Source organism: Coptis chinensis, chromosome 3 (assembly GCF_015680905.1).
Source record: "Coptis chinensis isolate HL-2020 chromosome 3, ASM1568090v1, whole genome shotgun sequence".
Taxonomy (NCBI): domain Eukaryota; kingdom Viridiplantae; phylum Streptophyta; class Magnoliopsida; order Ranunculales; family Ranunculaceae; genus Coptis; species Coptis chinensis.
In genome coordinates this window covers 123,120,438-123,242,652 of record NC_141458.1, presented here as the reverse complement: position 1 = coordinate 123,242,652, position 122,215 = coordinate 123,120,438, and the positions used below count along the sequence as shown (strand labels likewise).

Here is a 122,215-nt window from a genome sequence, read left to right as displayed (position 1 = left end):
TCGATAGAATTTGGATAGTGTAACGCCAGATAAACTAAAGTTGTTTACAACCTATATTTTGTGAGATAAATTGATGGAACACGATGACGGTTCACAACCAATCGAAGATTTCTTGTATAAACTAACAAACGAGAAACCAAAATCATTTTCACTTGATGAACTTAAGAGATTTTACGTCAAATCTCGGAGAAGAATGTAGGTTTGGTGGGTTTGGAGACGTCTACGTGCTAATTCCCTAATGGTGTCAAAATAGCAGTGAAGGTACTAAAAGACAACAATAACACAAAGGAATTTTTACCAACCTAAGAATTTACAAGAATTGGAAAAGATTGTACAAGATGCTAATGATAAAAGTTTAAAATTCAATCTGGGCTCTCGGGCTTTTCGCCCTAATGGGATTGGGTTACAGAGGAATGGGATGGTTAATTTGGCTTTAATGGATAAGATATTGAATGTACTTGGAAAAAGGTTAACAAATAAATGACCGCTTCAAAACGATTCGCTTTTGGGGAAGCCTCTACCGAAATGTACTAATAAAATGACGATTTAAGTCCTTCTAAGTTAGAAACGTGAGTCGGAAATTAAGCTATTTGAGTTTGTGGAATTTGAGTTTACCAAACATTTTCATTTTTCTTGCCTTGATTACGGGATAAGAGTGAAGCTAATGAGATGCATAGAAGTATGAGTCCGGCTACCACAAAGAACCGGTTATGGGATCAAATCCCAAAGAACCATTACAAGTTGTTGTTGGTAAAAATTCCCATCATCTCATCTAAGGCGTGTACATCTAAAATCGAATGAATATGATGTTTAAGCACAATAATGTAACTCATATAGCTTATCTAGAACAGCTGATCCACACTACGATACATAATCCTCAAAATCAAAGAATACAAGATCCGATCACGCTTTTGCATTTTTTTTATTGGTACAAAATCTGATCAAAGTTGAGAGTTGAGACATAAATATCAACAACAGGCCAATAAGGTCTAACTTATAGGAAGCTTAATGGTTCCATATATGGCCCTCTAGCATCATATACCAAGCACAAAAACTCTTTGCATGGTTATCCCAAAGTCCTTATTTATCACTAAAATGTGTTATGACACTGCAGTGCAAACAAATGTCGCAGAGTCTTTGAAAATTCCACTCAACTTCCTTTGAACAACTCGTGCAAGAAGAACTCCCAGATTGCACTCTCATTACTTTCGGCTAGGACACATTTACAAAACTTTAACCTTAGGAGCATCCTCGTCCCCATCCCTAAAGCACTCTTTCTATGGCACCTTATCGCCACGGTGTCGGGAACAAATATTCCTGCTGGAGATTGTCTAGTCAATGAGTTAAGATTCAGGGTAGAGAAAGTACAATGACATATTGACATGGACTATCGACTCGATTGTTGGATTTGACTTAAGGGTATCCTATACTCGATTCAACAATTCAATATTGCATGTTGATGTCATGAGCAGGAAATTGACAAAGAAGTTCACCCCAATGGTTAGGAAGCCCCGCCAAATATTGACCTTCGTAAACATCTTGCAGCTGAACGAAGAATTGAAAATGAAGAAATAGCTAACTCAATGTTCTTTTTTTTTCAAACGGTTGATTGATAAAAATTCTGCGTGACAAAAGTAACTCAAATGTGACATTTCAAGGATAAGTAGAATAACCAAAATACTCGAATAACGTTAGAACAAATTGAGCCTACAAGATACCAAGATACATTCACTTTTTCCTACACTATAAATATCTCTACCGGTTTGTATTTGGTGCTAATTTGGTAGTGTATCTCTACCAAGATACACTAATCAATGTTTTTGTTAGTACTAGTTGAATGTCTTGTTATGCTTATTTGACGCATTTATAGGTAGATGTTGGTTTTGAGAGAAATATGAATGTGAATATATGGGTTTCGAGTTTGGACCTAAAAGTTTGAACAATCAGATTGTGTAGGAATTGATAGGTTTAAAGGCTGTTAATGGATAAAGGGAAACTGCTTGCTAATTAAGATCATTATATGTAATTTGTAACATGTTATTATGGATTGAACATTTTGTATTTTATTGATCCAAAAAGAAAGAATGACTATGATAAAATACCATGTATTTAGGAGTAGTGCTCATCTTTCATACCTAGTATTTTCCTTTAGGGCCTGATGTTATAAGAGAAGATACTTTTACCATTTTATGATTAGTGTTTCTATACATTCTTTTACTCACCTTTCATACTGCTTATGTTCTTGAGTCTTGACTAATGAGTAATGACCTTGATCACATGCAGCTTTTACGAGTACTTGCTTAAGGTCTGGATACAGGGGAACAAAACTAAAGCGGTAAAGCATTATAGGTGAGAAGCTTTCTTTGGTTTTCAAACTCACTGAATGTATGTTATCAAGGTGGTTTTTTTGGGTGGTTTCCCCTATGCTTGACGAGGGACAGAGTCAAGTTCATTTTGTTGTAGAGAGAGTCCAGTTATTTTGTTGTAATACTTGATGTACATAAATGACGGTTCATACGTAAAAACGATCTTGTATATATATACATTTTGTAATTTGTCGTGTAAAAGTTAGGTTATATGTACATATGGTTGTTGGAAGGATGTCATTATTGATTTCCGTGTTATGACAGGTTTAAGTATCTAAATGTTGACCAAACAAAGGAAACTACGCCCAAAATTCGATAGAATTTGGATAGCGTAACACCTCATTCTATTTCTTCATATATACTTGGAGTTATCATAGCAAGTTTATAAGTCTATTAGTTTTATTTAATCGGGATGATCTCTTTTTCTAGTGGTTTTCTTTGTACATTGTTTATTTAAATATGGTTTACTAATACTTATTTTATTTTTCTTTGTAGCGATGGGTCCTCGATCAAAGAATGTGAAGAATGTAAGCTTAAAACTACATTAAAGGGTGTTAAGAAATTGTTTGGTGGCGGTTCCTCTAGCGGTGATGCAGTTGGAAGAAAAAGACATAGAGGTGACGGCTTTAACCAAGATGGTAGTAGAGGGGACCATTTGGAAAAAGAGGTTCTTGAGGTTCCCGAGGTTGATTCGTTTAGTGAAGATAGTGTAGATAGTGTAGATAGTGATACTAATGTAGGTTTAGATGTAGGTTTAGATGTAGGTTTTAGATGTAGGTTTAGACAAAGGGAAGAGTTTAGTACAAAGGAAGAGATAGTAGAAGGAGGAGAGTGAGGAGGAGGAGGAGAGGAGGAGGAGGATGAAGCAGGATGATGATGTTGAAGAATATGTGGTAGAAGACGCATTACCACCCGTGGAAGAAGCACCTCCGGTATTGATTTCGTGAAGAAAATCCAATGATGATTTGGAGTTTCAAAAAGAGGTGTGTATGGGGGAGGCCCGTATGAGTCAGAGTTGTTGTATGACTATGCGGTGCATGTCGCTCGCGATGTTTGGGAGAGAAGGGTAATATTTTGTTTTTCTTGTGTACTTTGATTTTCTTTTTTATAAAATCTTTTGTTTCTGTTCATATATATCTAATGCGTGCTCGGTTGTTTCGGGGAGGATCGCGGAGCGTTGAAGTGTGTTTCACACTTAGCGAAGTTATCCCAATGGAATTTCAAAAATGAATGTGAAAGGTCTCCGAGATTTGCCGTGCAGTTGAGAAGGACTGGGTTGTTTGATCTCGTGGAAGGTTATCACGAGCATATGGATCCACCATTGATCTCGGCGTTTGTGGAGAGATGGCATCCGGAGACCAACACCTTCCATATGCGGTTGGGGAGATGATCGCGGACTTTGGACGATGTTGTCCAAATCTGTGGAGTCACTGATTAGAGGAAGAGCGGTGCAAGGGGACGTTGAAATTTGAACTTACAACAATCGATAAATCTCTTACATCTTGGTCTGGGGCTCCCTATTGATTTGATTAGGGCGGAGATGGAAGCTAGCAAGTTCACTTCAAAAGTAAGGCTAGAATTCATCCGGAAGCATTTTGCGAACAAGATTCATGATAGCCCTATATGTGACGCTGCTGGGAATGTGGTAGAGAAGGCCTCGAAGTTTCGGGATGTTCAACTGACCGTTAGAGCTTTTATTCTTTTTTTTTTCTTTGGATGTGCCGTTTTTACTGACAAGTCTGGGACTGGAGTGCCTATATGTTATCTGAGGCCGTTGTTGAAATTCAGTGAGATAGAAGAGTATGCATGGGGTGCAGCAATTTTGGCGTTTTTATATAGAGGTCTCGGGGCTGCCACATGTGCGAAGGTGAAAGGAGTTCTGGTGCTATATGACTCTTCTACATGTAAAACTTGAGTATTTTAGAGTTTATTTTTTTTTAATGTTAATTTTATTACTCTATCAATATGTTAACTATTTGTGTATATCTAGGCATGGATCTATGAGTATTTTCCGGTATTCATGACAGTCCCAAACTTCAACTATATCTCGTCACCCGGCGTGCTCATAGACACATCCCCCGCTCCACACTATTATGACACAACGTATGCATTGCGGTTTTATCGAAAGTGATAATTGATGATTTGAATGAGTTCAATGTAAGTATTAAATTCAATGACAATTTGGTATTTAAGTTTCTTTATATTTATTTTTTAGTAATTGATCATTAGAGTTGTTAATGACACATTTGATTTTGTTTCAGTTGTTTGGCATCCCTACAAAAATATCGAGATACAAACCCGATCGATGACATTGCATTTTTTTGAGGGATTGCTATGTTTTTCAACATTGTCGAGCTTTACGTTGTCGCAAGGGTGGGCGTCGGTTGGGTCATGTGCAACTTGTACCTAAAGATCCTCCAATGCCAAATTGGAGAACAAGAACCGTGGCGGACGCTGACGGGTATGAGGTGATTTGGACCAATATTGGGCCACTTTTATCGAGTCGCGGGCGTAATCACATTGATTCAACTCGCAAACCGAGGACCTATTTCATCTTATCCATGGGAGTGTCATCAAAACTACATGACTTGGTATCGCGAGGAATTCTCATGTAGTTTTGGTGAACCCCGAAGCTTCTTCGATTCATCCCTCCCCCGAGACACCGCCTTTAACTGTTCACCGATTGTAAGTATTGTGATTTTTAATTGAGTTTTCTCTAACTGTGATTTTTTGCATTCGATTGGTAACTTATCTTGATTTTTCTTTTTTCGACAGAACGACGTCATCGATGAAACCAGTCGTTTGCTAGAGAGAGGTCTGCAATTGGCTGGGAATGATATGCCAGAGGAAGCAAGGTCTTCCTTGAACAGCGCATAACTTGACTAGGTGCAAGTACATTGGTGGGCGCTATAGTTTATTTGTTTCAGTTTAGGGTTTGTAGAATGTGTTTGTAACTTTGTAGTTTAGTTTGATGGATGTAATTCATACATTGATGGATATGATGTTTGCATGAATGTTTGAATGGAATTTAATGTTTAGGGTTTAGGGTTTAATGTTTGAATGTAATTTGTTTCAGTTTAGGGTTTAATGTATGAATGGAATTTTATGTATGGATGAATGTTTGATATCTGATGAATATGGAATTTGATGTATGGAATTTGATGTATTGATATATGGTTTAATGTTTGAATGTTTGATATATGATGAAAAGTGGAATTTGATGAATATGAAAGTGTTATAAAAACAAAACGAATTTTGAAATTTTTTTCTTCCAAACGACCCAGCCACATCGTTTGGCATAAAGGCCAAACGACCTCAGCAGATCGTTTTCCCTTTATACCAAACGACCACGGCAGATCGGTCGCTTTAAATCTCAAACGACCCATGCACATCGTTTGGTCTAAAGGCCAAACGACATGACCACATCGTTTGGTCTAAAGGCCAAACGACATGACCATATCGTTTTCCCTTTAGACCAAACGATCTGGCTGGGTCGTTTTGTATTAAAGCCAAACGACTTCACCGTGTAGTTTCGGTCATTATTGACAACATACGAACGTTATTTCAAATCACTCGATTGCGGTCCGAATCAACTAGTCGATCACTCGATTGCCATCCGAATTAACTTAGTCGATCATTCGATTTCAAAATCACTCGATTGACGTCCGAATCAACTTAGTCGATCGCTTTATTTCCAAATCACTCGATTGCCGTCCGAATCAACTTAATCGATCACTTGATTTCCAAATCAAATCAAATAAAAGCCCTAACATTATTTCCAAATAACAATAAAATAAAATAAAATTACATTTGTTCCAAATTACATCAAAATATCAAATTACATCAATATATCACTTAGTCGATCGCTCGATTTCAAAATTTGCCGTCCGAATCAACTTAGTCGATTACTCGATTTCCAAATCAAATCAAATAAAAGCCCTAACATTGATAACATAAAAATCAAATCAAATTACACTTGTTCCAAATTACATCAAAATACAAATTACATCAAAATATCATATCGACAACATACAAACAACTTAGTCGATAACATGTACTGTTGGGTCTTCAACGAGCTCATTTTCCCATATTAAATTGGGAATGTTCAATGCCATAAATTGCAATTGCCTTTTGTCAAGGCCAAATTCCAACTTTCAAACAATATCATATCGAGCTCTAAGCCATCAAGGCATTACATGGAGGAACGGGACAATCTTCAACAAGTTCAACATTGACAAAATGATTTCCACCAACATATGCTACCCAACACTTGGGTCACTCTCAGGATTTGCTTGGGTTCTCCGCATGAGAAGGAAGCAATCGACGAGCTCCCTAAATGCATAAGGACAACATTAAATCTTGAAGCAAATAAGTATCCAAAGACAAAAGGCATGCTCATCCACTTATTTAAGGGCGCGCGAACCTTCTTCATGTAGGATTTCCTTCATCGAAATAAAACCTCACTTTGATTGTACAAAGTACAATAAAGGGGAGGTTGTCGAAGCTCTTCGCACAACTCCCCTTCTCATCCGTGGCCATTCTTCTTGACTTCTTTCCTAATGCAATGCAGAAGCTCTATAACCGCTAGCAGTTGCCATCGCCAATGTGGTCATGGACTCTAACAATGTATTTATGCATTTCTTGGGGAATATCCAACCCGTAATCCTTAGGACCCTTCGTCTTTCCAAAGTCTAAGCCATCTCTCACATTTAGTGGTGACCGTTTTTTTGGAGAAGGCTTATTTCGCGGGTGTGGTTGTTTTTGGTGTTTTTGGGGAGAAGGTTTATTTCTTGGTGTGGTTGTTTTGGTGTTTTGGAGAAGGCTTATTTGTTGGTGTGGTGTGGATGTTTTGGGTTGGTAGTTTTGGAGAAGACTTCTTTCTTGGTGTAGTGTGGATGTTTTGGGTGGGTGTAATGTTTGGTTGTGACGAGACCCACTCTTCATGGTCACGCGTTGAGAATGTTCAAAATGAGATGGATCTCGCTTTGAAGAGTTATCATCTCGGTTTGAAGCTTTCGCTGCTACCTACCTTCGGCCGACCTTTGGTTTTGCTTCCTCACAAGGCGGTACTAGCCATGTACTTTACGGTACGGCAATCTCCATAAGCTTCCTAATCATAACCCTCGCTTCTTCTTCGTAAAACCATTGCAAACCTATTCATGAACAAGTCCGTGAAGGTGCAACATCGGGACCAACACCCAATCGATACATTGGGAGAAGCGGCATAATGTTTTCCAAAATGGGTCGATAGAAGTCAAAGGGATGGACGGCTCTTGCTCTTCAAACTCAATTAATTCATGAGCACATGGCAGTCCATGGTTTGCGCAAATAGCACCAACACCTTATCTCTCCATCTTTAACACGCTTTACGCTGGTATCTATTTCTTCAAATAACAAGTCTAAACACTTGCGTGGAGACAAGGCCTCCGAAGTTCACGTAAACAAAGGAATCCGGTGGTGGTCTTTGAAGTTACAATCATACTTCTCTCGAAGGTAGCTCTAATTTAGGACATCCGGATCTCTAGAATCGGGTGGATTAAGCTAAACATACTCAAAAAAATCATGACGGTTTGCATTTCCTAGTACACGCTTCACCGAGCATGAGACCCTTCAACTCTATTGGTCGTTGTACAGATTTAAAGTGAATGTGTTGGTGGGTCCAACAACATACGAATCGATCCCTCGTGAGGAAACCAAGTCTCACCGCAAATAACAAACAAAATTGGAGTACTCAACCCCGTAATATTTTTCCAAAGCATCCCATCTACTGGAAAATAACCTCGTCTTCGATTTGACTACGGTGTTCCACGAACCGGGCCTTCTACAAGTTTCAGAGTTGGAAAAATATCGTAACATTTTGAAGGGACGACGTAGCGATATGCCATCTACATAGATGCTTGTGTGCGTTAGGGAAAACTCGTCGGCCGGCACTCATCGGGGGCTAAGTCCCCGCCGGACACGATCACGGATGGACTTATGTCACCAAGCAAGCCACTAAAATGATGCGGGGCCCACTCATAGTCATTTGTTGTTTCAGATCGGCAAAGACCGACACACGGTGAAAGATTTCCATGTGAAGTCACCCCAACAAACTGTCATTTAAAGGCCACCGATACCGTTAGTTTTGTAGGTGGCGTCTAACATGAAAAACCGTTGGAAAAGTCCGAGCCAACTTAACACCTTACGGATGGGCCCATAACAATCCCGTTATCTCCTCGGTATTCTCATCCTGTCTCAACTCCTCAAAATAATGTTCTTTTGCTAACAACTCACACAATCTCTGTAATTGTGTGAGACCGTTCATATCCAATTTCCTCACCTTCTGCCTTGCAGTGTAGACTTGGGATATACTAGAGATGTTATCATGATACCTATTCTTGATGGAATCCAATATTTGTTTAGGTTTTATTCCACACTTACTCATCTCTGACAAATACTCGAACTCTAGAACAGTTAGTCGAGTAGCAAATGCATGTCCTTCAAGGGTCTTCGCCAATGGATGGTTGTGAACACCATTAAGAACGACAATTTTCCAACTATCGACAAGTGCCGCGTTGGAAAATACCTTTTAACTTAAATGGACATCCCGATTTCTTGGTTCCGACCTTCTCTTATTAGCCTTCTCTTAGCCTTCCTTCTTGTGTGACCGATACACACCCGAAAGCACTCACAAGCCAAATTCAATCTTGCTACTCGGTTTCCTTTGGCACACTCAGGCTTTTCAATGACCACAACAACATTAACTTGTCTTCCTCTAGCGGTTGCCCAATCGATTGCCTCGCTACGTGTATGAAAGACCTAAACACATAAAAAACAACAACTATTATTAATACACTAATAAAATTATATTTAGAAAATTTAAAAAAAAAAATGAAATCAATGCCTACTCAATCATACCTCTTCTGTAGTAAAAATTTCTGTTGTATCACTTAAAATCGGTTGACAATCCACATCATTCGAGTTTGCAGAAGATCGGTTCCCGGATAGCGGCAAAGAATTCTACATATAGAAGAATAAAACAAGAGTCTCAAACAATGCATTTAGTTTCAAACGACCCAGCCATGTAGTTTCATCAAGAGTCCAAACGACCCGGCCATGTAGTTCTATAGTGTAATGAAACGACCTGGCCATGTAGTTCTGTAGTGTAATGAAACGACCCAGCCATGTCGTTCCATAGTGTTCTCAAACTACACCGCCATGTCGTTCCGTAGTGTTCTCAAACTACAGGCCCATGTCGTTTGATAGTGTTACCAAACGACCCAGCCATGTCGTTTGGGCTCGGGTTTTGCATTCATTCATTTTGCATCCATTCATTCATTCATTCAATCAATCAAGTGTTTTGTATTCATTTTAATCAAGTGTTACCTCATTATTTAGGTTTGCATTTTGTCGTCGACGATTTCTCGGAATTTCATTTGCTCGACTTGTCGCATCTTCAAATTCTTCACCTTGACCTTCAACATTTTGTTCCACTTCTTCACTTTCAACATATCTTCTATTTTCTCCTTCTCTAATTTGTTGTTCTTCTCTAATTTGTTGTCAGACATCAAACATTACCTCAAATACTTCTTCTTCATCTTCATGTTCCATTTTAGAGAAACTTGAGTGTGTAGAAACTTGAGTATGTAGAGAAACTTGAGTATTCTATGTAAACCCTAAACTCTAAACCGAAGTGAATGAGTATTCTATATATATTTGAAATTTTGATATATTTGAATAATTGAGTGAAATATATTTGTAAACCCCCAAACTAGTTTATTATTTACAATTGAATAAAAAAATGGAAAATAACAAGTTTAGATATAAAAGCAGATTATTATTTTAGATTTGGATAATTTAGTGAAATATGTTTGAAATTAAATTTTTTTTTTTTATGTTTAAATTTTTAAATTTGTAAACCCTAAACCCTAAACCCAAACCCCAAACCCCCAAACTAGATTATGATTCAAAATTTGAAAAGAAAATAAAAAATAATAAGTTTATAAATAAAACAAATTATTATTTTGAATAATTAAGTAAAATTTGTTAGCACTAAATTTGTAAATAACTCTAAACCCTAAACCCTAAATCTCAACCTAGTTTTATGATTCACAATTTTAAAAATAAAATAAAAAATAACAAGTTTAGATATAAAACAAATTATTATTTCAAATAATTAAGTGAAATATGTTGATGCGAAATTTCTAAACCTTGAACTCTGAACTCTAAACCCCAAACTAGTTTATGATTCACAATTGAAAAAATAATAATAATAACAAGTTTAGATATAAAACAAATTATTATTTTAGATTTTATAGCATGTTTGATTACATGTTTTAACTTGGTTATAAAGATACTATGTCATAACGGATAAAGAGTGTAGAGTGCATGTAGTTTTATTGATGTAATTGTGTTGTTTCTAACCCAATTTTTAAATCGGATTTCAATTTTTCTAATTCAATTGAAATCGTTTGAGTGCATTTGGAATCGTTTGAGTCGCGTGTCCACGTCGTTTGAGTGTACACTCAAACACGTGACAAGTCGTTGAGTGTAAACTCAAATTACATGTCCAAGTCGTTTGAGTGTTACTTTGAGTTTGAGTTACACTAAAACTAGATGGCCAAGTCGTTTGAGTGTATACTCAAACGATATGGACAAGTCGTTTGAGTGTTACTCACACTACTTTGAACTACGCTTGACGGCCATGTAGTTTGAGTGTACACTCAAACTACTGCGGTCATGTAGTTTGAGTGTACACTCAAACGACATGACCGCGTAGTTTGAGTGTACACTCAAAGCGACATGGCCGCGTAGTTTGAGTGTTAGTGTGAGTAACAACTGAAACGCGGCCATGTAGTTTGAGTGTACACTCAAACCATGTAGTTTTCAGAGTGTACACTCAAACTACATGGCGGCGTAGTTTGAGTGTACACTCAAACGACATGGCCAGCGTAGTTTGAGTGTACACTCAAACTACATGGCAGCGTAGTTTCGATGTTAGTGTGAGTAACACTCAAACGATTAATGTCATGATGCGAGTGTACACTCAAACGACTTGGCGAAGTCGTTTTGTTTTCACTTAAACGACATGGTCATATCGTTTACGTTTTACACTCAAACGACGCGACCATGTCGTTTGAGTAAAACGTAAAACGACTTCGCCAAGTCGTTTGAGTGTTTATTTCGACATACATGGTAATGTCGCTTGAGTGTAAACGTAAAACCAACCGGAGGGTTCGTTTTGGCAATACCGGTTGAATTGGTTGTTGGGCTTGGGCTTTATGGCAAATTTGTAATATGGCAAATTTGTAAAATTTCTTTTTTTTTTTGAGGGGTTGCCCAATCCAATTTGATGAGTGCCCAATGGAATCACCTACAAAAGATACCCATGTTAATACGGGTACTCGTCAAACCTGTCGTTGTTTGAATTATATTTCTATACGATTTTTGTAATTACGTGTCGGTGCCCTTTTGATTTCAAAAGAAATATCGACATTCTGACGGTCAATAAGCATATATGAGTTGAATTGTACGTTCATTGAGGACAAATTTATTTTTATTTTTCCGCAAAATAGGAAGAAGAAGGAAAACGATCAAAAGGAAAAGTCAGTTGAACTGTTGAAGACTTGGAACTTCGAATGGGGAGTTGCATCTGCATGAGGTTTACCCTTTGCTTTTTCCTTACTGCCAAAAGTTGTCGAAGTGTCGTCTCAATCGACCGGAATAAATTGAGCAAGTACCATTGCGTATTGGGTACTGCAATGATCTAGCTAATGCGTAAATTATATCTGCGAGTCAAGTGAACATGTTAATTCTGTTTGTTTCAACTCAAAACGCTTGTAAAAAATAAATAAAATAATCAATAAAAACTAGGCCGATTTATGCTATCAACTAGTTTGTAGGTCCGTGTATATGCACCGGTTTTTTTGAAAATATTTATATTTTTTTTAGAAAATTAGGACTACCATTTTAGTCGCTAACCCGTTTTAATTTTCTAACAAATTGTTTTAAATTAAGTTTTAAAAACCCGTTTTTTCAATTGGGAGAGAGATTCTGTTTTAATAGGAAAATGATTCCCGTTTTAATTAGATCTGTTAGGTTTTAATTTTAATTTTCAATAGGAGAGGAATTCTCATTTTAATAGGAGAAGGATTCTCGCTTTAATTAAAAGTGTTAGAATTTGTTTTAATATGAAAAGAATTCTCGTTATAATAGAAGAGAAATTCCAATTTTTCAAATAGAAGAGAAATTCTCATTTTAATAGGAAATGATGTGGAATTTTAATAGAGCTCGAAAAATACCTCTTATGGGAGCTTTAATATTAAGACTAGTTTGTAGGCGGAGCATGCATCCGGTCTTTTGAAAATATTTAGGTTTTTTTTAGAAAATTGGGACTACCGTTTTAGTCGCTAATCCGTTTTAATTTTCTAACAAATTGTTTTAATTAAGTTTTAAAAACCCGTTTTTTTCAATTGGAAGAGAGATCATGTTTTAATAGGAGAATAATTCCCATTTTAATAGGAGAATGATTTTCGTTTTAATTAGAAGTGTTAGAATTTATTTTAATACGAGAGAAATTCCCGTTGTAAAAAAGGATTCTCATTTTTCAAATAGAAGAGAAATTCCTATCATTTTAATAGGAGATGACGTAGAATTTTAATAGAGTTCGAAAAATATTCTTTGTGGGAGCTTTAATATTAAGATATAGATATAGATATCGGCCGAGAGCCCGAGATGATAACATAAAACCACAAAAATTATCAGTTTTTCACCCAAAAAAATACATAAAATTAGACTCTTAAACTGGATTAATAATAAAATAACTTGATCAATACACAAAACTAAGAGCTTACTTATTTTCTTCTCTTTAAAGAAAGTTAGGTGTACAAATTCTTATATTATCTCTCTAGTGTATATTCTCTATTTTTTTTTCTTCCTTTTATTTCTTTAAATATTTAATATAATTATTATATTTGACATTTTCATAGTATCCGGAACTTGAGATGGTTGGATGTGATTATAAGAATTTGATATTTTTTTGTTGCATCTAGGATAACTATTTCGTAATTTTTTGTATGACTATACTCATATATTTTAAAAGGGTCAGATTAAGCACCAATTCATTGATTAATCTCATATCGCTCCTCAACCGATTTTAACTGCTTAGTATGCTCAGTCTTTTAACTTCGCTGATTCATGAACTTGTCGCGTCAATTTTTATTTGATATGCAAAGTCGAACCAAGTGATTCGCAAACATAACAAATTTTGAAACTGTCATTAGGAAGACCAAGAGTTTAACTAAAGATTTATTAAGCCATAATAGTGTCACATATCTAAATCCTGGATGAGACGGGAAGATTGCAGCTTGCGATGATCCCGACCCCGAATACATCCAAACGTAGGAGCAACACGTATTTCCCAGCTCAATCCATGGCCAATTGCTACTAGCACAACGATTCTATTTATATTATTTACTTCTTCTACCAAATTCAATGAAATCACACTCCTTGCATCCCTATAAATACTCACCATTCACCAATACATTCCATCATCCACACACCTCTAATCACTAGTACCACCAAAAGAATACTAGAAACAGTTATTAAGAAATGGGTTCCAAGAGCTATGCATCGATCAGTAGCTCTTTTCCTTGCACTCCACCTCTTCTTCTTTTCCCTTGTCACTGCAACAAGCTGCTCTTGTCATCCTAAGTCAAAGCCTAACCCTAACCCTAATTAAGCCAAAGCCAACTCCAAGTCCTCCTAAGTCAAAGCCTACTCCAACTCCTAGGACTCCACCAGGACGTAAGCCAACACCAACGCCTCCAACTCCATGTCCAACAACTCCAATGCCCCCAGCCCCCAGCCCCTACTCCCACACCTACCATGGGTTGCCCAAGAGATACTCTAAAGCTAGGTACTCCTGCTAACATCCCTTGCTGCTCTCTCATCCAAGGGCTTGATCACCTTGATGCGGCTCTGTGCTTGTACACTAATATGAAAACCAACATATTGGGTATCAATCTCAATGTCCCAATATCCCTCAGCTTGATTCTCACCGCCTGTGGAAAGGATGTCCCATCTGGTTTCAAATGTGCCTAAGCAATCGCACTTTTTGTACTTTTAGTTGTATTAAGCCTCTACAATTTCTTACTTTTATTCAATCCTTTCTCTATGTTACAAAGGAAGACTTATTGATAAGAAAAGCAGGATAATCAGTGCCAAAACTTGAAATCAGAAATTCTACTGATACAAGTATCAGTAGAATATCTGATTTCAAATTTTGGCAGTGATTATCCTTCTTTTCTTATCAATAAATCCTCCTTTGTAACATAGAGAAAGGATTGAATAAACAAAAAATAATGTGGACAAGTACCTAAGTATATTCTCACACAGTGAATGATGCAAGTGAAAGATATTAAAGCATGTTCCAATCATTTCATACACAAAGACCAGGCTGCTTTTTTAATTTTCTTTTTCTTTTCCGATAATATATAAACACCAGGCTGATATCTTTAAAAGTTGTACACTTCATCAATACAGTCACACAGTCCCAACTAGTGTACACTTTCTATATATTTTTGTATTGAAGTAGGAAGGTTGTTGTGATACTCTGGGCGTGGCCCGAAGAGGGTAATGATGGAAAAGTGCTTAGCCTAGATTTGGGTGACGCGCCATGGTCTGATCCCATTTCTTTTAAGTGGTTGTCCAAAGATCTGGCCATGATCGAGTAATTGATTCTCAAAATCCTATAATCCAGGTTTTTTCTGGATAATTTGGCTGTGGGGTTGGTGAGAACTCCACAGTTAAGCATGCTGGCACTAAAATGTACAGCAACAATTAGGGGTGATTTCGGATCGGATCGGATCGGATAAAGGACTTTCGAAAAAAATTCCAATTATTTTAGGATGACAATTTTTTCAGAACCAAAAGTTCGAAAATCGAAAATTTTTCAGAAATTCAGAATCCCATAAAATATGGAAGTAAATCAGAAATTTGAATTATATAATTGAATTCTCTTTTTAGAATAACCATATTTTTTTTATTAGTTAATACATTCATTTAGCAATTATTTTGAAATATATTAATTAAGCAAACAACTTAGACCTTTTAACATATTCATTCAGCAAATTTTTTTCTTCATGTTAATGCATTAATTCAGTAAATAGGAATATGGGATAAATTGATACATATACTAGAATGACAATAATGATTTCTTAAAGTTGTGAAGAGACAATGTTCTACTTCTCTAGGGTTTTTATTTGGTTTGTAAACTATATGTAGTTTTAATTTAGTAACTATATGAAATAGACCGCTATATGTTAAAAAATCGGAAATTAATCGAAAATCGGATCGGATCGGATTTTGAAAACACATCCAATTCCGAGCCAATTATTTTTCAGAAAAATCGGATATCGGAATTTCGGATATCGTAACACAAATATCATTGCCAAATTCGGAAAAATATCAGATCGGAATTCGGAAAAAAGAAACACCCCTAGCAACAATGGGCTCGAGTTAGCAGTTCAAAAAGGCTTAAGGAGAATTAACGCACAAACAGACTCAAACACTGTGGTCGCATACTTAAGGAGGAGAGAACAACAACCATGGCGGGCAAAGCATCTGATGGACGAAATCCAGGAGTTGATAGGGAGATTAGATGTTTTTTCAGTTTGCCATGTATATAGAGAGACAAATAGACTAGCCGATGCATTAGTCGCTACTATTCAGTTAGTTAGTTATAGAGATAGTACCCAGTTCTTTTTCTGAGGATGTAAAAAAGATTATTTATGAAGATGCCACGGGCAAACAGTATGTTAGAATGTAACCAAGACATATGATTATTTCTAATAAAATAGGGATAAGGGACCTCTCAAAAACCCTGCTTGCCTTTCAAAAAAAAAAATGAAGAAATACTCCTTTTAAGCAAAAAAAATAGTTTTTTAGATTTCCACCACCAGCAACTTTGCCAATTAGAGTTCCACCCCCAATTTCACAGCATGACCAAGTCAGCCCCCTTTGACTGGATGCCATCCGGTTAGTGCATGTGCAATGTCAATTTTACCCCTCACCATGTAAAATTAGCAAAATACCCTTTGACCCTCACAAGACCAAAACCAATCCAATTGCCACGTGGCGTCATCACAACTATTTAATCCAACGAACATAAATATTTTGCCTAAATGACGTTGACTACCTCTGCCCATCTAAAATTAACCTCACTCATGTTTGCATCAACCACCACGTGGCAACTGTTGTGGTGGACCTGAACTCGTGGCAATTGATGATGATGACACGTGGAAACTGCTGTGGTGGACCTGAACTGGAATGATGACACGTGGCAGTTGATGATGATGACAAGTGGCGACTGATGATGATGACACGTGGCAGTTGATGCAAACATGAGTGAGGTTAGTTTTGTACTTTTAGGTGGGCAGGGGTAGTCGATGTCATTTAAGCAAAATATTTATGTTAAGTTGGATTAAATAGTTGTAATGACGCCACGTGGCAATTGGATTGGTTTTGGTCTTGTAAGGGTCAAATGTTATTTTGGTAATTTTACATGGTGAGGGGTAGAATTGACATCGCGACATGCACTAACCGGATGGCATCCATCAAAAAGGGCTGACTTGGTCAAGTTATGAAATTGGGGATGGAAATCTAATAATGGAAGAACTTGGGGTGGAAGTTTAATTGGCAAAATTCTTTGGGGTGGAAATCTAAAAAGTATTTTACATGGTGAGGGGTAGAAATGACATTGCACATGCACTAAGGAATAAGGATGACATCCAGTCAAAAGGAGCTGACTTGTGTGAAATTGAGGGTGGAAGTCTAATAATGGAAGAATTGGGGGTAGAAGTCTAATTGGCAAAATTACTGGGGGGGGGGTGGTGGAAATCTTAAAAACAGAAAAAAACAAAAATGTAGAAATACTTCATCTGATGCATTCCTCTGTTCCCCATGCTCGATTCTGTCAGACCACTCCCTGAACCCGGTGGTGCCAGATACACAAATTATGCAAACTGCTGGTGATAGAAACTTCTGCTCCCAACATCCCCAATTTTGCCCTTTATACTGAGGCCTAATAACAAAACAGAAGTCATCATCAGTTGGAGGACTTCAATCAGCAAAGTTAAAGTTCACACGGTGACAAAACGGTTGAACGTCATTTAAATTGAGCATGCTCTGAACCATGAGTTTAGAAAAAGACAATAGCCAGTAGAGCTTACCATTCAAGGCTGAAGTGGGACTGATGCAGCTCAAACGAAGACACGCCATCACGGCCAATGTGAGGACTTCGTCCCTCTTCACTGTATTTGTCGACAACAAGCTTGGTTGTATCTTAAACACTAGCTCCTAATTTAACCAAAGTCTTCACAGGACCTGGGCTACACTCCACAGTTACATTCACCATTTCACCACTACCTTCGCGTCTTTATTATACCTCTGCATTACCATTTTCGTTCTTTAGCTTCACAAACGTTAAGAAAAGAGTAGGGCAAAAAAGAACGAATCAACTATGAAGTTCCATGGAACAGGAATGAATAATATGTTCCTGGCTACTGTAAAGTTTACATATTCTTAGATTAGGATGGTTCTGTATTTGAGCGTTAGAAACACTATTGATTTGTAATCACAATCGAACTACTACTCCAATGTATAATTTTCAATCTAACAACTTCCACCTTCTTATTCACATACAAAAACTGAGGGAAGGCCCCGCATATCTTTATGATTTTTCAAGTAACCTCTCAAAATAAATGTGAGGGGTGCGGGAGTGATCTCTGAAGTTCCACAGATAACAAGGTAAGCATTAGAATTTGGAAAACCCCAATGTATCCATGTGCGTTCCTTCTAAGCATTCTCTTTCTAGAAAACATTCACCCGAGGGGAAAATTTAATATGACACAAATGGTAAAAGATTTACAAATCAAAGACGGCAAGAAGCAAGTACTTAAAAGAGTACACGAAAATAGTTTTAATTAATGACAAACAAATTTTCAATTAGACTAAGGTTAACAATGTAACAATGTCTATTGGTAGGAGTCTCTACTTTATTCGTTTAATCAACAGGGTAAGACCCAATTTGCAATATCATAGATCAATGTACATGTCTAGGGTTGCAATATCATTACGTATATTAATTTATGTCTATATTCGTTTCATATCAAAGAGATAATCATCAATTAAGAGTCATGTTCAATTACGATTACTTGAGCTACAATAAATCTCTACTCTATACATATAAATACCAAACTATTTTTCATACAGAACTACATTCTTGAGACTTGATCCCATAGATAATTTGGGTACGTAGGCAACCGAAAGGTACAATCTCATCATTCACTCAATCACCATCACTTTTCTCACTACTTTTCTACGTTATTCATCTCTTTCATCACTACTTAGTGTTTTGATCATATTTGGTCAAAATATAATTGGCGCCGTCTGCGGTTCTTATTCAACACCCTTAATCACGTTCTGCAAAAATTATGACGAATACTAGAAAAGCTCAAGTTCCCGATACAATTACTGTCGATCATCGCGTACATGATGTTCAAGGTCAAGTTGGCGATTACAGACTAATCCTTCCTACTCCTTTTCAACAATAGGTTGCACGTGACCCTACTGCCGTTCCACCGATGCACCAAATTATTCAGCGTGAAGTTATTGCCTCTGACGATTCTCCATCGTTTGATGCGAATAATGTAAGTCCAATGTCTCGCGAAATACTTCTTCGATAGTTCAAGTGTGTACGGAAACAAAATAGTTACTACAAACGTCGTCTGAAACGAACCATTCCTCTCGAAGATGTTGTGAAATCTATCACACCACAACATAGCACATGCCAATGACATCGTAGCATGTGGGATCGTTTACGTGGTGAGAATGAGATTCCTGTTGTTCACAACGTACGGTCATCTATGAGTTCTCAAAAATGGTGTTGTATTTGTCACACCACAACGTAACACTCGCCAACAACATAGTTGCATGTGGGATCGTTTACATGGCGGTGATTAGATTTTTGCTATTCACAATAGTTTACCCACGAGTTCAAGATGATAAATACAGACTTCGAAATAGTTACTTTTCACGAATCTTAGCGAAACATATCCAATTCATATTTGTCCATTTCCGTTTCAAGTTCTGATAGTCGTCTCATATTCTTTGTTAGCAAAACTCTTATATCAGCTGAATCGAGGCATTCTTGCATTGAGAAAATTGCAATGGCCTTATTTCATGCTGCCATACGTCTTAAGCTTATTTCTAGAAAGGAATAGTCGAAGTTTATACTCAATATTCGTTGCGCAAGTTTTTTTGTAATGTCTACAAATCGAGTCGCATAATGGAAAAGTTATCTTAGCGCTTACAACATTATTTCTGACACTCATAAAATTAAAAAAAGACAAACTTTGGTTTCGCTAATGGGTGATTTTCTTATTGAAGATATTTCTATGTCGAACGTATTACTCGATGAGGAAAACATCGATACCTAATTGTCATTACCTCCCGGGGGCGATGATGGGCAATACTTTTTGGCTATATCAACTGATTGTTGGATTTACACCGAAGGTTCGCATAATAAGTCTGGCTCTGATCTTGGTTTTGTCATCTTGAAGCTTAATGAAGATATAATCGAGAGGTCTCTACGTTTGGGTTTTGATGCTTCAAATAATGTGGCCGAGTACGAAAATATCATTTGTGGTATACGCACAACTCTTCAACTGGGGGCGACTAAGTTACGATTGATTATTCTAACTTAGTCGCTACCCACTTTGAATGATCTTATGCGGCTCGCGATGATAGAATGAACTTTTATTTGGACTTAGTTCAACGAATTGTATGAAATTTTACATCTATCAGTATTGTACAGTATCCGCGTTATGATGTAAGGCATCCTGATTCTACACATACTTATCCGTGGAAAATCAAGTCGTCGCTGTCACGACAACACTGGATTAACCACTTATATTGTTAAATGATTCCAACGAGTTTGGCACTGATAATGTATCGGTATCTACCGATGACGATCATGCAGCTGACGATACTCTGGAATTCCTGATGACCAAAAACTCTATCACAATGGCACAAGTCTCAATCCTATCCTTCGTTGTTTGGGCAGAACGAACGATTTACTACGCCTCGAAAAAATTCATTCAGGACTATGTGAACACCACTCCCGGGGGCGAAGTCTCGCTCACATAGCTATGACCCAATGGTATTGGTGGCCATACATGCCAAAGGATGTTAAGCGTTTGTCTGAGAAGTGATATGGGTCAAACTTCCCGCGATGAAGCGTCATCCAATCCATAAACCTTGGTCATTTGCAAAATGGGGGCTTGACATTGTTGGTTTATTTTCGACAGCCCCGGCAGTGTTCGTTTCTTGCTCGTCGTAACAAATTATTTTACTAACTGAGCGGACAAAATAGACAAGTTGAACAAAAACAACTAATTTCTATTAGTTTTGAGGTTTTCATAAAGGCTCCACCTATTTTGCCCAGTGCTGCCAACACAAAAACAAAACCAAACATACCCAAAATTCCAAACATGCATTACTTGAAAATTAAATTGGCACCACTTAAGATTTTTAACTTTACAAAAAAAAATTGTTCTTAGGTTTTGATTTTTATGTAATATTGAATTGAATATATGAGCCTTTTCAAACGTTAATAAATTTATAAATTTAACCATAGGATTTGGACTAAATCGGACAAGTTTTATTGATTTTCTGACTTGGGTTATTTATTATTCTATTTTAATCCACCGACTTGTTTTTCTTGATACATTATTATTTTGGTCAAGCCAAGCCATTTGTACTTTATGCTCTTTTGGTTCTTAAAAAAAAAATTCCGTATAATTCTTGATAATTCTTGGTCCTTAAAAAAACACAAAAGATGGTTGTTGATAATCGGGTACCCATTGGCAACCCTAGTCCTGATACTGTATTATTTTGGTCAAGTGAAACCATTTATACTTTATGCATTCTTGGTCCTTACAAAAATACAAAAGAGGGTTGTTGATATTTCACGTTCTATAAAAACAATTAGCATTGCTTTCAAAAACAACAACTAGACTAGTTGGTTTAGGGACTTAGCTTTCACAGGCTGTATAGGGGTTCGAGCTGTGATGAAGCTGAAATAGGTAGAACTGGGTTTATCTACCAAAGTCTTATTTCTTGAAGACAATACATATCTGAGCTCGTTTTGCTTAACAAAACATTTTTTCCTAATACCTCAAAAAACAACTAATTTCTATTAGTTTTGGGGTTTTCATAAAGGCACCACCTATTTTACCAAATGGTGCCAACACTAAAACAAAACCAAACATACCCAAAATTCCAAACATGCACTACTTGAAAATTAAATAGGCTTATAACTTTACATAAAAAAATTGTTGATACGTTTTGATTTTTTTGTTACGTTGAATTGAATTTATGAGTCTTTTTAAACGTTAATATGTTTATAATTATAACCATTGGATTTGGACTAGACCGGACAAGTTTTACTGATTTGCTGACTTGGGCTATCTATTATTCTATTTTAATTAATCCACCGACTTATTTGTACATATATTGTATTATTTTGGTCAAGCGAAGCCATTTGTACTTTATGCTCTCTTGGTCCTTCATTTTTTTATTCGATAATTCTTGGTCCTTAAAAAAACACAAAAGATGGTTGTTGATAATCGGTACCCATTGACAACCCTAGTCTTAATACTGTATTATTTTGGTCAAGCGAAACCATTTGTACTTAATGCTTTCTTGGTCTTTACAAAAACACAAAAGAGGGATGTTGATATTTCATGTTATATAAAAACAATTAGCATTGCTTACACAAACAAAAGCTAGCCTAGTAGGTTTACGGTCTTAGCTTTCATAGGAGGTACCTGGGTTCGAGCTGTGATGTTGCTGAAATAGGTAGAAATGGGTTTGTCTACCAAAGTCTGATTTCTTGAAGATAATTCACATCTGAGCTCCTTTTGCCTAACAAAACATTTTTTCCTAATAGATAAAAAGAAAAAACTAATTTCTATTAGTTTTGAGGTTTTCATAAAGGCTCCACCTATTTTGCCTAGTGCTGCCAACACAAAAACAAAACCAAACATACCCAAAATTCCAAACATGCACTACTTTAAAATTAAATAAGCACCACTTAAGATTTATAACTTTACATAAAAAAATTGTTGTTAGGTTTTGATTTTTATGTAATGTTGAATTGAATATATGAGCCTTTTCAACCGTTAATAAATTTATAATTTTAACCGTAGGATTTGAACTAAACCGGACAAGTTTTACTGATTTTCTGACTTGGATTATTTATTATTCTATTTTAATCCCCTGACTTATTTGTCTTGACACTTTATTATTTTGGTCAAGCCAATCCATTTGTACTTTATCCTCTCTTGGTCCTTAAAAAAAAAATTTCCGGATAATTCTTGATAATTCTTGGTCCTTAAAAAAATACAAAAGATAGTTGTTGATAATCGGGTACCCATTGGCAACCCTAGTCTTGATACTGTATTATTTTGGTCAAGCGAAACCATTTGTACTTTATGCTTTCTTGGTCAAAAGAGGGCTGATGATATTTCATATTATGTAAAAACAATTAGCCTAGTTGGTTTAGGGACTTAGCTTTCATAAGAGGTACCTGGTTTGAGTTGTGATGAAGCTGAAATAGGCAGAACTGGGTTTGTCTACCAAAGTCTTTTTTCTTGAAAAAAATACACATATGAGCTCCTTTTGCCTAACAAAACATTTTTTCTTAATCGCTCAAAAATCAACTAATTTCTACTAGGTTTGTGGTTTTCATAAAGGCACCACCAATTTTTCAAATTGCTGCCAACACTAAAACAAAACCAAACATACCCAAAATTCCAATCAGGCACTACTTGAAAATTAAATAGGCTTATAACTTTACATAAAAAAATTGTTGATAGGTTTTGATTTTTATGTTACATTGAATTGAATATATGAGCCTTTTCAAACGTTAATAAATTTTTATTTTACCCATAGGATTTGGACTGGACCGGACAAGTTTTACTGATTTGCTGACTTGGGTTATCTATTATTCTATTTTAATCCACCGACTTGTTTGTCATGATACTGTATTATTTTGGTCCAGCGAAACCATTTGTACATTCTGCTCTCTTGGTCCTTAAAAAAAAAATCGATAATTCTTGGTCCTTAAAAAAACAAAAAAGATGGTTGTTGATAATTGGGTACCATTAGCAACCCTAGTCTTGATACTATATTATTTTGGTTAAGCGAAACCATTTGTACTTTTTGCTTTCTTGGTCCTTACAAAAACACAAAAGAGGGATTTTCATATTTCATGTTATGTAAAAACAATTAGCATTGCTAACAAAAACAAAACCAAATATACCCAAAATTCCAAACATGCACTACTTGAAAATTAAATAGGCTTATAACTTTAAATAAAAAAATTGTTCATAGGTTTTGATTTTTATGTTATGTTGAATTGAATATATAAGCCTTTTCAAACTTTAATAAATTTATAATTGTATCCATAGTATTTGGACTAGACCGGACAAGTTTTACTGATTTGCTCACTTGGGTTATCTATTATTCTATTTTAATCCACCGACTTATTTGTCTTGATACTGTATTACTTTGGTCAAGTGAAACCATCTGTAATTTATGCTCTCTTGGTCCTTAAAAAAACGATAATTCTTGGTCCTTAAAAAAACAAAAAAGATGGTTGTTGATAATTGGGTACCCATTGGCAACCCTAGTCTTGATACTATATTATTTTGGTCAAGTGAAACCATTTGTACTTTATGCATTCTTGGTCCTTACAAAAACACAAAAGAGGGATGTTGATATTTCATGTTATGTAAAAACAATTAGCATTACTTACACAAACATGCTAGCCTAGTTGGTTTAGGGACTTAGCTTTCACAGGAGGTACCTGGATTCGAGCTATGATATGAGCTATGATATTAGGTTGAAATAGGTAGAACTGGGTTTGTCTACCAAAGTTTGATTTCTTGAAGACAATACACATCTGAGCTCCTTTCGCCAAACAAAACATTTTTTTTCCTAATAGCACAAAAAAACAACTAATTTCTATTAGGTTTGGGGTTTTCATGAAGGCACCACCAATTTCACCAAGTGCTGCCAACATTAAAAAAAAAAAAAAAAAAAAAAAAAAACCAAACCTACCCAAAATTCCAAACATGCACTACTTGAAAATTAAATAGGCTTATAACTTTACATAAAAAAAATGTTGATAGGTTTTGATTTTTATGTTACGTTGAATTGAATATATGACCCTTTTCAAACGTTAATAAATTTATAATTTTAACCATAGGATTTGGACTAATCCGGACAAGTTTTACTGTTTTGCTTACATTGGTTATCTATTATTCCATTTTAATCCACCAACTTATTTGTATAGATACTGTATTATTTTCGTCAAGCGAAGCCATTTGTACTGTTTGCTTTCTTGGTACTTAAATTTTTTTTTCGATAATTCTTGAAAATTCTTGGTCCTTAATAAAACACAAAAGATGGTTGTGGATAATCGGGTACACATTGACAACCCTAGTCTTGATATTGTATTATTTTGGCCAAGTTAAACCATTTGTACTTTATGCTTTCTTGGTCTTTAAAAAAACACAAAAGAGGGATGTTGATATTTCTTGTTATGTAAAAACAATTAGCATTGCTTACTCAAACAAAAGCTAGCCTAGTTGGTTTAGGGACTTAGCTTTCACAGGAGGAACCTGGGTTCGAGCTGTGATGAAGTTGAAATAGGTAGAACTAGGTTTGTCTACCAAAGTCTGATTTCATGAAGACAATTCACATCTGAGCTCCTTTTGCATAACAAAACATTTTTTTCTAATAGCTCAAAAAAAAACTAATTTCTATTAGTTTAGGGGTTTTCATAAAGGCTCCACCTATTTTACCCAGTGCTGCCACCACTATAACAAAATCAAACATACCCAATATTCCAAACATGCACAACTTGAAAATTAAATAGGCACCACTTAAGATTTTTAACTTTACATAAAAAAAAATTGTTGATAGGTTTTGATTTTTATGTTACGTTGAATTGAATATATGAGCCTTTTCAAACGTTAATAAATGTATAATTTAAACCATAGGATTTGGACTAAACAGGACAAGTTTTACTGCTTTGCTGACTTGGGTTATTTACTATTCTATTTTAATCCACCGACTTATTTGTCTTGATACTGTATTATTTTGGTCAAGCGAAGCCATTTGTACATTATGCTCTCTTGGTCCTTAAATTTTTTTTTTCTGATAATTCTTGGTCCTTAAAAAAAACAAAAGATGGTTGCTGATAATCGAGTACCCATTAACAACCCTAGTCTTTATACAGTATTATTTTGGTCATGCGAAACCATTTGTACTTTATGCTTTCTTGGTCCTTACAAAAACAAAAAAGAGGGTTGTTGATATTTAATGTTATATAAAAATAATTAGCATTGCTTACACAAACAACAACTAGACTAGTTGGTTTAGGGACTTAGCTTTCGCAGGAGGTACTTTGGATCGAGCTGTGAACAAGTTGAAATAGGTAGAACTGGGTTTGTCTACCAAAGTCTTATTTCATGAAGACAATACACATCTGAGCTCCTTTTGCCTAACAAAACATTTTTTCCTAATAGCTCAGAAAACAACTAATTTATGTTAGTTTTGGGGTTTTCATAAAGGCACCACCTAATTTACCAAGTGGTGCCAAAACTAAAACAAAACCAAACATACCCAAAATTCCAAACATGCACTACTTGAAAATTAAATAGGCTTACAACATTAAATAAAAAAATTGTTAATAGGTTTTGATTTTTATGTTACGTATGTAGAATTGAATATATAAGCCTTTCCAAACGTTAATAAATTTATAATTTTAACCATAGGATTTGGGCTAGACCGGACAAGTTTTACTGATTTGCTGACTTGGGTTATCTATTTTTCTTTTTTAATCCACCGACTTATTTATATAGATGTTGTATTATTTTGGTCAAGCAAAGCCATTTGTACTTTATGCTCTCTTGGTCCTTAATTTTTTTTTTCGATAATTCTTGATCCTTAAAAAAACACAAAAGAAGGTTGTCGATAATCGGGTACCCATTGACAACCCTAGTCTTATCAGATTATTTTGGTCAAGTTTTAAATCATTTGTACTCTATGCTTTCTTGGTCTTTACAAAAACACAAAAGAGGAATATTGATAATTCTTGTCATGTAAAAACAATTAGCATTGCTTACTTAAACAAAAGCTAGCCTAGTTGGTTTAGGGAGTTAGCTTTAATAGGAGGTACCTGGGTTCGAGCTGCGTTGAAGCTGAAATAGGTAGAACTGGGTTTGCTTACTAAATTCTGACTCCTTGAAGACAAATTCACATCTGAGCTCCTTTTGACTGACAAAACATTTTTTCCTAATAGAAAAAAAAAAAAAAAAACACAACTAATTTATATTAGGTTTGGGGTTTTCATAAAGGCTCCACCTATTTTGCCCAGTGCTGCCAACACAAAAACAAAACCAAACATACCGAAAATTCCAAACATTCACTACTTGAAAATGAAATAGGCACCACTTAAGATTTATAACTTTACATAAAAAAATTGCTGTTAGGTTTTGATTTTTATGTAATGTTGAATTGAATATATGAGCCTTTTCAAACGTTAATAAATTTATAATTTTAACCGTAGTATTTGGACTAAACCGGACAAGTTTTATTGATTTTCTGACTTGGGTTATTTATTATTCTATTTTAATCCACCGACTTATTTGTCTTGATACAGTATTATTTTGGTCAAGCCAAGCCATTTCTACTTTATGCTCTCTTGGTCCTTAAAATTTTCTTTTTCCGATAATTCTTGATAATTCGTGGTCCTTAAAAAAAAAAAAGATGGTTGTTGATAATCGGGTACCCATTGGCAACCCTGGTCTTGATACTGTATTATTTTGGTCAAGCAAAACCATTTGTACTTTATGCTTTCTTGGTCCTTACAAAAACACAAAAGAGGGTTGTTGATATTTCATGTTATGTAAAAACAATTAGCATTGCTTACACTAACAACAACCAGACTAGTTGGTTTATTAGGGACTTAGCTATCACAGGAGGTACTTGGGTTTGAGATGTGGTGAAGCTAAAATAGGTAGAACTGGGTTTGCCTACCAAAGTCTTATTTCTTGAAGACAGTACACATCTAAGCTCCTTTTGCCTAACAAAGCATTTTTTCCAAATAGCTCAAAAAAAAACTAATATCTATTAGTTTTGGGGTTTTCATAAAGGCACCACCTATTTTACCAAATGGTGCCAACACTAAAACAAAACCAAACATACCCAAAATTCCAAACATGCACTACTTGAAAATTAAATAGGCTTATAACTTTACATAAAAAAATTGTTGATACGTTTTGATTTTTTTGTTACATTGAATTGAATTTATGAGCCTTTTTAAACGTTAATATATTTATAATTTTAACCACTGGATTTGGACTAGACCAGACAAGTTTTACTGATTTGCTGACTTGGGCTATCTATTATTCTATTTTAATTAATCCACCGACTTATTTGTATATATATTGTATTATTTTGACCAAGCGAAGCCATTTGTACTTTATGCTCTCTTGGTCCTTCATTTTTTTTTTCGATAATTCTTGGTCCTTAAAAAAACACAAAAGATGGTTGTTGATAATCGGAACCCATTGACAACCCTAGTCTTAATCTTCAGATTATTTTGGTCAAAGTTTAAACCATTTGTACTTAATGCTTTCTTGATCTTTACAAAAACACAAAAGAGGGATGTTGATATTTCAAGTTATATAAAAACAATTAGCATATTGCTTACACAAACAAAAGCTAGCCTAATAGGTTTACGGTCTTAGCTTTCACAGGAGGTACCTGGGTTCGAGCTGTGATGATGCTGAAATAGGTAGAAATGGGTTTGTCTACCAAAGTCTGATTTCTTGAAGACAATTCACATCTGAGCTCCTTTTGCCTAACAAAACATTTTTTCCTAATAGATAAAAAAAAAAACTAATTTCTATTAGTTTTGAACATACCCAAAATTCCAAACATGCACTACTTGAAAATTAAATAGGCACCATTTAAGATTTATAACATTACATAAAAAAATTGTTGTTTGGTTTTGATTTTTATGTAATGTTGAATTGAATATATGAGCCTTTTCAAACGTTAATAAATTTATAATTTTAACCGTAGAATTTGAACTAAACCGGAAAAGTTTTACTGATTTTCTGACTTGGGTTATTTATTATTCTATTTTAATCTCCAGACTTATTTATCTTGATACTTTATTATTTTGGTCAAGCCAATCCATTTGTACTTTATGTTCTCTTGGTCCTTAAATTTTTTTTTTTCCGAATAATTCTTGATAATTCTTGGTCCTTAAAAGAACACAAAAGATAGTTGTTGATAATCGGGTACCCATTGGCAACCCTAGTCTTGATACTGTATTATTTTGGTCAAGCGAAACCATTTGTACTTTATGCTTTCTTGGTCCTTACACAAACGTAAAAGAGGGCTGATGATATTTCATATTATGTAAAAACAATTAGCATTGCTTACACAAACAACATCTGAGCTCCTTTTGCCTAACAAAACATTTTTTCTTAATAGCTCAAAAATCAACTAATTTCTATTAGGTTTGTGGTTTTCATAAAGGCAACACCAATTTTTCCAAGTGCTGCCAACACTAAAACAAAACCAAACATACCCAAAATTCCAATCAGGCACTACTTGAAAATTAAATAGGCTTATAACTTTACATAAAAAAATTGTTGATAGGTTTTGATTTTTATGTTACGTTGAATTGAATATATAAGCCTTTTCAAACTTTAATAAATTTTTATTTTACCCATAGGATTTGGACTGGACTGGACAAGTTTTACTAATTTGCTGACTTAGGTTATCTATTATTCTATTTTAATCCACCGACTTGTTTGTCTTGATACTGTATTATTTTGGTCCAGCGAAACCATTTGTACTTTCTGGTCTCTTGGTCCTTAAAAAAAAATCGATAATTCTTGGTCCTTGAAAAAACAAAAAAGATGGTTGTTGATAATTGGGTACCATTAGCAACCCTAGCCTTGATACTATATTATTTTGGTCAAGCGAAACCATTTGTACTTTATGCTTTCTTGGTCCTTACAAAAACACAAAAGAGGGATCTTCATATTTCATGTTATGTAAAAACAATTAGCATTGCTAACAAAAACAACCACTAGCCTAGTTGGTTTAGGGACTTAGCTTTCATAGGAGGTATTTGGGTTCGAGCTGTGATGACGCTTAAATAGTAGGTAGAACTGGGTTTGTCTACCAAAACAAAACCAAATATACCCAAAATTCCAAACAAGCACTACTTGAAAATTAAATAGGCTTATAACTTTAAATAAAAAAAAGTGTTCATAGGTTTTGATTTTTATGTTATGTTGAATTGAATATATAAGCCTTTTCAAACTATAATAAATTTATAATTTTATCCATAGGATTTGGACTAGACCGGACAAGTTTTATATAAGCTAAAATACACATCTGAGCTCCTTCTGCCTAACAAAACATTTTTTCCTAATAGTTCAAAAAACAACTAATTTCTATTAGTTTTGGGGTTTTCATAAAGGCACCACCTATTTTATCAAGTGGTGCCAACACTAAAACAAAACCAAAAATACCCAAAATTCCGAACATGCACTACTTGAAAATTAAAAAGGCTTATAACTTTACATAAAAAAATTGTTGAAAGGTTTTCATTTTTATGTTACGTTGAATTGAATATATGAGCCTTTTCAAACGTTAATAAATTTATAATTTCAACCTTAGGATTTGGACTAAACCGGACAAGTTTTACTGATTTGCTGACTTGGGTTATCTATTATTCCATTTTAATCCACCGACTTATTTGTATAGATACTGTATTATACTGGCCAAGCGAAGCCATTTGTACTTTATGCTGTCTTGGTCCTTAATTATTTTTTTTCGATAATTCTTGGTCCTTAAAAAATCACCAAAGATGGTTGTTGATAATTGGGTACTCACTGACAACCCTAGTCTTAATATTATATTATTTTGGTCAAGCGAAACGATTTGTACTTTATGCTTTCTTCGTCTTTACAAAAACACAAAAGAGGGATGTTGATATTTCATGTTATCTAAAAATAATTAGCATTGCTTACACAAATTAAACAACAACATGCCTAGTTGGTTTAGGGACTTAGCTTTGACAGGAGGTACCTGGGTTCGAGCTGTGATGAAGCTGAAATAGGTAAAAACAGGGTTTGCCTACCAAAGTCTGATTTCTTGAAGACAATTCACATCTGAGCTCCTTTTGCCTAACAAAACATTTTTTCCTAATAGATCAAAAAACAACTAATTTCTATTAGTTTTGAGGTTTTCATAAAGGCTCCACCTTTTTTGCCCAGTACTGCCAACACAAAAACAAAACCAAACATACCCAAAATTCCAAACATCCACTACTTGAAAATTAAATAGGCACCACTTAAAATTTATAACTTTACATAAAAAAATTGTTCTTAGGTTTTGATTTTTATGTAATGTTGAATTGAATATATGCGCATTTTAAAACGTTAATAAATTTATAATTTTAACCATATGATTTGGACTAAATCGGACAAGTTTTATTGATTTTCTAACTTGGGTTATTTATTATTCTATTTTAATCCACCGACTTGGTTTTCTTGATACAGTATTATTTTGGTCAAGCCAAGCCATTTGTACTTTATGCTCTCTTGGTTCTTAAAAAAAAAAATTCCGATAATTCTTGATAATTCTTGGTCCTTAAAAAAAACACAAAAGATGGTTTTTGATAATCGGGTACCCATTGGCAACCCTAGTCCTGATACTGTATTATTTTGGTCAAGTGAAACCTTTTATACTTTATGCATTCTTGCTCCTTACAAAAATACAAAGGAGGGTTGTTGATATTTCATGTTCTATAAAAACAATTAGCATTGCTTGCACAAACAACAACTAGACTAGTTAATTTAGGGACTTAGCTTTCACAGGATGTATTGGGGTTCGAGCTGTGATGAAGCTGAAATAGGTAGAACTGGGTTTGTCTACCAAAGTCTTATTTCTTGAAGACAATACATATCTGAGCTCCTTTTGCCTAACAAAACATTTTTTCCTAATAGCTCAAAAAACAACTAATTTCTTTAGTTTTGGAGTTTTCATAGAGGCACCACCTATTTTACCAAATGGTGCCAACACTAAAACAAAACCAAACATACCCAAAATTCCGAACATGCACTACTTGAAAATTAAATAGGCTTATAACTTTACATAAAAAAATTGTTGTTAAGCTAGTTTTGATTTTTTTTGTTACGTTGAATTGAATTTATGAGCCTTTTTGAACGTTAATATATTTATAATTTTAACAATAGGATTTGAACTGGACCGGACAAGTTTTATTGATTTGCTGACTTGGGCTATCTATTATTCTATTTTAATCCACTGACTTATTTGAATATATATTGTATTATTTTGGTCAAGCGAAGCCATTTGTACTTTATGCTCTCTTGGTCCTTCATTTTTTTTTTCGATAATTCTTGGTCCTTTAAAAAACACAAAAGATGGTTGTTGATAATCGGTACCCATTGACAACCCTAGTCTTAATACTGTATTATTTTGGTCAAGCGAAACCATTTGTACTTAATGCTTTCTTGGTCTTTACAAAAACACAAAAGAGGGATGTTGATATTTCATGTTATATAAAAACAATTAGCATTTCTTACACAAACAAAAGCTAGCCTAATGGGTTTACGGTCTTAGCTTTCACATGAGCTCCTTTTGCCTAACAAAACATTTTTTTCCTAATAGATAAAAAAAAAAAAAAAAAAAACTAATTTTTATTAGTTTTGTGCTTTTCATAAAGGCTCCACCTATTTTGCCTAGTGCTGCCAACACATAAACAAAACCAAACATACCCAAAATTCCAAACATGCACTACTTGAAAATTAAATAGGCACCACTTAAGATTTATAACTTTACATAAAAAAATTTGTTGTTAGGTTTTGACTTTTATGTAATGCTGAATTGAATATATGAGCCTTTTCAAACGTTAAAATATTTATAAATTTAACCGTAGGATTTGAACTAAACCGGACAAGTTTTTCGGATTTTCTGACTTGGGTTATTTATTATTCTATTTTAATCCCCTGACTTATTTGTCTTGATACTTTATTATTTTGGTCAAGCCAAGCCATTTGTACTTTATGCTCTTAAAATATTTTTTTTCCCGATAATTCTTAATAATTCTTGGTCCTTAAAAAAACACAAAAGATGGTTGTTGATAATCGGGTACCCATTGGCAACCCTAGTCTTGATACTGTATTATTTTGGTCAAGCGAAACCATTTGTACTTTATGCTTTCTTGGTTCTTACACAAACGTAAAAGTGGGCTAATGATATTTCATATTTTGTAAAACCAATTAGCATTGCTTACACAAACAACTAGCCTAGTTGGTTTAGGGACTTAGCTTTCACAAGAGGTACCTGGTTTGATTTGTGGTGAAGCTGAAATAGGTAGAACTGGATTTGTCTACCAAAGTCTTTTTTCTTTAAAAAAATTCACATCTGAGCTCCTTTTGCCTAACAAAACATTTTTTCTTAATAGCTCAAAAATCAACTAATTTCTATTAGGTTTGTGGTTTTCATAAAGGCACCAACTATTTTACCAACTGCTTCCAGCACTAAAACAAAACCAAACATACAGAAAATTCGAATCATACACTACTTGAAAATTAAATAGGCTTATAACTTTACATAAATAAATTGTTGATAGGTTTTTATTTTTATGTTACGTTGAATTGAATATATGAGCCTTTTCAAACTTTATTAAAATTTTATTTTACCATAGGATTTGGACTGGACCGGACAAGTTTTACTGATTTGCTGACTTGGGTTATCTATTATTCTATTTCAATCCACCGACTTGTTTGTCTTGATACTGTATTATTTTGGTCAAGCGAAACCATTTGTACTTTATGCTCTCTTGGTCCTTAAAAAAAAAATCGATAATTTTTTGTCCTTAAAAAAACAAATAAGATGGTTGTTGATAATTGGGTACCCATTGGCAACCCTAATCTTGATACTATATTATTTTGGTCAAGCGAAACCATTTGTACTTTACGCTTTCTTGGTCCTTACAAAAACACAAAAGTGGGATTTTCATATTTCATGTTATGTAAAAACAATTAGCATTGCTTACACAAACAACCACTAGCCTAGTTGGTTTAGGGACTTAGCTTTCACAGGAGGTATCTGGGTTCGAGCTGTGATGAAGCTTAAATAGTAGGTAGAACTGGGTTTGTCTACCAAAACAAAACCAAACATACCCAAAATTCCAAACATGCACTACTTGAAAATTAAATAGGCTTATAACTTTAAATAAAAAATTGTTGATAGGTTTTGATTTTTATGTTACGTTGAATTGAATATATAAGCCTTTCCAAACGTTAATAAATTTATAATTTTAACCATAGGATGTGGACAAGACCGGACAAGTTTTACTGATTTGCTGACTTGGGTTATCTATTATTCTATTTTAATGCACCGACTTATTTCTCTTGATACTGTATTACTTTGGTCAAGCGAAACCATCTGTAATTTATGCTCTCTTGGTCCTTAAAAAAAACGATAATTCTTGGTCCTTAAAAAAACAAAAAAGATGGTTGTTGATAATTGGGTACCCATTGGCAACCCTAGTCTTGATACTATATTATTTTGGTCAAGTGAAACCATTTGTACTTTATGCATTCTTGGTCCTTACAAAAACACAAAAGAGGGATGTTGATATTTCATGTTATGTAAAAACAAAGTTTGTTTAGGGACTTAGCTTTCACAGGAGGTACCTAGGTTCGAGCTGTGATATGAGGTTGAAATAGGTAGAACTGGGTTTGTCTACCAAAGTTTGATTTCTTGAAGACAATACACATCTGAGCTCCTTTTGCCAAACAAAACATTTTTTTTTCCTAATAGCACAAAAAAACAACTAATTTCTATTAGGTTTGGGGTTTTCATAAAGGCACCACCTATTTCACCAAGTGCTGCCAACATTAAAAAAAAAAAACCAAACATACCCAAAATTCCAAACATGCACTACTTGAAAATTAAGTAGGCTTATAACTTTACATAAAAAAATTGTTGATAGGTTTTGATTTTTATGTTACGTTGAATTGAATATATGAGCCTTTTCAAACATTAATAAATTTATAATTTTAACCATAGGATTTGGACTAATCCGGACAAGTTTTACTGTTTTGCTTACATTGGTTATTGCTTATTCTATTTTAATCCACCGACTTATTTGTATAGATATTGTATTATTTTGGTCAAGCGAAGCCATTTGTACTGTATGCTCTCTTGGTCCTTAAATTTTTTTTTTCGATAATTCTTGAAAATTCTTGGTCCTTAATAAAACACAAAAGATGGTTGTGGATAATCGGGTACCCATTGACAACCCTAGTCTTGATACTGTATTATTTTGGTCAAGTTAAACCATTTGTACTTTATGCTTTCTTGGTCTTTACAAAAACACAAAAGAGGGATGTTGATATTTCTTGTTATGTAAAAACAATTAGCATTGCTTACACAAACAAAAGCTAGCCTAGTTGGTTTAGGGACTTAACTTTCACAGGAGGTACCTGGGTTCGAGCTGTGATGAAGCTGAAATCGGTAGAACTGGTTTGTCTACCAAAGTCTGAAATCCGAAACTATCCGTCTGCAGCCCTATAAAGGCTCCACCTATTTTGCCCAGTGCTGACTTGAAAATTAAATGGGCACCACTTAAGATTTATAACTTTACATAAAAAAATTGTTGATAGGTTTTGAGTTTTATGTTACGTTGAATTGAATATATGAGCCTTTTCAAACGTTAATAAATGTATAATTTTAACCATAGGATTTGGACTAAACAGGACAAGTTTTACTGCTTTGCTGACTTGGGTTATTTACTATTCTATTTTAATCCACCGACTTATTTGTCTTGATACTGTATTATTTTGGTCAAGCGATGCCATTTGTACTTTATGCTCTCTTGGTCCTTAATTTTTTTTTTTTTTTTGATAATTCTTGGTCCTTCAAAAAAACAAAAGATGCCTGTTGATAATCGAGTACCCATTGGGAACCCTAGTCTTTATACTGTATTATTTTGGTCAAGCGAAACCATTTGTACTTTATGCTTTCTTGGTCCTTAGAAAAACACAAAAGAGGGTTGTTGATATTTCATGTTATGTAAAAACAATTAGCATTGCTTATTCAAACAGCAGCTAGCCTAGTTGGTTTAGGGACTTAGCTTTCACAAGAGGTACCTGGTTCGAGCTGTGATGAAGCTGAAATAGGTAGAACTGGGTTTGTCTACCAAAGTCTAATTCTTGAAGACAATTCACATATGAGCTCCTTTTGCCTAACAAAACATTTTTTCCTAATAGCTCAAAAAACAACTAATTTCTATTAGGTTTGGGGTTTTCATAAAGGCACTAAAACAAAACCAAACATAACCAAAATTCCAGACATGCACTACTTGAAAATTAAATAGGCTTATAACTTTACGTAAAAAAATTGTTGATAAGTTTTGATTTTTATGCTACGTTGAATTGAATATATGAGCCTTTTCGAATGTTAATAAATTTATAATTTTAACCATAGGATTTGGACTAAACCGGACAAGTTTTACTGATTTACTGACTTGGGTTATCTATTATTCTATTTTAATCCATCGACTTATTTGTCTTGATACTGTATTATTTTGGTCAAGCGAAGCCATTTGTACTTTATGCTCTCTTTCTCCTTAAAAAAAAAAAAAAAAAAAGATAATTCTTGATAATTCTTGGTCCTTAAAAAAACACAAAAGATGGTTGTTGATAATCGGGTAGCCATTGGCAACCCTAGTCTTGATATTTTATTATTTTCGTCAAGCGAAACCATTTGTACTCTATGCTTTCTTGGTCCTAACAAAAACACAAAAGAGGGCTGTTGATATTTCATATTATGTAAAAACAATTAGCATTGCTTACACAAACAAAAGCTAGCTTAGTTGGTTTATGGACTTAGCTTTCACAGGAGGTACCTGGGTTTTAGCTGTGATGAAGCTGAAATAGGTAGAACTGGGTTTGTCTACCAAAGTATGATTTCTTTAAGACAATTCACATATGAGCTCTTTTTGCCTAACAAAACATTTTTTCCTAATAGCTCAAAAAACAACTAATTTCTATTAGTTTTGGGGTTTTTATAAAAGCTCCACCTATTTTACCCAGTGCTGCTGCCAACACTAAAACAAAACTAAACATACCCAAAATTCCAAACATGCACTACTTGAAAATTAAATAGGCACCACTTAAGATTTATAGCTTTACATAAAAAAAATTGTTGATAGGTTTTGATTTTTATGTTACGTTGAATTGAATATATAAGCATTTTCAAACGTTAATAAATTTATAATTTTAACCATTGGATTTGGACTAAACCGGTCAAGTTTTACTGATTTGCTGACTTTGGTTATCTAGTATTCTATTTTAATCCACCGACTTATTTGTCTTGATACTGTATTATTTTGGTCAAGCGAAGCCATTTGTACTTTATGCTCTCTTGGTCCTTTAAAAAAAAAAATCGATAATTCTTGGTCCTTGGAAAAACTCAAAAGATGGTTGTTGATATTTCACATTTTTTTTTTTCCTTTTTCTTTTTAACTTCATTCCTATTAAATTAAAACATGCCTAATGTGTTCTGCTTGATACAAACAAAAGTTGTTGGGCCATGAAGAAGCAAATACATGGCATAACATAAACTTAGAGAAATTAAAAGATTCAAATGCAACAATTAGGCTATCAACTATTGGTCTCCAAGTCTAGTTATAGCTCACATCAAAACAATTATTTTCGCTTACACAATAAAACTGCTAGCCTAGTTGGATAAGGGATTTAGCTTTCACAGGAGAGACTTGGGTTCGAGTTGGAGATGTGGTGAAGTTGAAATTGGTAGAACTGGACTACAATTTACGTCTGAGCTCCTTTTACGCATTTGCACACATTTCCCACTAACTACCCATTTAATATGTTTGGCCCACTAATACAAAGTGACAGTTTTGCAATAAGTTGCACTCATGTACACATTATAAATATAAATAGGTCAAGAGGGGGTTAGTTATTCTTGGGATTTCTGATTTTGTATAGAACTATTAAAATTAAAAAACCAATTTTTATCTTAAAAGTGGATATATGAAAGTAATGAAACTATGGAGATGAAAAAATCATTTGGTTATGCATTTGTTGTGAAAAAGACGATGAAAAGAATGTATAAATAAATAAATAAAATTAAGTAAAATATGACATAAGGTAGTTTTTCACTTCTGCACTACTCTAGCCAAACAGGTGAAGTGAATTGTCATGCATTAGGCTACAATTGCATCCGTTTGCTGTTTGCACTTGTTTGCATCAAACAAAACAGAGCGTAATAGTTCAAAAAAACAACTAATCTCTTTTAATTTTCACTAGTATTTTGGTTTCATACATTTTTGTTAATCATTGGAAGTGATAGGTTTTTTTTGGGGGGGGGGGGGAGGGGTTAGTTATTCTTGAGATTTCTGATTTTGTATAGAACTATTAAAATTAAAAACCAATTTTAATCTTAAAAGTGGGTATATGAAAGTAATGAAATTGTGGAGATGAAAAAATCATTTGGTTATGCATTTGTTATGAAAAAGACGATGAAAAGAATGTATAAATAAATAAATAAAATTAAGTAAAAGATGACATAAGGTAGTTTTTTTACTTCCGCACTACTCTAGCCAAACAGGTGAAGTGAATTGTCAACGCAATTCATTGTCGTGCATTAGACTGCAATTGCATCCGTTTGTTGTTTGCACTTGTTTGCATCAAACCAAACAAAGCGTAATAGTTCAAAAAAATAACTAATCTCTTTTAATTTTCACTAGTATTTTGGTTTCATACATTTTTGTTAATCATTGGAAGTCAATTTTTTCGAGACTGGTTTATCAGTTACATTTATCAAATTTACATAATTCGACTACATACACACTAATATAGAAGGTTAAAGCTCTGGCAAGCGTGATGCGCCTGGTTCTTTCACACCCTTTTGTTGCTCATTGGAAGTTTCCAAGACTAGCTAGTTTATCATGTTTCACTTATCAAATTAACACAATTCAACTATGCGCTAATATAGAGTGTTAAAGGTATGGAGTATTTGATCACTACCTCAAGCTTTGCCATCCAATATTCTATATTAATTTGGTGGAGTGAAGCCATTTGCATTTTATGCTTTCTTGGTCGTTAAAAAACACAAGAGCGGCTATTGCTATATTCATGTTATGTAAAAACAAATAGTTTTGTTCACACAAAAAACAACTAGTCTAATTGGATAAGGGACTAAGCTTTCACCAGAGAGACTTGGGATCGAGTTGGAGCTGTGATGAAGTTGAAATATGTAGAACTGGTTTGTCTACCCAAGTCTGATTTCTTGAAGACATTTCACATTTGAGCTCATTTTTGCCCAACAAACCTAATAGCTCAAAAAACAACTAATCTCTTTTAATTTTCACTAGTATTTTGGTTTCATACATTTTTGTTGCTCATTGAAGTCAATTTTTCCGAGACTAGTTTATCCGAAACTTATCAAATTTACACAATTCGACTAACATACTATACTCACTAATATAGAATGTTACAGCTTGGGAGTTTATCGGCACGCGTGATGCACATGCTTCTTTCACACCTTTTTGTTGCTCATTGGAAGTTTCCAATACTAGTTTATCACGTTTCACTTATCAAATTAACACAATTCAACTACACACTAATATAGAATGTTAAAATTTTGGAGCACTCCCTGTAGCGCCCTAATTTTCTAAACAATTGAATATTCAGATAAAAGAACTTGATCCAAATATTCAACCATCTAATAAACCAAGATGTGAGCGGGTTTGACTCACACGAGTCCAAACTTGAACTAAAACATAACACAACCTCTGAACATCGCATTCTAAAAAAATAATCGGCAGAATTTCCTCTGTATTACCAACTTTTTATAAATTTAAAACCTGTCCTAACCTGAAAATCAAATAATATACTTCCATTTGATATATTAAAGAGTCGCGGTATTGACACCCTACTTTTTGGAATTGGCACCCCTTTAACCAATTCAAAAGTACTGGCACCCCTCCATTAATCACATAAAAAATACTCACTGCAAGAAGCTGCCGCAAAATCGCACAATCCACGGCATTGGGTTGCCACGTGATCCCATATCTCACAGAAGGTAGTTGTCATGGGTCATTTTTTCTTTTAAATTTTTTTTAATAGCCACAATAAAAAAAAAGTTAGTTGCCGCGAGATGGTTGTATTCACTAAAATGGAGTTTTTGCTTGTGTTAATTATCAAAAACTCTTCTTCATTAATTTGATCACAAATTTTTCTTATAGCATATGAAATATATTTGCTACGAGATAGCAAAATTATGCCTCGATTGTACATTTTTTTTGTTATGGTTTTGGTGTTGTTCTTAGAGTGTATAAAGAAATTTTAAAGAATAAAATGAGGTATCCATATGTCGTGTGTGTCAATACGCAAAATTTGAAGTGAAAAAAAACAAAAAACACAAAAAAAACGTTCCGCGGCAACACCCTGTCGTGGGATATAGGATCTCGCTGCAACCCAATGCTGTGGATTGTGCGATCTCGCGGCAACTACCTGCCATGGGATATGGGATCTCGCGGCAACCCGATGCTGTAGAACTATCAGGCATGTAGGGGTATAAAAGGACATATAAGGAATAACCATTATGATTTTACTTTTTGTTAAAGGGGTGCCAATCCCATAAAGTGGGGTGCCAATACCGCACCCCATATTAAAACCTCAATCGTAAACCTAACTACTAAAAGATATATTGATTCGTGGCACTGGCTATTTAACCATCTCGACAAATGCCAGTTAAATCAAATAGCTGCAGCGCCCCGAAACCAATCTTTTACCCAAGATCGGTACTTTACACCTAGACGCTAATCCACGTCATAATTTGTAACTAATATATGCATGCTAAGGTGGATTCATAATTAAAAACAAATAACATTATAACTAAATTATTACAACACAACTTAAAATGAATCAATTTGAAAATAAAATGAATAGGTAAAAGAATCGTTGTATCAATCAGAGTGCGCTTCATTCACGTTAAATTGTTCTTAACTTACACATACGCCCTTTCTTGTCTTATGGGGGCACCGGTTCATCCTTGTGAAGATACTCCAACGCCCAACATTGGATACATAGTCAAGATATAATAATCAACTTGAAATGAAATTGAATACAAAAGGCAAGGTTAACACGTACATTTAGCTGCTTAATAAAACTTACCATTTTTTTATTAAATCCTCGTAAGCGCATTGATTAACATAATCTCAAGAAAAGCGTTAGCATTCAATATAAATCAATATTTCCATGCCTAACACGTACAATTATATATTTCTCATGTCCCAATTCAACAGCGATAAAAGAATATTAAAACATTCGGTTCTCTTTCTCAAAGGGGTAGGGGTTTTCCTATGGAAGCGGCTGAGCCGGGTGGCTGCCTACATACCCATTTAGAGATCAAGCCAATCATAGTTCTCCTTTTGATAGGGTGTTTATATAGGAATGGATTAAGCCATTTCCGATGAGGAAGGCGGTGTGGGTTCCTCACTCATGTTCTAATTATGTAACGCCACTAATTAACCAATTTCCAACCTTGAATCCGTATTCCACATGGTATTTCACTTCACTTCTACTCATTTGAGGTCTTTCCCGAATCTCAAGCAAACAAACAAAAATCTCAATACCAATAAAAGAAGATTAATTCATTACTAATCTAACTAACATATATAGCTACGCTAGAAAAATCAAATGATAATTAATTAACTAGATAAGAGAATAATAAACAGAAAATGGCCTACGGTGGGTGGTTTGGCACGTTACATGTAACTGCTGGAGACGGCCTGACGCGTCTAAGCAAATGGCCTGCAACGGCCGGAGCGGCTTGTAGAGTGCCCTGGTACGGCTGCTAGTTACGCAGAAATTAATAAAGCATATCAATCAAATGATAAGGCTTGCACCATTAGTTAGCCAAATTCAATTACCTAGTTCCAGTCCAGCATGAAACTTCTTTACCATGTTCATATCTTTCTTACTTTATCTATTACTAATTATCAACCACACATGTATACATGTATAGATTTAAGCAAGTATAATATTCAAACTATTCAATAGCTCGACATGCCGTAAACATTCGAACCAAAGGATGATCGATATCAGGTGAGATTCCTCCTCTTTTTCTTCTAGCAGCCCTTTCTATTTTTCCATATGGAATCCTCCGATGAGTGAGGTCGTGACAATATCGTAGATTTCTTTTTTCATTCTCAAAACCCAGCTCCTCTCATCAGGCGTATCCCCTTTTTTTTTTCTCTATTTTCCCCAAAAGATCCCGTATTCCCGGGAGAAAAAGTGAGTGCTGCCAGTGTTTTTTCTTCCTTTCTAACTGTCAGTTCCCTTCCATTCCAAAGGAGGAGGTGTCCTCTCACAAATTACTCCCTTATATATATGAAGTTTCATGGTAAAGACGGAGCAACCCATTATATATGAACAGGCCCATATAATAGCATAAGCCGAAATAACCAAACAAGGCCAGTAATAAAACAAACCCAAGAATATAGCATGCTCAATTTTAATATAGAAGGCCCAATAAAATAGAATATGCACATTGATTTTTCTATCCAAGCCCACACAAATGCCCAATTCAAACAACTATCCAAATCTATATCCACACAAATGCCCAATTCAAACAACTATCCAAATCTATATCTAGGGATGTCCAAACGGGTATCTGATCCGGTCCGAACTCGACTTTTCCGGTTTTGAACGGGTATTGGGTTATCCGAACCTAGACCGGTTTTCAGCTAGTCGGGTTCGGAGTCGGATATTTTGTTGAAAAGTGTGACCAAACCCTATCCTAACCCTATATTTCGAGTACCCATCGAGCTCGAGTTCGGGTTTCGGGTAGAATAAAGCCCGGTATAAATAAAGAAAGAAGACAATAAGAAACTTTATTTGAAATATATATCTACATTTTATTTCTTCTTCGGCTATTCACCAATCCTTCAAACAAAATAAAACTTCTAATGAACTTGGAAGTAATTATCACATATACTTGGACATAATTATTTGATATGATTTAAAAATAGATAGACTCAAAATGAACTATAAACACATGATCACGTGCAATTATTGAAAAAATTGGAAATTCCGACATAAATTTTTTCATAATCCAATATATTAAATAACTCATCATTGTAAACATGAATGAGATCATAATCCAAATATTTATCAAACTCATTCTTTTATATGAGATTAGTAATATACAATTGAAACCGGATTTGGGGTTCTATTTCTGTCCGGGTTCGGTTTTGGGTTTTTTAGCCCTTTTAACAGGTTTATGGTTAAATTATCGGGCCGGTCCGGATTTAGAGAGTGTGACCAAACCCTACCCTATGTATTTCGGTTTGGGTTCAGGTTCGGGTTTTGTCGAGTTCAAATAGGGTTCGGTGCGGGTATTTTGTTCGGGTTTTGGGCGGGTTTCAAGTTTCGGACAATATGGACATCCCTATCCATATCAAACCCCGCCAAATATATACATGTTAAACCTCCGTCAACCGGATTCCAATTAATGATATAAATAATAAATTCACCCTAGATAATAACTACACATCAACTAATTATGTAAACCGCTTAACAATTTATTCGTGTCAAATACAACTATGCAAGTCCACATCAAAATCAATTAGAACAAGACAAGTCGAACACGTAATTTCTTACATAAATGTTGAAATAGAATAAAAAATGACCAGAATACCCGTTACTAAAATCCGGGTCATTACACTACCCGACTAAGCTTTGCCATCCAGTATTATGTATTATTTTGGTGGAGTGAAGCGGTTTGCACTTTGTGTTGTCTTTGTTAAAAAACCCAAAAGAGGCTGTTGATATTTCATGTTATGTAAAAACAATTAGCTTTGTTTACACAAAAAACAGCTAGCCTAGTTGGATAAGACACTTACTCTCACAGGTAGAAGCAAAGTCTCGCTTAGTGTCTGCAACGTCAGCACAAATATGAATTTCATTGTAAACCAACAAAAGTCTATGGCTCAATCCACATGGATATATGAAATCCTACTCATCAACTATGTTAATCTCTTCAAACCTCAAAGGTTTTTTATATCACTACTCCAGCTAAAAAGTCTGCTCTCTGTTTCAAGTTTTCTCTCTTTTCTCTCTATCTTCAACACTTCAACTTCTTTGTATACGGACTCTACAACTTTCTTCCTCTCTCAAGGTTTGTTCCTTCTCTCCACTATGGAACTTAACATCTGCTTGGAAAACATGAGTGAACTTGAAGAATCATTCCAAAGAGTGCTCTCTCACGGAACAAAGGTGACGAAACAAACTTCCCACAAGAAGTTTGGGATGAGCTTAGTTCGCGCATGGAAAAACACAAGTAGCCCCTGCGACTCTTAGGAGACAAACAAAGTCCAACCCAAGAAGATAATGGAGCTTATCCGTAACTTCGGGAAGTCCCAACAAGTAATGCTTTTGCGTTTTAGGTTATCATAACAAAGAGGACCCCTCTTTTGGCACAATTTGATGATTCGAGTGCACTTGTAGAGGTGAAAAAAAGACAACCTTGGACCATTGTGGGTAACCTTCTCGATAAAGGACTATGATCCACTCACCGATGTCTCACATATCCACTTTGATTCGGCTATTATCCGGGTCCAACTTCACAAGCTCCCTCCGGGCCTCATTAGTAGCAAAAAGCGGTCATGAACATCGCCATCGGCGGGAAGGATACTCCGGACACATATCGGGCATGTGTAGGTTATGCAAGGATTAAAGTGGAGGTCAATCCTCTTGTCCCGCTTTGTTTGGGAATTTCTCAAAGCTCCCAAATGGTAAGAAAACATTAGTTGTTTTTCGTTATGAGAAAAACAGTCCGATATGCTTCAAATGTGCAATGCTAGGCCATAACCGAAAATCAATGTCAAAACCCATTACAAAGGACAACCCATCCGGTTGTTATTGGTTCTTTGTCCGAGAAAATATGAGTTATGGTTCAAGCTAATCACATTAAACCATCGCCTAGATGGAAAAAAGAATCACGGAAATCGGTTTGAGCGTGAAAAAAAGATGCATCGGTGACTCGTTTAGCCCGGCCGCGAACCTATTGCAAAGATTTGGATGAAGCGGTGATCCGGAAGGTAGCAAGATCGAAACAATCGATCGCGGAGCATCAAATCGATCTCTCCATTTTTGAACCGTTGAATGAAGCATGTTAAGGAAAATCCAACATGATGTTAAGATTCGGAGACTCCTTCCACGAAAAAGCTGAAATCATTCCCCGAGTTGGTTAGTCCTATCAACAAAGAAGTGCACCCCGGAGAAAAGGCGATGTTGATGCCACATGACACAACAACCAAGGCCCCTAGTCAATGTGTACTATCGGCAAAGGATACAAACACTTTTGTTTTTGGTGAGTCCACCCCTTTGTCCAAGGCCGAGGCAAATTTTCAACCGATAAGTCGAGCCTTACGAAAAAAAGGGTCGTAACTATGGTAGCCGGAGAGCTGTCAACTCTCCTAATAAGACTCCAAAAGACATATGGTCCCCTAAACCAACCCGAACAAAGGAAGCCCTTGGGCCCTCGAGCCAAATGGAATCAAAATCCTTTACAAATGGGCCTCATAGCAAATCCTAGCCCATTAAGTCATGTTTGCCCAACCAATTCTAGTATGGCCTCAAATCTCTCTGAACAATCGAATAGACAATCTCTTACCCCCAAGTCCTCTCTCCTCTCTCCATCTCCATCGCCACCACCACCCTATATCCCAACCTAACAAAAATATTTCCTCAAGACCACCTCGTTTCTTAGTCACTCCGGGGCAAGATCATTGGGAGATAACCCCAATCAGCGTGCCCAAATGACATGGGACATAAAAATTGTGGGCAGCCCGGTCGTTATGACTATTTGCCACCCATTCAAGCAAAGGTTGCAAATTGAGAACATTGTGCAGAGTGCAAGAGGCGGATTACACCATCATGGGAGCATGTTGAACCCGATGGCTAGTGGGAACAAAGGAGCCACTATTATACTCAATTTTGGACAACCGGGTTTGCCTATTTTTGTTACTTTAATTCTTTTTTCCTTTGCAACATACCGTATATATGAGGTCCCTTTGTTTTAGACTCTTAATTGAACATAATGTCTTTAGCTTTGACCCGGACCATGTTTAAATAATTACAAAACCTTGACGGACTTTGAACAATATGAGTGCAAACTCTTAAAGGTATACAACTTATTACTCTTTAAGGACTCTTTCTATTTGGGCCATTCTCATCGTAGAGAAGGTTGATGCCCAATATGTTTTAATGTTGACTAAGATATTTTGTAGGGAAAGCTTCCTCATCACACAAGATTGCTCCAAGTATTGTTTTAAAATGCTTATTAGTTGGTTTCACTATCATAAATATACTTGTTTCCCAAATTTTTAGGAATGCGTGCAGATTTTTGGTTTTAATCGGGCATGTATTACGCTTTATTACATTTTCTATTAATTCCCTCATCATGGTTATTGTTGTCTACAATATAGAGAGCAACATCTCGCCGAGTGTTTTTGGGGTTCATGTTTGTTGGTACTTTTTGTCTGGTTTGAGGCTTTGGCAAACATACCATTCCTCCCGGCACTGTGTTTCTTTTATATTGGCGGGCTCGTGGAAAGCCCCCGCCAAGAGCAATGAGTATCTTTGCGTGGAATTGTCGCGGAAGTGGGACTTCTGCGACAATTCGTGAAATTCAAACACACATGAGCTCAATCAAACCCGATATTTGTTTCTTGTCCGAGACAAGGGTTGATGCCTCAACTAGTCTCGACAGATTCTCTCCTCTCGGTTTTCAACACTCGTAAACTTTCCGCTAATGGACGAAGCGGTGGTCTTTGGCTTGGTTGGAATACCAATATAAATCTTGAGGTTCTTTACTCTGCGCGAGCTACATTCTTTGCCTTGTAAAAAAATAATCCCACCCCGCACCGACCGGTTATGCACTTTCGTCTACGGACATCCTGATCAATCTCGTCGAGCAGAACTTTGGAATAGCTTCACTGATCTTGCTGCTAATCATAATTATCCATGGCTCATTGTCGGGGATCTAAATGAAACAACATGTCAAGAAGAAAGATCCGGGGAACCCCTTTCGTGTCTGGCCAAGGTCGTTCATTTCATGCAATTTATGTTCTCGGCTGATTTTATGGATCTAGGTTTGAAGGAGTACCCTTCACATGGTCAAACAAGAGATTCAAGAATAATGGAGTTGATCTTATAAAAAGAGACTAGATAGAGCTATTGTCAACACGGAATGGAGAACTCTCTTCCCAAATGCTAGAACAAGAATTTGCCGATCATCAAAATCGACCATGGGCCTATAGTTGTGCACCTTAAACCGCGATACACCCCCGCGACCCAAACCTTTTCACTTCCAATCGATGTGGGCAAATGAGCCGGGCTGTAAAAATGTGATCTCCAAAGCCCGGAACACTCATTCACAAGGATCTCAACCTTATCGTTTTTGTACTAAGTGAAAAAAAAAAGTAAAGTGATCTCAAAAGGTGGAATAAGGATGTTTTTGGAAATATCCACTATCGGATTAAGAGATTAAGAGAAGAGATAAAGAAGTGTCACCAAACCCAAGATCTAGCCCTTCCCTCGAAAAGTAGGCTTACGGAAGAAGCTTAACCAAGCGATGCGGCTTGAAGAAAAGTTATGGAGAGACAAATCAAGGGATACTATGCTACAATGGTGGACGCCGCGAACTCTCGATATTTTCACCTATCAGGTTGTTAGAAGAAATCGTATTGAGATTAACAAGTTGAAAAGACGGATGGAACTTGGGCGAAGACCGACATGCTCTCAGTACTGTCATTGAAGAACACTTTAAAAATCTTTTCACCTCGTCGAACCCTGTTAGCAAAATAAACGAGCTCAACATCATTGACCCTGTTATTACCAACGATGATAACGAGGGCCTAATCAAAGAGATCACCTTAGATGAAGTCAAAGATGCTCTTCTCTATGGACCCTCACAAAGCACCGGAGCCCGGATGGCTTTACCCCGTTATTTTATCAGAAATTCTGGGATATCATCCACCCTGATCTTCTAAACACCATCAAAAGCTTCATGAACTCTGACCACCTCCTGACTGAGATAAACCACACAAATATCACCCTAATCCCTAAATGCCGTAAAACCGTAAACTCTTGACCATTTCCGTCCCATTAGCCTATGCAATGTTAGCCTTAGAATTATCACAAAAATTCTTGCAAACCGCATCAAACCTCTCCTCGAAAAGTTTATATCCCCATCCCAGAGTGCTTTTGTAAAAGGAAGACAAATTTTTGACAATATTGTCATTGCTCATGAGGTAGTCAGAACTTTGAAAAGGAAAAAAGGCGCTTCAAACTGTATGGCTATAAAGTTAGACCTAAGCAAAGCTTTTGACAGAGTAGAATGGGATTTCCTATTGGATACCATGGAAGCCCTGGGTTTCTGTGAAAAGTGGAGAAATTGGGTAAACCAATGCATCTCTACCACTTCTCTCTCCTTCAAGCTCAATGGGTCACCTACAGGCTTTCTCAAGCCAGAGAGAGGCATCCGACAAGGAGATCCGCTTTCACCTTTCCTTTTCATCATCTGCATGGAAGTTCTATCAAGGCTTCTCACCAAAGCCGAGAAAGAAAAGAAAATACATGGAGTAAAGATCAGCCGAGCCACACACCTATATCTCACCTCCCTTTTTGCCGATGATGCTTCATCTTTTGCAGAGCAAACCTCTCCGAGACAAATCACCTTAAAGATATTTTGGAGACCTTTAAAAATGTGTCCGGGCAGGAGATAAACTTCCAAAAGTCGGGTATTCTCTTCAGCCGCAATACTCACCACTCGAACAAACAAGATCTCAAAAACATCCTAGAGATTGAAAAAACAATCACCCATGAAAAATATCTCGGTGCACCCTTGATTCTCGGAAGAAAAAGTGGAATTGAGTTTGATGAAGTCATACAAAGGGTTCTTCAAAGAATGGAAGGGTGGAGAGCTAAACTCCCGTCCCAAGCGGGAAGCTTACCCTCATTAAAGCCGCCACCTCGGCCTATACCCCTCTCACCTTATGTCCTGCTTTTCCCATTACCAACATCGACTTGCAATACCTCGGACTCTCTCAATGCAAATTTCTTTTGGGGAAAACAAAAGAAAACACAAACAAGATCCATTATATATCTTTGGAACAAGATTTGCCACCCAAAATCAAGTGGAGGACTTGGAATCGAATTGCCTCAAGACCACAATACCGCTTTTACAAGCAAAGTTATTTTGGAGAATTGTAAAAGAACCGGACAAACCGTGGGCCTCTAGTCTCTTAAAGAAATATGCAAGAGGAAAACCGATCCTTTTCGCTAAATGCCCAAAGGGTGCCTCAAAGATCCGAGAGGCATTATAAAGGCAAAGAGACGAAATTCTTCCTCAATTATCTTTGGCATATCGGATCAAGAAATGATATAGACATATGGCTAGATCCCCCGGATACCTACTCGCCAAATAAAAAACCTTTTGGTCCTCCAATCCAAACAACGCTTACAAAGAGAGTTGCAGATCTTATAGACCCAAACAAAACCGCGACTGAAAAATGAATATTCCCGATACCCTCTTTCTCCCCAACATTGTCGGGGAGATCTTGAAAATACTGGCTCGGTCGAGCGAACATGTAGACACCCATCGGATGGACAAGGGAACAAAATGGGGAACTCGGTGTCAAATCGTGTACAAATATCTCAAAGACAAAACACATCGACAACGAGCAAAATCAACAACTCACGGAAAAAGATCCGGAATATTGATACGCCTAGAAAAGAGTAAAGTTGTTCCCTCGAAAGTTTCATCACAAACAAGCGACCCTCCCTACACGAGAGAACCCGAGGAATAGGACTATTACCAACTCCAAGAACTTGCCCCAGCGGTGCAACAACCTGTGGAATCTAATTCTCACGCGACTCTTCCATTGCAATATGCTCGGACACATCCGGTATGCTTCTAAACTTTCCATTTAAACTGACCTCCGGAACCAAAAGATTCAATCGGCTCTATTATTAGTACTATTTGTTCTAACCTACATGATAAAACTATTTTCTGAAAACACGATGAGTAATTTCGCCACTACTATGTTTTCCATTTGGATTAGTAGAAATGACCTTGTTTTCACCAAAACAAACAAATGTCTCCAACATTATATGTAGAGCTGAAACTTTCATTACTAACAAGTGAAAAACCCTTTTCCAAAACAATCATTTACAATGTGGCCTCAAATAAACAACAATTGGCATTACCTCACCACGGATGCCTCTTGGGATTATAACACAAAGCAAGTAGGAATAGGTTTTGCTTTTATGGAATAACTTTGGTTATTGTATTGGTGCAGGACACAGTAGAGACAATGACCTCGAGAGAAGAGGCGAGGAGGCACGAGCTATCCGAGGAGGACTAGACTGACTCGACATTTGCAGATCCGATGTCTCGCCATTTTGACGGACTGCAAAAATTTAGCTGAAATGTTGGAAAAGAGGAGAACAAGCTTATCTTGGGGAGCTACCTCAATAGCACATGATATTTATGCTTGTATCTCATTGTTGGATGACTGTCATTTTCATTTTATTCGTAGAGACTCAAATTTTGTTGCTCATGCACTAGCTAGTAGAGGAAGGAGAGCTCCCCCATTTTTTAGCTTGAACCCACCTACGGCTAGGTCTCTGATTCACTTGTCCGTAGATGAAAACTCTGTAGGAAGCGCTTCCTAAATTTTTTGGAAGTGGTTTTTCCTTTTATATATATAAAAAAAAAAAAAAGAACAAACCCACCTAAGTCTGATTTCTTGAAGACATTTCACATCTGAGTTCCTGTGCAATAACAAGGTTAGAGAGATTCATTTCTGTCCTAAATTGATATCAGGTGGAATCAATAGAGTACGGACTACAGACTCCACCTACAGTACACCTAGAAGGAAGAGGGAAAACACTAAAATCCTTGCATTGTTAGAACCTGTTTAGCATATACACCATGGATACTAATAAGTTGTACAAAGTAACTTTACAAATACTATTTTCAAAGAGGAATCGCAGACTCCAGCTGACTAGGATTTCCGCCACTTCTTTTCAAACTCCGAATAAGGACGTTCAGTAACAAACTGGGTATCCATTGGATAACCCAATGATGCTCGGACCATCACTTGATGGGGCCAACTTATTTAAGATCTAACAAATGAGTTCCAGGTTATAGCTTCTGCATCAGTTTGAATGTTTGATTTAGCCGTTCTGATCGTATGCAAATAATAATCAGAAAACCCCACTCGTCCAGCTTTTAATCATAGCTCCCGTTTGGGAAAGGCTAAGAGACTTCCCGAATGAAGGCTGGGTTACGGAAGTATATCTTCAAACAAATAGAAGCTAGTAATCTGAAACTCTGTATCCACACTTTCAAGTTGATTCCATCCAGCTACGACCAGGTGTCTTGGTCAAACTTCGTTTCCTCCATTTTTCTCAATCTTTTTGCATCGTCCCATCTTTCAGCAGAAGCATAGATATTAGCTAGAAGAGAGCAGTACCCACTTGAGTCTGGCTCCATCTCAATGCAATGTTGAGCAGCAATTTCACCCAGCTCAACATTACTGTGTAACCGACAAGCAAGAAGCAAGGCTCCCCAAACACCTACATTAGGTCGCATTGGCATACTCTTTATCAATCCATGTGCCTTGTCCAACCGTCCAGCCCGACCAAGAAGATAAACCATGATGCCATAGTGATCCGCTGAGGGCATGAGTCCATGCTCAGTCATCGAAGAAAAGCATTTGTACCCTTCTTCAACCAGTCCAGCATGGTTGTAAACAGTTAAAATTCCGGTATAAGTAATTGAATTTGGCCTAATTTTAGCAGTTGTCATCTCTCTGAAAAGTCTAATTGCTTCAAAAGCTTTACCATTTATGCCACATCCGAATATCAATGCACTATATGCAACCACATCTTTCTTTTTCAAGCCATGAAATAGCTCATATGCCTTCTCAATGTTACCACATTTAGCATACAAGTCGACTAGAGCAGTAGCCAGGTGATCATCCAATTCAACCCCGATTTTACTCAAATAAGTCTCTATCCATAACCCGAATTTCAAGTCTCCCAACTGAGAACACGCAGATATAGCACGGTCAAATATCATTTCATCAGGCTGCACACTTACATTGTGGTTCCTCATTAAATTAAAAAGCTGAAGAGCTTCCTTCGGTCTACTATTCTGAGCATAACATGCAATCATAGCATTCCAAGACAACAAATCCTTTTCACCCATCTGATCAAAGAGCTCAGAAGCCGAATTAACATCACCACTCCTTGAATACCCAAATGTCATTGTTGGGGTTAATACAAATACCAATTGATCCCCACTACACAAATAACTTGTACTAGGACCAACAACAATCACCAGACAACAATCTAAATATCAACTACAACTTAGCTAACATGCCCAACAATGTAAAGAGAAAAACAAACATACTACAACACAAAGATATATCGTGGTTCAGCCAATGTTGTCTATTTTCACAAGAGCTAATCCTTTTATAAAGTAGGAAGGAAAATTATAATCACTCTTTTCAGTCTCTTACCTTACTAGATCACTCTTCTCTCTTTACAGGCTTGTCTCTCTGTAAAGGTTATCTCTTAATCTTGATTGCTTTCAAGATTGGGTTTGCTCTTTCTTGTGTTACCTTGGTCCGTGTTGCTTAGGTTTTCCAAAACCTTGTTTCGTTTATATAGTAACCCACAATCTCGCGGTTACTGTAGCAACCAGAAACTATGAAAATAGACATGGGAGCGGGCGCACCTTGGACAAGGCCAATATCGAGCGCACGCGCCCTCAATGTACTTTAAGTTGTTCACGACATGGCGCCTTGAGCAAGGCCAAATTGAGCGCGCGCGCTCAGTCTTCTTCACGCAAACTGAACTTCTTTTTCTCTCCTCATGTGAGAGATATTTCTAATAATCTCCCTCTCCCGAATAGTAAGGGGGGATACCTCCATGCAATTTCCAAATCAACAGGAATAGTCTGCTACCATTTCGACGGTAGCACAACAAACATCAAACTTACCTTTCGGTAAGACTTTGGTCATCATATCCGACCCGTTCTTGTCGGTATAGATCTTCTCAATACACAAATGCTTGTCTTTGAGTACTTTTCTAATCCAATGATAACGCACATGTATGTGCTTGGATCTAGAATGAAAACTCGAATTCTTGCTCAAATAGATGGCGCTCTGATTGTCACATAGAACTACAAACTGTTTCTGCTTTAGCCCTAATTTATCGAAGAATCTCTTCATCCATAGTATCTCTTTACAACACTCAGTGGCTGCAATATACTCGGCTTCTGTAGTGGAGAGGTCAACACACTTTTGCAACTTAGAGTGCCAAGAAACTGCTCCCCCTACAAAAGTAACCAAATAACCGGAGGTGGACTTCATCGAGTCAACATCACCTGCCATGTCTGCATCAGTGTAGCCTTCAAATAAGGGCTTACTTCCACCAAAACACAAACACAATTTGGAAATGCTCTTGAGATATCTCAATATCCACTTAACACCTTTCCAATACTCCTTACCCGAATTTGACAGAAATCGGATTACAACACCAATGGCGAAAGCAATATCCGATCTTGTACACACCATTGCATACATCAAGTCCGCATCGCGGATGCATACGTAATCTTTTCCATCCGACTCGCTTCATGCTCACCCTTTGGACACATCTCTTGGTCATGCGGGAACGGCTACCAAGCGGATTAACCGATCGGGTTTTTGATTCATGTCAATATCTTCAACACCTTCTCAATATAGCTTTCTTGAGAAAGCCACAACTTCCCACTCTTTCTGTCACAAGTGATCCGCATCCCAAGTATCTGCTTTGTTTGACCCAAATCCTTTATCTCAAAGGACTTACTCAAGTCTTTCTTTAGCTTGGATATCTTGTTGATGTTCGGGTCAACTATCAACATATCATCCACATATAACAAGAGCACTATGAAATCCCCATCTGGAAATTTCTGAACAAACACACAATGATCGGAAGCAGACTTCTTGTATTCTTGCTTCGCTGTAAAGGAATCAAACTTTATATACCACTGTCTCGGTGCCTGCTTCAACCCATACAAGCTCTTTATCAGCTTGCATACTAGGTATTCCTTACCTTTGATCTCAAAATCCTCGGGTTGGTCCATGTAGACATCTTTTTCAAGGTCTCCATGAAGAAAAGCTATCTTAACATCTAGCTGCTCAACCTCCAGGTCCATACTTGCAGTCATACCCAATACCACCCGGATAGAAGTCATCTTCACTACAGGAGAGAAAATCTCATCAAAGTCAATGCCTTTCCTTTGACCAAATCCCTTCACAACAAGGCGAGCTTTGTGCCTTGGGTGTGGATTATTCTCCTCATGCATGACTTTGTAGATCCACTTATTCTTGAAAAAATTTCTTCCTTCCGGTTTCTGAACTAACTTCTAAGTGTGATTCTTATGCAAAGAATCTATCTTATCATGCATGGCCTTCAACCACTTTTCTTTGTCTGTACCTTCAAAAGCCTCTTGATAGTACATAGGTTCTCCACTATCAGATATTAAAATATACGTATGTGGTGGATACCTGGTTGAAGCTTGTCTCTCTCTGTCTGACCTCTTTGCCCCATTTGCTGGTTCCTCAAGAGGATGCACTTCTGCTTGCTCTGGTGGTGGTTCATGCGCTTCATCTGTATATTCTATATCAATAGGTTCTATCCCATCATGAGCAATAGGATTCTCATCATGAGCTTCAAGCCCATGGTTCTCTCTCGTGATTCTCAATGCCTTCCTCGTGACGCTCCACAAGTTAGAACTTCTAGTTCTGAATCAACAAGATCATTAGTGAAAACTTGTAGCTTCTCACCCTCCTCGAAATCTGCTATGGTTTGGTCTTCCAAGAACACAACATCTCGACTTCGGATTACCTTCTTGTTAATTGGATCATAGAGTTTGTAACCAAACTTCTCATCCCTATAACCAAGAAAAATGCACTGCTTGGCTTTGTCATCAAGCTTTGATCTCTCATCTTTCGAAATATGCACAAATGCCCTGCACCCAAATACCCTCAAGTATCCATAATCAACATCTCTACCTGACCATACTCTCTCTAGATAATCACTATTCAGAGGCTTTGACGGCGATAGGTTGATCACATGCACGTCTATATGCATTGCTTTTACCTAGTAGATTTTAGGTAACTTAGAGTGAGACAGCATGCATCTCATCCTCTCTACAATGGTATGATTCATCCTCTCGGCTATACCATTTTGCTGCGGAGTTTTGGGAATGGTATGCTCATAACAAATCCCATGACTCTTGCAATACTCTTCAAACAGCACAATGTACTCACCCCCATTATCTGAGCGAATACACTTCAAAAGCTTCCCTGTCTCTCTTTCCACTATGCTATGCAATTTCTCAAACATGCCAAGTACTTCATCCTTGGTCTTCAGACTATATGCCCATGCCTTTCTCGACGCATCATCAATGAAGGTCACAAAGTATAAAGCTTCCCCGTGGGACTTTACTTTTATAGGACCACATAAATCTGTGTGCACTAGTTCAAGGACGTTGTCCTTTTTGTGAGACGGGAATCTTTGGAAAGACACTCTGTATTGCTTTCCTACCAAACAATGAGTACATCTATTTAAATGTGTACCTTTGATGTCTGGCAAAGCCTTTTGCTTGGCAAGAACTTCTATCCCTTTTCGCCCATATGACACAGTCTCTTGTGCCACAGTTCGGATGAAGCTTCTTCTTCTACCGCATTTACTTCTGCTTTACACAAACTACCCCGTTACCAAACGAGTTTAGAAAGCCATCATCATCTAACTTCCCATCGGAAATTAGGCTTAGCCAAATGTCAGGGACATGTCTTACATCTTTGAGTGTCAAGGTATATCCGACATTGGTTTCTATATGAACATCCCCAATGCCTGCAATCTTCGAGACTCCACTGTTGCCCATCTTCACTTCACCATATTCACCACGGTACCGTAGGTGAAGAATTAATCCGTGGTAGTATGGACGACGGATAGGATGCTCCCTCGTATCTATCACCCACTCAGATCTCGCATGAGGTACTAAGACAACACTCACCAGAATCTGACACAATTCCTACTAGACCATCATCAACTAGTGCAGTAGTATCTCTGCCTGAGTTTCCGTTCCTCTTTACCATATCTTTAGGTACATAGTTATTCTTCTTATCCCTCTTCAGTGTTCTGCACTCATACCTAAAGTGACCCTTGGTGGCACAATAATAACATTGCCTCTCGCCTTAGAGTTCTAGCTTCACCCCTAGATTTGCTTCGTATCAACTCTAGAAAGAGATAGTTTTTCGCCCTTCCTCTCCCCGTTTCTCGTGACTGGGATCTCTCGAGGAGAGAAGCTGCTTCTTGAACTCCTTCTAGTCTCCTCATTCAACAAAGACGTGGTAGCCATCTCCATGAAAATGATTCCATCCTTAGCTGATCCGTGTAGAGAAACTGCAAACGTCTCCCAACTTTCGAGTAGAGAGTTTAATAGAAACAAAGCATCAACTTCGTCTCCCATATTAATCTTCATCAAATGCAACTGATTGATGGTATTATGTACTTCATTAAGATGCTCAGACATTAAAGAATCTTCTTGGTATTTCGTGTTGGCAAACTTCTTAACGAGCAACACTTTGTTTCCGCCCGACTTCTTCTCATAGAGGTTTTCGAGTTTCTTCCACAAACCAAAAGTTGTAGTCTCTTAGGATACATGGTGAAAGACACTGTCGTCAATCCATTGTCGAATGTACCCAATTGTTTTTATGTTAAGCTTGCTCCACTCAACCGCAGCAACCGATTCCGGTTTTTCTCCTCCATTCTTAATGGGTTGTGCCAAATCCTTGCAATAGAGCAAGTCTTCCATCTTGGCTTTCCAAATGGTATAGTTCTTTTTTATTCAAACTAGTCATGCGAGTGTTCACGGAATGGTCCATCTCTACAAGTTATTTTCAACTCAAACCTCCTCTCAGGAATTTGCTCAAACACCTTCTGAGCTAGCTTTGGATAACACCCTAGGTTAATCTAATTTTGGCTCTGATACCACTTGTTAGGGTTAATACCAATACCAATCGATCCCCACTACACAGATAACTTGTATTAGGACCAACAACAATCACTAGACAACAATCTAAATATCAACTACAACCTAGCTAACATGCCCAACTCTCTAAACAATTATTAACAACAGATAATAATGTAAAAAGAAGAATAAGCATACCACAACACAAAGATATACTGTGGTTCGGCCAATGGTGCCTTCTTCCACAAGAGCTAATCTTTATATAAAGTGGAAAAAAAAGATTACAATCACTCCTTTCAATCTCTCACCTTACTAGATCACTCCTCTCTCTTTACAGGCTTGTCTCTCTATAAATATTATCTCTCAATCTTTATTGCTTTCAAAATTGGATTTTCTCTCTCTTGTGTTGCCTTGGTTCGTGGTGTTTAGGTTTTCCAAAACCTTGTTTCTGTTTATATAGTAACCCGCAATCTCGCGGTTACTGTAGCAGCTAGAAACTACGAAAATAGACATGGGCGCGGGCGCGCCTTGGGCAAGGCCAATGTCGAGCGTGCACGCCCTCAATGTACTGTAAGTTGTTCACGACATGGATGCGGGCGCTTTGAGACTAAGCAAGACTAAACCGAAGGCCGACTTTCTTCACGCAAACTGAACTTCTTTTTCTCTCCTGCGAGGGATAACTCCAACAATTATTGGAACCCAAGAAACATTGCTTCTCTTCGGCATCTCATTAAACAACTTCCTTGCCTCTTCCATGTTTCCACAATCAGCATACCCACTAATCATTGAATTCCAAGAAGCAGAATTCCTGTCTGGCATCTGCGCAAACAAATGATTCGCCCTTTCAAAATCCCCCGCTTTTGCATACCCCAAAATCATCGAATTCCAAATAACGACGTCCTTAATCGGAATCTTATCAAAAATACCACGAGCCTTACATAACTCCCCAGCTTTCAAAAACCCAAAAAGAATCGACTAATCGAGTTCCAGGAAACTACATTCTTCTCTGGCATCTCATTAAACACTTTTCAGCAGTTTCATATCATCCAACTTTGAGTAAAAATCAAGAAGAGACGCTTGAACATAAACATCTGAACAATACCCATACTTAACAACCTGACAATGTATTGATACACCAAATACCTTGTCAAACATTCGAGCACACGCCATTCGAACGTAAAGTGCAATGGCATCTTTGAACCAACCATGTTGCGAGAAGTAACGAATGGCAGTAGCCCATGTGAATTCATCTGGTGTTGGCAATTGGCGGGTGTACTGAAAGCTAGCTGTAGAAGATGTACCGTTGGTGAGGATTTGTTTAATTTGGTTGAAAGTTTTGGATTTAGTGAACAGTGTTTTCAGTCCTGACTTCTGAGACCAGATTTTTAATTTGTTTAATTTGATTAGACCCAATAACCGTGACGTGAGGACTTGGAAAATATCGTCAGTCTACGACGTTCTTTCTTCATAATCATGCATGTCGGTACATTTTGAGTTTCTGGCTGTCAATAAGCAGATATGATTCGAATTTTTATTTGAGGACAAAATAGAAAAAAGAAGGAAAGCTGAAAAAGGAAAAGTCAGTTGAAGTACGTACACTCGAAACTTGGATCGATCCGCATGATGTCTACTGTGGTACTGTTTGCTTTTTACTTAATGCCAAAAGTTGTCGGAAATATAGAAAAATACTCGAGAGACTCTAGTCTCAATCGACCATAGATCGACTGAGCGAGTCCTATAGCTACCATTAGGTTACTACAAAGTCTACAATGATCTTATGATCTAGTGCACAGAATGATATCCAGTCAAGGGAACATGTTAAATAAATGAGCAACTTAAGCAATCAGGTTGGTGTAAAAAATGAAAGATAGAAACAATGTTGCTGTTCGTGAGCTGATATGCTGTAAAAAATGAAAGGTAGAAACAATGTTGCTGTTCGTGAGCTGATATGCTCAGTCCGTCAACTTCACTGATATATTCATGAACTTGACGCGTCCAAGTGTACTTGATATGCAATTAAAGTCTAACAAGTGATTCGATGAGACATATCATTAAGATGACCAAGAATTTAAATAAAAATTTATTAAACCATAATAGTCTCACACTCTCACATATCTAAATCCTGGAGACGATAAAATTGCAGCTAGTTTGTCGATCATCCCCACCCCGTATACATCCAAATGTAGGAGCATCACCTATTTCCCAGCTCAATCCATGGGCAATTCACACTAGCAAAACGATTCTATTTACACTAATTAAATCTTTCACCAAATTCAGTGAAATCACACTCCTAATTGCATCCCTATAAATATACACCATTCACAAATACAGTTCATCACCCACACAGTACACCTCGAATCACTAGTACCACTAAAAGAGTACTACAAACAGTGAATAAGAAATGGGTTCCAAGAGCCATGCATCAGTAGCTCTTTTCCTTGCACTCAACCTCCTCTTCTTTTCCCTTGTCACTGCAACGAGCTGCTCTTACTGTCAGCCTAAACCAAAGCCAAAGCCAAAGCCAACTCCAAGTCCTCCCAAGTCAAAGCCTACCCCAACACCTAAGCCAACATTTACACCACCAACGCCTAAGCCAGCATCAACGGCTCCAACTCCACCAACGCCTCCAACTCCACCAACTCCACCAACGCCTCCAACTCCACCAACGCCTCCAACTACTCCAACTTCAACTCCACCAACGCCTCCAACTCCACCAACTCCATCAACGCCTCCAACTCCACCAACGCCTCCAACTACTCCAACTTCAACTCCACCAACGCCTCCAACTCCACCAACTCCACCAACGCCTCCAACTCCACCAACGCCTCCAACTCCTACAACACATCCAACTCCACCAACACCAGAGCCAAAGCCAACACCTCCTACTCCCACACCTAGCCCACCAGTGCCAAAGCCAACACCTCCTACTCCCACACCTTGCCCACCAGTGCCAAAGCCAACACCTCCTACTCCCACACCTTGCCCACCAGTGCCAAAGCCAACACCTCCTACTCCCATGGGTAGGTGCCCAAGAGATACTCTAAAGCTAGGTGTTTGTGCCAACTTGCTTGGTGGATTGGTTGGTATTGTAATAGGTACTCCTGCTGAGAACTCTTGCTGCACTCTCATCCACGGGTTTGCTGACCTTGACGCGGCTCTCTGCTTGTGCACTGCTATGAAAGCCAACATATTGGGTATCAACCTCAATGTCCCAATATCCCTCAGCATGATTCTCACCGCCTGTGGAAAGGATGTCCCATCTGGTTTCGAATGTGCCTAAGCAATCGTACTTTTAGTTGTATTAAGCCTCTACAATATCGTAGTATTAGTAGAATTTCTGATTTCAAGTTTTGGCACTGATTATCCTGCTTTTCTTCTCAATAAGTTCTCCCTTGTAACATTGAGAAAGGATTGAATAAAAAAAAATTATGTGGACAAGTACCTAAATATATGCTCACACAGTGAACGACGCCAGTGAATGACATTAAAGCATGTTTTGTGAGGGAGTAATATACACTTCCATTGAATATTAGCCACGTGTCCAACACACCAGGACGATCACACTCATCCACATATTCAGGTCGTTGATGACCAATTCATACAGATTAAGCGATCTCATCAGCACCCCGAACGTCCTTCTCCCATAGCGCCCGCGTCCAGAATGTCAAGCTTCTACGCAACCTGGCACACTCGAAACACTCTCCTGAGCAGTACGCTCAATCGAGCTCAAATGCTTTATGGCACTCTAAGTCTTCCTAGACAACGGGATATACATCTCTAGGTCTAATTCCTACTCAAATGTCAAGACAACACACACCAAGCATTAAAACAAAAGAAAACTAATACTTCAAAGCAAACATGCATTTCATAAGTGCAAAATACGAACTGCCTGAACATACTCAGGAAACCAGTTCTTTATAACTACCGAACTGCCACTTATGTGGAAATCAGCTCGTCCAAATACCAAAATTACAGCAAAAAGTAAAGGCAAACTGCCTAGGTCGCCCCAGGTTAACAGCTCTTAATGTATGTAGCACAAGCCATAGCGAACATAAAAGACAAACTACCCAGGCAAGCCCAGGAAACCAACTCTATTGTATTAAGATAACCCTTTTAAAGACAAAACAAAGACGAACAGACTTTCAAGAGAACACTCACTCAAAGCTGACAAGATTCAAGAAACATTCGGCAAATTCTCAGTGGCTAGGGGCTCTAGTGCGACCTCCAAAGCGGCTGCATCCAAGGCTAGATCTAAGACAGAGTCATTCACAAGAACAGTACCTTCAGATACAGGAAGAACGGTACTAGCATCTCTAGGTGTGTCTATCACTATTGCACCTCGAGCCCCACGATCTGGTTCCTCTTGTAAAGCAAGATACTTATGCTCCAGCTCGTTGTAATCTTTGGCCAGCTCAGTCGCCTCTCCAAACAGAGTCTCATAGGCGTCCTACACCGCCTTGGCTGCAGCTGTTGCTTTCTCAACATACCCAGTGTACAATGCCACCTCGTCATTCGCTTCCTCCAGTGCCCCTGCCAGGACCATTTTCTCCAAAGCGACCTGACCATGCTGCTTCTTCAATTCGTCAAAACTAGCGTAGAGAGAGACTTCAATGGTACGAACGTTCTCTAGTTCTTCTTTCATCTTCTCTCGTTCGCTCTTTTCAGCATCAGCGATCATAGCCAGCTCTTTCAGTTTCTGGTATCCAGATAGTACCTACAAAACAACAGTACACTCACACATCAATACATCATTCTACCTACACACCGCAAAAAGCCAAACCACACAAATACTTACCAAACAATACCCAAGGTCCATCGCCCTCACATTCGCGGCAAGGTCTCCCATGGCATCCAGGTTCTGCCGATCTCCATTGAGAGCAATGCTATCCAAAGCTTATTTCGCTATAGGAGCCGGGCGGAAGCTATAGTCGAGCTCAAGACGCATTCTAAGTCTCACCAAAGGTCGATTGACATAGGAGACCCCCTTCTCAAGGGCACAACCCTTTCCCTTGCCAAAACCAGTCTTGGCACCTCCCTTACTTGAAGCTTTTTCTTTACCTCTACTAGCTGGGGGAAGAACAACAACAACATAACTATTTTTCTCCTTTTCGAGGGAGTTCAGATCCACATCTCTCAAATCGACCCTCTGGAACGACCTCCCCCGGGAACTCAAACCACCCTCAGTTCGCCCAGTCAGTCTATCAACAGAGCGATGACCCGAATCTCCCTCATTATGCCCTCCAAACGAGCCGCCTTGGTCGCCCTATCGTCTACATCACCAGCTTTTCTCTTTAACAAGCTTCCAGGTTCACGAACTGGAACACTAAGCTCCTCTACATCCACCAGAACGGGCACACGCCTCCTAGGTTGTTCCCTAGGAGTAGGATCAGAACCAGCATGGTGACCCTTCCTACCAAAATGCTTGGTCACACCATCATCACCCCCAGAGGTCCCACCACCACCTACAGGCCTCACCGGCCCACTCCGGCTCCTGTTCCTAGCCTCCCTAGTTACAACGCCACTATCTTCCTTCTCTATGACAAACTTGCTAGACGACGCACTATCGACCTGACCACGAGCCCTTTTCTTTTGACTCTTCCGCTTTAGCCTTATCCCACGACCTCCCCTTTCCACAAAGAAAGCCGCTACCTCAGGCAGTTTCTTTTGCTTCTAGCTCGACTAAGCTTAGCGAATCTCTCGATCACTCCCCAGTTAGTACGACTTGTAATAGGGACCTCTGCAAAACAATCAGTTCCAAAGTCAGTTCAAAATAAACAAATATTGCTCAATATACAACAAAAGACACAAAAACATACCAGCAAAATTGCAAACCCTAGTATGAACGAACTGCAAACCCATTAGCACAGTAATTTCCAATTAACAACAACGGCCTTCTCTCCCAAGGTTTGTTGCTCACACCACCCAGAATGCTCGACTTCCCTGTTAGCGTCTGCAAACTGAAATTATTGGCATGAAATCACTTCACAGCAAAGTGCTCAAGAATATCAGCAGCCTCAATACGATACTCCCCGCTATCGTTCAACAGATCGAAAATTCTAAGCAACCGCCAGGTGTTGCCAACGAACTGGCATGACGCTTTCTTACAAAAGTTCAAAAAAGCAAGTTTCGAAAACGGTATTCTCATACCAGCTCGTAACTGCCCCTCACAGACAACTACCCCAAAACATAGCGGTATGTAACCGTTGCTAAACACATTTGCATCCTCCCCAAGTTCGTGTATCTCCAAGTCGCTTACATGTAATATCATAAGCTTCCCTTAACTCTACAAAAGCTTTAGCAGCACGCTTATCTAATACCCTAGGCGGTAAACCACTAGAGGATGACGAAAATCTATTACCAGAACTACTCGCCACAGTGACCACAGAATCAGAACCAACATCTTCAACTTCCTCACTCAATGAAACCTCTCGAATCTCATCAGATCGAGTATCATCTGAATCAAACATACTTCCTCTTCTAATACAAGTTCACGACAACAAGTAACTACAGCTAAACCTAACAAACCCAACAAGAAACAAGAATCAAAAGAAAGAAAAGCGCAAAGGAAAATGGCAGAAACTAACCTTAGCCTCTTGAACTCAAAGGATGCAATGAGAAACTCATCAGTTCTCCAGGCGTATATTGCAAGCCACCGGTACGTTTCCCAAAGAAACACAATCATGTATTTAACCCTAACATGCCACGTCGCTCCACAAAACAAGGCGGTTAGCTTGCGACCCTTCAAATCAACCGTCCCACGTGCCATCCGTCGCGTTAACTTAAATCTCACACCGATCGCTATCCAAGATTTAACGACCTGGCGAGGGGCAATCAATGAGGAGTAATATACACTTCCATTTAATATTAGTCACGTGTCCAGCACACCAGGACGATCACACTCATCCACACATCCAGGTCACTGAAGACCAGTTCATACAGATTAAGCGACCTCATCAGCACCCCAAACGTCCTTCTCCCAGAGCGCCCACGTCTAAAACATCAAGCTTCTAGAACGCTAACTCTAGCCAGCACCCCAACGGCTAGTAACGTATGTTGCAGCTGGCATCATCAATACCAGAGCTTCAACTATGCTTGCCATTACTCCACTGCAAGACACCTTCATGGTTCATTAAATGTCATCAAGTCCAGAACTTGACCTGACACGAGAGAGGAGGAGACGCGGTCATCTTTGCCTATATAAAGAAGATAAGGAACTACGTCTGACCTGATTCAAGTCCCCCCCCCCAGCAGAGAGAACTTGATACGTAGACAATTCATCCAAACGAACTCGGTCAATTCAATCCCACAAACACCTTTCCCTCCGAAGATTGCCTATATCTGTAAGGTTAACCAAATATAACATTTACATGTTCCAATCAGTTCTTATATAAAGACCAAGCTGGTATCTTTAAAAATTGTACATTTACCAATCCACAGGCTCCCTTGGACTATTGTACTACACTTCCTATATATTTTTGTCATAGAGTTGGAAGGTTGTCCACAACAAGACTATAATGTACAACCACAATGCAGAAATAGTTCATCTGATGCATTCCTCTGTTACCCATGCTTGATACTGTCAGACCACTCCCTAAACAAAGTGGTGATGTCCAAGAGCAATCTGTTGGCGTTATCCCTCACATGAGGAGAAAAGGTGTTATGTTTTGCGCATAAGCTAAAAAGCGTGACCCACGAGAATAAAGCTTTTCTGGTAGCGACACCCGCCATGCCTTGGTCGACCTCCAGGCACTTTAGCGCGATCCGTGCTCAACTTGGCCTTGCTCGAGGCGCGCCCTGTGCCCATGCCTATTTTTCGGAGAATTTTATTTTTGTGGACCGCGAGTTTGCAATAAGGGTTGGGGTTTTTGGCAAAATCTAACACTCAAAGAAAACACACGAGAGACAACATAAAAGTCATAAAAAACCCAATCTTGAAAGCTATCAAGATTGAGAGATAACCTTTATAGAGATACAACCCTGTAAAGAGAGATGAGTGATCTAGTAAGGTGAGAGACTGCAAGAAGTGATTGTAATCTTCCTTCCCACTTTATATAAGGACTAGCTCTTGTGGAAGTAGGCATCATTGGATGAACTACGGTATATCTTTGTGTTGTGGTTTGCTTTTACTGCTTTTACATTATTATTATCTATTGTTAATAGTTGTTTAGCGAGTTGGGCATGTTAGTTTGGTTGTATGGAATATTTAGATTGTTGTCTAGAGTTGAATTGAGTTCAAATACAAGTTATCTGTGTAGTGGAGAATCGATTGGTATTAGTATTAACCTCAACAAGTGGTATTGGAGCCAGGTTAGATTAGCCTAGGGTGTTATCCGAATCTTGGTCGGAAGGTGTTTGACAAAACTCCTTAGAAAAGATTTAAGTTTAAATAATTTGTAGAGATGGACAATTCCATGAACACTCACATGATGAGTCTGAATAGGAAGAACTACACCATTTGGAAAGCCAAGATGGAAGACTTGCTTTATTGCAAGGACTTAGCACAACCTATTGAGAATGGAGGAGAAAGACCGAAAACGGTTGCTACGGCTGAGTGGAGCAAGCTTGACAGAAAAACAATTGGGTACATTCGACAGTAGATTAACGACAGTGTTTTTCACTATGTATCCCAAGAGACTACAACTTTTGGCTTGTAGAAGAAACTCGAAGACCTCTATGAGAGAAAGTCGGGCGGAAACAAAATGCTAGTCATTAAGAAGTTTGCCGACACGAAGTACCAAGAAGGTTCTTCAATGTCTGAGCATCTTAACAAAGTACAAAATACCATCAATCAGATGCATTTGATGAAGATTAATTTGGGAGACGAAGTTGAGGCTTTGTTTCTATTAGGCTCTCTACCCGAAAGTTGGGAGACGTTAGCAGTCTCTCTACACGGAGCAGCCAAGGATGGAATTATTACCATGGAGATGGCTACCGCGTCTTTGTTGAATGAGGAGACTAGGAGTTCAAAAGGCAGCTACTCTCACTCAGAGATCCTTGTCACAGAGAAACGGGGGAGAGGTAGATACAGAAAACCATCTCATTCTAAAGGTGATGACAGAAGTAAATCTAGAGGTGAAGCTAGAACTCCTAAGACAGAGAGGCAATGTTACTATGTGGCTAAAGAGACCCACGGATATGAGTCGCGAGAACAATCGAAGAGGGATGAGAAAAATAACCGCGGTACATGAAGACATGGTGCGAGGAACGAAAACACGTGCAAAGATACTCACCGCACTAGTCAACGACCAAGTGGAAATTGTATCGATTGTGGTGTGTCCGCCTTAGTACCTCATGTCGAGGGATCTGAGTGGGTGATAGATCTGGGGAGCATCCTATCACGCCATTAATCCGATTGGGGAATTCTTCACTACCTATTGGTGAATATGGTGAAGTAAAGATGGATACTTGATGGCCTCGAAGATTATAGGCATTGGTGATGTTCATGTAGAAACCAATGTCGGCTACACCTTGACTTTCAAGGATGTAAAGACATATCCACGACATTCGGCTAAGCCTAATTTGTTTGGGAAGTTAGATGACGATGGCTTTGTAAACTTGTTTAGTAGCGGGGTATGGAAATTGGCGAGAGGTTCCATCAGAAGCGACCGGAAGGAAGAAAACTTGCTCTCTTTACAAAACACCGGCTAGTTTGTGTAAAGCAGAAGTGAATGTGGCAGAAGAAGAAGCTTCCTCCAAACTGTGGACACAAGAGACTGTGTCATATGGGCATAAAAGGGATGGAAGTTCTTGCTAAACAAAAGGTTTTGCCAGACATCAAAGGTACACATTTAAATACATGTACTCACTGTTTGATAGGAAAGCAATACAGGGTGTCTTTCTAAAGATTCCCGTCTCACAGAAAGGACAATGTCCTTGAACTAGTGCACACAGACTTATGTAGTCTTATAAAAGTGAAGTCCCATAAGTGAAGTCCCATGGGGGAGCTTCATACTTCGTGACCTTCATTGATGATGCATCAAGAAAGATATGGGCATATAGTCTGAAGACCAAGGATGAAGTACTTTGCATATTTGAGAAATTCCACAACATAGTGGAAAAAGAGACTGGGAAGTTGTTGAAGTTTATTCGCTCAGATAATGGGGGTGAGTACATTGTGCCGTTTGAAGAGTATTGCAGAGTCATGGGATTCGTCATGAGCAGACCGTTTCCAAGACACCGCAACAAAATAGAATAGTAGAGAGAATGAACCGTACCATTGTAGAGAGGATGAGATGCATAATATATCACTCTAAGCTACCTAGAACCTACTGGGTAGAAGCAATGCGTACAGCCATGCATGTGATCAACCTATCGCCCAAAGCCTCCTCAATAGTGATTATCTAAAGAGTATGGTCGTGAGATGTTGATTATGGATACTTAAAGGTATTTGGGTGCAGGGCATTTGTGCATATTCCGAAGGATGAGAGATCCAAGCTTGATGACAAAGTCAAGCAGTGCATTTTTCTGGGTTATGGAGATGAAAAGTTTGGTTACAAACTCTATGATCCGATTAACAAGAAGGTAATCCGAAGTCGGGATGTTGTGTTCTTAGAAGACCAAACCATAGCAGACTTTGAGGAGGGTGAGAAGCTACATTCTTTCACTAATGATCTTGTTGATTCATAACCATAAGTTCCTACTATGGAACGTGCAGAAGGCATTGAGAATACAGAGAACCATGAGTTTGAATCTCATGATGAGAATTCTATTGCTCATGATGGGATAAAACATATTGGTATAGAGGATGCAGATAAAGTGCATGAACCACCACCAGAGCAAGCAGAAGTGCATCCTCCTGAGGCACCAACAGATGGGACAAAGAGATCAAACAGAGAGAGACTAACTTCAACCAGATATCCACCACATACATACGTTCTACTATCGGATGGTAGAGAACCTATGTACTATCAAGAGGCACTTGAAAGTACAGACAAAGAAAAGTGGTTGAAGGTCATGCATGACGAGTTGGATTTTTTGCATGAGAATCACACTTATGAGTTAGTTGAGAAACCGCAAAGACAAAAAATTCTCAATAATAAGTGGATATACAAAGTTAAGCATGAGGAAAACAATCCTCACCCAAGGCACACAGCTCGCCTTGTTGTGAAGGGATTCGGTCAAAGGAAAGGGATTGACTTTTATGAGACTTTGATGACTTTGATGGGATTGACTTCAATCCGGGTGGTATTGGGTATAACCGCAAGTATGAACCTAGAGGTTGAGCAGTTAGATGTTAAGACATCCTTTCCATGAAGAAGATGTCTACATGGACCAGCCAGAGTGGTTTGAAGTCAAAGGCAAATAGCACCTAGTATAAAAGATGATAAAGAGCTTGTATGGGTTGAAGCAAGCACCAAGGCAGTGGTACATAAAATTTGATTCCTTTATGACGAAGCAAGAATCCAAAAAGTCTGCTTCCGATCATTGTGTGTTTGTTCAGAGATTTACAGATGGGGATTTCATAGTGCTCTTGTTGTATGTGGATGATATGTTGATAGTTGGCCCAAACATCAACAAGATATCTAAACTTAAGAAAGACTTGAGTAAGTCCTTTGAGATTAAGGATTTGGGTCAAGCAAAGCAGATACTTGGGATACGGATCACTCATGACAAAAAGAGTGGGAAGTTGTGGCTTTCTCAAGAAAGCTACATTGAGAAGGAGTTGAAAAGATTCAACATGGATCAAAGCGAAACCCGGTCGGTTGTAAACGGTGGCGGTTCCTCATGAACAAAAAGAGATGTCCAAAGGGTGAGCAATGCATGGCGAGTCGGATGGAAAAGGATTCATTATGCATCCGCAGTGGGCAGCTTGATGTATGCAATGGTGTGTACAAGACCGGATATTGCTTTCGCCGTTGGTGTTGTAAGCCGTTTTCTGTCAAATCCGGGTAAGGAACATTGGGAAGGTGTTAAGTGGATATTGAGATATTTCAAAGGCACTTTCAAATCGTGTTTGTGCTTTGGTGGAAGTAAGCCCTTATTTCAAGGTTACACTGATGCAGACATGGCAGGTGATGTTGACTCGATGAAGTCCACCTCCGGTTATCTAGTTACTTTTGCAGAGAGAGTAGTTTCTTGGCAATCAAAGTTGCAAAAGTGTGTTGACCTCTCCACTACAGAAACCGAGTATATTGTAGCCACTGAGTGTTGCAAAGAGATGTTATGGATGAAGAGGTTTTTCGAAGAACTAGGACTAAAGCAGAAACAGTTTGTAGTTCTATGTGACAGTCAGAGCGCTATCCATTTAAGCAAGAATTCGAGTTTTTATTCTAGATCCAAGCACATACATGTACGTTATCATTGGATTAGAGAAGTACTCAAAGACAAGCATTTGTGTATTGAGAAGATCCATACAGACAAGAACGGGTCGGATATGATGACCAAAGTCTTATCGAAAGATAAGTTTGATATTTGTTGTGCTACCGCCGGAATGGTAGCAGACTCCTCGTGATGATTTGGAAATTGCATGGAGGTATCCCCCCTCACTGTTCGAGAGGGGGAGATTGTTGGCGTTATCCCTCACATGAGGAGAAAAGGTGTTATGCTTGCGTGCATAAGCCTGAGCGCGACCCGCGCTCATGCCTTGGTCGACCTCCGGGCACTTCAGCGCGATCCGCGCTAGACTTGGCCTTGCTCGAGGCGCGCCCCGCGCCCATGCCTATTTTTCGAAGAATTCTATTTTTGTGGACCGCGAGTTTGCAATAAGGGTTGCGGTTTTTGGCAAAACCTAACACTCAAAGAAAACACACGAGAGACAACACAAAAGTCAGAGAAAACCCAATCTTGAAAGTTATCAAGATTGAGAGATAACCTTTACAAAAATACAACTCTGTAAAGAGAGATGAGTGATCTAGTAAAGTGAGAGACTGCAAGGGAGTAATTGTAATCTTCTTTCCCATTTTATATAAGAACTAGCTCTTGTAGAAGTAGGCATAATTGGCCGAACCACGGTATATCTTTGTGTTGTGGTTTGCTTTTACTGCTTTACATTATTATCTGTTGTTAATAGTTGTTTAGCGAGTTGGGCATGTTAGTTTGGTTGTAGGGAATATTTAGATTGTTGTCTAGAGTTGAATTGAGTTCAAATACGAGTTATTTGTATAGTGGGGAATCGATTGATATTAGTATTAACCACAACATAATCCACCCCGACAAAAGTGCGCATGATACACAAATTATGCAACTGCTAGTAATCAAATTATGTGTAGTCCGCACCTCTTTTCAGGTTGCAATCAGCTAGTCGAGAGATCTAGAAATATGTTCAGAGAACTTGCAGTTAAATTTCAAAATCTAATAAAAACTTGAATGGAACAAAAAACATAAATAGTTCATGAAAATACAAACTAAATTTCTAAGTTTCAGGCTAACACCGCGCACAGTTAAAAAGCGTAATTCATCTCTTTTATGAAGCATCCAGCTCTCTTTCCCTCTCTTTTCCATTTTTCACTGCCACATAATGATGGAATATGTCTCGCTAATAAGGATCAGAAACCACAACGGCTTTTCAATTTTAGTTCCTGTTATAGTGGATAACAGAAAGTGCAATGTGTAAACCAAGACTACTTGCGTTAGCAATTTTTACAGCAACACCATGGTTTTATGATTCTGCCGGTTCAAGTGTGAACTGGAGTTGGAGCTCTTCAGGTCGATTTTTATATGTTGAATACAACCGGTTTGAACTGACCGATTCAAGTTAGAAACCGGTAAACTCGGTGGTTCAAGCAAAACTCCGTTAAAAAATCAGTTCAATTCGGTGGTTTTTACTCACTCCGGTTGAGTTGTTGCCAAACATTAAATACGAATATTAACCTTAAATTTACAATAGGGAGACCTTCAAGGGCATAAAAAATAGATTTAAACAGTAAAACGGGTTTAAAACGTATAATACGTAAAAGAAACGATAAAAACTAATGATAAAAAATATAATAGATAAGGAGTTTGATTTTTTATAAAAGTAGAAAAAAAAATAGACATATAAAATAAAACAAATAATAATACAAATGAAAGAAAATTCAAATACATGAAAATATCAAATTATAATTACTCATCCAAATACTATAAGTTTTAAATTCAGTACCAAAACACGACTCTAAATAAGATACTACTAATTACCTACCATAATAGCATAATCAAATACTACAAATAAGTTAATAACTTTAAAATTTCTAATTATTAATAGTCCAAAACAAAATATAACTGTCTCAATAAATCAATCGTTAACCCACTCTTCAAAAAGGTAAACTCCAAAACTCTTTTTTCTTCTCGCGTTTTCTTTTGGATTATTATTAAAAAAATAAAAAAATAATAAAAATAAAATAAACGGGAGATTTTCAAAATCTTGGGTTTTAAATGGTTTTTAAGTTTAAAACGCATTTTTTTGAAAAACCCGGGTTTTAAACTAGAACAAGACGCCTTGCTAATATCTCGGGTTTTAAACGTATTATTTTTAAAAAAACGCCGAATTTGGTGACAAAGATCGGGACCGGCCTGTCCCAATCCGATTCTGAAAACCATGATCAAAATGGTTTTTAGAATATATCTATCTAATAAAAAAAAAATCGGTGTGGAACCCGCAAGGCCCCATCTGGCGGCTAACATTGCATTTCACAAGTTGTGACATGACACTTTCTAGTGAGCTCAAGAGTGTGATGGTTAGCTAAAGGCTGCTGGGTGATACTAGATCAGACTTATAAGTCAACAAAGGCTGTTGGGTTTGGGCCTCTGAGGAAAAATTAATTGGGTTGATTGTTCATCGTCGGGCTGTAGCCACAGGCAACCCCTAGTATTATATACAAACCAACTAGTAGGAGAAAAATCAGAGAGCTTTTCATCAATACTATCAATGTTATAACAAAATAAGAGTGATACAGAGGGAGTTGATTGCTATGCTAAAAAGGTGCAGTCATCACGAGTGTGTCCAAAGAGACTCAAAGACAAAACCATTAGTGGGCACTGCAGACAGACGACAGACGCCTCTTAAAACATTCGGACTATCGCCATATCAATCCACATATTGTTCAGAGATCAGACGCAGTCGGGTATACTCGAAATAACAATGGAACAGTTTATCTTCCAACTATGCAGGCAACGCCTTAAAACAATATTCCAAGACTATCTAGTTTTGAGCCTTACAATACATTTTAGATTGCAGTATGTTGCCTACACATACAAATTTGAGATACATTTTTACTCATCAACTCCATTCCTGAAAAGGCGTTTTCAAATGCAAGATACTATGAGAAAATGTTTCTGCAGAAGCCAAAAGTGGATGTTTCAACAATTTATAACATATCCATAACTAGATACATTTGAAAGTTTATGTTATAATTGGGCGTTCCAAAAATTTAAAGCCAAAATAAACAAACAAGAAGTCATCGAACTTACAAATACCAATCAATTTTTTCTTTTTTTCGTTTTGGACTAGGTTACATTAACACTCCGTATTGGACACGGATGAGAATTGTCAGACGCGGCAAAATATCAAAATTCGAGATAAATTACATACAATATGTGTCCGACACGGACACGTGGATATGTATCCGACACAGATTTTTTTCAAAATATGGCGTGTCCATATAACCTAGGTTTTGGAGGAACAGGGTGAATTAATAATTTCCTAGTTAACACGCCCTCAAGAAATTGATAACGTATGATTCTTATTGAGGCTTGCATATGGAAGTTAACAATCCAGATTAATGAACGAGATACTCTTGATCAGAAAAATATATGAAAGAAATGAAAGAGACATCAAAGAATGTTCACAACAATACCTCCACTTTTAGGCCTTGTAAATGGAAGCATCTCAAAATCATCATCAACATCATCATTCGCATCATCAATGTCGTAATCAGTGGATTCTTCACTCTCACTCTCACCAACACCTTCTCCGATCCATATGAATCACTACAGCAAAAACAAAACACAAATAAGACTCTCCTACATATATAATATAATACAAGAAGCCAAAAATAATTACAATCACACACTACAATTTCATACAACTCGCAACGTATACCTTTCATCATCTTCTTCATCAAATTGGCAGCTTTATCAAGATAATAACCCACAAGGTGAACGCTTCTTGGACCAATAACAGAGAAAGTCACAACATCCTCTGCGAACTCGAAATTCAGAACCAAACTCTTCTTCCACAACGCGCCAGTGCCCAATGCTGCCAACACACCACATCACAATACACCAATCTTGTAAACCAATACATAATAACGAAATTTATTGGGGAACAAAAACAAAAGGATGGGTGTATGGATTATTACCTGGGAAATATGAAGTCTGCCTCGGGTTTTATCAAATATGGTGTTCCTGGTTTTATTTCCACACCAGATAAAGTAAACAATAGTAACATAAGAAAACATGGATTAAAACCAGGATGGCTATGATATGCTGTTCTATTTATTTCTCAGAAGCTGCGGCTTGTTCTTAAAACCGTACGACTATAAACCCCAAATTGCGGTATTTTGATTGGTTCAATTTCTTGTAATTTGGGGTTTATAGTGTATGAAATAATTACAATCACACACTATAAACCCCAAATTTTCAGATAGTGGTGAGTTGCATGCTGGCATGCATGATTGCATGTATGGCTGTCAATGGTTTCGATCCTTGTTATTAGGAAATAAGAACACGAAAAATATCTCAATTAGAGGAATGCTAGCAGCTGCTCAATATATGAGTTGCATGCTGAAGCCATGAGTGCAGGACTGCAGGTAGACTATCTCACTAACTTACAAAAAAGGCAACCTAATTTTTTTTTGCTGGAAACAAACAAAATAGCGACTGGGGTTTCACTATTGGACTATAGGGAATCAATTAGCGTGACAGATGCACAACTAAAAGGAAAGGGGAAAACACTAAATCCTTGCATTGTTAGAACCTGTTTAGCATGGGAATAACACCATGGATACCAATAAGTGTAAACAGTAACTTTACAAATGCTGTTTTCAGACTCCAGCTGACTAGGATTTAAGCCAATTCTTTTCAAACTCCGAATAAGGAAGGTCAGTCACAAACTGGGTATCCATTGGAATTTGGATAACACAATGATGCTCGGACCATCACTAGATGGGGCCAACTTATTTAAGATCAAACAAATGAGTTCCAGGTTATAGCTTATGCATCAGTCTGAATGTTTGATTCAGCCATTCTGATCGTATGCAAATAATAAACCGAAAACCCCCACTCTTCCAGCTTTTAATCATAGCTCCCGTTTGGGAAAGGCAAAGAGACTTCCCGAATGAAGGTTAGGTTACGGAAGTATATATTCAAACAAATAGAAGTAATCTGAAACTCTGTATCCACACTTTCAAGTTGATTCCATCCAGCTACAACCAGGCGTCTTGGTCAACTTCGTTTCCTCCATCATTTTTCTCAATCTTTTTGCATCATCCCATCTTTCAGCAGAAGCATAGATATTAGCTAGAAGAGAGCAATACCCACTTGAGTCTGGCTCCATCTCAATGCAATGTTGAGCAGCAATTTCACCCAGCTCAACATTACTGTGTAACCGACAAGCAAGAAGCAAGGCTCCCCAAACACCTACATTAGGTCCCATTGGCATACTCTTTATCAATCCATGTGCCTCGTCCAACCGTCCAGCCCGACCAAGAAGATCAACCATGATGCCATAGTGATCCGCTGAGGGCATGAGTCCATGCTCAGTCATCGAAGAAAAGCATTTGTACCCTTCTTCAACCAGTCCAGCATGGCTGTAAGCAGTTAAAATCCCGGTATAAGTAATTGAATTTGGCCTAATTTGAGCAGTTGTCATCTCTCTGAAAAGCCTAATTGCTTCAAAAGCTTTACCATTTATGCCACATCCGAATATCAATGCACTATATGCAACCACATCTTTCTTTTTCAAGCCATGAAATAGCTCATACGCCTTCTCAATGTTACCACATTTAGCATACAAGTCGACTAGAGCAGTAGCCAGGTGATCATCCAATTCAACCCCAATTTTACTCCTATAAGTCTCTATCCATAACCCGAATTCCAAGTCTCCCAACTGAGAACACGCAGATATAGCACAGGCAAATGTCATTTCATCAGGCTGCACATTTACATTGTGTTTCCTCATTTCATTAAAAAGCTGAAGAGCTTCCTTCGGTCTACTATTCTGAGCATAACATGCAATCATAGCATTCCACAACAACAAATCCTTTTCACCCATCTGATCAAAGAGCTCAGAAGCCGAATCAACATCACCACTCCTTGAATACCCAGATATCATTGCAATCCAAGAAACATTGCTTCTCTCCGGCATCTCATTAAACAACTTCTTTGCCTCTTCCATGTTTCCACAATCAGCATACCCACTAATCATTGAATTCCAAGAAGCAGAATTCCTGTCTGGCATATGCGCAAACAAATGATTTGCCCTTTCAAAATCCCCGGCTTTTGCATACCCCGAAATCATCGAATTCCAAGAAACAACGTCCTTAATCGGAATTTTATCAAAAATACCACGAGCCTTACATAACTCCCCAGCTTTCAAAAACCCAAAAAGAATCGAGTTCCAAGAAACTACATTCTTCTCTGGCATCTCATTAAACACTTTTTCAGCAGTTTCCATATCATCCAACTTTGAGTAAAAATCAAGAAGAGACGTTTGAACATAAACATCTGAACAATACCCATACTTAACAACCTGACAATGTATTGATACACCAAATACCTTGTCATACATTCGAGCACACGCCTTAAGAACACCCGATACAGCGAATGTACTCGGACGGGGTTCTCCCACACGATGCATTCGAACATAAAGCGCAATGGCATCTTTGAACCGACCATGTTTCGAGAAGTAACGAATGGCAGTAGCCCATGTGAATTCATCTGGTGTTGGCAATTGATTAAACACTTGGTGGGTGTACTGAAAGCTAGCTGTAGAAGATTGGAGAAGATTGTGTAGAAAAATGGGATGCAGCTCGTTCAAACCGTTGGTGAGGATTTGAGCGTGGATTTGTTTAATTTGGTTGAAAGTTTTGGATTTAGTGAACAGTGTTTTCAGTTTTGAGACCAGCATTTTAAGTTTGGAGGGAAAAAAAATGTCGTTATAATCGTATTAAAGGAGGTTTGGGCTTTTTTTGTATATTGGGCCTCGGCCCATGACATTATAAAACAAAGAAGTGGCCCATTAGACCCAATAGCCGTGACGGGGACGTGACTACGTGAGGACTTGGAAAATATCTTGGCGACGTTCTTTCTTCATAATCATGCATGTGAGCATGTCGATCGGTATCATTTTGAGTTTCTGGCTGTCAATATATAAGCAGATATGATTCGAGTTTTTCATTGAGGACAAAATAGAAAAAAGAAGGAAAGCTGAAAAAGGAAAAGTCAGTTGAACGGACACTTGAAACTTGGATCCATCCGCATGAAGTCTACTGTGGTACAGTTTGCTATTTACTTAATGCCAAAAGTTGTCGGAAATATAGAAAAATACTCGAGAGACTCTAGTCTCAATCGACCATAGATCGACTGAAATAGCTACTATTAGGTTACTACAAAGTCTACAATGATCTTATGATCTAGTGCACAGAATGATATCCAGTCAAGGGAACATGTTAAATAAATGAGCAACTTAAGCAATCAGGTTGGTGTAAAAAATGAAAGATAGAAACAATGTTGCTGTTCGTGAGCTGATATGCTCAGTCCGTCAACTTCACTGATACTACAATGATCGTGCACAAAATGATAACCAGTCAAGTGTATAATTTCAATGAACTGAAAATACTAAATGTGTATTACAGTGGTTATATATTTATACACGTACAGAAAATCTTCACCAGAATATTCTAGGTGTAGAATATCCTAACTAAAAAAAGATATTATAGAATTTGATACACAAAGAAACATAAATAATGAAACATATATGTTGTATCTATTCTTCACCATTAGCATGAGCAGTAGATTGTGTTTATATAAAGTGAACATGTTAAATAAATGAGCAACTTAAGCAATCAAGTTGATATAAAAACTGAAAGATAGAAAGCATTATGTACGGAACAATGTACTGCTGTTCGTGAGCTGATATGCTCAGTCCGTCAACTTCATTCACTTCAACTTCACGGGGACGTGAGGACTTAGAAAATATCTTGGCCACCACTGATCTTCGTGTCCTGAATCTTCAGTCCACGACGTTTGTAATCATGCATGTCGATACCATTTTGAGTATCATGCATGATTCGAATTTTTATTTGACGACAATTTTTTTTTCCACAAAATAGAAAAAAAAAAAAGCTGAAAAAGGAAAAGTCAGTTGAAGTCTACTGTGGTACTGTTTGCTTTTTCCTTAATGCCAACAGTTGTCGGAAGTATAGAAAGATATTCAAGAGACTCTCGTCACAATCGACCATAGATCGATTGAGCGAGTCCTATAGCTACTATTAGGTTACTACGTTACAATGATCTTATGATCTAGTGCACAGAATGATATCCAGTCAAATGAACAAATGAGAGCAACTTAAGTAAGTTGGTGTAATAAAAAATGAAAGATAGAAAGCATTATAAATGGAACAATGTACTGCATGCTATTCGTGAGCTGATATGCTGTCCTTTAACTACTTCACTGATTCATGAACTCGTCGCGGCCAAGAACATCAACTGTACTTGATATGCAAATTAAAGTCCAACAAGCGATTCAATGAGAAAACAAATTTTGGAACTATCACTAAGATGACCAAGAGTTTAACGAAAAATTTACTAAACCATAATAGTCTCACATATCTACATCCTAGAGACGAAAAGCTTGCAGCTTGTCGATGATCCCTATCCCGTATACATCCAAATGTAGGAGCATCACCTATTTCAATTCCCATGCCAGCTCAATCCATGGGCAATTGACACTTGCACAACGATTCTATTCCCATTATTTAAATCTGCTTTCACCAAATTCAGTGAAATCACACGTACTCCTTGCATCCCTATAAATACTCGCCATTCACTAATACATTTCATCACCCACACACCTCTAATCACTTGTACCACTAAAAGAGTACTACAAACAGTTAATAAGAAATGGGTGCCAAGAGCCATGCATCAGTAGCTCTTTTCCTTGCACTCAACCTCCTCTTCTTTTCCCTTGTCACTGCAACAAGCTGCTATTATTGTCATCCTAAACCAAAGCCAACTACATTTCCTCCCAAGTTAAAGCCTACGGATCCTGCACCTAAGCCAATATTAAGGCCTCCAACTCCTCCAATTCGCCCAACGCCTCCAATTCGTTCACCGACTCCAACTCCACCAACGCCTCTAACTCCACCAACGCCTCCAACTCCACCAACTCCTCCAACTCCTCCAATTCGTCCAACGACTCCAACTCCACCAACGCCTCTAACTCCACCAACGCCTCCAACTCCTCCAACTCCTCCAATTCGTCCAACGACTCCAATTCCACCAACGCCTCTAACTCCACCAACGCCTCTAACTCCACCAACTCCTCCAACTCCACCAACGCCTCCAATTCGCCCAACGCCTCCAATTCGTCGAATGACTCTAACTACACCAACAGTACCTCCAACTCCACCAACGCCTCCAACTCCACCAACGCCTCCAACTTGTCCAACGACTCCAACTCTACTAGCACCTGAGCTAACATCAGCGTTTCCAACTCCACCAACGCCTCCAACTCCACCAACTCCACCAACGCCTCCACCTTGTCTAAAGCCTCGAACTCCACCAACTGCACCAACGCCTCCAGCTACAACAACTCCTGCAACTACACCAACTCCACCAACACCAGTGCCAATGCCAAAGCCTCCTACTCCCACACGTATCATGGGTAGGTGCCCAAGAGATACTCTAAAGCTAGGTGTTTGTGCCAACTTGCTTGGTGTTGTAAAAGGTACTCCTGCTAACAACCCTTGCTGCACTCTCATCCACGGGTTTGCTGACAAACAGGCTCTCTGCTTGTGCACTGCTATCAAAGCCAACATATTGGGTAGCAACCTCAATGTCCCAATATCTCTCAAGTTGATTCTCACCGCCTGTGGAAAGAAGGTCCCATCTGGCTTCCAATGTGCCTAAGGGCAATCGTGCCTTTTATTTCTATTAAGCCTTGTTAGTAGCAATTCTCCGAATAATTAATAAATAATAAAGGAATTGAATTTTTGAAGGTATAAACGTTTAATACTTCTGTACTTTTCAATAATTCAAAATAATTCACGTTTTTTTCACTAACATATAAAACACGAATTCCCGAATTATTTAAAATTTCATTTAAAAAAAAACTTCATATAATAGGAAAAAAAAATAGAAAACCAATTTCTTATAAAGATGAGTAGTATGAAGATACATAAATAAGAACAAAACTATGAAGGACATTCTTAAATGCTTAAACGCCTTTTGTTTATATGTGAAGGACAGTTTTTTTTTTGCAATTCAAAAGAGTAAACTAATATAGAGAAATGAATGTGTTGCTTCTAATTCTTATTTTTCCCTACAATTTGCAAATTTCCCTACAATTTGCATTTCTACACTCTAAATAGATATGAGTACAAAAGAAAGAGAAAAAATAATTGATGTTTGGGCGAGTCAAATACAAGACTCCAGCCTGACTAACACCTAATTGAAACGTTAAATTTCAAATGAACTTGGACAATATGGTCAGATTTTTTAAATTTAATACCATGGAATTTAAGTTTTGTAAAGTAAGGGGAATTTGTAACTCCTTTTTACTTCTTAATTTCTTAGTAAATAGGTATTAATTACTTCAAAGATGGGTTACCAAATACAGTATGTATTAAATATCTCAAGCCTTTTGGAGTGCGTTTTAATTATATACTAACCAAAAGTCCGCAAAAATTCATCAAGAGACAATGAGTCTATATCAGTAAGCCATTTACTCGTTTAACGTCTTTCTCTCCCTCTCTCTCTACGTAAAGGAATTTTTTTAAGAATTTAAAGAAAGCTTTCACTCAATTATTTATTTTCACTCAATTATTTAGTTCCAAAAGGAACCATAAGTGAAACTGAATTTCTCCTCCCATCCTTTGGCTTCTCACAACCTCACACAACTCTCTGGCAAAGCTATTAGGTAATTTCAAATCCAATTTAAACTCAAATAGATTCAATGATTTTCATTTGGATGGATTTGGTTAAATAAAATATTTAAAATTTGGTTGCAATTTGATCGTTTTAATTAGTTATGTTTGATGTCGGGAGGACGGATATTCATTAGTGAGTTTTTGAAGAAGGAAGAAATGAAAAACATAGATTCTGACCAACTAATTATCAATGGCAAATAAGGAGATCACTCAAGCAAGGTATGAACGGTGAACCTTTTTGGATTTGCCAGTTGGCAATAATCTGATCTCATTAAACTTCTCTAATTGCGTTACTGACCAAACTTAAACCCAAATGCCTGGTATAGAATATTTTATTGACACTGTTGCTTACCAATTTATTCATGTACGTTGTAGCTCAAAGTACGATTTTTTAATACAGAAAAATGGCGAAGGGAAATTTCTGTCTTTATGTTAAATGTGTGGAATTAAGTTCACCTTTTGTTTAGTAAATGAATGTTCTTGCCGTACATTTTTTGCTGTTTTTCTTACAGTCATTGACAAGGAACTGTATTTTCTCAATTTTGTTTTATGAGCCTAAATTCTTAGACTCAAATCTTATAATGTGATTTGTATGGTCAGGGTTCACCATATCAAGTTCCCGGCCATTGTTATTTTCATAGTTACATTAATTTATTTATTGTCTATCCCGTTGTCATTTTGATGCAGGTACCTGAAAATTAAAATAGTAAACACATATATTCATCTCTCACCATCGTAATTGCTTGGGTAAAGGCTTAGAATTAAATGACGTGCAGTTCCCAGATATAACCAACCTTTGAAATGGTCCATTCCAAGCTTCGTGTTGGTATGTGCTTTGTCTGTCTAGCTAATTTTTATATCTAAATCTTTTTTATTTTAGCGAAAAATGTATTATGAATTTAGTCATAAGGGGAGCATTATTGTAGATTGAATGTGGCTTCTCAAGCTATTTAATGCAGGTTTTTGAGTATTGAAAAAACTAAGTTATAAACTTTCAGTGTACGTTTGATTTCTTTCCTTCCTCTTCATTCACTTTTACAGATTTTTTAGCATCTCTTCCACAAACTCATTAGGGTTATTACTGTGTATAACTATGATTGGGTATATGTACTTCACTCTCTAATTCATAATTAAACATATGTATTGGCAAAAGTTTAGGCACATGGATGTTAACTGCAGATGGTTTTTAGAATCTAGCTACCTTAAAGCAGATGCTACTACATGCATAGCTTTTTGAATGACTTGAGGACAATGTATCAAGTTACACTCACTATAACATAACGCAATAAGTTTTACATCTATTGTCTCTTCACTCTTGGCATACCCGCTCCCCTTTTTGTTTGCGGAAATGTTAATTGTAGATATAGTTGAGAGCGTGTTTTTAGAAATGTCAATTGTAATAAACAAAGATTCCATTATATTGCAGCGCTCTCAATCTCCTCTACCAATAACTGAGTACGAATTCAATAAGATTTCTATTATGACATTTATATAATGACTAATGACCTCATAAAATTGCCAGTGCCATTGGATGGCGATATGAAACCAAAAGCCTACATTGTTATTTGCCCTTGAACAAACATTGTATATTTCTATTGTATATTTCTATTTCTGTGGCACTTTAACACCCTAAGCCGTCACAGATTCCTAGGCAATAGTACAAAGTTCATCTAGGTAGCAATCAACTAAAACTAATGGGAAGACATAACAGTCTACAAGATCCTACTGTTTGTGACACATTTTCGTTTGTATGAAACAATTGAACTATTCATATTAGTACTAGTAAACCCCTAAACACGGACACCGACACGCGACACGGATATGCGGACACGACATCATTAAAAAAAGTAGGCCGGACACGGATATGTCATGGACATGTTAAAGAAAAATTATATATATATATACACACACACACGTCATGAAATTTAGCCCTCTCCACTAAGTTTAAATCAAAATATGAAAACTAGTTTTGAACATGTCTAACTCTAAAAGATTAAACAACAACATACATGTCCAAAAATACAAGCGAATGTCAACGAAAGAAATAACAATTACAAAAGATTCATAACAAATATATATAAAAACTTAAAAAGGATTTGACAGTCATAAAAAATGTGCATTTGTGCATTGTGCCTTCTTTTTATTTCAAGAGTGAAATAAAAACCCCTACCAAGTCAAGTCTTCTTTTAAGTATTTTAATCACTTTTTTAAAATTTAGAGTAAAATGTAGAAGTGTCCCCAGCGTGTCCATGTAGTGTCAGAAATTCTATAAATTAATTAATAAATCTGACACTCCAAATCGAGTATCCAACACGTGTCGGAGGCGTGTCGGTGTCGAATACGTGTCCGACACGGATACGTTGCCTTTAGAGAAGTGTCCGTGATTCATAGCCCTTAAGTTATTACTATTGTTATTTTGGAGGATTTGGATTTTTGCATTCACACCTTCTATTTAGATGCATGTCGAGGGCCCGGGCAATATCGATCCCTTGCGTCTGACGGGGGGGTGGATGCGCATTGGGGGCGCTGAATGCGTGCGTATATGTGTCGTACGACACAAGAAAATACTAGTCCTTAAACAAACAAAAGAGTGGTTGGGGTTTCACTCTTAGACTATTAGGAACTAGGGATTAGGGACTCAGGAACCCACTAATCATTGAATTCCAAGAAGCTGAATTCCGAAATCATCGTGTTCCAAGAAACTGCATTCTTCTCGGGCATCTCATTAAGGGGCCGGGTGCGGTATTGACACCCTACTTTATGGGATTGTCATCCCTTTGGCAAATTAAAAAGTAAAACAATAATGGTTATTCCTTATATATAATTTTACACCCCACATGCTCGATAGTTCTACAACATCAGGTTACCGCAAGATCCCATATCCCACTGCACGGTAGGCAGTTGCCGCGATATCCCATATCCCATGGTAGGGACTTGCTGCGGAGGATTTTTTTTGTGTTTTTTGTTTTTTTTTTCACTTCAAATTTTGCGTATTAAACACACCCGACATATGGATACCTCATTTTCTTCTGTAGAGCTTCTTTAAACACTCCAAGAACAACACCAAAACTATAAAAAAAAATGTTCAATCAAGGCATAATTTTGCTATCTTGCGACAAATATTTTCATATGTTATAAGAAAAATTTGTAATCAAATTAATGAAGAAGAATTTTGATAATTAACACAAGCAAATACTCTATTTTAGTGAACACCACTACTATCTCGCAGGACGGTGGCTATTAAAAAAAATAAAATAAAAAATGACCCACGATAACAATCTTTCGTGGGATATGTGATCTCGTGGCAACCCGACGCCGTGGATTGTGTGATCTCGCGGCAACTTTTTGCCGTGAGTGTTTTTTTATGTGATTGATGGAGGGGTACCAATACCTTGGAATTGGTCAAATTGATGTCAATCCCATAAAGTGGGGTGTCAATACCGCGACCCTATCATTAAACACTTTTTTCGCAGTTTCCATATCATCCAACTTTGAATAAAAATCAAGAAGAGACGTTTGTACATAAACATCTGAACAATACCCATACTTAACAACCTTACAAGCGGCGGAGCCAGGAATTTGTTTCAAGATGAGCCAGTGTATTGTGAGCACCACAAATTTGTGATGCCAATTTAAACAATTTATTTATGCACTGATTTGCATATTTATTTCTTTTTAGCTTTTTTATATGACAAAAAGTTTTCTTTCCATTGACTATTAAAGAATCATTGTTTATGTAAAATAAACAATTGTTAATTTATTCACTCGTCAATTAAGTTAATTTACATAAAAATGGAGTGTCTAATTTTAAAAGTGTAGGAATGGTATGAATGTAGGATCACAACTACTAGTTAATTAGGTTAATTATTTTATTGGGCTAAATATTATAATTATTTGGATAGGATAGTTAGTTTTTGTTTTATTAATCTATATAGTAATTTTGGAAAAATTGCCTATATTTATTTTTTCCTTTCTCTTTTTTCCACTTCGACTAAAAATAATAATAAAATAAAATGTCACATGTTCTACATATGCTTTCTAATATAATCATTGGAGGAGCATGCAAAGAATAATGGGATAGGTTGGGACAGGTTTATGGTAACACTTTCTTTTTTTGCACAAACAAAACTTTAGGGCTGTGGACCCATGTGTTTCCCCAGGTATACCAAACACATTGAAGTCAAATTAGGAGGAAACTACCGTATACCATATAGACTAAGGGTGTGTTTGTTATGATGGAAACATTATGGAAAGGAAAGGAAAATAAGAGTGGTCCACCTTTTCCATAGTTTTTAAGGCGTTTGTTTATCCATGGAAAGGAAATGAGCTTTTCCATATGGAAACAAATGGAAAAGGTTTTGTGTCCTTAGCTAACCCCTGAAAATTTTGTGGAAAGGAAAGGAAAGGAAATAGATAGATAGGGACTTACTACTAATACACTCCACTCAACAATACAATTATTCCTTTCCATAGCTTTTGCAAACAAACATGATTATTCCTTTCCTCAGTTTTTACTTTCCTTTTCCCAGTTTACCAAACACATACCATTTAAAATTATTTCCTTTCTATTCCATTCCATAGTGGACCACCCATTTCCTTTCCTTTCCTTTCCATGAGTTAAAATTTAACAAACACACCCTAAGTATGAACAAATGAAAAACTTTAATTATTCAAAGGCCAAAAGTGATAGTGTATAGGGGAGTTGTTGGTCAATGGTTTGCCAAGAGCTAGCACTAATATATAGTACTTATTTTTCTTGGAATCCAGGATATGCCAGGATGTACTCTCGGACCCCCCTGGCTCCAGCACAGTGACAATGTATTGATACACCAAATACCTTGTCATACATTCGAGCACACCCCTTAAGAACACCCAATACCGCGAATGTAAAATGCAACTTTGAACCTACCATGTTGCGAGAAGTAACGAATGGCAGTAGCCATGTGAATTCATCTGTTGTTGGCAATCGATCAAACACTTGGTGGGTGTACTGAATGCTAGCTATAGAAGATCGGAGAAGATGGTGTAGAAAATTGGGATAGATAGAGTTCGTTATAACCGTTGGTGAGGATTTGAGCGTGGATTTGTTTAATTTGGTCGAAAATTTTGGATTTAGTGAACAGTGTTGTCAATTCTGACTTCTCGTACCAGCATTTTAAGTTTTAAGTTTGGACGGAAAAAAAGGTTATTTAGACTTTGATACTATTTTTTAGAGTGATATTAGGAAATAGTACCACATGCATTTCAAATTAATTAGAAAATAGTACCACTTTTGTTAGTTAACTGTCACTTGACCGAGTTGACCAAGGTGTGTATCAATTTATTTGGATTTTCATAATGTCCACAATACCTACAAATCATCTTCTTCCTGCAAATATAACAGTTGGGTTTACTCGTTCCTGCAAATATAACAGGTTATTATTATATAACAGTTAAATCATCTTCTTCCTTTTTAGTTGAGAGTCGAAGATGTAATACTCCGGGGCCTCAAATGGAGGCTTGCTCTTAACAAGAATGGTTAATGGTGGTTGACTGGCGATATCACCTCCACGACGTATAATGCTGAAGAAATTGCCATGACAATAGACAGAGAACCATCAGAATCCAAGAGATTGGGTTTACATTTGGGTTTACTTGTTCCTGCAAATCATCTTCTTCCCTTTTAGTTGAGAGTCGAAGATGTAATACTCTGGGGCCTCAAATGGAGGCTTGCTCTTAACAAGATTGGTTAATGGTGGCTGTCTGGCGATATCACCTCCACGATGGATAATGCTGAAGAAATTGCCATGACAATAGACAGAGAACCATCAGAATCCAAGAGATTGGGTTTACAGTTGGGTTTACTTGTTCCTGCAAATCATCTTCTTCCCTTTTAGTTGAGAGTCGAAGATGTAATACTCTGGGGCCTCAAATGGAGGCTTGCTCTTAACAAGAATGGTTAATGGTGGCTGTCTGGCGATATCACCTCCACAACGGATAATGCTGAAGAAATTGCCATGACAATAGACAGAGAACCATCAGAATCCAAGAGACTCCTCTAACTTGCCACTGCACAAAGGATGAACATAGATGCTAGGAAAGCAATCTTCTATATCTTAATGGGTGGGGAGGACTATCTAGATGCTTTTGAGCAAGCTTTTGAAGTTGGATTATGACAGGGCCAACAGGCGAAGGGATAATTTGTTGTGAATATTTTGGTCACAAAGTTCATCTGGTTCTCTGTGACTCTATATGTGGCGTGTCGTGAAGAAATGTTACTTGTAAATCTGGTAGAAATTGTACTTAACCACATCAAATTATTAAAAAATAAGGGTGAACTAGTGTTACCCCCCCTCTAGATGGGAAATTATAGTCTTCTCCCTAAACACACGGTCAACTTGGTTTGACCGTTAACTTTCAAGTCAAATAACTGAAAATGACATAAATGCCCCCACCTAATTAAAATTAAATATTTTCTTTTTGAAAACAATGAGGGCATTTGTGTAATTTTTAATTGTTTGACTTGAAAGTTAACGGTCAAACCAAATTGACCGTGTGTTTAGGGAGGAGACCCTAATTTCCCATCTAGTGGGGAAATCCTAATTGGCTCATCTGGGGGGGCGGGGGGGGTAATACTAGTTAACCCAAAAAATAATGTTAAACTAGAGCTCTTTAGTAATGAATCCATCAGTATGTAGACCACGTATGGTGATGATATTTTGTAAAATAGGCCATTCTAGTCCTTGTGTGTGCCTCAAAATCAATTTTGAGCTTCTTTGAACCTTACATGTTCATTCACTTCATTGTTTTCCACTTTGTTCTATTTTTTCAGTTTTGCCGGTGGATTATTACAAAGAATGATTTAGAGCTTCTTTGAACCTTACATTTTCATTGTTTTCCACTGTGTTCTAATTTTTCAATATTGCCTGTGGGACTATTACAAAGAACATAATAAATTTGTGGACAGGCAACTGTTTGTTGGCCACAAGACATCAACTCTTGATTGGTGGAGTAGCTGCCCCAAAATACTATTTAACTGCTCGGAAAAACTATTTAGCTGCCCAAAAGTTGAACTGACCAATAAAAAGTTAAGGTGATGTTTGTGGACAAGTTTGTCTACAAATTCGTTCTCTTACAAAGAACTCAACTCAATGGAGCTAATCCAGTCCTTGCGACATTCACTGCACAAATGCTTGTGTCTTTCTCCCTTTCTCTTACGGTCTTGAAGGTTGTTGACTTGACTGACCTTAAGTAGCTGACTCCAAAATGAGTTATGGCACTTTTGGATGCTTTTCGTGGTCTTCTTTAAAAATCCAGAAGCTACATACTGTTTGGAATATTTTTCACATGTGTCGGTGTTACCCCTGAGCTTGAACCTTTACGAAATGGTCTTCAGTTCTTCATCAAGCAGTATGTTGTGAATGTCAGGCACTCGGGCATGCCGATAAAGGATCTCGTACAAATTCAAGATTGCTAGAAAGGCCTTGAGTACCATGGAGATCGAAGGAATTCTGTTATATAACAAGACCCAACTCTTATATAACAAAACCCCCCATGATCAGTTCAAATATCACCACGATCTATTAACTTCAACAATTAGCCAACCTCAAAATTGAAGACGAAATTTGAAGATAATGATGAGAGAGCAGTGGCGGAGCAAGGAAATTCATCCAGGTAGGGCACCACGGAATGTGACTACTGACGATAAATTCCTAATACATTTAAGAGTATATCGCAATAACCTTTTGAATATGAAAACAACACGCTTTCGTTTTAGCGCATGTTGCACTTGATTAGGGGGAGTATTTATACTACCATGGCCATGGGTGATTGATCAAGAATACACTTCCTAGGAATTTATCCATATCTAATTATCTACACAAAAATCAATTGCATACACTATAATAAAAAAAAAATTAATTATTCCTTAAAGGCTAACCAAACAAGTGAAAAACCCGACAAATTAAACATTACAAACACAAAGTCTGAGAACATAGCATACACACACGGTCCTTTAATCCCTCCCCTGACCACCTATTTGACAACTTTCCCTAAATATTAAAATGTCCACACCATAAATCCTTGGATTTTTCTTATAGAACTATTGCTTGTCGTCGATACTAGAAATTGAGCCTTAAACAGCATAGCCGCATTACTACCTACTACAATCCAATATTTTAATCAACTTCATTCAAACCAATTTCAGTCTTTTCTTAATTGACAATGATATAATTCCCCTTTCAAACAATTTGTCAAACAATTACAATGACATGTTGTACAACCTAATTAATATCATTCTAAATGTATGAACATGGCTTCTTGCACCCCCAATAACCAAAACAACACAATCTACAGATAAACTAACAACCCAATTTCAAAAAAAGTATACAACAACTGAATCATTACTTTAACATACTGTAAAGTGTAAAGTTTAAAAGAATAGAAGAAATTACCTTAGGAAATAATCAGGAGCAGAAACAATATCTTCGGTCCTTTAACAACGCATAGGTCATTTGCATTTAGGTTTTTTTCAAACTTCAATTAGCCCCCATTTTTGGGGGGGTTTGGGCTATAGTCATACAGTGAGCTTAAGGTAGGATAGTAAGTTAGCAACACTACTATTTTTTTTTATCAAAAGTTCAAGTTGGTCCATGAAGAGAGGGAGAGAGTTTTCCTCATTTCACAAATTTCATCGGGATCAGCGAATTAAAAGATTAACGGAAAAGATTAGATTAGATCGCAAGACCACTAAGATTGTAACACGTGGTGACTGTCACAACTTAAAAATTGGTACCAAAACCTAAATACCTAAAAACACACGAGACACGTTGAAGGATAATGTCGTCATATTGAAAATACTACTAGATTGACCGTGGTCAACTTGGTCAACTGACGGGCAAGAAAAAAATGTGGTTTCTTTCCTAATTAATTTGAAATGTAGTACTTTTTCCTAATATCGCTCTAAAAAGTGGTACCAAAGCCTAAATAACCATTAATGATACACATACAACATACTTACTAATTTGACATACTTAACCAACCTACTAATGGTAACTATTGATTTACATAGTGATACGTGTTCGTGTGTATTGCAATCCGAACCAATGTTATCCAAATAGTGAGTCTAAAAAGTAGGTCTAAAAAGTAGGCCCATATCTAATAACATGAAAAAAAATGTTGTTATAACTGTTTTTAAAAAGAATTTTGGGCCTTATTTTTGTCTTTTGGACTTCGGTCCATGCATTTATAAAACAAAAAAGTGGCCCATTAGACCCAATAATCTTGCTTCTTTCTCCCAAAAACCGTGAGTCCGTGAGGACTTGGAAAATATCTTGGCGACAACTGATCACCTGTAGGGTTGTCCTGAATCTTCACGTGGAAAAACCGTGACGGTCTTTGTAATCTTGTATATGTCGGTACCATATTGAGTTTCTGGCTGTCAATAAACAGATATGATTCGAATTTTTCATTGAGCACAATTTTTATTTTATTTTTTCAACAAAATAGAAAAAAGAAGAAAAACTGAAAAAGGAAAAGTCAGTCGAAGACTTGAAACTTTTTTTTTTTTTTTGATAAGATAATTTTTTTTTTAGAGATGCCGCCAAACCAGCGTGATATAATTCAAGTTTTGGACTACATCTCCTATAAAAAAAAGTCAGTTGAAGAAATTGGGTTGACGGTTACATCGATCATCATGAAGTACTGTTTACTTTTTCATTAATACCAGATGTTGTCGGAAGTATAGAAAGATATTCAAGAGACTCTCGTCTCAATCGACCATAGATCGATTGAGAAAGTCCTATGGCTACTATTTGATTACAGCAATGATATTATGATCTAGTGCACAGAATGATATCCTGTCAAGGGAACATGTTAAATAAATGAGCAACTTAACACTGTACTGCTGTTCGTTAGCTGATATGCTCAGTCTTCAACATCACTGCTTCATGAACTCGACGCGTCAAAGTATGCTTGATATGCTAATTAATTGATCCAACCCAAGTGATGACAACAAATTTTGGAACAATCATTAAGATGACCAAGAGTTTACTAAAGATTATTATTATTTTGGTAAAGGTAAGCCTAAACCCTTATTTAGAGGGAGCCTTTCTAGAAATTCTCAACAGCCAAAGTTTAACCCAGGCCGAAGAGGGGTTTGGAAATAGTTTATTAAACCATAATAATAGTCTCGCATATCTAAATCCCGGAGACGAGAAGATTGCAGACTGTCGATGATCCCCGTATACATCCAAATGTAGGAGCATCACCTATTTCCCAGCTCAATCCAGGGGCAATTGATACTAGCACAACGATTCTACTTACAATAATTAAATCTTCCACCATATTCAATGAAATCACACTCCTTGCATGCCTATAAATACTCACCATTCACAAGTACATTTCATCACCCACAGCCTCTAATCACTAGAACCACTAAAAGAGTACTACAAACAGTTAATAAGAAATGGACTCCAAGAGCTATTCATCAGTAGCTCTTTTCCTTGCACTCAACCTCCTCTTCTTTTCCCTTGTCACTGCAACAAGCTGCTACTCTTGTCATCCTAAACCAAAGCCAAAGCCAAAGCCAAAGCCAACTCCATGTCCTCCTATTTCAAAGCCTACTCCAACACCTAAAACTCCACCAGCACCTAAGCCAACATCAATGCCTCCAACTCCACCAGCACCTAAGCCAACATCAACACCTCCAACTCCCCCAACACCTCCAACTCCACCAACTCCCCCAACACCTCCAACACCAACAACACCTCCAACGCCACCAACGCCTCCAACTCCCCCAACTCCCCCAACTCCACCAACGTCTCCAACACCAACAACACCTCCAACGCCACCAACGCCTCCAACTCCACCAACACCTCCAACTCCTCCAACACCTCCAACTCCAACAACAACTCCACCAACACCTCCAACTCCACCAACACCTCCAACTCCTCCAACTCCACCAACACCAGTGCCAATGCCAACTCCTCCAACAACAACTCCTCCAACTCCACCAACACCTCCAACTCCACCAACACCTCCAACTCCTCCAACTCCACCAGCACCAGTGCCAATGCCAACGCCTCCTACTCCCACACCTACCATGGGTAGGTGCCCAAGAGATACTCTAAAGCTAGGTGTTTGTGCCAACTTGCTTGGTCTTGTAATAGGTACTCCTGCTAACAGCCCTTGCTGCTCTCTCATCCAAGGGCTTGCTGACCTTGATGCGGCTTTGTGCTTGTGCACTGCTATCAAAGCCAACATATTGGGTATCAATCTCAATGTCCCAATATCCCTCAGCTTGATTCTCACTGCCTGTGGAAAGGATGTCCCATCTAGTTTCAAATGTGCCTAAGCAATCGCATTTTTAGTTGTATTAAGCCTCTACAATTTCGTACTATTAATAGAATTTCTGATTTCAAGTTTTGGCACTGATTATCCCGCTTTTCTTCTCAGTAAGTTCTCCTTTGTAACATTGAGAAAGGATTGAATAAACAAAAAACTATGTGGACAAGTACCTAAATATATGCTCACACAGTGAACGATGCCAGTGAATGACATTAAAGCATGTTCCAACCATTTCTTATATAAAGACCAGGCTGATATCTTTAAAAATTGTACACTTCAGCAATTCACAGACTCCCTTGGACTATTATTGTACTACACTTCCTAAATATTTTTGTACTAGAGTTGGAAGGTTGTCCACAACAAGACTACAAAGTACAGCCACAAGCCCACAATACAGAAATACTTCATCTGATGCATTCCTCTTTTACCCATGCTCGATACTGTCAGACCACTCCCGGAACACAGTGGTCATGTCCAAGAGCAATCCACCCTAACAGAAGTGCGCAAGATACACAAATTATGCAACTGCTAGTGATCAAATATGTGTAGTCAGCACCTCTTTTCAGGTTGCAATCAGCTAGTCGAGAGATCTAGAGATATGTTCAGAGAATTTGCAGTTAAATTTCAAAATCTAATAAAAACCTGAATGGAACAAAAAGCATCAATAGTTCATGAAAATACAAACTAAATGTCTAAGTTTCAGGCTAACACCGAGCATAGTTAAAAAGCGTAATTCATCTTTTTTATCAAGCATCCAGCTCTCTCCTTCCCTCTCTTTTCCATTTTTCACTAATCACTACCACAGAATGATGGAATATGTCTCGCTAATAAGGATCAGAAGTCACAGCGGCTTTTCAATTTTACTTCCTGATATAATGGATAACAGAAAGTGCAATGTGTAAACCAAGACTATTTGTGTTAGCAATTTTAACACCAACACCATGGTTTTATTTTTTCGAATCGCGTCACGAGTCTACAAGCCCCACTGCTACCTACCTATAGTCTAGTCGACTCAGTCAGTTCAAGTTTGAACCGGAGTTGGAGCTCTCCAGACCGATTTTTATATCTTGAATAGAACCAGTTCAACACCGGTTTGAGCCATCCAATTCAAGTTAGAAACCTGTAAACTTGGTGGTTCAAGCAAAACTCCATTAAAAAATTGGTTCAACTGGGTGGTTTTTACTCACCCTGGCAAGTTGACTCAACCCAAACGTTAAATACTTTCCTTTATTAACCTTAAATTTATAATAATATTTAATCTAGGTTACATTAGGTTACATGGACACGCCATATTTTGAAAAGAATCCGTTGTCGGATACGTATCCACATGTCCGTGTCGGACACATATCAGACACATATTGTATATAATTTACCTTGAATCTTGATATTTTACCATGTTAGACAATTCGTATCCGTGTCCAAGTCGAACACACCTACCCATGTCAATGTAACCTAGTAGTTAATACTTTTCTTAACAAAGAACCGGCCGGGTTTTAGTTGAACCAGTGGTTTTGAACCGGGACCAATCTGACCCAATCTGGTTCAAAAAACTGGTTCTGAAAACCATGAACAACACGGTTTTAAGAATATATATTATATACAAACCAACTAGTAGAAGAAAAATGAGAGAGCTTTTCGTCAATTTTGTTCTCTGATTAGAAAATTGATTCCTCCAAATGAAAATACTATCAATGTTATACCAAAATTAGAGTGATCCAGAGGGAGTTGATTGCTATACTAAAATGGTGCAGTCAATCCAGTCATCACGAGTGTGTGTCCAAAGAGACTCAGGGACAAAACCATTAGTGGACACTGCAGATGACAGATGCCCATTTCTTAAAACATCCTGACTATCGCCATATCAATCCACATATTGTTCAGAGATCAGACGCAGTCGGGTATACTCGAAATCACTTCATGAGCCAAAAGCGGATGTTTCAACATTTTATAACATATCGGTTATTAGATACATTTGAGAGCTTACGTTATAATTGGGCACTCCAATAACATATAGTGGAAATAAACAAACAAGAAGTCATTGAACTTACTGATACCAACCAATATTCCTTTTTTTTCGCTTTGGAGGAACATAGTGTATCAATAAATAATAGCGAACTCGCCCTCAAGAAATTGATAATTACTATTCTTACTGGGGCTTGTATATTCAAGTTAAGAATCCAAATGAACGAATGAAATATTCTAGATCAGAAAAATATGAAAGAAATGAACAAGACAACAAAAATACCTCAACTTTTAGTCCTTGTAAATGGGATTATATCAAAATCATCATCAATATCATCAATGAAGTCATCATCATACTCATAATCCATGCCGTAATCAGTAGATTCTTCACTCTCACTCTCACTCTCACCAACATTGTCTCCATAAGAATCACTACAGCGAAAAACAAAACCCAAACATGTTTCTCATCAAAAAAAAAATCCCAAATACGGTAAGACTCTCCTACATATAATACCACAAGCAAAAACAATCACATACTACTCGCAACGTATACCTTTCGTCATCATCTTCATTGAAATTGGCAGGTTTATCGAGAGAATAACTGGTAAGGTGAACGCTTCTTGGACCAATAACAGAGAAAGTCACAACATCATCCTCCTAAAACTCGAAATCCAACGGGCACGATTCAGTCTTATCTGGTAACAACAAACATAATAAAACTAGACTATTATAACCTACAATACATTGAACTAATTCTTTTCGCCGACGTGCCCATGCCCAATGTTGCCTACACACCACATCACAATTCTTAAAACCCACTACATAATAATAATAAAAAAAAAATGATGGGCATACGCATATGGAATTTTATTATTACCTGAGATATATGAAGTCGCCCTCGGCTTTCATCGAATAGGTGGATTATATGGTGTTCCTGGTTTTATTTCAACACCTGATAAAATAAACAATAGTAACATAAGCAATCACAGAGTTAAAAATAAAATAAAATAAAACAAATGATACTGGATGAGAAATAAACATGTAAGTTTGAGATTGAATTAGAGACTAACCCCAGAAGGCCATTTTTTGGGTAGAGAAGTTGAGATGGCTATGATGTTCGATTGATTTCTCAGAAGGCTGCGGCTTGTTCTTAAAGCCCTACTGCTATAACACACACATATCATTGCAACCCAAGAAAGATTGCTTCTCTTCGGCATCTCATTGAACACTTTTTCCGCAGTTTCCATATCACCCAACTTTGAATAAAAATCAAGAAAAAATGTTTGCACATAAACATCTGTACAATACCCCCATACTTAACAACCTGACAATGTATTGAAACACCAAATACCTTGTCATACATTCGAGCACACGCCTTAAGAACACCCGTGTCAGGAGGCTATGTATAAGAAATTAATAGTCTGTAATGGTCCACATGTCTGTTAGTTGGTGGTCCAGGTGTCAAATTGTTAGGGTGGTATGGTTTAGTATTAGAAACCAAAATAGTGTATTTTGGAGATTATGAATTTAATTATATTTTCTCTCTTATTGTCTGACTTCTCCTTCTCTCTGACTTCCCCTCCCTCTCTCTCTGAATCCTCATTCTTCCTCTTCTTTCAACTCTATCTCCCTCATTTATTCATTTCTCTTATTTAGTGTGATTAACCCCCAAGTCCTATTACACTAGGGCATGACAAAAGTGGTATCCAAGATACCGCGAAAGTACTCGGACGGGGTTCTCCCACACGATGCATTCGAACGTAAAGCGCAACGGCATCTTTGAACCGACCCATTTGCAAGAAGTAACAAATGGCAGTAGCCCATGTGAATTCATCTGGTGTTGGCAATAGATCGAACACTTGATGGGTGTACTGCAAATTGGTTGAAGAGGATTGGAGAAGATGGTGTATATAAATGGGATGAAGCTTGTTTAAACCATTGGTGCGGATTTGAGAGTGGATTTGTTTGGTTTGGTTGAAAGTTTTGCATTTGGTGAACAGTGTTTTCAGTTCTGAGACCAGCGTTTTTAAATTTGGAGGGAAAAAATAGTCGTTATAACAGTTTTAAAATAGGAGTTTTGGGCCTTTTGTATTTTGGGCTTAGGCCCATTAGTCTTGCTTCTGTGCTCCCGAAATTCGTGACGACATGGAAAATGTCTTGGTGCGGGAAACGAATGGTACATGAAAACATTTTGGAGTTTGCAATGTCCTTTGAGCATGAAACATCTTTTCCTGTCATCATCACAATTCACATCCACAACCTAAGTACAAAAGATTTACACGTTAATGGTCCCTACGGTAATACCAAAGATATTTTCGAGTCCTGAATTTTCAGTCTATTGAGATAAATTAATCAAGTGCTTACGGTACTCGTAAAACCTGTCGTTGAATTTCTATACGTTCTTTGTAATTACGTGTCGGTGCCCTTTTGAGTTAAAAAGAAATATCCACACTCTGGCTGTCAATAAGCAGATATGATTTGGTTTGTTCACTGAGGACAATTTTTTTTCCCGCAAAATAGCAAAAATAAGGAAAAACGAAAAAAGGAAAAGTCAGGTGAAAGACTCGAGACAAAGAGTGAGGGTACATGACTCACATCTGCATGAAGTCTACCCTATGCTTTTTCCTTAATGCCAAAACGTTGTTGATGTATTGTCTCAATCGACCGGAATAGATTGAGCAAGTAGCTACTATTGCTTATTGGGTTCCTGCACTGATCTAACAAGAAATTGGTCCAGATGAGCAATTTTGGTTTTTTTTCGAAATCACTCACAAAGACAAACGTGAAAATAACCTTGGGGACAAATAGTCCAAATTTAAAATTAATGTTTTCCAATTTTACTATTTCTATCGTTTTTGGTATACCCAAATAGGTGAACATACCTTATACATTATGTTGAGATATGAACAATGAATGTTCATAACTCATGTTGAGGTACCAACAGTGATTGTTCATAGACCGAATCCGACGAATTTTGGTCGGGTTCGGATCTATTTTCATATTCGTTTTTGCATTTGGGTTGGATACGGATACGAGTTTTGGGTAAATTTTCAAAAAATCAACTTTTTAGTGTTACCCAATTGGATATTGGGTTCGATTCGGATACTATCAAAAAATTCAAATACGGATTCAGATATTGGCATATCCAACCCATATCATACCCGTTTCCATGCACTACTTACTAAGAGTCGAAAACGGGTCGGGTTAAACATTTAAAGCTTTTCAGATATTAAGGTTGGGCCAGCCCGACCCTAAAGTCAGCATAGGCCGAGTCGGGCAGGGTCATAAGTCTAAATCTCAAGCTCATACCCTATGCTAAGCTCTCTTTAAGGGTTTTAGAGCCGAGCCTGTATGTTTTCTTCTTTTTACTGCATCAATTTTAAAACTCATTTATGTTACTACAAATTTACAAAGATTTGCAAACTCAAAGTCCCATCACTTTGAAATTGGAATATAACAATCAATCTAGTAATAATCCATTATAAGTCCAACAATTTAAAATGAACGTCCATAATCTAATGAATTGAAGTACATAGAGACTCATACTTGTATTTCAAAATTACAGTAAAAATGCACAAGACACATTTAATTTGGAAGAAACTTTCACTGACATCAATTTGTTCTTCCTTGTATTCAAACCTCACCAAAATTATATTTAACATTAAAAAGCACAAAGACAGATAAGAGTTTGGAATTAGCTTTTACTGACGTCAACCTATTTTTCATTAGGCTAGTGCTCATTTTTCTTCTTGGCAACTATGTTAAATGGGGAGTTGTGAGTTGTGAGTTGTGAGATAGAAACAATTAGGTTTACAAATTTTTCTTATATAAGAGAAGTTAGAAGTGCCCCTACTGTAAGTGATAAATTAAAAATGACAATGTTATTTTAATTGGAAATATTTAATAAAGGAGTTTGATAGTTATGGTATGTGCATTTAAAGTGAAACTATAACTAGGGCTTGGTTAGAGCGGGCTAATGGGGGCTAAATTAAGGCCGAGCCTATGTTTCAGAACCTTAGCCATAGCCCTGCCTTAGAATATGTTAGGGTCGGCCCGATCCTGCCCTAAACTCTGTGAGGACTTTAGTTGTGAGGGCTTTATAGGGTTTAGGGTCGGGCCGGGTTAAGGTCATAGGGCTAAATTCCCACTCCTAGTTAGTTCTTACTGATTGTACATTATGTTGAGGTATAAATAGTGATTGTTCATACCCCAAATAGGTGTTCTCACTTATCATATATTATGTTAAGGTATGAATAATGATTGTTCATAGATCATGTTGATGTATAAATAGTGATTGTTCATTCATACATAAGTAGGTATGAAAGTCAGTGGTGGAGCTATATAGAGGCCAGGTAGGGTGTAGGCCCCTAAACTTGTGACAAAAAAAAACTAGTAGTACTAAAAGTTCAACCGCAAGACCATTTCAACATTGCTACACCAACCCCCTGGTCCTCCTCCTCTAAATGGATTAAAACAATATATGTTAACCAAATTAAATGTTAAAAAAATAGTTAGGCCCCCCCTGGACGGATTTCCTGGCTCCGCCATTGTGAACAGTAATTGTTGATAGCTCATGTTAAGGTATGAATAATGAATATTCATACCCAAATAAGTGTTCTCGTTAATCATATATTATGCTGCTGGGTATGAATAGTGATTGTTAATAGCTCATGTTGAGGTACTATATATGTCGTGTCGTTTCAGTTGGACCGGGCCATTTATTATTTCACGTCAAGGGTAAACATGACCTTTCATCTACCATAGCTATTTTTTATTTTGGGTTAATGATATACTTGATATTTCATCTACCCAATCTTTCTGAGTAATTTTTAAAAAAAATGATTTTGAAAGTGATTTTTTCATCCATTTTGTCTTTAAAAGTCACTCTCTGGTGATCTAATGCATAAAATGATATCCAACTAGTCAAGTGAACATTTTATATAAATGAACAAGTTGGTGTGAAAAATGAAAAATAGAAAAGCATTATATATTGAACAATCTCTTGCCTAATTTGGTTTGTTTTCAACTCAAAAAAATTGTCAAAAATAAATTAATTAATTAAAATAATAAATAAAAACAAGGCCGATATGCTCAGTCCTTTAACTTCACTTATTCGTGAAATTGACGCGTCAATCTTTATTGCCTTGAAATGACTGACCGCCATAGTTTGCTTCTCTTTATTCAAACAGAATGTTGCATATGAATCAAATTAAAAACCAAAATTGAGTCAGCAATTTATTAAAACAAAACCATATGGTCTTCAAATCATTTAAGTTTATGCAAGACGACCAAATTAAAAGTGTGCAGCTATTTTCAATTAAGCTTCAATAACAAAACCTAATAAACACTGGATTAGTTCATAACAATAAAAAATTATTACACTTAAAATCCATTCCTGTAATTCATAACATAAGTTTTTGCACCTTTAATTAATAGACTCAACAAAAGTGATTATTGCTTACTAAACCTTTTAAGAAATGGACATGAAAACATATAATGATTGCACTTATCTATGTTAGAGGTTTCCAAATGAGCTGAAATTTTGTGAAAAAGATCTTTATAGTGAGTATATCATATCTACAAAAAATTGGGGTTAAACTCATTTTCTATGTAAAGTTTTATTTACATACTTATTTTAAATTAACTTAAGTAACTACTTTATATAAGCAGGTTCCATTTACCACACTTTTTATATCATGGTTTATACCACACCCCCTACCAGATGCGTTAAGTGCTAATAATTTGTGGAGATTTCATCTCATTTGGAAATCTCTAACCTAGTTAAAAATTGTCGTCAACTTTGAATTTTTTTTAACGGCTCAAAATTTTCGATTTTGCAATCATTTTTTAACATAGTTAAACATTATCAAATGAGTTGAAATTTTATTGAGGTGATCTTCATGGTTAGTTGAACACATCCACAAATAATTCACGTTGTAGATAAACTTGTGGGACTTGGTATAAACTATGCCATAAAAAATAAGGTAAACGGAGCCTACTTTATATATACCTATAAAAAAACTATGTTATATATATACACTAGGTATAACCCGTGCCTACGACACGGTTTGTTATAAGGTGTTTATTATGTTGTTTGTGGCATTAATTTTGGTACACCCTAGTATTTTCAAATGTGTGGCCTATGTGGGATTTGTAGACAATTTATTTTGAAGTAGTATTACACGTTGGATGACATACTTCCCTGCCGCGGTTTATTAGGTGGATGCCAATATGGGCTGGTTAATGAACTAAAATTTTGAAATAGTGTACATCTTGGTTTATTTATAAAACCCAATTTGAAGTCATAAATTGAAGGCAATTTTATCTACTATACTCTCACCAATGGATAGCAATTCATATTTAATCTATTTTTTAGGAACAATATAAAGACAATAAGATTAATGTCAATCATTAGTGTGTAACATCATGATAGAAATTGTCCACAACACATTTTGACAACACATTTTATTATTGTCTTACTAATTTATGAAATTCAAAGAGTACGTACTTACTTGATGTTTCCTTCTATACATTATGAATTGTTAAAAGATTCAAATTGGTTTGGTTGGCCAAAACCACATAGGCATTCTGGTTCTGTTGAGACATTTTCCTCTTTTTTTTTTCCATTCGTGACTGTCGTCTTTTAATTATATATGAGTCCGTTTATCGAAGAAGAAGAAAAAATGACAATCATCTTTAAGTGAGCTTTGTAAATGTTGTCGTATAGACATTTATAAGTCTGTGTTTTATTTGCAAAAATTTAGTATGCCATATTGGTCTACCAATGACGTCCCATTGCTCATTACTCCCAAACAAATACTTTTGTACAACTATTATGTGTCTATACCCATGGTTCTTGACATTGTTTTTCTCAGCTTCTAGACAATTGTAAGTTTAAATTGGATCCTACCCAAAAAAATCACATAATCATCCCACAATTATTGAGCTTGCAATGCCTTACAAATTTTTTGATGTTTATACAATGAGACCAATTTTCTACCAATTTCAATATGCCTTCGGCATGCATCCATCATATTAACAACGAATGCTCCTTCGACAATTTAATATTTAGAGTGAGTAGATTAATTAAGAAAAATTCAAAAGAATTAAAACTTTCCCAGATGGCAAAAAGAACCTGAGATAGATGAATTTTTCTCAAATATAATTGTCCATACCTTATTCCCAAAATAATTACAATCCAATTAGAGACATCTCACATTTTAGTACAATCGTTCGAAATTAAAACACAAAAAAATTACAAATATTTTAACAAAATAACAGAACTTTTTCATTGCTCTTCAGCCCATGGATGTAAGGTCTTCAAAACTAAAACCAAAGTAATAAAGTACACATACACTTACGTAGAAAATTAAAATGTTCCATGTAAATTTGTAATGGTGGCAAGAATTCATTATGTTGGAGATTGCGTGACTACTTGACATGAAGACTCCTAAACAATACTGGTTGTTTGCTTACCTAATAGGTGATAAAGCTAAAATACGTGTAAACTGCATTCTCAAATAGTATATGTGGTGTAAAATATCCAATTCGAATATGGATATGAATATATGATATCAGCGTTAAACACAAATTCAACTCACTAAAAAAAACTGAAATTGTGATTCCAAACTTCATTCCAGTTCTAGTCGTTGGATGGGCTGTAATGTAGGCAGAGGAGATCAACCCTATGGTTTCACTGACAAAAGGCCATCCGATAGAGTCTAAAGGAAGTGAACTTGCTATTGTGGAAATCAAGATACAGATCCCCATCAAAATTCCACGACAAAACACATTCACACAATAAAGGGACTCAAAAATGATAACATGGGAGTTGTTAAAACAAAAAACGAAAAAATACGATGAAACTTAACTTTTGAATTATTTATGAGTGGTTATTAGCAAATTTATATATAGTGGTTAAACACATTAGCAAATAAATGCCCTCGTTTCTTTATTTCTCTAGGTGAAATAGCATATTCCCTGGGAGTGAAAAATAGAAATAAAATATAAAAAATGAAGCAAGTTGTTGAAAAGAAGATAAAGTCAGAATTTCCCCTAGCTAATAGACAATAAAGTTCACTGTGTTATATACTACAACACCGGTTATATAACATTGTGGGAACGAACTGGAATTCATGTTGAATTAGAATATCTGATGTACTTGCATTTTACAAAAAAATTAAGCTCAAACAAATCAATGACTATTAGAATAAATATAAGCGTACCTTTTCCCTCATGCATAATATTATGCAATGCACTTGCAACCTTCGCCTCCTGCAGTCACAACCTTCATAGTAGCTACTAACAATGTTCCTATCTATCAGATATATATATGATTAGAAAGAAAAAGTTTTAACTTTAAAGAAGAAAAAGAAGCAAGACGGAAGAAGCAATAAATTAATAGATAGAAGTAGTACCTCAAACAGGTACAACTGGAAGATGCCACATTCGACTGGGCTCATGTCAACCTTAACTCATACTGAAAGATTAATTCCTAAATATTGCTCATGTTCCACCTACTTGAGAAATTAGAGATCTATAATGAGTATAATGCGTGGGGAGATTGGTGAACACTTGACAGCAAATCAGAGAACCCTAAACCGACGAATATACTTTTGAACTTTTTGTATTAGCCTAATAAATTTTCCTTTCTTAATGGAAAGAGAGCTCTTAGACAAAATTCAATATCGAAGAGCTACTAAAGATTAATACATTTGGCTCTATTGATTTCTCTGAATTTAAAAAACCAATGAATACCAAGTGGACATCTATGTACATACACTTCCAAAAAAAAAGTATAAACATATTTCTACTATCCAAGAGAAATGTTGACTAAAAGAAACAAATAACAAAAGCTACGAGTGACATGCATAAGATGGAATAAAATGAGGAGAACATATAAATTGATCTTCCGCAATGTATTTCTTTTCCCCTTGTACATAAGACACTTTTAGCCTTTAGTCTAAGAGCAAATGATCACTGTAATGAATTAGATCGTACAATTAGGGATAAGAATCTATATGTTGTACCAGCCATGAACGTAGCTTTCAACTCAGATACATATATCTGAAATGTAAGCACATATAAGTCATGCACATATTAGGCTCAAACTCAAACCTACAATGGAGATAGATAATGGAATGAATGACATAGTAGTACTCTAGTTAGCAAGAAAGTTCCAGCCCCTTTAACATGGCCTTAATTATCATGCAGTCATGGTTTCCTATCTCGAATTGACAATTGGTCCAAACCATAGTCATCGTTGAAGGTAATGCTTCATCATATATATACCAAAAACTTTATGAGGCATTAACTCAACAGCAAGAAAAAAGATAATACGCTTAACAGCTCACAATACCTAGGGCTAACTCGCATAAACGAAGATTTATAATAGCTTTCACTTTAACCACCTTCATTTCCTTGGTCTATTAACAATGCCAATGGGAAAGAAAACTTTGCTAAGTGGAAATAGAATAATTTTAGCAAGCAAGTGAGGGACTCAAGTCTTGGATCTCGGATTATTAGTTTGGCTCTGCTTGTTGTTTGTATGTTTTTTAGAATTCTCACTTTATGGTGGTGGAAACCCTCTTAGTGCACATATACATTTCTATTTAATGAACTATACCATTCTTTTTTATTCTGAATTGCACATAGTTGAGCTTTACAAAAGTCTGCAGGTGCAAAAATTTGTAATCGGAGATAGATATTACCTGGGTGGTTGTCTGACACCATTGAAATAAAAAAATAAAAAATAAATAAAAAATGAAATAGTTCATGTGATTGGATTTAAATGGGCTAGGACAGATGGTTAAACTGAAAAAACAAAAACTAAGAGAAAATGCAAAGGTACTAATAGAAAGTAAAGGGGTTTTCCCTTTGAAGTTCCAAACTTTCATGCATATAGTTGGGAGGTGGCCTAGTACTAATTGGAAGTGTCAACATGTCAAAAACCCATTTTTTGGTTCGAATTACATGCACGGATGATAAAATACAATAAAACTACTATATTTACCTGAACATTTTAAGGAAGTACTTGCTCCAAGATGACTCAATGCGAAGTTCTAATTACAAACACTAAAAAAAAACTGAAACAAAGTGTTAACAAACAAAAAAAAACACCTAAAAGTTAAAGGAACTAAAAGCTAAGAAATTAGCTAGCTAGCAAAGGGTCAATATTCTGATGTGTAGTGTGTTTCTTTAGCTATAACATATTAGTAGAGGCAGGGTCAAGTCATTAACATGTAATTCAGTAAAATGGAAATGAATGAGAAATTTTATAAACATGTTTACTGTAGCATGTGCTTAATAAAAACTCCAAGCTTGATCAGTTCAATTCCCATGAACTATAACCTATATATGCCTCCCTGCAATGCTTGACATTCACAAAAGAAAAAAAAATCTCACTAATAATGTAACAACAAAATCTAGCTACAAAGCAAATTAGGAGAAACCCCGATGAAAAGAAGTACGCGTGACTAATTTTTGGTGTTGGGTTATAGTACGTGCAGTTCAATACGATAAGGGGATCCAAAACAAACCAACAACCAACAACTTATTATTTGAAAAGGTTCATGACGTGGAAGCAAAATTATGATATGTAAGGTATTAACACAGATAAAAAAAACTTTGTATAACCAATATTTACATTGTCCATATGGCCACTTAATGAAGAATATCAAGAATGATAGTAGGTAAGTTTGAGAACACCTCATGCATCCAAGAAGATCTCTTTGAAATCCCTACACACTTTTATAAAATCCTCATTAGATACCTTTTGGAATTCCCCATTGAACAACTTAACAAGCACCCCATGGGAAACCCACTACAGCTAACATTCTAGGCCCAAGGTTGTATAGCACCTTGACCAAATTTATATTTATAGACAGTGAAATGAAAGATCCCAATGCTGGTTTGATGAGCAACATTTTCATATATTTCACTATATACTCCACTCTGCACTAAGCATTCCGAACTAATCCCACGTCTCCCATAAGCACGACTCAACAAAAAAAATAGGCAAATAATCAATGATAGAACATCAAAACTCTACAGAATTAAAATGGGAAAATAATAAAGGAGCGTACCGCAAAGAGGGCACAATGGACAAAGTGAATCAAATAAATTGTTTGGGTATTAAAGTTACCAAGTTAAGTGACAATCCATTCCCAAGGAATTGCTACAGAATTTGAACCCTCGGATTTAGCATAATTTAGACTTACGCTTAACGTTCAACTTTAGCTGCAAAGTTCAAAAATATAAATAGAGGCTAAGCTAACTATGACACACTCCACGTAATAAAATTACGCAAATAGTAAAAGAAGTATAATAAATATGGAAATGGAAAATTAGAATCATGGTTTGTAATGAAATAACAACATCAAGCAGTATCTCAGACACTTTGCTAATGCCACCATGAGTTCAGAATGGAAGGAAAAAAACTCCTTAAGGATTCTATAAGTTGCATTTTTCAATTCCAAATACATAGTAATATTATGATGAACCTACTTAGGCTGAGGAGACATATTGCTCAATCTGGAGATGACCTCACATAGTATCCTATGGTATATGAACTAAAATGGTCAGAAACATGTTTCTTTTGGCAGGGGTTTAGCTAATATATTGTTGGGGAAATTATTAAAGATATGATTCTTTTAAAGACATCATTCCTTTAATGTAAGCATTCTTACAATGCCCACCACATTTAAAGAAACCCAAAACCTAGCAAATTCTTTATAAAAAGATAGGGGGCCTCTATAAGCAAACGACAAAGGTAAATCGAATGAAATCAAATAGAGAATAAATTTAAGAAAGTTCCATTGATGCAAGCCTTGGATCAATGAAGAAAGCTTGGAATGAAGAAAATAAGAAAGTGTATAATTGCAATTAGAAATCATCAAGTTTCGAATAACTGACCTTCCACAATAGTCTTATTGAAATTAACATGCTTTCATCAATCTAAGTATCCGAAACACTATTGATTTTGCTAATTGGCTATTTGAGCCACTAAACGTAGAGACTAATAGCACTTAATGTATACAAAATGTGTTATAATGTCAAATAAACAACTACTTTAATGATAGCAAGAAGAATATATTTTTCAAGATAGAGTTCAACCTTATGGTGTATGTAGTTATGTTTATGACAAAAATGGATGTGTAATTGTTTCTCTGAATTAGACCTATCGCTAAACCAAGACCTGAAAAGGCAAAAAATGAGATGTAAGGCGACTTGCAAGCACAATTGCTACAATGAGCAGATGAAGAGATAAATCCCTTTTGCATTAGAGATAGGAAAACGATATGCTAAATCTAGAATACCACTTGAAGTAGAGACTAAATTCAGTGATCAGTAAGGTTTTTGCATTAAAGAAAAAGAAAGAAACAACTCATCTGTTGTTATGAAAATAAAGTTAACACCCTTGATTCCCCTCCTTTCATAGTGAAATCGATGACACTCAACCTGAGTGCAAGAGGGACTTGCCGGTTTGGTGAAGAGAGCGGAGAGTGGGGATTGCACACGGTCGTGGTTTTCATATATTAAGCAAAGAAGATGAAGCGTTTTGGGCATTTTTCGAGGGGATTTAATTAGTGGTTTTAAAGCTCAAACGTTATGAAAACCCACTAGTTCATAACAACCCACTCGTTATGAAAAAAAAAAACAATATTGGTGGAGGGTAACTACATGTTCATAGCTTGAAAGATCGTTCAATGCTATAGCTCTTACTTAAGGACTTTGATCATCAATGGTACAAAACCCTATAACTTTATGGGGTTTGTTAACACAAAATAACTATTAACTTATTGAGCAATTAAAACTCTGAATTCAGTATCGTGAATTCAGACAAATTAGCATAAAAATTTGTACGATGTACCTGGTCAGTTAAACGGAAGTCTACTTACTAATTTACAATTGCAGCAAGCAAGTGATTACAGTAACCAAAACCAAAATTTGAGCTCTTCAATTGCACATACAAAAGAACATTATGAACAACCAATACAATGATAAATGAACTGAACATGACCTCTCAAAAGAAGCACCCCAAATTAAGACCCATAAATAAATCTATTCTAATTCCACAACAAATATCTTTATAAAACTATCAAATGGAAATACAAACTTGGCGAACCGAAAGCAATCTATTAAAACTTGAAAGAGATCAAACAATTTAGAGAAATGAGCACTAAAAAGGGAAACTATGAAACAAAATGATATACCTAAAAATGCTAAGAATTACAAAAGAGAAACTACCTGATATGCTCGATTTCAAGCTTTTGGGGGAGAGAATGTACGACCGTGCGTGAGAGTATTGCCGAAAACTAAATGCTGGAGATGGAGAGGTTTAGGACTTTTTTGAAAGTGAAAAGTGGATTGAAAGGATGCTTTGAAACCTGCTTTAAACAGTAGAGAAGTATGCTTTAAACATCATTTGTTTACTTCAACACAGTGTTACAAACCACTAAAGCCAGTTGAGAAATTGCAGTCTTAAAATGAAGAGAATTTAGTAAAGGTCGACTTAAAATGGAAATACATGGGAGTATTTTTACCTTTAATTGCAAACTCAAAATGAATTGTCTTCATGTATATAAAAAATGTGCTGGGATTTACAATCGGAAGAGGAACCTTCACAGTAGAATTTGGGAGAGAGAATTTTGCGAGTTGGGGACATGAATTTAGTGTTGCGAGTTTTGCGATTTTTTTTATTAATTGCATATTAATGATATGCAAGACATGAATACATCATTTTAGGAACAATTGGTGGTTCATAGGTTATTGGTACAGTATCTTAAGCTCTAGAATTTAACAGGTTGAGCTCGAGTATGATCATATTCTTTTGGATGACGTTCAATTATTTTCTGTATGCAGTGTTATGACTTTGTACTATAGTGAGGAAACTGTCTTCTCCTTGGCCTAACATAGTATCGTGTTATAATCCGTGTGATTCTTAGGTATTAGGTATTTTCACTGATATTCTTTTGTGAAGAAAGAAGAAATTAAACAAAATTAGTATTTGCAGTGTATTTGAAAGTAGTGAACTGTTGAAATAGTTTGATTATTAACTTTTAATTGAAAAAAAGATCCATATCCATGTCTGCACTCTCTTTGAATGGATTAATGGCTACATTGTTTAGTAAACCGTACACAATCAAACTGTTATGAGTGCTATGTAGAAAAGACAATACGCAAGAATAGTTAGGTGTACATAATGATCTTTGTTTTGTTACCAGGCACAATTCTCAAGATCAAATTATTTTATGAGATGTGGATCCCGGTTTGACAGTTGAAGAGAAGAATTACTTTGTGTATACGGGAAAGACTTGACATCAGTTGGATATTATTAAGATAATCTAAAGTTGACAACAATTAAATTGTATTATACAGCCTATAAGCCTTCAAGTAGCTTATTCATATTTATCATATTGGCAGGCATGTAGTACATAATGTAGTACGTCTTATTTTTCTTGAGAGCCTACCTCTAGGTGAGCTCTATTCGACTATTGTACTCTTTTGAAATTGAAATTGATTTTTTATGTGTCTATCACCTTACAATTATAATGGCGGTTATTCTTCCAAAATCTTTCTGTATGGACTTGAGCAGCAGGGCAGTAACATCCCCTCAAGGTCACTTGCGAGGCAGTATCAGGTCAAATTTCCAACCGGGGCCTGGGATTAGTCATGGTGCGCGTAAGATGGCCCCGACACCCAGTTAAAAAAAAACCCAGCAAAGCAGTAACATCCTACCAAATTTCATTCATGTTCGCATAATAGTGTACCATTTGGAATAGCCTTAGTCAATGTAATTATGCACTTGACATGTATTTTAGTTTATGAAGGAAGCGTGTAATTTATCATGTAAACCCGAGATTTTTTCATTTGAATTTTGTTGTCATTAGAAAATAATGGGGATTCCTCTTTAAGAGATACACAAAAGAATTGATCAATTTCTTTATACTATTTGTCCCTAGGTTGTGATTGCGCATATACATGAATTTTATCTACAACTCATTTAATCATTCCACTTCTCAGGCCACGCACAATTGATTTTTAATAATCTCTTTCAACAATATATCATCTGAAATATTATTTATGCTTTTTAATGTTTAATATAATATCTATTTCTATTTCATCATAAATAATAATAATAATAATAATAATAATAATAATAAACTTAAAAAATGTAGCAAGCCCAAAGCTAAGTCAACTTTAAAAAATGGCAAGTCTGGCCATAGGCGGAGCCAAATAGCTAGTATTTTGGAATTATAAGGTACTGTCCCGAAAAAGGAAGATCACTGTAAATGCACACAACTATATCGTTGTTGTAATGGTAATAATAATAGGAAAAACAGTATGGGAGGAACACGTCAAATATGTGCTTCCAAAATCCTAAATATTTATTGGAAACTTCCGCACACACCAATCCTCCAAATCAGAGGGAGAATATAAAACAACATTTCCAAATTGTCCACCATAACAAATTAGACTTCAAAAACAAAGTAAATCTAAACATTAGTTAAACAAAAAAGGGAAAGGTCTTGCGAGCATATCATCACGAAGTGGGCGTCAAAGTGCATAGTAGCCCCTATATCGCTTTAGGAAAAAATCTATCAAACCTTAGGCAATTGATTCTATTTTATATTTATTCTGTATTTAATTTCAGAGAAATGCATACTCACTATTTTCCTATAGCCTTCTTAGCAAGGTGATGTTCCTGTTTGATATCTTATGTCGACATTTTTGTCACGCTAACCTGATTGCTTGAAGCTGGATTGGTGCTAACGTTACCCTATATTCAACATTTTCTGTTAAATGGTCTAGCTACAATACAGACCCATTTCTTAGTTGCGGGAAATCTCAGCATGACTTATACGTGGTCCTGCACTTCATTGCAAATCTTCTCATAAACATCTTGTTCATCTGGGAAAATGTAGGTTTGTTGCACGGTTGGTTATGATTCCTCAATGTATCAATGTTTTTACACACAATGAGACAAATGTAAGCAAATGCAACTAACAATCCATGAAAGTAAGTAATTTAATATACTCACGAATTGTTTTTCCTGACACCAACAACCCATAAATCGGATTACTCGGTAGGTGTATGGGGTGGTAGGAGCCCAAATTGCTCTATTACAATATCTCAAATCACCACAGTATAATTGCATTGGAATGCACTTTTCACAATATCAACTTATTTCTTGAATGGGATAAAATCTTATAAATGGAGTTGTAATTTTTTAATAACAAATTAGTCGCAGAACTTAAAAAGTATAAAACAGTGAACTACATAGACTTCGTTACAAAGTTGAACACATTGTTTTGAGGTAATCTAATTGAATGTCTTGTTTAGCTTGCGCACCTTGTATTCAGTCCATCCTTGCTTGAAGTGGTATGGTAGTGTAGGAGTACCATTGGTTGTTACTACTGCCATGTATTATGAGTCTACCAATACTCTCCTCCACCACTTGTTCTGACCATTGTTTCTGCATGAAAGGTAATCATGCAGAAATATTGATAAGTATTAATAATGGCTTGTGCTGCAAAGGTGGGTGTCACTCTACTCCTTGCACTTTACTACCACATGCCATTTCATGAAGGAATTGCTCTTAGACTCATGAACACTAAAGGTCCGATCGAAATGATTGTTCTTAATGTTGGAAGGGACCAGAAGGTACACTCCTCTCTGAATTTTTTCACTAACAGTATTAATTGGATATACCAGAGAGAGTACGTTGCTCTCTTATTTTGGACAACACACATTAGATTGAAATGTTTAAAATGAATGGTAATTAAAGTCAGTACCAGCTAAAAACATAGGCCCTCACAAACAAACATGAGAACAGGTAGGTGGATGTGTGAATATAACTTGCTTTACCAATAGTTATACTTATTGTGGGCGGCTTCTAGAAATAGTGTTTGCAAACCATTATTCCATAATTGTAATGGAATGCACTTTATTATGATACTAAATAATTTATTGAATGGGAAGAAATCTAATAAATCAGTCGTAGAACTAAAAAGTAGCAAACATCAAAGTGCATACAGCTCCTTACGATTACAAAGTTATGTACATTCTCGGCAGGTAATCTAATTGAATCTCCTATTTAGCTGGTTGCAGTGCATCATCGATGGTATGAGGTGCTTATCACATTCTGCACATAAGTTTGCAGTCAGCACCCATTATGGCACATAAGTCAGCACCATGGTTCATCTCCTTCCAAACTGATCCCCCGAGCGGTGCGTTTACTTATTTGATGTTGCGCTTACATTCTAATAAACTCTATTGGATTGAAATGCGTCTCAAGCAATTGCCAAAGTTCTAACAAAAACAAAATGTGAATATTTATTGTTACATGAAAAATTCTGTCATTCATATTGTTAAAACCAACTTGCAATCACTACCATAAGTAGCAGATTGAGCAAAGCCGAATCAAGAAAGTGACACTATCTACTCATCACAACACTACCTACAAGGCTTGCTCAATAAATCAAACACCTAACGCACTTTATGATGGGCAAAAAAAAATCATTGGAAATTGATTGCACCCTGTCAAGATCTTACTGTGATACCACGTTAAAGAGAACGCCGTCTGCCATTGTCCATTGAGAAGATAATCGTAGACTAAAAGCAACTCGTCCTGTAGGCATGAAATTTAGTAAGTATTCCATTAGCAAACGAAACTTCAAAAATGTTAATTGTCAAAACTATAATAAGTAATTATAATACTAATAACAATATATAGTAAAAATTCAAACAAACAAAAAATATGTAATGCTCTGAACAACAAATCCTATCGTATCCAGAAAGTGAGACTTATACGATTTGTCGAAAAATAAACAAAAGCATAAAAGGGTGAAAGATAGAAGTATAGAACCTACCATGTAGAAGTGTGTAGAGAAGTATAGCTGTTATGGAAGAAGCCAAAATGTTGAAATTTATAGTTAGAGAAGAAACACCATAAAAGGAAATCTATCATGATGGGAGAGAATGAGGGAGCAACGGATGGGAACTTTAAGATGTAATTTGTGGATTTTGGGAAAGGGGGTTTAAGGGAGAGTAAGAAATGGGTAGGCGTTAATGCCATTTCAGATGAAGAAGGCCATTGGTTTAGCAAATCTTTAAAGAGGACTCGCCATTTAAAACACCCATTTGTCATTTACTTTATTACTAAAGCCCAGCCCACCTCCCTTTGAACGTTTTTAGGATTTAAATGAATTTATGTTACTAATTTAATGAAACAATCCCCCACCGAACACATGTCGCTTATGTTTAATGCACTCCTCAAATTTCTCAACTTAAATTTGTTTCATGTATGACATTTCTTATCAAACCCAAGAGTTTCTAATATTCATTGTGTCATTTATCAATTAAATTCAAGTGAAACCCCTCAAGTCATTAAGTGGGTTAATAAAGGGCCAAATTTTTTTTTGGAATTTTTTTGTTAATGGAGATTAAAGAAGTATATCTTCAGAAACTACAGAGGAGATTTTTTGGGAGCGGCTGCTGGTGGGATGGGTATATCCACTAACTACATGGCGGAAACAATGGCTATTATCTGAGGCCATTAAACAGGGCAATTGATTTGGGTTGGGCTTATATTTGGGTAGAATCGATTCTACTTCAGGTTGTCCAGCTTTCGAACAACACCACACATTGGAGAGTCAAAGAAACCCTGGCAATCTTTGAAAGATAAAAGCGGCATGGATTAACCTCACTTCATCTTGGTAGAGACTAATCTGGGGGCGGACGGTGCGTGCAGGTGGAGCTGCGTTAACACAGGGGGACAGTATATGGTGGATTTCTCGACCTTCATTCATGATTCATCTAGAGAACCATCATACGACTTATTATCGTTTTGTTCACTAGTTCTTCTTTTCTAGTGCAGGCTTGTATCTTTTTGTTTCCTTCTTTTGCTACATTGGCTATCATGTAATCCTTATTCTTTATAATTAATCAATTACCTTTAACAAAAAAAAAAGGAGATTAAAGAAGTTGGTCAAATTTTTTTTTGGAATTTTTTTTGTTAATGGAGATTAATGAAGTTTAGAGTGAAATAGGGAGAGAGCATTTACATTATCAAGCGTAATAATTCATTTACAAACCATTTAATTCATTTACAAAATATTTAGTTCATTAAGTAATATTTTTAAATGGCATTGAAAAGGAGTTTCAAAATGCTCTAGTTCGTACATCTGCCCTAATCTAACTCAGATCCCCAGACAATCCCGACCACCCTTTGTCTTCCCATTGTGTTTTATTATAATAGATGGCCGTTATATGAACTCCACTTATACGAACTCCAAAAAAACTCCACCATGAAAAACAATGAATTAGAAGATGATTTTTGGTAGAGATGTTCTCCCCACAATATAGATCATCCTTAGAAAAAATTAACACATTTGAAGATGTCTAAACGAATCAAAATTTGATTACAATGTTATAAAATTATCCAACGGTTCAGATTTTTCAAAGTTCAAAACAACTTTTGACAAAGTTAAACATTTTCGTTTGGGCTGTTTTTTGTATGGAAATTCTACATTATGAGAAGACTATCTTTACCAAAAATCAGTCCTCAATTCATCTTATAAATTCACTTTTGGTGGTGGAATTCATTTGGAGTTTATATAAGGTGGAGTTTAGTACGGTGTCAATTCGGGGTGTCATTTAGAGCATTCCCAATGCAAGTCACTTTGAGGAGAAATAACAACTTGTCATCCTTATTGATCGAGCCAAAAACAATGGCGCAAGCAAGGGTGAGAATGAGGGCAGTTTTTTCACTAAGTTACAATGAGGATAACACTTGCTACTGAGATAGCTGCCAACTTGTGATCTTCGGACGACACCTTTTATTCGTCTCGAGTTTTGTTATATGAACTCCACCACAAAAAATGGATTTATAAGATGAATTGAAGGCTGATTTTTTGTGAAGATAGTCTTCTCATAATGGAGAATCTCTGTACAAAAAATCAACCCAAACAAAAATGTTTAACTTTGTTAAAAGTTGTTTTGAAATTTGAAAAAATTGGAGCATTGGTTAATTTTATAATATTGTAAGTTAATTTTGATACGTCTAGACATCTTAAAATGTGCTGATTTTTTTTAAGGATGATCTATATTGTGGAGAGAACATTTCTTCCAAAAATCAGCTTCTAATTCATTGTTTTTCATAGTGGAGTTTTTTTGGAGTTCGTACAAGTGGAGTTCATATAGTACAGGCACGATATATATATACAACCCGACTCATAAAAGGACCTTAAAATAAGTACCAAACTAAGTACTAAATCTAAAACGACCCACAATTTCACACACAAAATGATTTAAAACCTAATTTTTTGTGGATATGATCTACTAACCATAAAGATCATCTCTATAAAAATTTAACTTGTTTGACAATTTTTAACATTGAAAAAAGATGATTGCAAAATTGTATAGTATACACTAAATAAATTAGTTAAGGATCATAAAATATGGGTGCTAACAAAAGTACACATCATTGATCTAACATTGTCATTGTTGGTACACTAATAATTGTATGAGACAACAAATCTTAACAGTGCGACTCCAAATAATGCCTCATCTATTATAACAAAACAAAATGGATAGATAAAGGGTGGTGGGGATTATCTTGGGATCTAAGTTAGATGGGGCAAATGTACGGTCTAGAGCATTTTGAAATGATGCTAATTCTCAATGACATTTAAGTCAATTTTCTTACCTATATTAAACTTATTAAGTGCTTTTAAAGATTGTATTAAAAGAAATTAATTAATTACAAAAAAAAAAAATGATTGCATTAATAGTAAGGATTAATACACCATCCAAGAAATTTTCAATTAATCAATTAAAAAAAACACCGACTGTATATTAATACACCATCCAAGAAATTTTCTACACCATTTTTGAAATTTTGATACGCCCATAGTCTTTTGGAATTACCTTTTACACAATATTATACTCATAATCAATTTGTAACTCTCTCATAATTATAAATCATCAATTTACCCATCAATGTACCTACGTTACATTTTAGTCTTTGGAATTATCTTAATTTTTCCACAATTGTTGTTCTTCTTAACTAAAACGGTAAGCAAGCTATGATATGAGGTTAATTAGTATTCTCACATTAATTAGCACCATTAAAAGGCACCTCTAAAATGTAGACACTACTCAATAGTCAATAAAACGGACAATTTCTCTTAGAATCTTAGTTTTATTTGTTTTTACCATTGCTCTTCTTCTCTATTTTTCATTTTAAATTTTATTTTCTCATCAACATTTTATGTGTTTTCTTCGTTCATTGTTCCTGATTAAGTTTTAAATTATTTCCGTTTAATTCTAACTAATTTGTTTTAGTCATGTTAGTCTTTGTTTTTTTTATGGTGTGTAACTTTGATTTTGGTACTTTTACATATTTTTGTGAAGCTAATGAATACTATTGGTAGGTTTAATGTGTTTCTAAAAACCAAGGACAATATATGGGTCCATTGTTAGTTTGTTACGTACGTTGTTACTCTGTTCACTCCATGTTGCATATATGGTATTACCAATGTTTAAGACATATTTGTCTTGATATGAATTGTATATAACACTAATTATCCGTGTTGTTGTTGCTTTAAGAGCAGTACGTACATGTTTCTTCGACAATTTTAATATATTTCGAGATTCAAGAAACTATAGCTTTATGATGTTCTTAGAGTTGCTAACCATGCATGGTAAAACTATATTTGTTCATTTCTCTTGCGACTGCCCACAAATATTTGTGTATGCTTTTTTGTCGTGCAATTTTAACATTAATAGTAGCAATTAAACTTCAACGATTTCTTTATTTGCATTTTCAACTTTTTAGCATGTTTGACTTGATTTATTTTGTAGTTTCAATTTGTTGATGATGAAGGTGTCTAGGTGCAGGACAATATAGCTTAAGTTACGTTTTTTTTTTCTTCGATAAACAACTCGAGGTAGTTAGTATGCTGGTAGAAGCTAGCCATAGCCCATAAGTCTAACACCATGTTATTCACGGAAGAAGAATGATTAATGTTCTCCAATGAGGCAATGAGGCAATGAGTACAATATTGGTTTTGAGTTCAATTTGTTTTCATTTCAGTTTGAAAGTTTTGTTTTTGTTGTTGTTAAAAATATATGCCTTTTCCTATTGAGCACCATTGTGACTATCATTCATTCTTTTCGAGAAACCTTGTTGGAATCTCTATTGGTAATAATATTATTATTTCTTGACCATATCAGTAGCGAGTTTCTTTTGTATCAAGTGAGATCATTGAGTACTTGGGTAGATTTGTGCATATTTTTCAACTTCATTTATTAAATTTTGATTTTCTATGGTATTCCTATGTTATTGATATTTTATCATAAATTAATTTGCTTATTAGTTTATTAACAATAATTCCCCCCACCTACTATTATGTCTAATTTGTTCTACCTAAAACGTTTGATATTATAGTTATATAACTAATCAAGTTCGTGGAGAATCAATTAATATACATAAATTTTCAGGGCAGAACGTACAAAAAATTTAAAGTTTATGTTGATTGCATTGCTTAGTGACTTTTAACAGAGTGGTACTACACGGACCTACTTTAATTTTAGACCTATTATTGTGACTCACTATATTTGGACAACGTTGGTTTGCATTGCAATACACACGGACACGTATCTCTATGTAAATCAATGATTATGACTTTTGACACATCAGTAGGTTCAAATAGTAGGTCAAATAAGTGGGTCGGTGTATTACTGCTTTTAATACCCAACATAATTGTTAAATTTCAAGAGCATGATACAATGATACGATCTATTAGAAGGCTAGGAGCATTCAACTAGCTTGGTTATATATTTATCGTTTGTGTTGAGAGTTTGTGCCTTTTTTTTAAAAAAGTTACCTCACAACGACCTCATCTTCAAGGTCCTTTTTCTTAATATTTGATCTTATTTTGCTGATGAGAAAATTGTCTTGAAGTTGCTGGTAAAAAAATATGTAACACAAAAATACAATTTAGCATGAAAGGGTAATATATTGAAAGTTAAAATTACATCACATGAAGAGTTACCAAAATCTAAATATAAAAACTATTTAGCATCCACTAAATTTACAATAATGAAATTTGAAACAGTAGAGTACTTTAGAAAGACCATGCACTCAATTATTTAGAAAGCCTAGCAAACATGTGGCGGTTTGTATTCCAAACGGAATCATTGAAGTTTCCTTTCTCTTTACCAGAAAAATTATTTGATTTTTCAAGACTCCAATTAGTGGCAGTCGTTACTCAACTCCCTCTTCGGCTTCATCTCCCATGCCCCATTACTAAATCCAAAATTTTCTTTTTCTTCACCAAAAATTAATTGGATTATTCAATACTGCCAATAGTATAGCTGTTACACCTAGCCTCTTTTGTTTCTCCATTTTCCTTTCTCATTCAATTCAATTATTCAATAGAACCATAATTCACATATAAAACCCCAACTCCCCACTCTCTCTCTCCCAAGATCGGTGGTTTCCGAACTTGCTCAAACTCACTTGTTATAACCATCCCCCATAACTCTAGAAGGGTTCTATAAGGTATAACACAACTACAATTTCCAATATCATTATCTAAGTCTTCATGTCTTCGTCAATTTCTTAGAACTAACTTTTTTCAGTCATTGTTCATTGGGCGAATCTTGATTCCAATTTCAGAATTCAATTTGGTAACTTGCAGAGTTTTTCATTATTTTTCTTTTTATTAATGATACAATTATATAGTTCCAATTCACTTGGTAGGTTTTCTATTTTCTGATTTCTATCATTGAACAAGTTCAATGAATCCGATCATGTTTGGTAAGTTTTCATTTTCATTTCATTTCAAATTCAGCTATTTTAGTTTGAATGAAACTATGCAAGCCTTATTTCAGGTTGTGAAATGGTTTTAGATTGCATCGTTCAACTTGGATAACTAATTAATAAATTCATTCTTTTCTTTTTATTAACGATACAATTATACAATTCCAATTCACTTGGTAGGTTTTCTATTTTCTGATTTCTATAATTGAACAAGTTCAATGAATCCGATCATGTTTGGTAAGTTTTCAATTTCATTTCATTTCGAATTCAGCTATTTTATTTTGAATGAAATTATGCAAGCCTTATTTCAGAGTTGAAAAATGGTTTTAGATTGCATCGTTCAACTTGGATAACTAATTAATAAACTGATGCAGATTGTTTTATGTTTTCTACTTGCATACATTTCCTAAAGACCATTATGGGAATTAATGGTTTTTTTAGATTTATTGTTTTTTTGGTGTTCTCGACTGTGAGTACAATATTGAGAACTGTTGATGCAGTCTGTGTGCTCCATCTTACTTTTATAAACCATAGGTCACCGAGGTATTAAATATACTCGGTTTGTGAGTATATTGGAAGAAATAATAACTAAGTTTAGCTTTTTTGTTGCTTCAAATATGCCAACCGACATGTATATGCAATGTCGGATGCTTCAGTGAAAACCAAGAAAGGTAGGTGATCCAACACCCCCCTCTAAGTTGATATGCATTTATTTGATTTTTCCTTATTCTGATATATTTGCATACCATTTTGTATATTGACTCCAGGTGCAAGTGACGTTTACAAGGAGTGTTGTGAAGGACTGTATGGACTTGGTGTTTCAAGTCGTCATTAGACTTCCTAATTAACAACTAGAAATTTCTAAGGTAAGTATGTTAGAAAGTGGTCCCAGCTCACTTTCACATGTTATATGTTACTGATGCTTAATCTTGATCTTTTCATTGGGTGAAAATGTTTCAATTATCAAAGAGAAGGTGTAATAGCTAAGACATGTGCTCTAGTTCTATGTGAGCAAATGGACATCATGCTAGATCTAAAATGGTGCTGAAGAAATACCAACTTTACATAATATTTTAGTCAAGCATTTATGTAAAAGAAAACGTGTTTTAGTGGGGATTAACCCGTTAATAATGGTGGAATGAGTTTGTAATATTATTAATTTTGGTGTTAAATTTTCAAGGTTACGAGTCAAAACTTTAGTAGATATATCTACCAAAGGCTTTGCGTGATAACTGACTTAAGAAGCAAACTCATGTGTTCGATGTCGTAGTCTATTTTTATTACGTTGAAGCGTTTGCTTGGCAAAGAGGCTTTGTTATCTCAACTACCAAATAAAGTTAAGACATAATAGATCTTCATAATTATTTTTATCCATGGTCAATTCGAGAATGTTTTTTTATTTTTGATTTTGCATGTTTGCAATATTATTATGGCATGTAGTCTTTTATTTTGAGTAAACACATTTGAAAATAAATGGTTATTCATCTGGTTGTTTTCACCTCCACTCATCTTCGTCAACACATCTTCATTCATCTCTCCCAATCTTTGCAACTCTCCTACCAATTCTCATCTACTCATTTATTTATTTATTTTCTTATGCAAATCCTATTTTCTTACATCTTCTCTAAAGTTATTGAGTTACGAATTGATGATGAAGAAGCTGCAAAAAGCCATTAATGGCTACTACAAAAAATTCAAATACTATTTAATTTTTTTGCGTTTCAATTCCACTGTTGTTTCGTTAGATCATTGATTATCCGTAACTTCATAGGTATTCCATATATTTACTCAAAATACCACTGGTGGTATGATGTTTAGTTTCAATTCCGTTTTGGTTATTGTATGATGTTTCATTTTGATTCTGTTTCGGTTATTTGGAAAACTGAAATAACTGTTGGAATTCCGTGATTCCGTTCAAAATCACAAACTATGGGTGCACCAACGTTAATACCACAAATGACATAATGTGATAATGAGCACTTCATAACAAAACATGTCGTTGGCACGGGTGATACCTAGTATTGTATAAGACAGTATTGAATGCTCATGTATAAATATATAAAATATAATCATGAAATCATGTATTCCAAGTGAGCTTATGACCTACGATTTGATTGTTCATAAGAGCTTAAGAGCTTGGACAAAATTGCATCCTAAAATGAAATTAAGTTTGTTTTACCTTGTTCAGCTTCCTACATCACAATCTCCCCCAAGCCTAAAAGCCTACCCACACTAACTTCAAGCACAAACATGCAGCAAACAAGTGTGTTTAGAAATTATTAAAATAAAATAAAACTGCAAGGAAAAACAGGAAAACAGTATAGAACTATCATGTATCTATCATCATAAATATAAATTGAACATTGAAATAGTTGGTTATCTCTTTCATGAAAACAGGTATAGCACATTCTCACAAGTAATTTGCTATTACACTGAATTCTAATTTCAATAATGTGCATGAAATTAAGATCGATAAGACAAACCAATTTAAAAAGAAACTTTTTGATTCCGAACATAATTCAGGAAATAGAGCTCATCGCCTATATATATATATATATATATATATATATATATATATATATATATATATATATATATATATTGTACTTGTTGTCTACGCAATGTGACAAAATAACAACCAAATGGTAAACTTTTCTAATAAAACCAGATTGCTGGCTCGTAACCCCATCCATCTAGCATTTTATCATTATCGAGTGAGTCCTGAACTTCTTTTGACAATTTAGATTTGCTGGCCATCTAGAAAACCAATGAATTTAATTCACCGTTATTTCTTAGATACACATTATTACATGGCCTATAAAAGAGTAAGAATATCAATAAATTGATTTTCAATGGATAACTAACAACCAATTTCGCAAACCGTACCCAAAAGTAAAATAGTACATCCCGAAGTATCATTTACAATAAATAACTTTTCCCTTAACAATACATCAGATAAGTAACTAAAGAATATTGAACGCCGTGTCTTATTGAAACACAAATGTCACCTTTATCATCAGAAGGAACGTCATCCGACTGACTACATGTTATATACTTATATGTCTAGACTTTTCTCATGGCATCCTATCAGATTATCAGTTATACCAAATCCTATTCTTCAATCAAGTAAAGTACTATCGAAAAATCGCCGTGCAGGATCGTGACATTTGATCCATTCCTTGTGCACTTAAATAATTAACTTTTTATAACAAAGACAGTATAAACGATATTATATGTTGATCATAGATTTCTCAGTACATAAATTCATCTCTGCACAAACTATAAATGCCCACAAACTATATGCAAACATACTTATGTGTAAAGAAAAAAAATAACCAAGAAGGTTCTAGTTGTCGATGAGACCTCAACTTATGAGAGAGAGAGAGAGCGAATATAGGGGTTCCAAGATCAAAAAATAAAAGGTTAGAAGATGCCTAGGCTGGCCTATGCAGGTCTCGAACCTGCGACCTTCTTGAGAGAGCGTTATTCCAAGATCAAACAATAAAAGGTTAGAAGATAGGCTGGCCTCTAACCAACTGAGCTAATAGGCCTATTTTAATAGATATTACCCAGACTGGATTGAAGTCCTTTATGAAAACTTTGCATTTTGTGTATGGAACTAGCTAGTTCCAAATGGCAAATACACTCTAATAAAGTGGAATGAATTTAGTAATTTACCATTAAATATTAACAAATTAAATCCTCGCATAATTAATAGATTCTATACATTTAATTATCTAGTTAGTTTTATTATTTATTATTATTATTATTTTAAGTTGTTTATTAGTTAGTATTCTATGTGCGAGATTTAATATTAAGACTATAAAGTAGACCCGTGCATACACATCGGCTCTTTTAAAAACTTGTTCAACAATCATAACTATACATATATAAATTTTCTAACAAATCGCAATTCCGTTCGTGATTCCTGCCGATTTTAATTTTTCAACAAATTATTCTAATTAAGTTTAAAAACCCATTTTTTAATTGGGGGAAAGATCTTGTTTTAATTTAGAAGTGTGATTCCGGTTTTTAATATGATTAGTCTTTTTGACATACTAAATGAGCGTGAAATTGACCGTAAGTTGTTTATACGGACATAAATTATGCGTGAAATTGTCAGTTAAGATTTAGTAATTGCAGTTTCCAATTCAATTAACCAAACCAACAAATCTCCTAAGCAAAATAAGTCCATAAAGTCTTCTCTTAATTTTGGACAGAATGTAAAATAGAGAAAATGACAGGGCATTTGGTAATTATGAAAGGTAATTAGGAGGCAATAAGAGAAGATAATAAAACACACCGCGAAGCTATGATAATTTGGTAAATACAATAAAGATTTACTGTACTTATTTTATTTACTATACTTGCATTAGCCAACGGGAGCTCATTTTATTTATTTCATTAGCAATCCCACTTTTAGTTGTATTAATCTTCTACAATTTCGTAGTATTAGTAGAATTTTGATTTCAAGTTTTGGCACTGATTATCCTGTTTTTCTTATCAATAAGTCCTCCTTTGTAACATTGAGAAAGGGATTGAATAAACAAAAAATTATGTGGACAATTACGTAAGTATATGCTCACACAGTGAATGACACCCGTGAAAAACATTAAAGCATATTCCAATCATTTCATACACAAAGACCAGGCTGGCTTTTCTTTTTTTTTTTTTTTTTTTCTTTCCGATAATCTCTACACTATATGATAGCCGGATCTTTAGGAGGAAAATTTATCAACCGAACTGTGTATTTGTAATATCTATATTTTATGATTTTATAACCACTTCCTTTAATTATTCTAATCAGTTCTCTCTTTTTAAACAATTTACCAAAAACTCTATCACTTTATTGAAATTAGAATTAGCTTCATATTATTTAAAATAATTTAAAAAACTTCATTCACGTCACTCAAATTATATTCAACCCCTCCTAATGTTTTTATATTATTTCATTTAATTATTCTAATTAGCTCCTTCCTTTTTAAACAATTTACCAAAAACTCTCTCACTTTATTGAAATTAAAATTAACTTCATATTATTTAAAATAATTTAGAAAACCTCATTCACGTCACTCAAATTATATTCAACCCCTCATGTTTTTATATTATTTTTTAGATTATAACTAGAATTCAAAAAATCATACTATCATAGAGATGTTAGAGATGTTAGAGCGACAGGTTTAAAATTTTGAAAAAACACCGATGCATAGCACAGTTCGCATACTCGTAATATATAAAGACCGAGTCTGATATCTTTAAAAGTTGTACGCTTCATCAATACAGTCAGACTCCAAACTATTGTACATTTGTACTACACTTCCTAAATATCTTTGTACTTTTTACCGAAAAAAAAATATATATATATATAT

The 122,215-nt window shown here is 36.3% G+C and overlaps 5 protein-coding genes, 3 long non-coding RNA genes and 1 pseudogene across 21 annotated transcripts in view; 3 read left to right on the top strand and 6 right to left on the bottom strand.

Moving 5' to 3' along the window:
• Window positions 1-9,084: 9,084 nt before the first annotated feature.
• LOC147514063 (uncharacterized) lies at window positions 9,085-9,880 on the bottom strand. Its single transcript, XR_015215890.1, has 3 exons — window positions 9,732-9,880; window positions 9,264-9,365; window positions 9,085-9,164 (listed from the first exon to the last, which is right to left on the bottom strand). It is a non-coding gene; the product is annotated as an uncharacterized LOC147514063 (long non-coding RNA).
• Window positions 9,881-50,514: 40,634 nt separating this feature from the next.
• On the bottom strand, window positions 50,515-58,858 carry LOC147514062 (pentatricopeptide repeat-containing protein At4g22760 pseudogene; annotated as a pseudogene).
• Window positions 58,859-58,862: 4 nt separating this feature from the next.
• On the top strand, window positions 58,863-60,113 carry LOC147514061 (uncharacterized). The gene has a single exon (XM_086597473.1). The coding sequence runs from the start codon at window positions 59,068-59,070 to the stop codon at window positions 59,944-59,946; it is 879 nt and encodes a 292-aa protein (XP_086453599.1). The 5' UTR covers window positions 58,863-59,067; the 3' UTR covers window positions 59,947-60,113.
• LOC147514060 (pentatricopeptide repeat-containing protein At4g22760-like) lies at window positions 59,004-75,917 on the bottom strand. Of its 2 annotated transcripts, none has more exons than XM_086597471.1 (4): window positions 72,941-75,917; window positions 72,682-72,837; window positions 72,437-72,569; window positions 59,004-61,380 (listed from the first exon to the last, which is right to left on the bottom strand). In XM_086597471.1, exon 1 carries the CDS (start codon window positions 75,706-75,708, stop codon window positions 73,987-73,989), a length of 1,722 nt encoding a protein of 573 aa, XP_086453597.1. In that variant the 5' UTR covers window positions 75,709-75,917; the 3' UTR covers window positions 59,004-61,380; window positions 72,437-72,569; window positions 72,682-72,837; window positions 72,941-73,986. The 2 variants fall into 2 exon arrangements, with proteins under 2 accessions (XP_086453597.1, XP_086453598.1); XM_086597472.1 differs by lacking the exon at window positions 59,004-61,380 and adding an exon at window positions 71,491-71,915.
• A 3,808-nt stretch (window positions 75,918-79,725) lies between these two features.
• Window positions 79,726-80,731, top strand: LOC147514059 (uncharacterized). The gene is made up of 2 exons (XR_015215887.1): window positions 79,726-79,948; window positions 80,417-80,731. It is a non-coding gene; the product is annotated as an uncharacterized LOC147514059 (long non-coding RNA).
• An 8,832-nt stretch (window positions 80,732-89,563) lies between these two features.
• Window positions 89,564-90,811, bottom strand: LOC147514058 (uncharacterized). The gene has a single exon (XM_086598987.1). It carries the CDS (start codon window positions 90,809-90,811, stop codon window positions 90,266-90,268), a length of 546 nt encoding a protein of 181 aa, XP_086455113.1. The 3' UTR covers window positions 89,564-90,265.
• A 450-nt stretch (window positions 90,812-91,261) lies between these two features.
• Window positions 91,262-95,047, bottom strand: LOC147514057 (uncharacterized). Of its 5 annotated transcripts, XM_086597477.1 has the most exons (7): window positions 94,368-95,047; window positions 94,087-94,272; window positions 93,894-93,968; window positions 93,755-93,803; window positions 93,570-93,673; window positions 93,300-93,448; window positions 91,262-91,644 (listed from the first exon to the last, which is right to left on the bottom strand). In XM_086597477.1, the coding sequence occupies exons 3-6, from the start codon at window positions 93,923-93,925 to the stop codon at window positions 93,301-93,303; spliced, it is 333 nt and encodes a 110-aa protein (XP_086453603.1). In that variant the 5' UTR covers window positions 93,926-93,968; window positions 94,087-94,272; window positions 94,368-95,047; the 3' UTR covers window positions 91,262-91,644; window position 93,300. The 5 variants fall into 5 exon arrangements, 2 of the variants coding, with proteins under 2 accessions (XP_086453603.1, XP_086453602.1); XR_015215884.1 differs by having other exon boundaries at window positions 93,760-93,803; window positions 94,087-95,047; XM_086597476.1 differs by having other exon boundaries at window positions 94,087-95,047.
• Window positions 95,048-116,142: 21,095 nt separating this feature from the next.
• Window positions 116,143-118,227, top strand: LOC147514056 (uncharacterized). The gene is made up of 2 exons (XR_015217446.1): window positions 116,143-116,585; window positions 117,614-118,227. It is a non-coding gene; the product is annotated as an uncharacterized LOC147514056 (long non-coding RNA).
• Window positions 118,228-122,032: 3,805 nt separating this feature from the next.
• LOC147514055 (uncharacterized) overlaps window positions 122,033-122,215 on the bottom strand; it is a 6,016-nt gene continuing 5,833 nt past the window's right edge. For 7 of the 9 annotated variants that reach the window (XM_086597463.1, XM_086597462.1, XM_086597465.1 and 4 more), the window contains one exon: window positions 122,033-122,215. This exon is cut by the window's right edge. Coding sequence is in view for 1 of the 9 variants with exons in the window: in XM_086597459.1 (XP_086453585.1) it covers window positions 122,142-122,215 (74 nt within the window). In the remaining 8 variants the exon portion in view is untranslated. The other 2 variants (XM_086597467.1, XM_086597468.1) reach the window with 1 other exon arrangement.

What these genes read in the sequence shown, in the direction of transcription:
- LOC147514060 (XM_086597471.1), bottom strand. Translation starts at nt 75,708, where the DNA reads ATGCTGGTCTCAAAACTGAAAACACTGTTCACTAAATCCAAAACTTTC.
- LOC147514061 (XM_086597473.1), top strand. Translation starts at nt 59,068, where the DNA reads ATGGGTTCCAAGAGCCATGCATCAGTAGCTCTTTTCCTTGCACTCAAC.
- LOC147514057 (XM_086597476.1), bottom strand. Translation starts at nt 93,925, where the DNA reads ATGAAAGCCGAGGGCGACTTCATATATCTCAG. An exon ending in GGCGACTTCATATATCTCAG is followed by an intron (nt 93,804 to 93,893) that starts GTAATAATAAAA and finishes TGTGGTGTGTAG; the next exon opens with GCAACATTGGGCATGGGCAC. An exon ending in AAGAATTAGTTCAATGTATT is followed by an intron (nt 93,674 to 93,754) that starts GTAGGTTATAAT and finishes TTCGAGTTTTAG; the next exon opens with GAGGATGATGTTGTGACTTT.
- LOC147514058 (XM_086598987.1), bottom strand. Translation starts at nt 90,811, where the DNA reads ATGGTAGGTGTGGGAGTAGGAGGCGTTGGCATTGGCACTGGTGCTGGT.